General features: G+C 39.7%; 5 protein-coding genes across 15 annotated transcripts in view; 3 read left to right on the top strand and 2 right to left on the bottom strand.

Annotated features, from left to right (window-relative positions):
* The window catches only part of LOC113127003 (ubiquitin-conjugating enzyme E2E 1), a 22,608-nt gene extending 17,105 nt beyond the window's left edge, over window positions 1-5,503 (top strand). The window contains exons 4-6 of the mRNA XM_026301197.1: window positions 2,364-2,496; window positions 2,991-3,138; window positions 4,832-5,503. Coding sequence (XP_026156982.1) covers window positions 2,364-2,496; window positions 2,991-3,138; window positions 4,832-4,929 — 379 coding nt within the window. The 3' untranslated portion in view covers window positions 4,930-5,503. The remainder of the gene's footprint in view (window positions 1-2,363; window positions 2,497-2,990; window positions 3,139-4,831) is intronic.
* On the bottom strand, window positions 5,498-8,608 carry nkiras1 (NFKB inhibitor interacting Ras-like 1). The gene is made up of 4 exons (XM_026301199.1): window positions 8,493-8,608; window positions 8,173-8,273; window positions 7,617-7,858; window positions 5,498-7,252 (listed from the first exon to the last, which is right to left on the bottom strand). The coding sequence occupies exons 2-4, from the start codon at window positions 8,264-8,266 to the stop codon at window positions 7,010-7,012; spliced, it is 579 nt and encodes a 192-aa protein (XP_026156984.1). The 5' UTR covers window positions 8,267-8,273; window positions 8,493-8,608; the 3' UTR covers window positions 5,498-7,009.
* A 1,239-nt stretch (window positions 8,609-9,847) lies between these two features.
* Window positions 9,848-12,726, top strand: rpl15 (ribosomal protein L15). Its single transcript, XM_026300904.2, has 3 exons — window positions 9,848-10,062; window positions 10,157-10,293; window positions 12,363-12,726. The coding sequence occupies exons 1-3, from the start codon at window positions 9,891-9,893 to the stop codon at window positions 12,666-12,668; spliced, it is 615 nt and encodes a 204-aa protein (XP_026156689.1). The 5' UTR covers window positions 9,848-9,890; the 3' UTR covers window positions 12,669-12,726.
* Window positions 12,727-17,190: 4,464 nt separating this feature from the next.
* On the top strand, window positions 17,191-27,071 carry nr1d2b (nuclear receptor subfamily 1, group D, member 2b). 2 transcript variants are annotated; one of them, XM_026299694.2, is made up of 8 exons: window positions 17,192-17,644; window positions 19,334-19,564; window positions 21,941-22,029; window positions 22,573-22,717; window positions 23,775-24,451; window positions 24,794-24,979; window positions 25,093-25,303; window positions 25,470-27,071. In XM_026299694.2, exons 1-8 carry the CDS (start codon window positions 17,626-17,628, stop codon window positions 25,664-25,666), a joined length of 1,755 nt encoding a protein of 584 aa, XP_026155479.1. In that variant the 5' UTR covers window positions 17,192-17,625; the 3' UTR covers window positions 25,667-27,071. The 2 variants fall into 2 exon arrangements, with proteins under 2 accessions (XP_026155480.1, XP_026155479.1); XM_026299695.2 differs by lacking the exon at window positions 25,093-25,303 and having other exon boundaries at window positions 17,191-17,644; window positions 25,470-25,635.
* A 9,335-nt stretch (window positions 27,072-36,406) lies between these two features.
* Window positions 36,407-120,118, bottom strand: thrb (thyroid hormone receptor beta). Of its 10 annotated transcripts, XM_026299699.1 has the most exons (14): window positions 119,736-120,118; window positions 78,477-78,635; window positions 77,776-77,811; window positions 71,675-71,739; window positions 64,050-64,182; window positions 58,805-58,877; window positions 57,936-57,986; window positions 49,745-49,845; window positions 49,493-49,640; window positions 48,702-48,907; window positions 47,762-47,788; window positions 47,191-47,337; window positions 44,904-45,162; window positions 36,407-43,639 (listed from the first exon to the last, which is right to left on the bottom strand). In XM_026299699.1, the coding sequence occupies exons 6-14, from the start codon at window positions 58,809-58,811 to the stop codon at window positions 43,398-43,400; spliced, it is 1,188 nt and encodes a 395-aa protein (XP_026155484.1). In that variant the 5' UTR covers window positions 58,812-58,877; window positions 64,050-64,182; window positions 71,675-71,739; window positions 77,776-77,811; window positions 78,477-78,635; window positions 119,736-120,118; the 3' UTR covers window positions 36,407-43,397. The 10 variants fall into 10 exon arrangements, with proteins under 10 accessions (XP_026155484.1, XP_026155487.1, XP_026155483.1 ...); XM_026299702.1 differs by lacking the exon at window positions 64,050-64,182; XM_026299698.1 differs by lacking the exon at window positions 77,776-77,811.
* Window positions 120,119-144,179: the final 24,061 nt, after the last annotated feature.

Genomic DNA, 144,179 nt, shown 5'->3' with positions numbered 1-144,179 from the left:
GGGCTAAAGCTGTATTATATTATGAAAATATGCAATATTTGTGATTGCTGAGAAGCAGTTCAATAGCTCAACTTTGTGTTTTATGCATGTCTTCTATAGACAGTGTTACAAAATGACAGAGTTACATTTCCAAAAGTACCATCTTTTGTCCAATACTGGTGTCCTATTTTAGGCCACAGTGTCTTCCTGTTAGTGTCTTTACAAACTGTTCATCAGGTTAAGTTTCCATCAGATTCCTGACATCATGCCAGATTACCAACTGAGTAACCAGGCTCCATGTTCCCTGGCAAACAGCTTGTGGTCATTCGGAGAATTCTCTAAAACCTCAATTTTCAATTTATTTGTATAGCGCCAAATCACAGAAATAAACAGATAAGGGCCAATGCCAAACCAATTTCCTGGTTCATCCTTATTCCAGAGGCTCAAATGTGAAGATTTGATCCCTTTATTTTGTCATGTAACAGTATGATAGTAAACTGACGTAGTATGTGCCAGTGACTGATTTCTCATTTTAGCTTTATTGATTAATCCACCCACTGTTTTCCTGATGAAACATTAGAAAATGGTGAAACTCATTGCAACTTCCCAGATGCCATGACATCTTTATTTGTTGCTTTGATCAGACCAGCAGTACAAAACATAGAGATATTCAGTTCACTATAATCTAAGGCAATAAAAAGCAGCAAATCCTCATTTTAAAAATCTGTAACCACCAAACTTCTTTTTTTGGTCAGATATGGGTTTTATTACAGATCTACAAAGATCCAAATATGACATTATGATCTACTGATTTGATGAGTCTGGATTGTTCTCTCTTGGCCTTCCACCGTGATTTATCATTGAACTTCATGTGGCCATTAAAAAAATGTTATGAGTAGCGTTAGGTTTAGCAGCACTGCTGGAGGACGAGAAATGATTCTGTCCTGCTGCTCATTCAAGAATGAGAGCAGCTGACAAACTGGTGACAGCCATGAACTTCTGGCATTCTGTATAAAAGGTCTGATTCCTGAAAGTGGTGTTTTTATGTCATACTCAGTTGTGATAAAGAGTGGGTAGAGAGGAGCATCTGCTTCAGAAAGTCAGATTACTGCCTGACATTTCCTTCAGTACAGACAAAGTACAGAAACTAGTGACTACACACAGTCTAGATTTGTGCACTGAATTATTCTCAGAGTTGCTGCGTCTGAATAATAGATTTTGTTTTTTTTAATTTATTTAAAATATTCAAATGTTTTGTCTAAATATACTGCTGTACATTATGCATGTGCAAGTTTCCGCAGAACAAGTCCTTCATTTCACTTCCACAAACATGCTTTAAGAGCCCTGCTTATCATTTCAGATGAAATGGCTGTAAAGCGTAGTTTGGAGCGCTTCATCAGGCAGTCAGTTACTTGAAAACATGTCCACCATTAAAACACTAGCAGAAGCTGTCGTCGTTAGTGTGTTGCTGCTGTTGAATCAGGGCTCCTGTGAAGCAGCTACAGTCATCAGCCCTGCTGCTCTTCAGCTTTATCTCCACAGGCAAAAGAAGTTGTGTTGATCTTTTTTCTTTTTATCACTTCCCACTCTGTTGGTATAATGACTTACACAGGCCATTGCACTTTATTGTTTCAATGAAGTACCAATAAGATGACGTGGAATAGATGTTTGGATGGATTTCTGGCTGCAAAACATTACAAGGATGGTAGTTGTATAGACACTAGAGTTCAGCAGCTGTTGACTGACTTGCAGAATAAACCTCAACACATGGAAAATAAATAGCAGAAAGAGGAATGTTGAGGCTAAAGTTGAGGGCTCTGGTCATAAACAGGGATATTGGAATTAGGTTAACCATGATATTATGGAGTGAGCAGTGTGTGAAATATAGGGGTCATCTCAGGAGCTCTCAGAACCTATAATAGACATGTAATCCATAAAAACTTTACATATTAGTTTTACACATTGATCTTTTATAGATGAGTCAATTGGGAACATACCAAGCTTAGAGGTGCTTGTTGGCTGGTTACTTTTGGAGAGAACCAAGCTGGCCACGTTAGCCATTGCCAAAATAAAGAAATGTTGCAAACATGTAGACATAGGATGGCTGAGTGAGGACAAAGCCTGGTTGCATCTGGCTTAGAAGGAAGTGTGTTAATCCACATGGAAAATAGATTAATCTTGATTAGAGCACTAAGTGGCGTTCCTGCAGAAGGGGAATGTTTTACTGAACAAATGCTGAAGACCACTTACACATTAGACCTATACTCCCACAGTCACATCACCATTATTATAACTGAATTGGAATTTGGTACTTTTGAGCTTCTTGAGTTGTTTTTAGATGTTCACACGTTTATTGAGAATTAACATTTCCTGTGTACCAACAGTGCCGGCCCTAAAGGAGACAACATCTATGAGTGGAGGTCAACCATCCTGGGCCCTCCAGGCTCTGTGTATGAGGGTGGAGTGTTCTTCCTGGACATCGCCTTCACACCAGACTACCCCTTCAAACCACCCAAGGTCAAACTCTTATTGTAAACAGTTGTTAGTCCAGATAAGCCTGTTTTGTTAATCATGCAGTAGTAGCTCTTTTACACAGGTGTCATTTTCCTATATTTTTCACTAGAGGTCACTCTTTTCCTATGGAAAGTAAAATTTTACTCATATCGGTAATCTTAAATCCTCTGGCCTCTCCAGTATGTAGGATGACTCAGCCCTGATATTTGTATTTTTTTTCTTTTCAGTAGTTGGAAGTCATATGCTGTATAATTTGACAGGGGGACATTTGTAAAATATGAGGGGGCGCTTGTCATTTCAGAATAAATACTATACCATTTGCATTGTAATGGAATAAGATTGTCCAGACTGGTTTCTAATGGATGAAACTATAAGTGCTGCTCAGTGATATTTGATTTAATGTAGGCATTTCAAATGAGATCTGAAATGGTACTTAACAAATGTATTAAAGCTGCGGAATATGGACTCACCCTTTCCATTTGTGTCTCTCTCTCCAGGTGACGTTCCGTACGAGGATCTATCACTGTAACATCAACAGCCAGGGGGTGATCTGTCTGGACATCCTGAAGGACAACTGGAGTCCTGCCCTCACCATCTCCAAGGTCCTACTGTCCATCTGCTCCCTGCTCACTGACTGCAATCCTGGTGAGAGCTGCACCTAGTTAAACCCAGTATACCTGCTGATTAGATATGATTTTGTGCCTTTGTTGAACATATTTATGCTTAAAAAATGTGTTTTTCCCTCAGACGTTTTAGGTTTAAATTAGTACCTTTCCTTATTCTCTGTGGCCCCAGCTCATAGAACCTCAGTCACATGTTGCATTATATGTCCAGATGACTCTCCTTTGATTGTTTCAAAACCCAAATTGAAGCTGAAAACGCAACATCTGTGTTTAGACTGCCTGAAAAGCATTTAGCAAATATTTACTGCATCACATTGGCCATTACATGAAAGCGGTACTCTCTTCTGAGGTTGGACTTCATTTTGTGAGGTATTAGCTTTGGCTAAATGTAAACAGCTTGAACCATTGTTTAATTTTAGCTAGTGGCTCCACTCATCGTCCCTCATTAAGCCTTATATCATTCTGTAGCTGTAAAATAAATGCTGCAGTTATACAGTTAAACTGTGGATGTTATTTCAGGAATTTGATTAGGTCAGACCATAATGATCCCTGTGGGACAATGGAAGATAATACAAAACTATAGGCATATAATATATGTAGTTATAAGTAAGTGGTTGTTTTATGGAAGTAATGGGTTTTGAAGGTTTGAATGTGGAACCTTGGTAAGGTTTCTATTCACTGAGTTAGCCATGAACAGACATTGCCATGTGAAAGAAAAATAGAAAGATTAGTATTACTTGAAAATTACTTACACAGTGGAAAAGGCTTTAATCCTAATCAAAGACTTGCTGTGCAGCAGTTAACTTGTTGCAGCAGTAGATACTACTAGCAAAAAAGACATATATTACATCATTCATAATAAAAAATACATAGAACAAATATAGTGCGTGTATATCTGACCAATTCCCTTCACGCAGCGTAACCCATTCTTACATATTCCCAAGACACCTGAAGAACAATTCCACACTGAAAAGACAACAAATGGAAAATATTAATTTTGAAATGTTATGTCTGCATTTTCTCAAGCTGTTAATATGAGCTGGTGGTGCTTAAAACTGTTGGTCAAGTATGTCAAATATTTGAGGACCACAAGATTAAAGAAACACATTAAAACAAAAATACCAACATATCTTTAGTCAGTGGTTAACAACTTCTTTCACACTCTCCTTTAGAAGCTAAATTTCATGTCCCTCTGCAACACACAAACTGCATTTCTGTTGACCTGTCACAACATTAACGAAGCTGTTAACAAAAGTAGCTAAGTAGAATTTTATTGAACTTCAGCATTATCAGGTACAAGAGTCATCAATCACTTAGACAAAATAATAGAAACAGCAGTTGGTGTTACCAGTTGAAAAGCAGCACAGATGGCAGCTTCCAAAAGAGCTGTTCAGTTGAAAGGGATCGTATTAGACCGCACTAGTTGTAGCTAGGTGGACCTACAGCGCTGCCAGCTGAGTGCATACTGACAATGAAGCTGAGAGCAGGGCAGGCTTCTTCATAGTGGGATCTGACTGACATGTTTGCTGCATAATACCTGGCTTATTTTCTTGCAGTCACAACTCTGTTTTCCCAAATTTTACTAAGCTGTGTGTTCGTGGCAGGAGAAAGGAAAGTGCAGGTGCAGTGCAGCAGTCTCTGTTTTACAAGTCAACAGAACAGATTTGTGAAACAAGTGCAGACATATTGATGTAGTGCTTTGTTTTCGTTCACAGCTGACCCTCTGGTTGGAAGCATCGCCACACAGTACACAACAAACAGACCTGAACATGACAGGATAGCCAAACAGTGGACCAAACGCTACGCAACATAATCACCAGGGCTGATGCCGGTTGGCTGACTTGGGAATGTGGGGGGAGGGTGAGCATTGTGGCTCCAGAAGAGGAGGGGGAAAGAGCAGGTAGAGGGGCGGGTGGATTTTTATCTCAAACTTGAAGTCTTAAATCCTGACATTTTGTTGTTTATTGTATTTGTAACTTATCTCTGGCCCAAATATAATCAAAACTGGCAATAATGCATTTGTTTTGTTTTTTTTTCTTTATTTAGCTTGTGCTTGAAGATGGACATTAATACTGAACTGCTAGATGAAATGTGTCACAGCATGATTCCCGGTTAATTATGTCAGTGTAAATTCTTACATGTAGTAAAAATTCCAGTTGGTGTTTGCTTCCCCCTCCAGACTCCTGGTGTTTGAAACGGTGTTTTCCACATGTAGACATGTTTAGATATGGATGGATATTGGTTGTGATTTGTGTTCTGTATTAATGAAAAGCTGTTCCGTTTCTCCCTTAAAGAATTAAACATGACCGACTGAACCACCGACTTGGTTTGATAAAAATGTTGAGTTCATATTCACCAACAAAATAAAGTTTTCAGACGACTTAAAAGGAAGAGGCTACTTTTTATTCAGTGCATCTTAAGATGGAGCTACTGAACACAGTAAATTAGGGTTAGCAAGACTGCAAAGTGCAAGTCACAATCTCATACTAACTCTGTTGTATTAGCAGCACATGAAATATTATTACTCCTAAACATTAAGGACAGAAAACTGCAGCTCACCCTTTATACAAGTCTCACCATTCTCAGAAGTCCAGGAACACAAGTCATTAATGTGACAAAAATAAATTAGGTAAAAAATAAATATTCCTCTCAACACTGACATCTCTACTGTTAAAGGCTTGCACATAGCTTTATCTAGTAGCCCTACTGGATTATATAAGCTGGATAACACAACAGAGTGCAGCTAATGCCAGACACATTATGAAGCCATACATCACAATTAAAGGCAGTACCTTCAATATTATTGCTGCTAGGCCCTACTCAATATATGAAATGGCCTGGACATGGCTAGCCAAGTCCTGCCAGAGGACATAGGTCAATAGCTGCATTCACATCCAATGGGAAATACCATATTTGGTACCAGTCTTATTTAAAAAACTGCTGGTCTGCAGCATTCTTGAGCTACAAAAAAAAAAAAAAAAAAAAGATTTGGTGCCAGACCTTATAAGGCTGTATCAGATCATATTTGCTGCAAAAGATCAACTACAACTCCTCATCCTCATATTGATATTAGTGTGTTAAGTTATATTTGTGTGTTAAGTATGGAGCAGGCATCAGGAGTCATTTAGCCAAGCTTACCATAACAAGCAGAGGAAAAATGCTAGTCTGGTTCACCCTGAACTTCCAAACTTTGTCTATCAACACCATTAAATATAACTAATGAAACAATTAGTGGTTTCTGGGAAAAGTTATGCTTTGTGGACATTTTATTATTATTACCATTATTAGGTACATCTCCAGTAGAATCCCATTCAACTATCAAGCCATTTAATGTTGTCTTTAACATTCATTTTGTTAAGACCACAGTAAACTGTAAATTCAATTATGTTTTAGCGCTGAGCGCATAGTGACAATGCTTTTACCTGAACTCTTGCTGTCACAGAGGTGTTGTTTGGTTTAGTGCCATCTACAAATTAGCTTACAAAAATGATTTCACTGTACAGAATACACCTCCAAAAGCTGTGTTCAATAACCATGTCTAGCAAACAGCACTACAGCTGGGGATGCTGTACAAAAGGATGGATGCATAACTTGCCGTTCATCAAAAAACAATAAAATTCACCACCATGTCTTTCTGTTTGTGTATGGATTTAACCATTTGAAATATATAAATTATTTAGCTTTAGAATGAGCACACATACATAATATTTATATTGGTCTTCTCATCTCACTTACAAAAAAAGCCAGTACCTAAAATGCTAAACTATTCCTCCAAATGTGTGTAAAATGGTCAGATGTACACAGCAGCACTGGTCTTGCTGGTTGTTCCCATAAGAAGTGAATGCAGTCTATCATTAAGAGGAGCACAGAGGAGTGAGGGGCTCTATGGGGTTTCAGATGTCATTGGACGGGGTGCCCTTGCTCTTGCGTCCCGGCAGAGGAAAGGAGGATTTGCTCTGAGGTTGTGTGAGGCGGCTGGTCAGCTGAGTGAAAGGCTCGATGAGCGAATTGCGTTCGCTGACGCTCACCTCCCACAGTTTCACCTTCTCACCTCGTGCCCACTGCTGTGCCACGTCTTGATCCACCTGCCGCCGCTCCCGTAGGTCTGTCTTATTCCCCAGCACAATGACTGTCACCTGAGGTAACAAAAAATGCAGTCCAAATGCAATTCCATTCAATTTTTTGAAAATTTATATTTTACCTGTACAGCCTGTTGATTGTACACGGAGGTAATTTCTCGCTACCTGCAAGAGCTAACTTTATGTGGTATGGGTTATTACTGCTTTGAACAGGCATTTTAAGCTAGTCAGATGCAAGTGCTATATACAGGTTACAGGAAGTCTTATTTCCAGCATGTTGCTTTAACTCTAAATGCTGACAATGGTAATGCAGGATATTAGCTATAATGACAGTACACATTCTCAATTAACTGTAAAGAGGAATACTATCTATAGAGAAACAATATATGTGTTATTAAAGAATACTTTGAACCAGCCACACCTCTTTTTTATCTCTAGATTTATCTATTTCCTTCTTTAGCACGTCCACTTTCTTGAAAGACTCCAGGCTGTCGATGCTGTAGACAAGTACAAAGCCGTCTGCCACTGAGTAGTAGTGCTTGGGCAGTTCCTGTCCATCATGGAGGCCCTTGGTGTCATAGAGCCTCAGCTGTTCCTTCACACCACGGTCAGTTTCCACTGAGGCCACATACACATCTTCCTGCGTCTCATTAGACTCAGAGCCTGAACACACACACAACACGGCATAAACAGAGTAAGAAAATAATAATGCAAATTGATTGTCTGAAAGAATCATGAAATGACAATGGAAAGCCCTGGACAGCTTCATAGGTATAAAGAAACCTGTATTATTGATTTCAGACTGAAACTAATGTCGACCATACTCTGAAAACTCATAGTTGAGTGTATCCTGAGTCAGAGAAGGTTTTAACTATTCAGCTCAATCATCTAATTTTGAGCCAGTGAAGATCTTCAGATTCTACAAGTAGAAAAGTGCCACTGACAAGTTTCCACACCGAGCCAGCAGCATTTCTTACCAACGCTGTGATTCCCATACAGTAACTGTTCCAAGATGGCAGTCTTTCCAACAGCTGCTTGGCCACACACCACAACTTTACAGCCTTTTCCCATGTCGAGCCTACAGTGCATGAGTACACAGTATTTTCATGTTGTCACAGTTTAAACACGCTATAATGACATGAAAGACACGGGCTTCTCTTAACAGCACTGCCGCGCTAGCACTGCGTTTTGTTGTTAGCAAGCTAACAGGTTAGCCGCAGCGATTCGTTCAGCGTCATATAAAGAGACCAAAGCCGGTGCAGCTGCCACCACACGGTTTATTCGCAATGCTCCTTACCTGAATTAGCACCAAATCAAGTCTTTACATGTGGCACCACAGCCATAGCTTCCATTCTGCCCAGTTAGCGCTTTGACCTGACCTGGTCTGTCACTGCGCATGCGTGACCGATGGAGTTGACAACAATAAATAATATTAGGATAAAATACCGTGTGCTGTAAAATACAGTTTGTAAGAAATCACATATAATTATGAATTTTGTTGGTGATTACTATGATTCTTTGTTGTTGCTAATATATGTATGTTTTTTCATAATGAAACAAGTGAACAACTACACGTTAAACGCGTTTATACAGTATATGTCTGTCTGTAGTCTGTATTGCAGTATTTGGGTCGATACAGACATCAGTTTACACAGACATCTTCTACAGACTCTGCTGTGTCATGATATTATGGTATATTATGTACTCCATACATGAAAATTGGAAAATAACGAGCGTTTGGTTCTGGAGATTCAATCGTGGGACCGGAAATAAAAATACATTTCCCATGAGCACAACAAAGGAAAAGCGTCACCGGCATTTTCATAAGGCATGCTGGGTACGTATCATCCCTCTTTCCGGCTGGTACGCCATCATGTAAGCAAGTGTTTCTGTGCTTTTATACAATCAATTAAAATCCTCTTGTTTCTGCATCCATCTGTGTGTGAGTGTCAGGACGCTGTTTAGCCACACATTAACGAGCTTTACGCCCTGATCATTTTTGCACTGGCGCTGTTGGAAATGTCGATTATACCCCTGTTTTACTTGGTGCTCAGATGCTCTCCGTCCGCTAACATTGACCACTGACGATGCTCCTGAAGTAGGCAGCTAATGCGCTGTTACCACACAGGCTTGGCGTTTGTGTGACTTGAAGTATTTTAGGTTTGAATCCATTTGAAACGGAGCTGGGCGGCCTGTTTAATCTTTGCTGTGAGGAATGCCGAACTATGCTGCTAACATTAGCATGCTAGCTGTAGCTGTAACAGCCACAGGCCTTGTATTTGTTTGTTTTTTTGTCGCCGTACAGTTTTTTTTTACCGGTTTGTTAAAGATAGTTAAGAAGGCCACAGAAGAGAAGTGTAGTCTGCTCTCTTGAAACACTTTTGAATGCCCTCGCTACTTTAGATATAGTGAGTCCGAGTGGTTTGGGCCCATGCGTCTGTGAGAGGACAGCCGCAGGTTTCAAATGAACAGGGCAGCGGATAGATTTTATAAAGAGTAGCAGCGTCTGTGTTTGTGTTTGGAGGGACCCTGTAGGCTGTGAGGCGCCACATAAGTGACCTGTGCCAGTATGCTCTAAACAGTGTTGTTAGTAGTGACTGTATTTCAGCTGCAGGTGCTGAGTGCATGTTCAGGACTGTATACAGTGACTTACTTTGTCGCATCCTGACTGTTTGTTTCCCACAGATAAGTCAAAATGGGAGCGTACAGATACATGCAGGAGTTATGGCGCAAGAAGCAGTCCGATGTGATGCGCTTCTTGCTCCGAGTTCGTTGCTGGCAGTACCGTCAGCTGTCTAACCTCCACCGTGCTCCTAGACCCACCAGACCCGACAAGGCCCGTAGGCTCGGTTACAAGGCCAAGCAAGGTGAGTGCTGAGCCCAGAGCATCTGTACTGTCATGGGTAGGCCATCATCATCGCCACCTGCTTTGCTAACAATGTGTTTGTGTCATTCATACAGGCTATGTAATCTACCGTGTCCGTGTGCGCCGTGGAGGACGTAAACGCCCTGTGCCCAAGGGTGCTACCTATGGCAAGCCAGTGCACCATGGCGTGAACCAGCTCAAGTTTGCCCGCAGTTTGCAGTCCATCGCTGAGGTACACATATTTTCACCCCAGCTAATACTATTTATAGGCCTTATTAGATTTCTGTTGCCTTGAAGTATGTAAGTCTAATGTACAACTGACCAAATATCTGTTATAATAACATTTTCAAAAAAAATAAAGGCAACATTAAGTCACCATTGTTGTTACCAGCACAACAATGTCAGGTGGTTGTACTGATCTTGGCTCTGACAGTCCTACAAAAATGTGATTGTTTCAGTGTAAGCCGGAGTGCAAAATTTGCAACGATTACACAGCCAAATGCACTGAGAATCAATTAATCAGAGCGAAGATGGTCACAGGGTTGAGGAAGTGACAGTGGGGGAAAATGGATGGTGTGTCCACAGCTTTTGCTAGCTGGTACTGACAAAAAGCTTGTGTGTGCTACAAGGAGCTGGAGTATCTTCCTGTGAGAGTTAAGTTATGGATCAATCTCCTGACTGTGTAAAAATCATCTGTGTATGCATTATACAGTGACATGAGCTAAGAGGATGCTTACTGCTTGTATGCTGTCAGATATCCTGTGCATCACAGCACATGCAAGCTTTGAGGCTGTGAATTTTACTCGAGTTACACCAGACAATTTTTTGCAGGTTTTATACCACAGGAGGTTGATCCATAACTTACCTTGAGCAGTTAGTGAGAAATCGCAGCTCTTTCACAACTTCACTGAGCTCCACAAGTATAAATGGCCAGGGTTCCTTTTGAGGCCAAAAGAAAGTGTTTTTTTTTTTTTTCTAGTTTGACAATGTCTGTGATGAGCCCAGTGTAATACACCATGATTTTACACATTATATTGCATATGTGTATATGACACGGAATTAGGGACGCAAAAGACAGCTCAGTGTAAAAACAGCAAAACGTATGAATTGCCACAAGTCTCAAATCTTTTGATTTGTTTGGGAAAGGGGGGGTCTGTTCTTACTGATGCTCATGCCATCACATGTCTGTGACACTGGTTTAAAGATGTGTTCAAGATGCCATTCAATAGCACAGTTTACTTCTCCACATATATTTGTACACCTTCAAATGCTCTGTTGTCACATTTCTCACCCACCTTGTCAGCTCCTGTCTATAGCACACACAGGGTCCTGACTGTATATCTCTATATAGAGTTGGCACTGAAATGCTCTCAGCAGCTAGTGCAAAAGGAAGACTTAAGTTTAATATGATTTTCTGCTTTTGTTGTGATGATAAACCGAAGCTCTTTGGCTTGGATGTTAATCAGATGAAAACATGAAATATAGAGATGCAAAATAAAATCAGTATAATTCTGATGTTTTGACAGAATCGTAAATACTTGTCAGACAGCAATATTGTTTTCCTGCTATGGTGAGGCTGACTTTCTGCTGTGTACTGGCACATCTGAAGAGCCCACTGTCCCCTACAAACAGCTGTCAGAGCAGATGCTTGCTTGCACACACTGTGTCAATAGCAGCTTTATTTGTAATGGTTCCAGGTTGGTGTTGTCCATACTGGGCAATAAACAATCTATAGTATAATACAGAGATAATCAGAAAGCATCTGAATGTGACACCTGCTATAATAAGTCAAAGTACCCATTGCTGTACCTTACCTGCAGTGTGTATTAAAAGCCCAATTGGTAGACAGTCTTTTCTTGTATTTGTGGATGGTGTTACATGCATGTAGCTACAGTGGACCTCAGTCAGAAAGAACATGTCTCATTCTATTGCTGAAGCCATCCAAGAAAACACTGCATTTTAGCAGAGATAGTCCATGCATTTTAGAAGTCCTTTGCACTATGGCTCATGGTGGTGGTTTTTGATGAGGCTGGATGTGAAGACTTGCACATTTCATCTGTTGTGGCTGCCATTAGACCAAAGTCAGCAGCAGCTGCTACCTTGACCATGGAGTTAACAGTAAATGTCTGGTTCAGCTCTCATCAGGACAGAACATGTCACACATGACACTGACAATTTTCACTGAAGCTTATCTGGAGTTATGGTGTCTCCTATTAAGAACACATGCTCCTCCGTTATGATAGCAGGTGAGAATCCTTCAGTCAATATAGCTTTGCTTTTTTTTTGTTTTCCCTAAACTAGGAGCGTGCTGGTCGGCACTGTGGAGCGCTGCGAGTGCTGAACTCCTACTGGGTGGGTGAGGACTCCACCTACAAATTCTTTGAGGTAATTCTGATCGACCCCTTCCACAAGGCCATCAGACGCAACCCAGACACCCAATGGATCACAAAGGCTGTGCACAAGCACAGAGAGATGCGTGGCCTGACATCTGCAGGAAAGAAGAGCCGTGGCCTGGGTAAGGGCCACAAGTTCCACCTGACCATCGGAGGCTCTCGCCGTGCAGCCTGGAAGAGGCGCAATACCCTGCAGCTGCACCGCTATCGTTAGAGTGCATCACATGTCTGTACATTTGAACAAATAAACAGCCCTTTTTATGGTGACAATCCCGTCTGTGTCTGTCATTCAGTTGTTACATTAGCTCTTTAAACAGGGTTTGTTTTTGGGGGAGGTTGGACATCTCATACTGCTGCTGTGAGTGAATGTTTCGTGAATAATTCTTCTATAAGCTTTGATTTAAAGAAGTACTTGTGGATATTTTTAAAGTGGCACCTCAACACCCCTGAAAGTGGTTTCACTTGTGTAACGTTACAGTGCCTGGCAGGACAAAGCTGGTACAAATGGCCTCTGTGATAATGTTAACATGAAGAAACATTTAGACATGCAATAGCTCTGTGATTATATTTCACTGTTATAAGCATCTTTTGGGACTATGTTAACTCAATAAAGTAGTAAATGAAAAGAAACTGCCAATAGATATTGGCAGTTTTTATTCCCTGTGTAGTGCCTGCAGGTATTCGTGGCCCTGAAGTGCACTAAATTTTTCCTAGTACACTAGGTATGTCTTTGTCAGTCTGTCTGGGAGGCAATAAGCAGTCGCAGCTAAGTAATTCCACTCCAGTCTGACTGTCCCATGGTTTGATTACATAATTACTTTTTTTTTTTTTACATTTCAGAGTTTTCTATTACTACTAGATTTAAAATCTTACTCTGAGTAGATTGAGTTCACATAGTTCAACCATGACAGTGAAATATCACCTCAGAAGTGTGACATTTCTATTTTTTCTTGAAAAAGTCCAACTAGGACATGCTGTGCCCTGTCACACTGAGCTACTTTCAGCCAATCTAGACAGCAGTGAATCTCACACGAAATCCTCAGCGTTCATTTTAAATCATCTCATTCCTTTGCTAGGGAGTTTGTCCTTAAAGCCATGTTTAGTGTAACAAATTCCTCACCCACTAGCAGATTTCCCTCCAGGCTTCGTGTCATCGAATTGTCACTTAAAGAAACCCAGTCTGGACCATTTTTCTCTTTGTAACCAATGAATCATTTGCACAAATGCATTTTTATTCAAGGATTAAAAAAAAAATAGATTTTTTTATTCATTTAGAAAGCCGTATGAGTTCAGAAACAATTTACTCAAACACGAGATAATGGTTTAAGTTTGATTACAGATGATATATTCTATTACAATCTACTTCAAATATATGGCTAACATACAGTTGCATGCATAGTTTTAGCCACCCCTGGGCAAATGACATGTTTTGTTGATTTGCAACAAATCCCTGCTGCAGCAGAGGGAGGAAGGATGTGAAAATGATGCCTACATGAGCAGGGGAAAGCTAGAAAGTTATCAAAACACTTCCAACTAGCATTGGCCAGATGACTATGGTGGTGGTGTATTAAAAATGCTTGAAAACATGTCAGTCTTGTGGAAAAACTAAATAGATAAAACTTAATACAAATCAAATAAAATTGGAATGGCTGCTCCAGCTGTGATTTTAATAACTTATATTAACTACTACTAAATGAATTCATAGTGTAATAGTGACAACATACTGGAGTCCTTAGTTAAAACAGCATTTCTCTGACGCACAGACAGAAAGGATCATTGGAGAACATTGAAGGCTGGAGTGACCCTCTCATGACTGTCTCTATTATTTCCCCATTAAATTTTGACCTGGTCTCTAACATCACCATCCACCGCCCCCACAAAAAGAGTGGAGGGACAGGATAGTAAAATGTGGGTCCGCTTCCTCCTAAAAACTTTCATTGTATTAACAATGGTAGGAAACATTAGCTGTGAGTGTCTTGGGAAGTCTGGGGCTACATTTTTGAGTAGAGCTTTTTCCAGCTTCCGCCTGCTGTTTGGAGAAGGAAACATTTTTGTGTCATGTTAACCCCGCAATAATTTTGTGTATGTGTGTAATGTGTGTGTGTGCATGTCTTGTTATGGCTGAGTAGATAACTTTGAGTGTGGTACAAATTTTTGTTTGTTTAGTCAGTCTTAGGTGGACTGTTAAAATGTCCCCTTATGATGTACTACGTTTTAAATATTTTGTAACCTTTCCAAGCATGAAATATCAAATATTTAAAGTTGCAATAATCATAAGTGTATCAAGGGATTATGTGTAGGCTACTATGCAGGGTATCACATCTGTTCCCCTTTAGAATCTTTTAGCTTGTTTGTTTTGGGTTTCAAGCCCCAAACTCTTTTGTCAACCTTGTTTCCTGAAGCAGCAGACAGCTCTTTTCAATTCTGCACTACCTGCTCAGCAGCAAACAGTGGAGACACATTTAGAGACTAGCTGGTGAACACAGTGGAGTGTTTAGCAGTTAACGATCCAGTTATTTTTGCCCAGGAGAAAGTAAAGATAAAAACAGAAGCGAGGGAACACTGCACTGAGCTTCATTCAGCTGGAACAAATACAACTCTAAATGAATGGGAATGTTACTGTATATCTGCTCAATGTGTACCTAATTGTCGGCCTTATCTTCCAGTTGTCATCCTCATCTCTGATGAGTACAGTACAGAGGACTGATCCAGGACTTGGTGGACTCTTGGACAAAGGGTTCATCTTCTTATTTTATATTTATCCTAATTCCATTGAAATGACCACAGTGTGCCTGTTCTGTTGTACTGCATGGTAACATTGGTCTACAAGGAGAAAAGTCTCAAAAATGAAAGTAGCTAAATTTTACCAGAATTGGGTCACTAATAAAGGAACATTAAGTCCTGAGTGTCCAGTTTCCAAGATACTGCTTCAGGTCAAAATGCATCATAATATTTCAAAATTAGGAGGGTGTGTGTGATTATGCTGCTGACAGAATTGTGGGTGGGTTGGTCCCATTGCTGTACCGTAGTCAGCTGTACCGTACTTTTTCGAGAAATTAAGAGGCATCATGATCATCAGACACCTCCCTGAGGCAAATATACTCACCTGTGTATAATTATAAATCTTTATCGTGAAATATTTTGAAAACTTTAGCCAACTAGCACCTTCATCACCTGTTTTCTAATTCGTCTAATTAAAATATGTAGGAATTAGCACATTGTAACGCAGAGGTCTATAATTTTCCAAAATTCATAGACCAGTGTAAATATAGCTTTTCATATACTGTGTAGTCATAGTAGCCTTGTCTCATTAGTAAGTAGATTTAATAACAATAAGAACATGACAGTGCAAGTAGAAAAAAAAATCTATTAGAAAGAAAGTAACAGCTGAAACAGCCATTTAAAAGCAATAGATTTAAAAAATCAATTCCCTGATCTAGCGCCCAGAGGTGCTCCCTGACATTTCATCATGTCGTAGATAGACATCTACACAGTTCACACCCCCAGTAAGCAGCAGCTAGCTTGTTGCATTTGACTAAATCTACTGAAACCAGTGGAAGATCTAGTAATTGGGAAGGGGGTGGCAAAAGGTTTTGGTAGGGTTTCATAATAAGGCGATATATGTGAGTCCTTATATACCGTAAAAATACAGTTCTACTTTCAATTCAATTCAGTTCAATTCAATTTTATTTGTATAGCGCCAAATCACAATACAAATCATCTCAAGGCACTTTACAAAAACTAAAACTAAAAACCCAACAATTCCCTTATGAGCAGCACTTGGCGACAGTGGAGAGGAAAAACTCCCTTTAATGGAAGAAAAAACCTCCAGCAGAACCGGGCTCAGTTTGTACTTTCACTGAATAAAAGATTCACAAATATATTTTTATAATATCTTTATCCTTACATGATTTAAATAAACACTTCCCAGACATTCTTAATTATAGACAAATGGAACAAAACCTGTGTGGGGGATGATCTGAGGTGGGGAGGCAGCTGTGGGACAAAGTCTACAGCAGGGGGGGCAGCTGCCCCCTCTTGTCCTCTTGTAAAAACGATGTGCAGTGTATTATTCATTTATTTATTCATGTATATTTCTTCTAGGAACAACAGCTGTTTTTCTCTGAATCATCATTACTTTTATTCAGGTTGTTATCCTTACTGGACCTGTTGAAACCTTGCAAATAAGTCAGACCTCCCCTTGGCCAGAATAATAGTTATGAAAAATATGTGTGTGGAGAATGCTCAGGACAGTAATGAGAAATAAAAACCTAAAACACATTAAATGAGTTCCTGAAGTTAACTACAGTTACTGTGATCAGTTAACAGTTAACTGTAGTAATATCAAATTTTAATAGCTGACCCCTGACCTCAGTGTGGCTGCAGCCCTGGGTGAAAGAAAGGAGCACCCACGGAGTGAGTGACTTTAAAGCAGGAAAACATACACTTGGAATCTAAAAGTCCATGGGAGGAAGAAACGGTGCATGTGTTTCCAAACGCCTGTCTAATATCTCTTCGGATGTGATGTTCCTTTACATTCCTTGTGTAATCAGAAAACAGTGGTCCTGTACCGTATTTATACGACTGCGTGTTGCAACGCGCTTGTCTATTTCAGACACAGGACGGTCCGTGGTCTTTGTTCACTGTGACTGGTGAAAGTATGTCAGTGGGTTACATTGACACCAGTGCAGGACTAAGGGGGGGAGGAGCCGATGAACTGGGTCACATGGTTGCACACTGATCGCTACTCGCAACAGTCAGTGCAGGAGCAGCGCCACTGGACGTGCGTTTTTCCTGTCTCTCTTTGAATGGACTACGGCGTCTTTCTTGATGTAACTGAACAGTCTGAAACCAGACGAGCAGCGCTTTTCTTCTGAGCTAGAAAGAAGCGAGCACCAGGGCAAAGCTACCCTGTCTGCCTCGTTTAAAGCAGTCAGAAAAACTCCCAGCTTCGGCTTGATATGTGAATTTTTGCCGATATCTAGTCTTGATTGTCACCGACGACCGAGCGTAGCTTCATATCGGGTTCGAGCGACGTTCAGGTGAATGTGGTTTTGCAGCTAGTTTCTCAGCCGGGATCAATCAGCGACTTGTCAGTTGCTGAACACTCAGACAGAAACACGGCTTCAGCACTGAGGTAGCAGAGGAGGAAACCCCCGAACTCAAAGGACATGGAGTCGACCAAAGCCGGTGAGTGTATTTTAAACAGACAGCCGTAGCTTGTAGCGGTGGGCTCAGCATGTTCACATCCAGCCTTTACCTAACTCGGTCACAGACATAAGGAGGGCAGCTGCTTGTCTTTGAGCTTTAACCCGCTGTGTTCAGACGAAGCCCTGACAGCGGACGCTGTTGTGTTAATATTAAACTGGGTTAGGAGTGCCACTGGGCCCTCTTTATCGCCCAGGCACTTGGCCTCAGCGGCACTGCAGTCTTCTCCCCTCACATGGACCCGTCAGCCTAGCCATGTGCGCCTGTGTTTACGCTCTCCGTACGTCACCGCTCATTGGCCGAGCGGCGCAGTGACGTGTGCATTGCATAATTTCTCCCGGCAAGAAGGTGTGTGGTCTGGCCGCGGAAACACGTGAGGCAGTTCGCCGCAGCTCGCGATGACCCAGTTTCCCTGGGGAAACAACATGCTTGCTGCCACGTGGGGGCGTGGTATGGCGCATTTAATGCCCATGGGATACGCAATGTTCGTTGGATATAAAATGGAGCTGTCCAGGGAGTTGGGTTAAAAAAATTCTAGAAACAATATCCAGTTTAGTTTATATGGGTTGAAACTTCATGTGAATGTGTGTAACATTTCCTACAAAATGAAAAGGACACATGTTTTATTTTTGTTAATTAAGAATTTGGTTTAAGTAGATCATCAGGCTTCTCAGAATTCATTTTCTGATTTCAGTCTTGTAGCTCTGACAAGGTGAGACCAAATTTGACCACTTTCTCATAAAAACGAAACAAGGTTTCATTTAATTAGTTTACTTGTGAAAATGCATATTTTTGTCTCGGTTTTTTATGCTTGTGTTCCAGTGTCCTGTCCTATCAAACACATTGATTATTTGTGAAAAATATTGACACAGTCAATAATCTTCACAGTCATTATTGTCAGTTCTACTGTGAATTAGAAATATTTACTAAAAAGTGTAGAAATGTGAAATATAGCAGTTATAACTGTAGCTCCATGTGTTGACATATTAAATAAAACAGACCTATTAGTTATGGAGCCCGTCTATGTGAATGGGTACAGGGATGGGTCCGACTACCTACTCCACACCTTTGTGAAGCTGACATTATGTAATGGCTGTTACCTAATCATTGAGAATGGCAGGGGATGAAATCAGGTCAGCCTATGTTGATGGGGGAAAAAACAGCTCAGCTGCAGCAGCAGGCTGTGTGTTTGGTTCCTACATGCTGAGGAAGCTGTTGTCGACTCATAATCTTTATGTTAAGATTATTGGACTGACAGCGAAATCATCTGAGCCGGTGATCGTTCCAGTTTTATATGAGAGAGAAAAGTTAGCATGAGCAGGGCCACCATGACTGAACAAAAGAAAAAGAAAGAAAGACCATCTACAGAAATGTGACCATAAACAGAAAATTAAAGGATTATCTCATAGTATTTAATTGACTGGAGATTAAAAAGAAGTTTGATTTTTGTAGCAACTTATTACTACAGTAGAAAATACAGTGAGATAAAAGGATTAGTGCAATTTTTTAATTTTGGTTTTCACAGAAATTCCATGATCTGTTTTTGAACAGTAATAAAAATACACAGCGCCACTACCATCAGGATGATCTTTGTCCAAAGCTCTGCAGTGTTAAAATGGTGCTGCAGTCTCTGTTATCATGCCCCATTTTCTCTTTGCCATCTTACACCAGGAGGTGTGATAGCCTACATTAGCTCATCCAGCTCTGCCTCCAGCCCGGAGTCCTGCCACAGCGACTCCTCCAACGGCAGCTACCAGTCGTCCTCCCCACCCCACGGCAACTCACCCAGCCGCCGCCAGCTGGGTCAGCCGGCTGACCCTGCACTCCCTGCTGGTGGCCAGATCCTTCCAGGGACTCCCAAAAATGGACGCTCTTCCTCCTCTGCAAAGTGTGGCATCACAAGTAAGACAAACAATCTGTTGGCGCGTTCTCAGAAGCTCAGTGTATAGATTTATACCAGTGCACCATGGGAAAATTAAAACATTCTCATTACTACTTTTGATGTAACCAGTCAGTAAATGTGAGAACGCACAGTGTTTCCCACACATATAGTGCAGGTGGCCCAAATTATTTGCCCACCCTTCTTTAAAGTCTGTGCGAGAGAATGATACCGTCCATGACCGATTAACCAGTAGGACTGTTCCCTTTCACTCTACCGCTCCTGTGTCTGTTAGTGCTGCTGCTGTGAGAGCAGCAGTAAAGGCAACACATGCATCCATAACAAGAATGAGCTCAGTGAGTGAGTGAAAGAGCATACAGAGAAATGTTCTCTGACATGGCGTGGTGGACATTACTACACAGGCCAGGTACAGTAACTCCTTTTCTCACTCTTTAATTGTTCTCTGAATTTGCTAGTAGCTTGTAATTCAGTTAAATAAAATGGCAACTATGCTGTGCCGTTAGCTAACATTACAAGACTACATGTAATGTAGTATATAAGGAGATGGAGGGGAGCAGTAGTAGGTAGGGAACAATAAATTGGAACTGCGATAAAATCGGAATAGGATAAAACAAGATTTTTTAACTGCAAAGGCTATGGTTACACACAGGTTAGAGTAGCAATCAGTAGAGGCAGCATCAACTTACACTGTTCCTTGACCTGATATACAGTGCCCTCAGGCTCGACACAACCTGACACTGTGGAATCTTCAGTGTTAAACAGTATATCAGTTCAGTGGAACTATTTTGGCTTTAAAAAAAGCTCAACATTAGGTATTGTGCAGAACTATGCTCCTATTGCTGCCTCACAGAACAACACTACTAACCTGTATCAGCACTTAAAAAGCACCACAAGGCCATGTCCGATAGTTGCATGGCTAAAATGCCAACCACCAGCGTGTCCAATAAGCCAAATACCACTTCACAGGGATCACTGACCGAAATGTTTTAAAGTGTAACTCCATATGAACATAATTTAAATTGGCCTGTGGTTCCCATGTCGGAGCTACATGAGAAATTCAGGCAGAGAGTCACAGTGGAGCTGAACAGAGTTTTTGACATGTGGTCAGGCTCTACAGCGGAGCCCTATCAGAGTATCACAGTGCATTTCATTAATGAAGACTTCGAGGCTTATGTTTACAAGGCTGGTAGTTCAACAAATCAGGCATTAATGCTACTGTGATTGAAGTACTTTAATAAAAATGTCATTCATATCAATTCATGCATCACCTATTTTCATCATAACATATAGGCCTGGCTTACAGGAATGGACAGTTTGTGTTTATCTAATATTCTGTTGGTAATATTTATTGCTCGTTTGTTAAATAATACAAAATATAAAAACATATAAAATAATTACATTATAATTTTGGTTAAAAAAAATCACAATTAAGATTATTTTCCAAAATTGTTAAGTAATTTGGAAATGTGAAATTAATAGAAATAATCAATAAATCAAAGTATTGTGTTAGAGGTCACATGTGTTTGTGGTTTGTTGGATGTAGTAGACTAGTTTTGTGTGGGCAGGTAATGCTGGCTTGTTCTGCTGGCTACCACTGCAAGTATATTTCAGACCTGTGGGAAACACTGATGCAGGTTTAATGAAGTAGGTTTTCCAGTAGAGACTGATGCTGCATGAGTCAGAAATAGCCATACAGCAAAAAAAAAAAAAAAGAAAAAACAAATGAGAGTGTAAATAATAAACTGGAGGAAGGAGGTGGGAACAAAACCGAAGGTTCATTTGGCAGTGTAAATAAATATTATGTTGATATTGAAATTTTAGGTCACTGGTTTCAGCTAATTTCTGTATAAAATTATTCCTGAATGTATAAACTGATCTCAGAACATTGTTATATGTCTTCCAAGTCCCTACAAATAGTTTTTATAATGGCCAGCAAAGAAGAGTGAAACTACAGGCTATAATGAAATATTTTCACAAGATGCATACATACGTTCACACTTGAAATTCCCCCAAAACAAAGCATATATATAAAAATTCATTACACTTTGATATGTGAAATTCTGTTTCACCACTTCTTTATGTCTGAATTATTGTGTTTATGTAAGTGATATAGTAAATTTTTGTTTCAAAGCTCATAAATTCTGATCTTTTTGTAATACTAAGTATACAGTGTTAAAATAGTAGGATCAGCTGGAAAAATATCAAAAAAATAATAAAATCTGTTTTAGCCAGGCATGGGGATAGGAAGTCTGCATTCTAAATAAGTTAGTCTTCTGTTTCACTTTAGGAAATGATCTGTAGTAATGCCAGCATGTAAACTCATGCTGACATGTTCCTCTTCCAGATGAGCTATAAGAATGTATTTTTGTATCAATCAGAAATCAACGGCCTGGTGCTGCTCTGTAAGGTCTGTGGTGATGTGGCGTCTGGTTTCCACTATGGCGTTCATGCCTGCGAGGGCTGCAAGGTGAGGGCAGCACTCTGAAACAAGACCGCCTGCACACTCTCTCTCACACATGCACACAAAGCGTGCTGCAGACACTGAAGCAAACATTTTTACTGCGGCTTTGGCTGGTGGAGTTGAAGTGGGTCACCACAGGCATAGCCATCTGCACAGCGACAACTTGAGACTCTGTGAAACTAGTTCACTCTCACCATATTCATATCAGCTGCCCCTCATACTTCACATTGCTTCGTGGCCTAGTTAACAGCGGGGAGCAGTGTACAGTGACAAACACAGCACAGCATGCCTTAGAGGAGAAGCACATGCACAGACACACAGTTCAGATTCAAATGTTGGTTGACCAATATTGCAGGAAACAAATCATTTTGGTGCTACTGGACATAAGGACGGTTACATTACGAAGTGTACATTTTGGCAAAATATCAGCATTTGCTTTATATCACCTCTCTCTTGATCTAGTCTCAAGAATGTACACACAGTTAGAGCCTCACTCCTCTCCCTTTGTTGTGTATGTTATCTCACTGTGCTGTCTGTGTGCACACACAGGGCTTCTTCAGGAGGAGCATCCAGCAAAATATCCAGTATAAGAAGTGCCTTAAGAATGAGAGTTGCCCTATCATGAGGATCAACAGGAACCGCTGCCAGCAGTGCCGCTTCAAGAAATGCCTGATGGTGGGGATGTCCAGAGACTGTGAGTACCTGCTGGGATTACTGTCTGCCTTATCACAGCACTGCTCACTGACTCAGTCTCAAGAGTTGGAATCACTTAGCTGTCTTTCATGAGTGCTGCGTGAATTAGCAGAGATAATTTATACTAAGTAGTAAAATTGACTAATTCATGACTATAGATTTTATTATACATTTATATACAGCACATAGCATTAATATGCTGAAAAATATCGACATATGGGTAAGTGACTTTACAGTGCAGTTAGCAAATGGTAGATTGCTCTGACTGATACTTTAACACGAAGAATATAGTGGTGTTACATTATATGTTACAAGTACAGCTACTTAGTAAATTGTTCCTTAAATGTGTCTCAATAATTACTGATTCGGTATTGTGGCGAAAAACTTTAAGGACGTTTTAAATTTATTATAAAAACATGAAATTATGCAGTATATTTCAAAACATTTAAAATTTTGAAACAAATTAATATATTGTTAAATACATTTTAAACTATTGTGGAAAATGGCAGAGTAATAACAAATGTTATAACAATGAGATTATGGGCAAAATTTAAATTTGTTTGGGTTTTTATATAATGAATTTGACTATTTCTGAATATTTTTTGCAAGTTTTAAAATTTATTTGATATTGAACACAACAGAATATCTCTTTTTTTTCCGGCCTGAACACTGTCTTCAACATTTCTCATTGTCACTGTTGCATGTATAATTGTCTCAACTTCTGAACATGGATATGGAAAAACAAATCATGCAACATATCTAAAAACCTTGACGATGTGCTTATGTTTTGTTATTGATTTTTTGTAATGCTCCAAAACTACTACCCAAACTAGGAATGTCCTTTTTGTCTGTGATGTTCATGTATGTGGATGGCAGGTCGTAAGAGGTTAAAGCAAACTAACCCAGCTCAGTGTGAGAGAGTAGGGGAATTAGGGGGTGGGATGTCTTAATTGCACTACTATAGAATAAACAAGGGCCACAATGCTCTTTGACTGTTTAATGTACACTGTAAAATTATACTGGTGAATGCCTCTAAAAGAATTCTCATCACTGTTCAGCTGTGCGTTTTGGACGAATCCCTAAGCGGGAAAAACAGCGCATGCTTCTGGAGATGCAGAGTGCCATGAACAACATGATGAACAGCCAGCTGCACAGCAGCCAGATGCTCCCTACTGACAAACCACTGCCGGCCAGTAATGCAGAACCTCTGTCTGAGGACACCGGCCCTGCACCCTCCTGCTCTCCATCCTCCTCACCACACTCCAGCCAGTCAGAATCTAGCTCTGACCGTGAGCCCACTGTGTCAATGGACACCAGCCCCAGTTCGGCCTCACCTAGTGCATCAGACAGTGGGGAGGAGGAGGTGATTGGCTCTGTGACCAGGGCCCACCAGGAGACCTTCATGTACAACCAGGAGCAGAGCAGTATGACACCTGAGGCCCCGAATGGCAGCTCTGGCCAAAGCACCACTAAGCAACAGACAGAGAAGCAGCAGGATACCTGGAACAACCACAACAACCTAGTCACCATGGCACCGCAAGAAACCTCCTCTAGCCTGGGCCCTCAGGGTCCAGAGGACAGCACCCTCAACCACTGCCCCTTCAGACTGCCGAGGAGTAGTTCCAGCCACTGTCCAGCCTACACACACCGAGCCTTGAGAGCTCCAGCTCTCTCCAGCTCCACCAATGGAGCCTACAGTGGCCCCCTGTGGAGAGGAGGCAACAGGATGCATCTGGTGAGCTAAAAAAAGAAGCCAGTCTGGGCCAGTTGAGCTTTAAACTAAGTGGACTAAAATACATGACACTAGTGGCTGATAATGTGAAGGAAAATAAAACAAATTAAAATAGTTACATGAATTAAACAAAATAACAATAAACAGAATTGAGTAATAAAATAACGATAGACAGAAATAACAAAATAAAAACACAACCACTCTGGTGAGTTCCTAACACCTGAAACAGGTCAGAGATTTCTTTTTCTGCTTTTGAAACTCTTCTGAATCAGTTGCAAGTGTCTATAGATAAGCAGTCTGTTTATAGAGACAGTATTATATTCTTCTGTCCTGTCCTGTCCTCAGGTTTGTCCGATGAACATGTCTCCTCATGTGGACCCTCAGAAATCAGGCCATGAGGTGTGGGAGGAGTTCTCCCACAGCTTTACCCCTGCCGTCAGAGAGGTAGTGGAGTTTGCCAAGAAGATCCCAGGCTTCAGAGACCTGTCCCAGCACGACCAGGTCAGCCTGCTGAAGGCTGGCACCTTTGAGGTACACTATATTTTCTGAAGCCACGTACCACGTATATTTCTCAGTTTTTATAGGAGGTTCAGAATCCAACAGCACTTATCAGACACTGACAAAGCAGTGCTGGTGTTCCACAGGTGTTGGTAGTTCGCTTTGCTTCTCTCTTCGATGTGAAAAACCGCACCGTCACCTTTCTGGGTGGGAAGAAATACAGTGTGGACACTCTAAAGGCCATGGGGGCTGGCGACCTCCTCAACTCCATGTTTGATTTCAGTGAGAAGCTCATGAACCTATGCCTCAGCGAGGAGGAGATGAGCCTGTTTACTGCTGTGGTTCTGGTCTCTGCTGGTGGGTTTTTTTGGAACTTTGTTTTACCAAGCCCATTTTGTTATTTGTCTTCCATTTAGTACTGCCGAAGTCTCACAGCCGGCACAATACTGGATACCAATCGTGAATATAACCTGACTGTACACTACTGTTTGCTAACACAGACCACTGCTGTACGTTGTTGCAGATCGTTCTGGCATCGAGAATGTGAACTCAGTGGAGGCCCTACAGGAGACACTGATCCGTGCCCTGCGAAGCCTCATCACCAAGAACCATCCCAACGAGTCGGCCATCTTCACCAAACTGCTGCTCAAACTGCCTGACCTTCGCTCACTTAACAACATGCACTCTGAGCAGCTGCTGGCATTCAAGGTCCATTCCTGAAGTTTCCTCTAGTACTTGATCACCCCCCTCCCCCCTCCCAACACAAACTGTAGGGTGTGTGAGCAGAGCTTATGGTCCATGGGGCCTTCAGGTCTGGCCTCACCTCCCAAACAGCCCCACCTGCACCTTCACATTTCTCCCATGAGGCTTACTGAACTAAAGCTCAAACCTGACACACAGAGGAAAGAAGACCATAAAATGTTTTTGTACTGTACTGTAGGGGCCGTAACTGCCTGTGTGATGGTAATGCATACATACAGACACACCAATTGATGTACACGTTTCTTGTGTTTGTGTGTAGCATCCTGTATGTTTGCAACTGTACAAACATTAGAAGCACTTTTCTGTATAATGTAGACTGGTATTTTTGCATTCATAGTGCAATATGTGACTGCTTTTTGATTTGAGCTGTATAGTGAGGAGTAGAGAAACTTGTACATTTGTTTCAGTGGCACACATTCATCTGAAAAGGTGCTTGTGATAAGGGGGAAGTTGTATACATAAAACCCCCCAGAAACTGCTGAGGTAGAAACCTCCATAAAAACAAAAAGGAAGATGACAGTGAGAGGAACATGGAAGCAAAGTTGCTTGAAGTCCTAGATTTCCAAACTTGGTCACAAGAGAATGTTGTTTAATTTGAATGAAACTGGGAAGCAAAAGAGAAAAGTCTTATTTCAAGCTGTTCCCTGCAGTTGTATATGTGCAATGCTGTTTTTTTATCAGTTGTGGGTCATTTTTGGAAAATTATCTGGGCATTGTGACAAATGAAGTGTTTTAAATGATTGCTTTGCTATCAATGGAAATGGAGAAACACTGTACTGGTGGAATTGAAGTCTGGACTTGTTTCAGCATGTGGAAGATATGTTTTCCCTTCTCTTAGGTTATTTTATTCCTTAAAAAAAAGGAAAACGTATTTCTGAGATTCCAGTGTCTCCTGTCCTACTTGTTCCAGGTCATGTTGAGTTTCCCACTTAGACACTTGATGTTGTCAGACACTGGACGACAGAGAAAACCTTGTCTTGTATTCACCAGCAACTCCCGCTTGCTTGAATAAACATTTCTCTTTTCAGAACTGTATAAACTGTAGCTCAGTATAGTTAAACTAAATAGGACTATTCTTCATAAAATGATTGTAATATCACTGAAGTGATTGTAATTTAAGGAAATGAGTTGAAGTGACTTGAGTTGCTGGTGTTCAGCTGTTTTTGTAATGCTGTCATTTTGTTTCCTGTTGAAGAATTCAGAATGTCTGGTCTATAATATCCAGAGCTCCTGTCATTGTGTTAACATTGCTAATGTAGTTCTGTTCTCCTTGGTGAAAGGATTGCAGTATGCATAGATTTATATATAATATATCATACATAACTGTATGAATGAATATATATGAATAAATTTTCTAAATGCAGTGCGTGCTGTGAAGTGGTTATTGAATATCTGTTGTCTTTGAATTAACCCAAATCCATTAATTCAGCTTCTACCCACATTGGCCCTCTTGTCATTTAAAATGATGATCAAAAATAACATCTGGCTGATCTTCTGCCCTTGATGAAAGTAATGTGTAGTAGTGCTTTTTATCCTTACATTAAATTAATATTTGTTGACTTTAAACACAACGAAACACGGCTGTCTTTACAGTATCACACATTTTATTACATAATCTATTGCAATTAAGTTTTAAAGCCCTACTACTAATTACACATCACAATATCCATGCACATTAAATGCACATTATCCATTGGAATTTCACGTCATGTCTGTTGACAGTTTTGTATATTTAACTAAAGATCTTCACTGGCCATTTAAATTATGGCTACATGAAATCAGCTTTTTGCAAAGAGATTTATAAAGAAAATGAGGTGGATTTGTCACTGTAATATCACTATCAACCAGCAGATGGCAACATTGCGGCTTCTGCCCCCTGCTGGAAAAATCAGCATAGACAAGCATAGAAACAATTACAATAAATATATGCCACTATTTGTACATGATAACTTGTTGTTGTTGTATTGTACCACCGACTGGCTACTTAGCTACTGACAGCTGGTAGTGATTAGTGATTGCTAGAGGCCTCTATTAGTGGCTCTTAGTAGCCACTGGTCCTAGTCCTCATTCTTAAAACACACAGTGTACAGATTTTGGTGCTGTGGCGCCCCCTGGTGTTGGAGCCTTAAACATCAATTTATCATTTACAAGGAGGAATGACATATAACCATTAATATTATTTCAGCTTTCTTCTTTATTTTGCTTAAGCTTCATTAGTTAGTGGAGGCCAGCACGGCACCCATACTGAAGATAACAAAAGGTCAGTGAATGAAAGCGTTAAAGGGTGTCTGAAGTTTTGAGGTCCAGGGTTCAATCTCAAGCAAGAACGACAGAAAAAAAAAACAATTAAATCTGAAAACTAAAAGCTGAGGAGACCACGTCCCCGATGTTCTGGGTGATCTAAGTAGGTTCATAGTAACTGGTTAAATCTATTTAGACCCAAAGCTGTTGGATTTAAAAACAAGCAAACAAGCAAAAGAGTTTTTAAAATAGTTGTAAGACAGAAAGGAAGCCCATTGTGACCCTCTGTATCAAATCCAGCATCTAAGATCAAGTAACTGTTGCGGGTGTCATAAAGTCCACAATATGTCTTGGCAGCACAAAACATCACCTCCTACACTATATCCATTCGCTAATTTTGCTTTTGCTTTCAATGGAAACCGTAAATCACAGCACCACAAACACCACAGGTGGAATCCGCTACAACAAGATCCGATACAGCAAGAAACTTATTTACAGTGAGCGAAATTAAATTCAATAAGACAAAACAAACAGAAAACATAGAGAGCTGGCCCGCTCCAGATTTAAGACAAGACCTGCCTTCTAATCCTACGAACAATACGAGGACAGCAGGTTGCAGGACAACACTGACACTGTTAACAAAAATACAGGAAACATTTTATAGACACTTTATTGATCATTTACACTCCAAATGTAATTAGCTAAAACTTTATGGTGCGTCGTCAATACCCTACACTCAGTCAGCACGTCACCAATGAGGTGAGCCAAAATCTTCATTACATCATAAAACAGACACAATTTAAATTCAGCCACATCATTTAAACATCCACTCGGTCAAATAAAACGCTCTTACCCTGGACCTTTCGCCACAAACACAACACCTGGCCACCCACAGAAAACGTCTTACTCTTCTTTAGGTTTATTGGCGGATTGCAAACCAGCAAGAAGGTGCATAGCGCCACCTACTGTAGCGGAGTGTGCAGCATCAACAAGCATGGCTTTGAAATGATTTATCCTGCTGGTCGGAAACAAAAATAAATAAATATATAAGAGCCCACAGGAAACCGGCACCTCGCGAACAATTTAACCAACTTCCTATTTATGATCCGTAGTCCATGGAATGACAGCAACACCCCGTTACATAACAATGGAAGAGAAATGTTTCCTTTATCTATATTAATATAAAGCATGAACTAAAACAGATAAGCCTGGCTGAATCACCAAGGAGATTATTTCCTTTTAAATCCAGAGGTTGATTCAAATGACCAGTCAAAAGAGACTAAAATGTGCTGCTGTGTAACAACTTCAAGTTAAAGCAGCTCCGTCAAACCCACGTCAGGAGCTGCACTTGAAACATCACAGACAGAATCTACAGTATGTACTGTACATTGTATCTTTGTAAACTGTTGTGTCACTGCAAACTGTACATTGTGTCACTCTGTCACTGTAAACTGTAGATTGTGTCACTGCAAACTGTACATTGTGTCACTCTGTCACTGTAAACTGTAGATTGTGTCACTGCAAACTGTACATTGTGTCACTGTGACACTGTACATTGTGTCACTGCAAACTGTACATTGTGTCACTGTAAACTGTACATTGTTTCACTGCAAACTGTACATTGTGTCACTGTGACACTGTAAACTGTACATTGTTTCACTGCAAACTGTACATTGTGTCACTGTGACACTGTAAACTGTACATTGTGTGACTGTGACACTGTAAACTGTACATTGTGTCACTGTGTCACTGTAAACTGTAGATTGTGTCACTGCAAACTGTACATTGTGTCACTGTAAACTGTACATTGTGTCACTGTGACACTGTAAACTGTACATTGTGTCACTGTGACACTGTAAACTGTACATTGTTTCACTGCAAACTGTACACCGTGTCACTGCAAACTTTATATTGTTTCACTGCAAACTGTACATTGTGTCACTGTGACACTGTAAACTGTACATTGTTTCACTGCAAACTGTACATTGTGTCACTGTAAACTTTATATTGTTTCACTGCAAACTGTACATTGTGTCACTGTGACACTGTAAACTGTACATTGTTTCACTGCAAACTGTACATTGTGTCACTGTAAACTTTATATTGTTTCACTGCAAACTGTACATTGTGACACTGTAAACTGTACATTGTTTCACTGCAAACTGTACATTGTGTCACTGTGACACTGTAAACTGTACATTGTGTGACTGTGACACTGTAAACTGTACATTGTGTCACTGTGTCACTGTAAACTGTAGATTGTGTCACTGCAAACTGTACATTGTGTCACTGTAAACTGTACATTGTGTCACTGCAAACTGCACATTGTGTCACTGTAAACTACATTCTGTCACTGCAAACTGTACATTCTGTCACTGCAAACTGTACATTGTGTCACTGCAAACTGTACATTGTGTCACTGCAAACTGTACATTGTGTCACTGCAAACTGTACATTGTGGCACTGTAAACTGTACATTGTTTCATTGTAAACTCACAGAAAACTACCCTGCTATTATTTGTCAGCAGATATCGCCATGTTAAAGAGTGAACCAGCACAGCCCCTGTTACTCCACATTTCCGCTTTGTTTGTGTCCTCTGCTGCAGACACCGGACAGTGAAGCTCCACACACAGCACTTCCTTTGCGGCATAACTATTTACTCCCGGCCGGGGACGGCGCTGCTGCACAGTGGACTTTGGGCAAACACTCCATAAGTACCGAAGGCAAATATCACGCTGTGTGCAGAATAGGAAACCAAAGGGATATGACTATCATTAATTAGAAAGCCCAGGCATGTTGGCTGTGTTTAAAGCAACAATTTCTCACTGACCAAATTACTGAGTCTTTGCAAGACTGGGTGACGGTCCGACGGAAACGTACTCCTAAGCAGAAGCCCACGGCTCATCACCTGCGTGTTCACGTTTCTAATAGATTTTCCCCGCTCAGCGACACACCCGCTGAGAAACCGACTCTGATAATTGGCGATTCCATAGTCAGGAACGTGAAAATAGAGACACCAGCGACCATAGTCAAATGTTTCCTGGGGCCAGAGCGGGCGACATCGAGTCAAATCTGAAGCTGCTGGCTAAGGCTAATCGTAAATATGGGAAAATTATTATTCACGTCGGCAGCAATGACACCCGATTACGCCAATCGGAGGTCACTAAAATTAATGTTGAGTCGGTGTGTAACTTTGCTAAATTAATGTCGGACTCCATAGTTTTCTCTGGACCCCTCCCCAATCTGACCAGCGATGACATGTTTAGCCGCATGTCGTCGTTCCGTCGCTGGCTGTCTAGGTGGTGTCCAGCAAACGATGTGGGCTTCATAGACAATTGGGCCACTTTCTGGGGAAAACCCGGTCTGATAGCGAGAGATGGCATCCATCCCACTTTGAATGGTGCAGCTCTCATCTCTAGGAATTTGGCCGAGTTTCTTAGCCGACCTAAAGCCTGACAATCCAGGGTGGGGACCGGGATGCAGAGACTCAGTCTAAAACGCCTCTCTGCAGTTTCCTTAGAGCCGCCGCCCCCCTCAAACCACATAGAGACTGTGTCTGCCCCTCGAACATATAAATCAAACAAATCAGAAGTTAACAGAAGAGGAGTTATTCATAAAAACTTAATAAAAATTAAGACCACTCCTCTTATTGAACAGAAAAACAGAACTGTCAAATGTGGATTATTAAATATTAGGTCCCTTTCTTCTAAATCTCTGTTAGTAAATGATTTGATAACTGATCACCAAATTGACCTACTTTATCTTACTGAAACCTGGTTACAGCAGGATGAATATGTCAGTCTGAATGAATCAACCCCCCTCAGTCATAAAAATTATCATGTTCCTCGAAGCACAGGTCGAGGTGGAGGAGTAGCTGCAATCTTCCAGTCAAACTTATTATTAAACTTTCATCCTCAGAACAGTTATAACTCATTTGAGAGCCTCACTCTTAGTCTCTCACATCCAAACTGGAAAACACAAAAACCAGTTCTACTTGTCATTTTGTACCGTCCACCTGTTCCTTACTCAGAGTTTTTAACTGAATTCCCTGACTTCCTGTCTGATTTAGTGCTTAGATCAGATAAAGTCATTATAGTGGGAGATTTTAACATTCATGTAGATGTTGAAAATAACAGCCTCAGCATTGCATTTAATTCTATATTAGATTCAATTGGTTTCATTCAAAACGTTAATAAACCCACCCACTGTTTCAATCACACCCTTGATCTTGTTCTGACCTATGGCATCGAAATTGAACATCTAATAATTTTCACCCCAAATCCTGTTGTGTCAGATCATTCTTTAATAACTTTCGAATTTAAAATGATGGATCATGCAGCGTCTGGAAGAAAATTCCATACAGCAGATGTTTATCCGACAACGCTGTTAATAAATTTAAGAAAATGATTCCATCTTTATTTGCATCTATGCCAAGTATAAACATAATGGAGGGCAGCTGCCTTAATCCTACTCCCTACCAAATTGATCATGTTGTTGACAGCGCTGTAACCTCACTGCGTGAAACGCTTGATTCTGTAGCCCCTCTGAAAAAGAAGTTAGTGATTCAGAGAAGACTAGCCCCATGGTATAATTTACATGTTCGTACCTTAAAGCAGGCATCACGAAGGCTGGAAAGGAAGTGGCGTTCCACAAACTTAGAGGAAATTTTTCTAGCCTGGAAAAACAGTCTATTAACATATAAAAAAGCTCTCCGTAAAGCCAGAACTGCATACTATTCATCACTAATAGAGGAAAATAAGAACAATCCCAGGTTTCTTTTCAGCACTGTAGCCAGGCTGACAAAAAGTCACAGCTCCGTTGAGCCCAGTGTTCCCTTAGCTCTCAGCAGTGATGAATTTATGAGTTTCTTTACAAATAAAATCACAACTATTAGAGATAAAATTCAGCAGATGCTTCCTATACCTGCAATAAATGAATCTTTTACTACAGTAGCTCTTGAATCATCTGTAGGACCTCAGTTATGTTTAGACTGCTTCTCTCCTATAGATCTCTCTGAATTTACATCAGTAGTTGCTTCATCGAAATCATCAACGTGTCTCTTGGACCCCATCCCGACTAGACTGCTTAAAGGCACCCTGCCATTAATGAACTCATCTTTATTGGACTTGGTAAATTTATCTCTAGTATCAGGCTACGTACCACAGGCCTTTAAGACTGCAGTAATCAAACCTTTACTCAAAAAGCCTAGTCTTGATCCAGGTGTCTTGGCTAATTACAGACCAATATCCAACCTGCCATTTATTTCTAAAATCCTAGAAAAAGCTGTTGCTAAGCAGCTATCAGACCACTTACACAGGAATGAACTATTTGAAGATTTCCAATCAGGATTTAGAGCACATCATAGTACAGAAACAGCACTGTTGAAAGTTACCAACGATCTTCTCTTAGCCTCAGATAATGGACTTGTTTCGATACTTGTCCTCCTAGACCTTAGTGCAGCATTCGACACCATTGACCACAACATCTTATTACAGAGACTGGAGCATGTGATTGGTATCAGAGGAAAAGCGTTAAAGTGGTTCCAATCCTATTTATCGGACAGATTCCAGTTTGTTCATGTCCATGATGAACCTTCCACACGAACAAAAGTTAGTTATGGAGTTCCACAAGGTTCTGTGCTAGGACCGATTCTGTTCACCCTGTACATGCTTCCTTTAGGATATGTCATTAGGAAGCACTCTATTAATTACCACTGCTATGCGGATGACACTCAGTTATATCTATCTATTAAACCTGTTAACACAAACCAGTTAACCAGACTTCAAGCCTGTCTAACTGACATAAAGGCTTGGATGACCAGTAACTTTTTACTTTTAAACTCGGAGAAAACAGAAGTCATTATATTTGGGCCTAAAAATCTCAGAAATAACTTTTCTAAAATTATAGCTACTCTAGATGGCATAGCCCTGGCCTCCAGCACTACTGTAAAAAACCTTGGAGTTATTTTTGACCAGGACATGTCCTTTAACTCACACATAAAACAAATTTCTAGAACTGCATTCTTTCACCTGCGCAACATTTCCAAAATTAGGAACATCCTGTCTCAAAATGATGCAGAAAAACTAGTCCATGCGTTTGTTTCCTCAAGGCTAGATTACTGTAACTCATTACTATCTGGATGTCCTAATATCTTAATAAAAAGCCTCCAATTAATCCAGAATGCCGCAGCCAGAGTCCTGACAGGAACTAGCAAGAGAGATCATATTTCTCCTATATTGGCTTCTCTTCATTGGCTCCCTGTAAAATATAGAATAGAATTTAAAATCCTTCTTCTCACATACAAATCCCTTCATGATCAAGCTCCTTCATACCTTAAAGACCTCATGGTACCATATTATCCCAATAGACCACTTCGCTCTCAGAGTGCAGGCCTACTTGTGGTTCCCAGAGTTCTCAAAAGCAGAATGGGAGGCAGAGCCTTTAGCTATCAAGCTCCTCTCCTGTGGAACCAGCTCTCAGCCTGTGTTCAGGAGGCAGACACTCTCTGTACTTTTAAGGCTAGACTTAAAACCTTCCTCTTTGACAAAGCATATAGTTAGGGCTGGCTTCAGGCAACCCTGAACCATCCCTTAGTTAGTTATGCTGCTATAGGCCTAGACTGCCCGAGGACCATCGGTGCACTGAGCTCCCCTACCCTACCCCCCCCCCCCCCCTCTCTCCCACCTCATGTATATTCCACCATTGAATGTTACTAACCTTGTGCTCTCTCTCTCCCCTAGTTTGTGCTCTCTCCCTCCCTCTCTCTCTCTCTCTCTCTGTACCTTCTGCAGGTGTCCCTGGTCCTGGAGCTGTTTATCGCTGATGTGCAGTTACTGGCCCCACCAACTTGCAGTGTCTGTTGTTTATTGTTGCTGTTCTTTTCTCTCTGCTCTATCCACTCACCCCAACCGGTCGAGGCAGATGGCCGCCCAAACTGAGCCCGGTTCTGCTGGAGGTTTTTTTCTTCCGTTAAAGGGAGTTTTTTCCTCTCCACTGTCGCCAAGTGCTTGCTCATAAGGGAATTGTTGGGTTTTTAGTTTTAGTTTTTGTAAAGTGCCTTGAGATGATTTGTATTGTGATTTGGCGCTATACAAATAAAATTGAATTGAATTGAATTGAATTGAAGACCAGGTGACTGCTGGGCATAGTTACCGCCCGGCTGGAGGCTTCTCCGTTCACATAACGCACTGCCGGAGCCCGGAAAGCGCCTGATGTGAGGAATGTGGTTCAGAGCAAGCTGTGACTGATGTCTGATGTGCTGAGCTCTTCAGGAACTGCTTTCTACAGATCTGCAGTTCTGTGAAATGTGTGTCCCTCTAGTGGTAGTTTCGGGCAGTGCGGGGTGTCGTCATGCGTAATATCCCTGTGGACAGCACAGAGTTGTAGTGAACCCGTCTAAAGATTAAACCCACCAGGTATTTGTGACGGTGCATGTAGTGGCTGAGGACTGATGGTCCTCATGGATTCCATAGACATCTGTTTGTTTCATAGCCCTGAACTGACTCAACTTTTCTTTTAATACCATGTTTGTTTCATTATTTGAGAATGTGTTTACTTGTGGTTCTTGTAATCACATGATGATTTATAATTTAACTAGACTAATGCAGGTGATAAAAATATGACCTGTGTATGCTCTGTCAGCAGGAGTGACACCATTTCTTCTTCACAATGGGATCAAAATGGATTTGCTGTGTTGTGTTTTATTACTGTCTAAAATTAATATACATATGTATGTATAATGTACAGCATGTTGACTTCCTGTGTGGAGTCTGCAAGTTCTCCCTGTGCTTGTGTGGGTACTCTGGTTTCCTCCCACAGTCGAAAAACATGTATGTCAGGTTGATTGGTGACTCTAAATTGCCCATAGGAGTGAGTGTGAGTGTGTGAGGTTGTTTGTCTCTATGTGGCCCTGTGATGGACTGGTGACCTGTCCAGGGTGGACCCCTGCCTTTCACCCAAAGAGAGCTGGGATTGGCTCCAGTAGATCCCTGTGACCCTAAAGAGGAATACGTGGGTAGAGATAACGGATGGATGGATGTTCTATTCTGTGCACACATATCAGACGATCCCTCCTCTGTTAATCGTCCTGAAGTTTCTTCCATTTCTTCACTATTGCAGGAGTTTCTTGGGGAGTTTTACTTTATCCAGTGAGAAAGGGTGTAAGCGAGTAAGCACACAGTTCTATGGTCGTGCTCTATCACCTTATTTTTTTGGCTGTGTCTTGTGTTGAAGAGGGTTCCCCTAGTTTTCAAAGTGTCAGTATTTTAATTGATATAAAGCTTACATGTTGTGTATTTCTCAATTCATTTTTGTTCAATAAAATGACCACAGAGCAAACTTGGGGCCATATTGAACACCACACATCAGCACAAATAAAAACAATAAATTAAAAAAAAATAGCTTTTTAAATTAATGACAAGCAATTGCAACAGAAGTAAAAGCACAAAACCAAAATCTCTCAAAACCATCTTTATTCTCAAAAGCCAATTCACATTAGTTGTAATCATCATCAATCATGAGCGTCACAGTCATTTTCTTTTGACGTTGTCCATGCTCATGCCAAAGCACTGTCCTGACCTGGACAGCAGATAACTGGACCATGTTTCCAGTAATTTACAGAGTGCTAGACAGCAGATTTGGTACATAACCTTCTGCATCTTCTGTTTTGCTTCCATAGATTTAGACCTACACACTGCACACTCTTAAACCCACTCCCTCTCTCTATCTCCCTCTCTGTGATGGTTTTCCAGTACGTGCTGAACAGATGAGTTGAACGAGAAGACACTCAAGCACACAAGGAGAAAACTCTGTGTTGACGGTGGATGATTTGCTCTCTGACGCTGGTCACACATGGACCAGATATTTTCCTTAAATGTGTTTATGTGTTCAGCTGTGCTGCTTTGAATTGACACAAAAGTCCAGCTCCAGTAGTAATCAATTTTTAAAATTGTTCAACTAATGCTGTACTAATTTAAACTTTTTTTTTAAATGATTCATAACATCTTGCTCATATTTCTTTTGCAGACCAAATGGAAATGGATTTGAGAGCAAGATACTGTATTTTTTTTAACATTATGCAAAACAATATGTTCATATTATGCTAACATTCGTAAAAAAAATCTGCAGTCTGAAAATATACATCCTTTTTCCTTTGTACTGTAAAATAGCTTTTCTATGGTGCAAGTCTTGTTATTGGTTTGTAACTGAGTAACCTTAAGAATAACAACTCGTGGGAGAGATTACAGAGTACTGGCACCTCTTGAGGAACAGTAAACATTTCCTGAACCAGCAGTCAGCACTGACCATGTTTACATGCCCCAACAGTTCTGTGCATATGATCAGCCAAGTAACTGTGGGTATTACACGTGTGAGCTGTACATTTCAAACAGTTTCTTACAGCCATTTACTCCACTTTGTACATACTGTACACAAACATCAACATAGCATACATGTAGAGTACAGGTTTGTATTTTGATATAATTTGGTCAATTTTTTTTTTTTTTCTGGTTTCAGTTTCTTCAATTACATTGCAACACTAATTAGTATTTTTATGGGAGCAACGTGTCACATGAACACCTGTAAAGTGAAGGTGGGTTATCTCCAGTGATGAACCTACAGAGAATCATCACCAATCTCAGAATTTTGGTTCATTAGTATACTGTAAGTTAACAAGACCATTCCTAAAAACATGACCACAGGACACTACTATGATGTCTGGTTTTCTCCTTTTGGACTGGAAGTAATTTTTTTCTAAGTTAACTTTAAAAGTTACATTTTTGGTTGTCCTTGGCACATGGCAGTTTATAAGACTATGCAAACCCCTGGGGCTGGTGCACAGACAGATGTGTAGACAGATGATAGATAAACAGACGTGTCTAAGATGTAGCTAAAAATTTCACTTGATGTTAAAGTCCACATCTACTCTTGACAGTCTTTAAACAGTTTGGTCAGATTTTGCTCTTCTACCTGAATTATAATACTCACTACTCATAAGCAGTAATCCAGTTGTCCATATTGGCCCTGCAGCATTACGTCCTTACAGCAGGTCCGCTGAAGGAAAAGGACGGAAATATTTCACACACTTTTATTTGCATTGGCTGAAGATAATACAGAACAGTAGAGGATACTGCAGAGTTACTGGGTTCAACTGTAATATTACTGTGACTGTTCACAAAGAACTATTACGCAAATATATAGCTCTATTTAGTCTTTTTAGCTCTTTGTTTTAATTCATGTATATAATAGTTTATTAAAAGGTTGTTTCAGCAATTTCATCAATCCTGTTTCCAGGCAGCTGCCTTTCAGCCAAAATGCAACTTGCTGTTAGAGCACAACACCGATCAGCTAAGGAGTTCAATATTTCCCCTAAGGAGTTGGTGGACACCAAACAAGATTTAAAAGGAGAGTAAATATTGGATCCAAATGAATAATAATGTTGCTCAGTTTCTGCTTGATGTGCAAATATGTAACTGTGTTCTGTCCCCTAAGGGGAAAAATGCTGCAGCTTTCAAATCAGCAGTTGGGTTTTTAGTTTTAGTTTTAGTTTTTGTAAAGTGCCTTGAGATGATTTGTATTGTGATTTGGCGCTATACAAATAAAATTGAAAATTGAATTGAATTGAAATTGAAATCATTGTTTTATTTTAGGTGAAAGTCTTTTATTGTGGCCATGTACTCAAACAAGAACCCAGAAATATTTCCAAAACTCAGGAACTGCACTTGCATTTTTAGCACAGGAACATGGGTCCAGCTTTGGTTCATAGGCCACAGTTTGCCCCCTAAAAAGTCCCTGCTCCTGAGGTAGTATATGGTGTTATCAGTGACTGGTCAGATGCAAACCTCCAAACTGCTACAGCATGTGTGCAACTTTCATTCAGACTGCAAGCAAGCTGTAGTTGTTTCTAGTATTTTGGGCCTTAGCATGGGAATAGTTTAAATGATATTGATGTGTAAAGAAAATTAAGCAGTGAAATTCCTGAGACTAGATTAAAGGTGTAAAAAGCTTTATAAAGAGGTAAGAGAGGAAGGCTAACTCTTGAATTTTGTTTCAATGTGGTTACATACTAAAGTAGAACATCAAACAGTCATGTAACAGTAAATTACAAAAGCTAACCAGTTTTATCATCTTATTGTATTAAAAACTCCTAGATTTTAAGTCTAATTTGCTGAAGTAATTTGCAAGTCCAATCTTTACAGCTCTTCACATGCAACTGAGATGCAAACACAAATACACCAAATAGTTATTCAGTTCCTGAGTTTAGCTCATGGGAGTATCCGGTGGGAAAAGGCCATTATACTAGTGTGAACACCAAAATGAAGATTGACCAGTCTGTGATCTGTTTGTGCAACCAGCCCCTGGTTGTGATAACTGACTACATTTATTTCATGTTTTTTCCACTTGTGTTTAACATTCACACATCATTTTAAGTCAATTTGTAGATCAGGGAGAAACAATAAGGAAAGTAATTGGACGTTTTGATTTATGCTAGTTGTTCCACCTGAAATACTCTGTTAATTGGTTTATTAGTGGAACCAGCCAGGTTCAATCCCAGCATGATGGTCAAATCAATAGGACTCAGGGTGCATGTAAACATAGCTGACATTTCTTTTCTGAAGGGCTCTGGCTCAGTGTGGCCCAGCCCTATATGCCAATCTGACCGCTTTTAGCCTGGGTGCCTGTTCCCACGTCCATCGTCTCCCTCTGATTGTCTGTGCATTTTTATTGAGTCTGTACAGTTTGCGAGGTGTTTTGTGAGGTCCGGGTCATTCAAACACTGCAGCAAGTCTATTGCTTTGATAAAAGGCATCACTTCACAGAAAAGAGGGGAAAAAAAAGAAACACAAGCTGCTTGGAGGAGTAGTGTGAAGCTTGAAAGAGCAAGATATACAAAGCAAATGCTCGTCACATTGCAAACAACAACAACAAAAAAAAGAACATAGCGGCTAAAATATAAGAAAAGAAAGAGTGCTACGTTTTCACAATCTCACCAGCTTTCTCAGTGTACCTTGCTGATGATGAATCATATTGTTTTTGGGCCAGCCAAAGTTCACTTGGCCTCTAAATCCCACCGGTGGTCACAGTGGAGGGGTCTGACCCATAGGTTATTTAGGCACATGCATATATGTGCATGTGTACAGTATATTTAAAGGTATACTTATGCACTGTACATGTGCAGGTTTGTGTGTTAGTGTACATGCATGCCATCATAAGAAGGTGGTGGGCTTTTATACATACAGATAATGCTAATTTCTGCATGTAAATAACAATACAGTCCAAGCAGCCATTTCCCCAACCCACCATAGCACCATGACGTCACTGTGTTAAGATGCAGCCTCCCGTCTGCAGGGAGCTGGGGAAAAAAAAAGAAAAGAAAAGAAAAGAAAAGAAAAAGAAACCAAACAAAACCAAAAACAAAATGAGTGAAATCACTTTATGTAGGACTAGAGAGGCAACATGGCTGAGATGAAACACTTAGAACACACACCAGGGTGGGGGTGGGGTTGACTGTGAGCTCCATGCAGTAACAAGGATAACCAGTCAAGTCTTGGTATCACTTTTAAAGCAGAGCAGAGAGTCAGTAAGGAATCATTCACTTGGATTTGGCACAGCATGTGTGGCATTGTTACACAAAAATGAGTACTGTATGATTGTCTCTTCCTGACATAAGAGTCATTTATGTGCTTTATTTTGTCCTGACCAGCTTCTGCCAATGATGTACAGGCTCATGTTAATGCTATCGCTGCATTCCTTTCAATGTCAGAAGTCTGAATCACTGGGCGCAGTTCTACCCTTTGTGTGGTTCCACGGTCCACTTTGTAAAATTAAAGGCAATAAATATATTCTTCACCAAAAATACTTAAAAACACAAGTGCGATAGAGTATTTGGGCCATTAAAGAACTCAAATGTGTACTCTGCAGTACTCTATTCCAAATATTAAGGTTGTTTAATCAGTTTTTTAATTGATCCACTGATTCATTTTGATTTATTTTCTCAATTAGTTGGATAATTATTTGGTTTTAAAAATGTTAGGAAATACTGAAAAATTGTTACCATCAAACTGCTCAGGCTGCATTTTGTTTGACCAGTCCTCCATCATCAAAGGCATTCAGTTTACTATCAACTACAATAAACAAATGAGAAGATGAAACTAGGGAATGTTTGGCCTATTAGCTTAAAAAAACAACACATACAATTATTCAGTGATCAAAAACTGTGACAGATTATTTTCCTGTTGATCAACCCTTAACACTCAGCTTCAATAGAGGTGTGGTAGGACCAGACATCAATGTAACAACATAAATTCATCCTAGAATATACTATCTGCCTATTGTCAGGTTTCAATTAGGATCCATTCCACAATTCAGTATATTTACTATGCAAAGGCAACTCTCTGAAAACTAGGAACTGGTTTGCCTAATATTCCTATTCCTATTCCTTCCATCCATCCGTCCATCCATCCATCCATCCAACCATCCATCCATCCGTCCATCTCCGCTTATGTGGGGCCTGGTCAGGAAGGCAGCAGTCTGAGCAAGGATGCACAGACCACCTTTTCCCTGGACACCTCCACTAGCTCTTTCAGGGGAGCGCCAGCTGGGAGATGGAGTCCCTCCAGTCTGCCCCGGTTCTTCCCTGAGGTCTTCTCTCAGTGGGACTTACCCAGAACACACCTCACCAGGGAGGCACCCAGGAGGCATCCGAAACAGATGCCTGAACCACCTCAACTGGCTCCTCTTTATGTGAAAGAGCAGCAGCTCAACCCTGAGCTCCTCTCAAATGACTGAGCACCTCACCCTATCTCTAAGGAAGCACCCAGCCACACAAAGAGCAGAGATGAGATCTTGTGTCCACCAAACCGGACCCCTCTGACCCCTTACTGCACCTAGAAATTCTGTCAATAAAAAAATAATGAACAGATTCGATGACAAAAGGGAACTCTGGCAGAGTCCAACATGCACTAGAAACTAGTCTGACTTAATGCTGGCAATGCAAACCAGACTCTCACTTCGGTTGTATGGGGACTGGAAACTGGAAACCCTACAGCAGGTCTCAGACCCCATACTCCCAGAGCACCGCATGTGTACTGGTTGGGCAAAGTCCCATGACCCCTCAAAGACTCTAGTGAGGATATAGAGCTGGTCCAGTGTTCCATGACCAGGATGAAAACCACATGGTTCCTCCTGAATCTGAGGTTCGACTATTGGCCGAATTCTCCTCTCCAGTACCCCGGCATAGAATTTCTCAGGGAGACTGAGGAGCATGATCCCCTTAATGTGGGAACGCACCCACTCCAATCCCCCTTCTTAAAAAGAGGGATCACCCCCCCGGTTTGCCACTCCAGAGGCACTGTCTCCAATCTCCAAGTGATATTGCTAATCCTGTACTTTATTTTCTTCAGCAAAGTCAACCACGTCTCAGTGTGTATTTCTCTCAGAGTTTCCCTGTGGAAATCACAATTACATCAGAACATAAGGCTATTCTGGGAAAATGAAACTGTGATTATATTACCAGGTTTTTAAGTGGAGTTTGGTATGAATTTCTCTAGTACTGCCGAGGTTATTGTCTTTAATGTTTGCTAATTCAAATGGTACGTTAGCAACCATCAATGTGCTATGTTTAACTACTTACCACTACTGGATTGACTTATGTTCAAGCAAGTGTGTGTGTTTTGAGGTTTGAGGTTTATAAACTATATAGTGTGTAGTGTTAACAGTGTACATTGCCACATATATGTGATGTCAAATCACAGTATCTCAGAAAAGTTAGTTTTGCCTTGAGCTGCTGTTTTGTCGCAAAATTCAGACTCTTCTGACATCTCTGGAATGCAGCACTGACCCAGGCACTTACAAAGGCCTGGGAGCTGTTGCTGTAAAATAGGTCAAGTCACAGTATGATGGTGAGGCACTAAACAGTTCACTCACCAGATGGATAACAAACTAAATGACAATAATTATCAAGTGGGTCCAATAAAATCTAGCAGTAGGTGGAAGAAAGGCCAATAATGTCTTAATTTATGTGTGTGAGCAGCTATTTTGAGTTTTTGAACATAAGGTTAGGGAAATACAACATTTGCATGGTTTCTAATGAATGAACAAGTGTTACTAAAATCACCATTATGCCAAATGTACAATCATCAATACACACTAAAAAACCTATAGTAAAATCCGAGGTGAGAGGTTATATCCACAACATTTACAACAACAAAAACAAACAAAAAAAGAACAAAATGCTATTCACATGTACCCGCACTGTAAGGAATGGTTCCATCCAAAATTAGACCAGAGAGCTACTCCTAAATTATGGAATGAAGTGACACTCAGTAGTGCTAATAGAAAGTTTGTGACGGGCCTTCTGCTGGTTCCACCCCCAGGTGCCCAGACGCTGACGGATGCATACATACACACACACATGCACGCTGCACACACGCATACACTAAAATCCATTGGTCAGTCCTCGAAGACCTCCAGGAAGAGAGGAGGGAATAGCTCAGTGGGACACTCCACTTTCATGTGAAGGAATCGGCTGGCATGGCAGGCGCCAATCATCCGGAGGTCCGTCACCTTCATTAGCAGCTTGGGCCAGAAATGTGCCACTTTGTGTTTGCGGTAGTTGATGTAATGTTCAAACGCAAGTAGAAATTCCTCTTGGCAGCGTTCAATACGCTCCACGCAACTCAGGCCTGGCCGATCTGAGGGCAAAAAAGGCGACAGTGTTTTCATCAGAAGGCTGCAATGACATAAGGCAGAACTCTTTACTCTGTGTGAGAAAAGCAGCTGTGAGAGAAACTGATAAGATATTCCAAATTACATTTTAATGAGAACAATTTCCACTGAATTAGAGGAAAACTTTATTCCAGTTCGGATTATATTTTCAGAGTTTAAGTTTAGCCTAACTGCTGAGATCTTGGAATGAGGTGACATTCCTAATAACAGGTTACACAGGGTAACAAATGGGAGCAACAAGACAGGTTGGAAGACTGAAGGTTAATCAGATTATCTAAAGTTTGTTGTTTGCTACAACCAATCCAGAGCACACTGCAAATCTAAGTAATACTGTAGACTTTGACGTGGTAATATGTGGCCCTCTGAGGGTGCAAGGCTGTGTGGAAAGGTTTATAGTTAGTTGTGAAACAGGATCAAAAAGATGCTGTAAGTTTGTGTTTGTTAATAATTCACTAGGTGAGCCAGCAATAATTATGTAACTGTACTAAGTGTCTACCTTAAGAGCTCGATAGATTCAGTGAGCCCAGTTTTTGAGCCTTGAGATGATTTTAATGTGATTTGGTGCTTACAAATAAATTGACTTTAAACTGAGAAGAGTAAATATCATACTTGATAAGAATATGGTGCCAATTTGTAAATTAATTTTTATGTTGTTTTGTTTAGTTTAGTTGAAATGTTTTATTAACAATGACGATAAATGAATTTTTTCTGGTCTATATTCCAGTTCCACTTTTTAAAATTTTGTGCACAAAAAATGTCAAATTTGAAAGGTAGTGATTATAGCACAAAGTATCGACTCTAAAACCACTGGCTTTAACCTTTCAACCTTGAATCTGGTATTGAGTGGCTACTGTCAATGTTCCAAAGACAAAACAGATGGGCAGGTAAAACCTGTGTCATGTCACAGCAGACAAATACTGATCCATGCAGAGGAGAACCAAGCAATACTAAAGAAATCCCAGTGCTTCTGAAATAGAGACCTTTGTGATTTTTGGACAGCTCCTGATTCTTCTGTTCAATCTGACAATGAATGGCTGCTTTACTGGTCTTTAATATGTATATTTTAAACAATGTATACTTCTCTGTTAGTGAGTTAAATGCATTTATCTGTAAACTAATGCTATTATTTGAAACTAGTTTGCAGTAATATAAAAGACATATTAATGCGCTAAAAAAAGACAAATCCCCCCCTAATCAGGTGTGGCTAGAGCTTGAACAGCAGGTGCTTACCAGATGACAGCAGGATGACAGCCTGGAGAAGAGCCACCTCAGAATCATCCAAGTTAAAGGAGGACAGCGACACACCAAGGTCAAAGATGGCATCCGAGACCACGCCCAAGCCTCCGTTCTTTAGCTGACCCCGTGTGACTGCCATTTCCCCATTGAGAGTGAGAGTCTCACTCTCTGGATCATAGCGAACAGCAGCTCGCAGTGACATGATCTCCATGCAGCAGCCTTTCAACAGGATGATCTGGTCTTCACAAGGCAGCTGAGTATACAAGGACAAAGCATCCTTATAGAATAATACGGCTAATCTAGCAAAAGCATGTGCACCTTTTTTCTTTTGTTATGGCCAGGTTAAAACAGGAAAATTCAGCCTTAGACGCTATTCAAATTATAGAAAGACACAAAACCAAAATCTGTGAACATTAAAATGACTAATAAGTTACACTTCTGCTTAGCTGGTCTAAATATATGGTTAATATTTTAATATTAGTGAGTTGCATAATAACAGCATAATAACTTCTAGACAAAAATGCTACAGAAATGTTTCTGGTGAGCTATGAGCTAAGACACTTTTCAACAGCTTAGAAACCATTTTGTGCTAATAGTTTGGTGTTGTTATATGTAATAAAATAATTCCTATTTGTGAATGCAAAATCAAGCTCATAAATGGGCTGCAGCACACATTATTTTGCACACATCACAACACTATTTTGTTGACTTGGTTGCTAAGACAATAAACCACAACTTTTTTTATGGGTCCATAAATTCCTTAGAATGCCCTTGTTTGTGTCTCTCATAATGTCTCTCATGTCTCTCGAGAGACGAGAAACACTGTTCAAATTGTTCATTTCCAAATTAACTGCCACACTGTATGAAAAAATGTGAAATTAAATAGGCATATACTTCAATGCATGAAGATAGAGCTTCTAAATAATAACAGCTGTTTTCTTGGGTTTAAATGGATGCTTTTTTCAAGAAATTTCAGTGGAAACTACTTTAAAATTTAACACAGTGAGCTAAAATAACTCAAAATCCATCTCTATGTTCCCTATTGTTAGCAGCTATGTACTTCTTTAAGGGAAGCTTCCAGGAAAAAGGACATAAAAGATCAATGACAATAAAATACTGTCAGTGGATCTAATGCTTTGTTCCTATATGTGATAATGGCCAACTTCATCTCTCAAATTACTCACTTGAAGCTCAGTTTTTGGAAAGCATTTTTAAAATGCGTTGTAGGTTTTAGTTTAATTATGGCATTTGTTCAACATAGCAAAATATATAGAAAATCACTGGTCTTAACCTTCCAGCTCTTTTGCATGTGCTGCATTAGATCAACTGACAGTATTTTGTTGTTATTGATCTTTTATGCCCTTTTCCTGGAAGTTTTCCTTAAAGAAGTACATAGGTACTAACTAGGCCACTAGTACTGCCCTTAAATGGTTTATGTCATATCTTGAAGACAGGAAGTACTTTGTTGAAATTGGTAACTGTATGTTAGACTAAATGGCCTTGACATGTGGGGTCCCCCATGGGTCCACCTTTTGTTCAGTTTTTACATGTTTCCTTTAGGCCAGTTAATACGCAGCAACATGTCTGACCATAACTATTGAGATGACAGGCTTCCTGTCTCTCAGAGAACAGACTTTAAAACAGCCCTGCTTGTGTATAAGTCTCTTCATGGCTCAGCACCACAGCACATCTCTGACATGCTGGTGCCAAATGAACCATCTCAGACTCTGACAACATCAGGGTCAGGCCTTCTGCTCGTGCCCAGAGTCAGGACTAAACATGGAGAAGCAGCATTTCAGTTTTATGCAGCTAAAATCTGGAATAGTCTTCCTGATGATGTTAGACAATCCTCATCTCTGACAATGTTTAAGTCCAAGCTAAAAACTTTTCTTTTTATCTCAGAATATGACAACTGAAAGTGTTTTATCTGCACTCATTCTTTTCTAATTTGATTCTAAGTAAATTTTTTATTCTATTTAAAATCATATTCTTGCTTTTTCACTTGTCTTTTATTTCTGTAAAGCACTTTCAATTACTCTGTGTATGAATTGTGCTATATAAAGAAACCTGCCTTGCCTTATTGTTTTATTCTGTGTTCTAAATGTACTGTGTTGTTCTGGGTATCTAATTATTATAGTATTTTACTTTTTATTCCAGTTACTGTTAAGCATTGTGTAACTTTCAACATAAAAACTCTAGGTGTCAACAGCTGGATAGAGCTTTATGAACCTTATTCTCCATTTAGGTTTTCTGAAGCTTTATGAAATAAGTAGTAACTTACCTCACAAAACATAGGCAGTTTTTTGGCAAAGTCCACCACCCTGGTTATGGCAGGGGTGATAATTTTTGTAAACTGGCTGAAGGCTTCAATATCCACCTTGTTTCCCTCAGGTGCATTAACCATGGATGCTTGACCATTATCCGCAGGCTGAAAAGACAAGGACAGAAGGTCAGCATCTGATTCAAGACAGACTGCCGAAGCCTGAATAAAAGAATTAAACAGCTTGTAGAAATGTGTAGAACCTAGTGCTGCATATGAAACAAGTTCAAGGGTTAGATGAGGAATGTAACACACTCACGGGCAAGTAGGAAAATGGGAGAACTTGAGTGTGGGACCATAAAACTGAGTGAGGCTGGTTTACTTTTCAGTGACTAGTGTAAAGCAAAGATGCCACTCTAAAAACATGTAGAACATATGTCTCTATTATTTTTAATTATGCATGTAAATGCAATTAATATGTGGATGACATACAATAGAGTGAGACTGTATCTTATGATTCTGGGAATAATCGGGCACAGTTTGACAGGCAGTACATCACTTTCAATATGTATTTTTGTCTGCTATGTCTTACCTTAGTTTCCGTCACCCCTGCAGCACTCTGGTCAGAAGTATAGAATAAATTACATGTTATTTCATTAAGAAGCAAAGTTTCCTCGACCTGTTGGATAATCAACAGGAATTGTGAAGTTTCAATGAAGAACCTGTGTCAAGCCAACTAAAAAGAAAACACGTTAAAACAGAAGACAGATGAAAGAGTGTGCAGCGAGAAAACTGGTAAAGACAGAAGTCATGCATGCAGGACATCAGTAAATCAAAGCTTCAAAAAATGTCTTTGTGGTGAACACTACTTTATAGTTTGGCTGAAAACCAGTTAGAAAATTAAACAAATGACATTTTCTCATTCTTCAATATTTTGCTAATTCCGCAATGAACCTTGATTTAAAACATTTCCCCTTTAACAATAATCTGCTTGTCAATAACAGTTTAAAAAAATTGTAAAAATTCAATTTAATATAGTGTTTCTTCTGAATGTGCCTTAGAAACCCAAAATAAAGTCAAAAGCAGAAAGACTTTCAATCTGGACAGAGCGATAATCTTCACGGAAAATTAAATTAGTCATAAAGGGTGAGGTCTAAAATCAAAATCTACTAAAAGAAAGAGTGGAAAACGAAACAGCATCAAAGAAGCAAGTTATTAGTATTAAAAAATTCTTGGTCAAACAGAAAAAAAATATAAGATGTTCCATTATAAATTATTGCTGCTGCGCTGAGGAACACAGTTTTCTCCATCGTCCAGCTAATTCTCCCCACTCTACAAGGAGATACAAAAAGACACATGGACATATTAACACAGGGCACAGTGAAACAGTGGTTTTGGTGAAGATGGAGGAGACAGTCATGATGGGGAAGGGGTCTGGGAGGGGAGAGGTAGGTGTGAGAGGTGGACTGGATAAGGCAGGGTAATCAATACACTGAAGGCTGTGGTGAGGAGGGAGGAAGAGGATGGCTCACCAGGAATTTTCGCTTCTGTTTCCAGTGGTTACCCTGGGCATTCGTGGCCATATGGGCCTCAGTCACCAAACGAATAAGGTCCCACTCCTCTTGGGTGGGCTCGAGTCGGTCCCACACCGTCCTCTGCAGTTCCTCCCTCCGACGGCGCTCCCGGTTCTCCTCGATTAGCTTTCGCTTGGCCAGCCTCTTGCTGTCGTCCAACACCACTGTGATGGGGGGGGGTAAGAGCAGAAACAGAAAAAGGGACACAATGAGACACAGGGACACAGACAAGAATGAGGAGGAGGACGGAAAAGCATGAAATGATGAACTTAGGTGAAAATTTACTTGAAGCAGTACTTCTGAAGCATAATATACATAGAAACCCATTAAACCACTCGTGCAGCATAATAGACTTTTACCTGTTTGAGATTTGAGAGATTTGAGATTGAGATTAATCAAATATTGACATATTTGATTAACTATATTTTGGAATTCTGGTTTTATGATTTTGTCTATAAAAGGTCAAAAATGTAATAAATCTCTCTCTGTGGTTTCCCAGAGTCCATGCTGACATATTCAAAGTTTGTTAACAAGAGTAAACAAATACATAAATGACTAAAATAAAAAATAATTGGTGTACTATTTTTTTATCAAATTAGTTGCTGATTGTCTGCTGAATGTAACTTATTGATACATTTCCTAACTGCTTTAGCAAGCTAAGTCAAATCATGAAGCAGACAAAACAATGACAAAATGCAGAATAAACACCATGAGGCAGACAAACCATTATTTTTCTCTGAGAAACTTACAGTCAGTCGCCATTCCCACCGCAATACACTTCTTGAAGCGACACTCCTGACACTGGTTTCTGGTCACTTTGTCGATGACACATTTCCCCTCGTACTTACAGGCGTAGGTTGGATTGAGATTCTTCTGGATTGTCCGTCTGAAGAAACCCTACACAGTGGAGGAGCCAGTCACACACTAAAAGCTAAACTCCATTTATACAACAAGTTAATGAATTTGCTTCTATGAGTCATTTAAAGACGTGCTTGTTTTACCTTGCAACCTTCACAGGTAATGCAGCGATAGTGATAGCCTGTGGCTTTATCCCCGCACACTACGCATAGCTCATCCTTGTCCAGGTAACTTGGTATGTACCCTGGACAAAAAAAATAAACTGTTATAATATTGGATTTTATTGTAGTAAAAATACTGGATTTGTAGTCTCGCTTCGCTGCCTCACATGCTCATATTTTTCAACCAGTTTTCAACCTGATTTTAGTTGATGACGTAAGAGTAGTTGGTAACTGAAGAAATAAATGTAATAATATCAGATTTTATGTCACTTTAGTAATTTTATGTCATATTTAAATGTTTTGGTTCCTTTGTCTCATTCTGTAATGTCTAGGTGGGCAGTGTAGGTATTTGTGTTAAGAGTTGTATTATTCACCATTGTGACACCTTAATATTCGATTAGCACTGACTTCTACAGAGAGCACTGCTGCTTCCAGTTAACTCAACAATTTCTCCCATTTTGACATTAGGCTTAATGAGTTCAGACTGGAGGTCAAGAAACTGATCAATATTTTTTGGGGGTTTATGAAGAAACCAATAATTCATCTTGCATCGGCCTTCTGTTGCTTGCCATCAATCAATATGAAACCCCTGCCCGCCTCAGTCAACCGCTGTGACCATCAGATGTGCTATGTCCTACTCAGTCCTGCCACCACATGACGCCTTAAGTCTTGGATTTACGCTTATCAGACTTAATTTGAAAATCCCAGACATCAGTGAATCATTGATCAAGGACAAGCCAACACTAATTACCCAAAATGTTAAAAAACACAACACTGTTTTTCACTCACATCTCAAAGAGACAAGCACACAATACCAACATTTTCATTAGTCAATTTAAAACGCTTAACTTGAAAGTGTACAGGAATCAATTTTGCCCACCAAAAAATAAATCAATCTGGACTTCATACCTTTCTTGTGAGCCCCCTGCATCCACTGCAGTGAAAAGTCAGGTTTGATCTCAGACAAATACTCAGGCTGATGGTGGAAATGACTAAGAGGGCTCTCCATACTGCAGAATTCACTCTTAAAAACTTGAGGGCCAGCAGCATATGAGCAAGAGTAATGTTGGCTGGATGTCCAAGCCTGCTCCATACAAGGCAGATGGTGCAGAGGCTGGGGCTCACAGTATCCATACCCGGGCCCCTCACCTGGGTACATGCAGTGTTCCCCACCGCCCTGCATGGTGTAGCCTCCGACTCCAGCATGAGGCATGTCATACACGTCTGGTATGCAGTAATTCATCATCCAGAGCCACAGCAGAGCACCATAAAACGCTCTGGGTCAACTTTTCTCAAAAAACGAAAGGTCTTTATAGGTTCTGAAAAAAACTAACCTATGACAGACCATAAAGTGACGGTAATATGACAATTAAAAGCTTTCTGGTCTTAAGGAAAAAAAAAAAAAAAAAAAAAAAAAAAAAATCACACAGAGAAGCTGACCCTGTGTAGATGCGCAATCGTTTTATCCATCCAAATAAACAGACCACAGACTCTACCTAGCAACTGCCCCACCCGCCGCCACCCAGTCAAATTGGGACTCAGAGATTTATGACGAGGTAGAGCTCTAATCTTACACTCCACAAATCCTCGACAGTGGAAATGTCACTGATTAAGACGTGAGTAACACTTAGAGTAAAAACCATCCAATAGCATCCGGCGTGTGGAAAACAGTTCTAAAGAAAGCGACGAAATGTTCAAAGAAACCTTGAAAAGGTGAAACGTCTTTCTGACGAGGGTTCTCCTAGTAGTTTGGTTAACTCTGATACATTTCCTAACCCTTTAACTTTAAAACCTTATGTTTTAACCCCCTTGCTTTGCCTCTGGGCATTTTAAACAGAACCCACAAAGAAGCTCAGTGAGCTGCCACATACCTAATACCATATATACTAGTGTAATCATTCCTGGCAATTATTGAGTGAAGACTGCTGAATTGTGAGTTTACACACATGACTATTTACTATTAAGATTATTATACTATTACGTATTTAATCAATCCTACTACCGAAAAAGTAGGTAGCAAAGATGGACATTTTAAAATGCTTTAATGTGGGAATTACCAAGAATAAATGGACACTTAATAGAGAACAGTCACTTCAACAGGAATTAACCTCATTTAAATGTTTTAGCAAATCCAATTCAGACAAACTAGACTAAAGGCGTACAAAATAAAGCTTATGTTCTTTAAAAACAGTGTTGTGATGACACAGCTTAAAATAAGAATGGCAGCTACATACAGTTACACACTGTGTGATCTGTTTCAGATGATACGCCTATTATCCTAGCTATACTATTGATTCGGTTTCCTGTTCAATAAAAATAAGCCTCCTGGTGAGGAGATATATTTTGGGCCTCATAATGCTTTCTTCAATAATTCACAGTTCTTCATACTTCAACATAACATGTTGTTCTATACATTTGTTATTAAAATGTTGATATTGCTGTAAACACAAACAACAACCCATTAAAGCAGAAGTTTGTGATTGTTAGGATGATTGTAGTAATTGCAGGTTATGGATAATACAGTAGCAGAAAACTAGTTTACATTAAAGCAAACTTTTATCCAACATGTTAAATATGATATAATTTATAAATTCATGGTTACTTTCACTTTTCAATTACACAGGTACTTTCTCTAATATTTTGAATATATAATTTTATAATATTTTACAATATGTTAAACCAATCATAATTACTGCAATTTGAATAGTCATTTATTATGTTAACACAGTAAAATCATGGTGACCATAACAGATTTGCTAAAAGACTAAATCAGTGCTACACCATTACACCGTAGTTCACTTTGGATTAATACTTTGCCTGGATCAGTCTGTTTCTACATTTCTAAACTATGATATAAAAAAAAAAATCATTTGGCTATTTAGGCAAAGGTAAAAGGCAAAGATTATAGGATTGCCAAGAACCAATCAGAATCATATCAACAATTAAACTAGCGAGCCCACTTAAGGTCCCATAATTCTGATAAGCCCAGCAGTTTTTGAGCTATCATATGAATCTGAGTATGGCATCATTATATTTTATATTTTGAAGCCAATGGTATGTTTATAATTAAAAAATAATGAATTCTACCTTTTTACTAAAGCTCCATTAATGTCTAGCAGACGTCTCCTGTGTTCATGTCTGCTTAGAATAGCCTATACTTATCTCTGTTTTCTGTCTGCAGTCTTCTGCAAAGCTTAAAGCTGTTTCAGAGACAGTTAGGGTGAGATTAGTAAATACCATAATACTGAACATGTTGGTTAATGGATCACAGAGGTGGGCCAGAAACACTGAGACATGAATATGTGAACACATGGTGAAGTCTGAGTAATGATGTGTGCAGTTTTGGCTTTAAAACCCCTGCTGCTTAACTCTGGGAATTGCAGCCAGACTGTGTGCCCGCCATCACGGCTTTCAAACAACACAGACGATCAATACTGTTGGTGCACCGGATTATAAAAAAATATAGATAATCAGGAGTCCTATCTCTGACTAGTCAACATATCTTGAAGATCTTAACTTTATCCCCAACCCCCTCCTTTTTTCTTTTTGAAATTATTTAGGCATGCTGTTCAGTATAGTGTTGAGAAAAAAAATACACAGCATATACAGCATTTGTTTGCTTGTCCTTTAGAACATGAAATTAGCATTTAATAAATTAGACCACATCTTTCTAAATGATAATTCTGACTTCTATGACTAAAGAAATCTATCAGGATTCCTTTAAACTGAGACCTAAAGGAGGCATTAAGATAAATATATAAATAAATATCCTATATATTTAGTCATGTATGTGTGTGTGTGTGTGTGCGACGACTCACTATCATCTCTTGTAAAAACATCAAGTATTTGTGTATTTGCAGTGTAGATAGATAACAGGCTTTAGGATGTTAATAGTTTAATTTAAAATAATTAAAAATTGAAAAAAGATGAGTATTAGTGAACTGGGAAATTGAGCAGATACATCTCTATGGTTTTTGGTTACCTTTAGCACAACACATTAGGCACTTTACATTACATTTACAATCTGAATAATAAATAATAAAATTAAAAAAAAAGAAACAAATACACAAAAATTACTTAAATGCCTGCAAATTCCTTTGGTGATTAATAAAGTTTATTGCATTGCTTTACTGACTGAGATGTGATTCTCTGTGAGGCCAATCTAAGGGCACTAACAGTTCTGTTTTCTGAGAAGACGTCTGCTTGTTAGTGACTGCTTAGTCTTACGATGCTACATAAAAGATGTTAAGTCAGATATTATTTATATGGCAATCTATCATTTAATTTGCACTTCATTAAGATAGGAGGAATGGAAAGGCATTAAGCATAAGCCCCTTGTAAACACACAGATACCTGGCACTCTACCAACACTTAAGGATTTAACAAATGACACACAGTTGTTTGACTTGTTAAAACAGTTTTTTTTTTACTCACTGCAGCACTGAAGTATGGACATTAGTGTTGAAATCTAAGTCTGGAATCACTGTTTCCATCATCTATCTAGTTAACAAACTAATCTCAAAAGCACATTTAAATATAACTGCACAAACTTGAGAAGTCAAATATTTCATTTATATAATCTGGTTGAGTGAACAGTTAAAATAGCTTATCATGGGATTACAGGCACCATTAATGTAATAAGTGTGAGTGTGTGACAAGTACATGTAACAACCTGCAACAGCTGGTAAGAGGCAGACCCAATAAGGCAAATCTGCTTGCAAGCAGGCTTGATACCAGTTTAACTTTTTGATGAGGTGATGTCCCAGCCATAGACTAATCTTGTTTGGAGTTTCTTAAACAACCGTCAAGGAACTGTTAAGCTTTCATCACCTGTTAGTACTGAAACAATCTGTTGTCTGAGTGGAGAGAATTAACGCCCATGTTTTACTACAAATTATTTCTATTTTTAATGAAGCATTTTGACTTAACTAAGTTTAGAACTTTTGATATGTTTTTTTAAATCATGTACAGTAGAAAAACATTTCATTTATTAATATTTACTCAAAAAATTTGAACTATTTTTTGAAAAATGCTGGAAAGCTGCTTCAAAATTGACTTGGTAAAATCCCCCCCAAAAAGATATATGCAGTACGTATGTGGAAATGTAATACGCATGTGCTATTTGAAGGTACTGAAAAAAAAGTATTTATGAATCAGAAATGAGCAATACGTGTACAGTAATGTGAAATATCCAAACATATATAAAAAGTCAAGATGAACATTAAGTATTAAGAATATTTATATTTCTAATTCCACAAATGTATCACTTTCAGAACAAGCACATGCATTCTAATCATTTTAGAACAGTACGGACTAACACTTTTTTTTGGACTATTTTAATATTTCTCTGTAATATATGTAAATATATTCAGAATTTCTCTAATATTTCATATTACTCTACTTACCTCTGCTTCTTTTTTTTCTTAATCCTTGCCTAATAAAACAGTTTGAAAGAGCATGTCCAGAAAAATTTTTCACTTTTCCTGTGTGAAATACAGCTGAGTAAGTACCCATGCAAATCACCCAAAAGCTAACTCCAGGTATTCCTGATGTGGCTGAAGTGAACAACAAGTTTGTTTTTCTATTTTAGGTAACAACAGTCTTCTTCATCTGTGGCACTTCTTTATGATACTGTACCCTTGCAAACCTGAAGATTGTTTCTCTCCTCATGGTACCTCACCACAGTGGCCCTGCAGACTTTTGCACACATATATTCCCTCCCTACGTAATTGATTACTTTAGGCCTTGGGGGTTCAAAGCCGGTCATGAACAATTTTTGGATGTGAGGAATCTCTTTTACCCCGGGCCCTCAACTGACATGACACCCTGAGCCAGATGTCCTCGGCTTGTCGGTGTTACCTGAGTTGGTAAACCTTTCCCCTGAGAGTTCAGGGTAAGCTCAGTGGAACAACAGAAGGCTCCCATCACTAAGGGTTCAAGTTTGAGAGGATTATCCTGCACTTCAAAATGAATTCTACTATAGATACTGCAGTTTTAACTTCATTCATTTTAAATACAGTAAGAGCTTCCCCTACAACAAAAAGAATGATTTGCAATTACGAACCGTATTGTTAGAAGAGTACGGGGGGCTTACAACAGAACATACGCTCACTAAATAAATTTCTTATATCCACTGTACATTATATATAAATTATAATTAACCTCATTCTATGACCTGTGTTCGTATTATGTATGCTGACCAATCATATGTCCAGTGAGACATCACTCATTTACAAACAATCTGCTCGTCCCACCACGGTATTTTAGCTTGTCGACGTCAAATGATATGGACGAAAAACCTTCCACTTATTGATGGCATGTGATCACAACAGTGAATTACATTTATATTTCATTGGCACAACACTTTTTTGGTGTCAAAATTCAATCTGAAATTTAAACTGTCACCCACTCATCATGGAGGTCCATGCCTGCATCTGAACAACTGCCTCTGATTGGCTAACTCAAACTTGACCTTGGCTTGACCAAGCTTGACCTATCAAGGCAACAAGTCCTAACCAGTCAGAAGAGGAGTGAATCTTTGAGCCATTCATCCATGGAAATATGACATGCAACTGATTCAGTTTTCATTTAAAATTTTAACCAAAATAACCAAAAGTGAATTGAATGTTGCATTGCCACACTGAATTGAAAATCACAGAATGCACAGAATTCAATATCATTATCTAACCTACAGTATAGTGCAGTACACATAATGATAAAGCTGACTAAACCACGTGATTTCTATTTTAGTATAGATCAGAAAACGTCTGAAGCAACGTCTGCAGTGTAACATTACACAGCTCAATTTGTCTTTGGCCGAACAGCTGAGAGACAGACTGTGCTGATGTCATTCAGAGAGAAATGCCAGCTGCTCCATACTCCCTGAACACTGGGTTTATACAGTTTAGTTCATTCCCATGAAGACATAATGTGCTTCAACAATACAAAATCAAGGCCATCCATTCAGTGACACCAGACCTGTTGACATCATCGTCATCACTAGTTAAGTCTAATATACACACCACACCACAGTACACATGCCTAAATGATTCAATATTCTATTACAATAATTATATTATTTGAAGTTGAAATGCAGTTCAGGTCAGTGAAAAAATGTGCTACGAAGAACAACCTCAGTGCAACAGACTGATTATGCCCGTGATTTCCACTGAAGTCTAAATGCATGAACAAGACTATAAAGGAATGTAAGGAACTGGCTTGATGAGTAAGAAACCTTCATACAGATGGGACGGCTTCAGTAAACAGTGTAAAAGCATCAGTATCTCCTGAACATAAGCTGAAACACAGCTGAAATGCAAAGGACCAGAAGTAATCCATGGAGAGCATCCAAGGTTCATTCATAGTCAGATGGAAACTTAATCTGAAAGGCCGTGTGTGCTGCCTTTTCACTTGAAAGTTCATTTGTTAAGTGATTGATGGGTCAGAGTGAATAAGAGAGAGATAAATGGGGAAGCTTGCAAGTTTAGCATTTAAGGAGTCAAACACTTAGCATAGCAAATTAGTTATTACACCTTTCAAACTTGTTAAATTCAGACATGTCATTCCAACACACATTTCTTTGCAGGCTACATGTGGCTAAAATGCTAAATAGTAGATTTATTGAACTAGTGAATTTTGTTGGAGAGAGAAATATGGAGAGAAAATAATCTAAGTAGTGGCAAACTGTAAATAAATAAATAAATAAATAACAACACAACACAATTAAGTTTAGATATCTATTGGCACAGGATCAAATATGTACTTGAAGTTGAGTCAAAAATGTAAAATTGATATTTATTCATGTTATGGCAGATTTATTTATTTATCATAACTTGTCATACTCCACACATCAGCAATTCTTGTTTTTATGTTGTAGATCATGTAACATTATTTGCCATTATTGAGACTAATTTCTCTCCATATAAAAACATGAAAACATAGAAATAACATGACATGTTTTTACACTCTCCAAATGACTAATAATATTATCTGATCTAAACAAGAGTATATCAACTCATTAATTTGCTTTAACAAGATGAAACCGAAGGAAGTTGGAATCTGAAGCTGCACCTCAGTTTTAGTGAAAAGCTCTACATTTTTCATGAGTGCTCCAGGTCTCACCCAGACTGACAGAGAGGGGGAAAGCAGTGCTGAGAGGGAGGATAAATATTACCATTCTGAATGGCCTCATCTTTCCAGCGGGGGGAGCATTTTTCTGCTGGCTCTAAAATAGATGGGAGAGGCACATTAAAAAAAAACAAAAAACAAAGCTACTTGCTCGGTGAAACAAGCAGGCTACTGCTTGGCTTTTCACATCAAATAAAAACATTCAGAAGCTGATGCAAGAGCAGGCAAATGTGTGTATCTTAAAACAACAGCATCAGAAACATCACTCATCACAGTGTGTTGTTGTTGGTGTTGCAGTGAGTAAGGACATCAGGTTCATTTCATTCTCATGTGACATGTATAAGCTTGTTCACGGTGCTGAAATTGACAGCATATGTGTAGGGTGAGCGAGGTGCTGGGACTGTTTAAATCCACTCATGACAGCCTGTTCATCCTCTACACAGTCTCTGCAGGGTCAACAAATGCACAGAGGGGAATGTACTGATGCGTGAGACGGCCTGAGAGAGGACCTAAGACCTAAGAGATAAGAAGTGCATTCTGACAAGAAACAAACACAATACTGTTATTTTAAAAATCTATATGCTGACAGTGGTCACAGCGTGAAGATTATTCTGCTGAAATAACACATTAAACTACCCATGATTTAGATGAATTCCCTGTCAGATTCAATGAATTCCCAAACTGTGGCTTCTTAATTTAAACTTCCCTGGAGTTCAAAGGTCTAAATTGAAAAGATTTAAGCTATTTTGAGAATAGCAGCAAGATGTAAAATCTGGCACTCTATATGAATTACTGTTGCATTTTTGCTCTAGTCAGTGTCTCAATACCACTGATCACTGCACAGTCAGGGGGAACAGTGAGTGCTTGTTGTGTTTGGGAGTTTGAATAAGACTAGGTGTGGTTGAGTGGTCTTACCTGACATACTGGTGGGGTTCAAGGTTGAGACGTCATCCTCAGAGCCTTCTCAGACATCTGGGTACCTACCAAGCTGAAAACACATTGAAGAAATAATTTATCTTTAAGTCTGTTTGGATTCTGAACATATAACAGCTCACAACCTTGAAGTAAGGTGTACTCAAGGCTCGTCTGTCCCTGCTGTGCCATTTTAACAAGCACCCATTATCATGTGAAGAGGAAAGTGCCACTAATTGGATCTAGTCAGCCTTTTCAGCTTGATAAAACAGTTTGAAAGAGGTTTTTGATGTGTCTGCATCTCAGGGGACATTCAAGAATGCAGCTATTGTATGTATGCAGCTACAGACCCAGGCTGTTACAGCTCTTATGTTTGCCTCTGTGTAGGGTGACACCTAGTGGTCAAATGTGTTAAACAGCTGCACAAAAAAAAAATAGAACATCAGTGAAATGTCATCTCTCATCATATATTATACAAACTATTACATAGAATCTTTTACATCTACACTGTGTAATTTCAATCAATGCACTTTTTTTTTTATAATGAACTTATTAACTTAACTGGATCTTATTCTAATGCAGTGTTATCCAGGTGTGATCATTTCTGCTGGTACAGGGATCTTTGATTTTTCACTGAATGTTAATACTTTTGTTTACACACACACCATACAGATTAAACATCTATATGGATTATGTGCGTGTTGGCTGCCGTATGCCACTCTGCGTGTGAATATATTTGAATATAATGTGTATGTATGCAAATATTTTTGTTGTGGGATGTAAATGCAGCATGTTCACTCTTCCTTCTTCCTCTTTTATTTTCTTACATATTTTTTTCTTTTACATTATTTGCATAGAAAATAAAAAATACTTTTTGAAAATATCATTCTAGGTGTATGAAAACATTTATTTTTCCATCCATCCATCCATCTTCTTCCGCTTATCCAGGGCCGGGTCGGAGCAGGGATACCCAGACTTCCTTTTCCCTGGACACTTCCTTCAGCTCTTCCGGGGGAACACCAAGGCGTTCCCAGGCCAGCCGGGAGACATAGTGCCTCCAGCGTGTCCTGGGTCTTCCCCGGGGCCTCCTCCCGGTGGGACATGCCCAGAACACCACATTTATTTTTAGTTTTTTAGTTTATTCAATTGTCCAATGTTTAGAATTCACCTTTTCCACCCCCCTGATAGTCCTAACTAGCTGAAGACCTGTCATCATCAGCACTACTTGGTTTACACACCTTTCCTGAATCAACAATGCTGTCATCCTAGCAGTTAGGAAATAACTAATAATAAATAATAAATCAAGAGCAGTGGGGCAACCAGGGCCACAGCAGCGGATACACAGTCCATTTAGCTGTCTCTATCACAGGATGATGCATGTAGAGCTCTGCTGCAGCATCTCCTCCGTCTGCCTGAAGTGTTACTTTATATGGCACAATGGCAATCACACTGTGTGTCCACCTGGCCCTGGTAAACTGAGACACCAGGATGCTAAATGTCCTTGTCTGGCTGTTCTTGTGAGTCTGTCTCCACACCAGCAACTGAAGCCACAACAAGTGGACCCCATGTGATTGTGAAGATAAGCCAGGGGAAGTGGAGACTGGCCATCAGTTCACAGAGGCTTGTATCCTCTCTCTGTGCACTAATCAAGCCTCAGGTTCAAATGACTTTCAAATCTGTGCTGTTGATTCATTTATATGTGCAGCTCTTGGAGGGAGGCCCTACAATCATCAGTGTGGAACATTTGAGATTTATAAAGCTAAACTAAACTTAAAAGCTAACTAAACTGGAACATACTTTGAAGCATGTTCAGAGTCGTAAACCTCAGTCTGCAAAATTAAAAAAAAAAAAAAAAAAAAAATCGATTTAGTGTAGACTTCATACATTTTAACAATTAACAGAGGGTGTATTTGAGTTTTATAAAAAGGACATTACAAGGTGCTGATTAAAACAAAGAAATGAAAACTGTCAAATTATTTTGCACAACATGGTGGAGTGCACTTTTCAAAACTAGTCTGGCTTTGAATTGTAGCCAGTTAAATCAAAATAATGATCAATTGCATCTTTGTGCATACAGTACCATAAAATGCTTAATTTTATGATATAGCCTGTATCATGCAGAAGATGTGTGGTATTGAAAGACCATGCTTACCTAACTTCAGATGTCATTAAGATACTGTATATTCTAGTTCCCTGAGCTACAGTACATTTTTTTTGTGTTATTATTTTATAATTCTAAAACAGAATTATAAATCAGTTACATTCCAGAGATACATATGGAGAAATGTATGAAGTGCTGACGATGGGGCTAGTCGCAGGATCTGTGTATTGGAAATATGACTGATACCAGTGTTCTCATATGACTTTGCATAAAACAAAAAATACTTCCAGGAATAATGCCTTAAAAACCTATTCTAATATTAAAGTTTTTGGTTTATTTGAAAAATATTTAGAGTTCACATAACATAAACTCTTTTGATTAGCTCCGAGGCCTTTCCTTGAATGCTGCAAATGCCAATCACGTTGAATCCAGTTACAATGGGCATATAGTTGTGGAGGATTGGGATGATTTCTCACATCTTTTTAAGTACTTCAGTGTCCATTAACAGCATTTTAAACCCTTGAGCAATATAGTCCTGAGTCTGCAGGGGTCAGTTTCAGGGGAGCCTTTATCTGCTCCAAACATGAAACAAATCTTAAATTAGAATGACCAATATATTCATTACTACAACAAACCAACCACTAAGATTTTGCAGCAGCCTCCATGCTGTTTCAAAGTGTCAACAAGCTTTGAAAAACAAAAATGCAGAAAGTATTACAGCTCTTGTAATTCCTTTGCACTGGAACAACAGCTGGCTTGAAAGGCATTATGGGAAACTGGCTTCGGTTTGCTGCATTTTACCCTAGAGAGCATTTAATATCCAGACAACAGCTGGGGAAAATCCCAAAAACTGGTTCATCGATACAACAGGTTTCTGCAGCTCTAATGAGGACAGACAGACAGATGCCCAAAGATTTTCTGCCTGGAACAAATATGAAGATAGATGGAAGGAAAAACAGGATAACAAAAACAGGATATATACATATATACATATACATATACATACATACATATATATATATATATATATATATATATATATATATATATATATATACACACACTGTATAACATACACTGAAAAAATGAAAAGAGAAATGATTTCAGATCACAGCAGGGCATCAGCATAACAAGATATAACAGATACTGTGCAATGTTAAACTCCTGATTGGGACATTTTTATAAATATCCTCCTATTAGATTTTCGCATCATGGAGGGTGGTGGAGTCTATTGACTTCAGGAAAAAAGTTGGCTCAAAATAAGTTTCCCCAGTTACTGATCAAAGTGTGAATCTCTAACCAGTCGGTTCTTAAAACTGGATTCTGGATTTAATTTCAAGATGGTAAATTGTCCAAATTTGGTAAGCCCATGGACTAACACCAACCTTATCAAGTTCTCTCATAAAGAATTATAACTACTATCACTTAGGTGCGTACCACTGTAAATTAGTGCTTCTTTTATTGACCCTCAATGATTCTTAGCACTAGACACAGGTGACTCCTGGATAACTTAAGGTTTGTGTTATTGTCATCTGTTTTATCTATTCCACAGTCAGTTTTTAGGAATTGTGATTTGTTTTCTTCAGTTTAGTACAATGCATCCCAGCATAGACAATGGACTATTCTACAAGAACAGACTACTTCCAATAATAAACATTGAAAGTTATATTTTTTTGGGCATTGTGCCTTTATTATAGAGGACAGTGGACAGGAAGTGTAGGATGGGGCGCAAGGGAGGACATGCAGCACAGAGGTCCAGGACTCAAGCCAGCATCGTCACATTTATAGTTGGGTACTCTAATCACTACACTATGGTTAACATCTTAAAGCACCTGGCAACTGTTAAGAAAGTGAGTGATGTGTTGGGGGATGTGCATTACTGAAAATGTTGTATAACACCTAACCCAATATGAACAAGGCTTTAGGGTAGGATTGTGGTTGGATATACATTAACAAAAAGGTGCTCTGCCTGAACCCTGGGTACTAGACACACCCTCCAATATTTCAGAACTTTTAATAGTTAATGTAAAGTCAATGCTTTGCCTCTCCAGAAAGATATTATCTGGAGTAAAATATGAATTGAATAAATGACCCAGTGCATTCAGAAAGTATTCAGACCCCCTTAACTTATTTCAACGTTGTTATGTTGCAGTCTGATACTCCAAAAATTAAATTCATTTTTTCTCATGAACCTACAGTCAGTGCCACATAATGACAAAGTGAAAACAGAATTTTAGGAATGTTTGTAAATGTATTAAAAAGCAAAAACTGAAATATCACATTTACATAAGTATTCAGACCCTTTGCAACAACATATGAAAATTAGTTCAGGCGCCTCCTATTTCTCTTGATCATCACTAAGATGTTTCTACACGTTGACTGGAATCCGCCTGTGGTAAATTAAATTGATTGGACTCTCTATAGAAGGCCTCACAGCTGGCAATGCATATCAGAGCAAAAACCAAGCCATGAGGTCAAAGGAACTGCCTGCAGAGGATTGTTGATAGGCACAGAGCTGGGGAAGGCTACAAAAAATATTCTGCTGCAGTGAAGGTTCCCAGGAGCACAGTGGCCTCAAATGGAAGAAGTCTGGCAAAACCAGGACTCTTCCATAACTTTTAACATTGAAAAAAGTGGAGGGGGTCTGAATATTTTCTGAATGCACTGTATAGACTGATGTAAATGTTGCAAAACAGATACAACAGAGGAAAATAATAGTGAAGGAAACTAAACTATATCCAACTGTTTTCCTATAGGGAGGCATTTGAGGACAACCTGATTCCATAACAAAGGAGGTCTACAGATGGCAATTTATTTTGGAAGTGGGGGGAAATCATACAGCTGAGTGCTTCTGTGGCTCTCTAATTGCCATTTCTGCACATTAGTGCCCCAAATAAACAAAAGTGACAATAATGGACTTCCACCGCAGGCGTAAATTAGCTGCAGTTATGGAGAGCAGGGTAGCCTCAGTCATCAAGAATTTGGCCTCTGCTAATTCTGTTCAATCTCTGCTCAATCTGATTTTCTTAATAGTTTAAAAACAGAGAAAACTACAATAGACTGAATAGCTAGAATATGTCAAGAGTGCTGGAATTTCCATTTAAGACACAAAAGTAACAAATGTTTGCTTATTATAGTCTAATGTACCTCTTTGCACTTCACCCTGTTCAAGCCTAATCTGGACTGCCTTGGGAGCCCTATGTTGGACTGGCAGTCTTTCCAGGTTGTACCCTGCCTCTCACTCAGTGTCAGCTGGGATTGGCTCTATGCCTCCTGCGACCTAGGGAGGATAAAAGGTAGATAATGAATAGGTGTGCTAAGGCAACAATATGACAATATGGCAACAATATCCAACATTTTGTGCAGTTATACTGAGGTCAGGAAGTTTAACTAAGGCTATCCTATAGAAAAGCTGTCGTTACTTTAAACCCTCACATTCAAGTGCAGAAGAAAAGAATCTGTCAAACTCATAGAAATGCTCTAGTGGTTTCTCCCTGTCTTTGAGAACACAGGAGTTACAGTGTGTCTCTGCTTCTTCTGTATCTGTACACATTGATTTCTCCCTTTGCTTCCCTTGAACAGCCAAAAGCCCCAATGGAGTCCTGAAAGAATGCACATTTTTCCCTGATGAGAAAGTGCTGTGCCTGCTTCAGCCAGCAGCCTGCTGTTTACTCTGTTACTGTGAAATTCTGTGTCTACATGTATGTGCATGTGCTGTCATGGTGCAGCCTCCAAACTGGCCTTGCTCATTACGCAAACCACACACACTTGCATTTTCATACACCCATGCCTTCATCACATTAGTACTATTGTACTATCATTACCATAAGTGGAACTTACTTGAAAAAAAATCCAAAATCCAAATGTTTTTCACCTATAAAAGCTTAAAAATAATTTTCATTCCCAGACCAAAACACAAGATGCTACAGCTGTATGTTTCAGTGCACTGCTGGGTACAGACTAATAAAAATGAATTTGAGCTAGAACGACAGCAAATTATCTCTGGTGGAAAGCAATGCAGCTGGACCTAAGCCCTCCAGAAAACCCTGAAAGTCTGTCTAGAGAGAGGAGGATGAAGTGAGTGGATCGGTCAATAACATTTCATACTGACAGAGTAGGTTGCTGCTCATTTCCCATTCCCTACCAACAGTCCATTGAAACAGTCCAAGTTCTTTTTAAACATGACCATGATCTTTTCTAAATTTTGCCAGATTATTACTGTAACCATGACAACAACCAACCCCTAACCTTAATGCAGTTGTATCTATCCCTATCCTTTTCCCTCCTGTGTAATAATATTGCTGGGTGAGTCATTGCTGGGTGATTGGTGTTACTTCAGGTTAGATGTTTTGTCAAATCAAGTCAAATCAAAATTTATTTATAGCGCACTTTTAGATAATACAATTGTACACAAAGTGCTTTACAATAATCCAACCCAATGCTGAAATTAAAGAATAAGACCAATATTTTATAGTACTGACAGGTGCATTAAAAGGGGACTCATCAAGTAGCCAGTCTTTAGTGAAAATATTTCACTTATTTCCAATACTGTCTCTAAAAAACACAACAAAAGACAATCACTGCACTTGTACAACACATTTAACTTGATTCAAATTTTAAATAGGCTGATTGACTGTATAGTGGAAACACAGAGAATGATCAAATTTACTGGCAGAATTTTCCAAAACCAAGACTTTATTATCACATATACCCAGCCAAGTCCAAACCTTTTGATCACTCAAAAATAGCATCTTATAACTTCAAACACTTACACTTCTGTTTGTAAGTGACGCAGCAGTCTGAAGGTTGTAGGTGAGCACTTCCTCCTCTACACATAATTTCTCCACAACAGTTACCACATCCTCCGTGAGGTGTGAGAACACTTTGTCCTCTGCGTTGGTGTAGCATACACGACACAATGTGGACACACCTAAGCCAATTCGATCCAGTTAAATCCAATTTCTATCCTGGCCCAGTGTTCATACCACTCAAAAAGCTTTATACAACTTTAATTAATGCTATTTTCTGAGTTGAATATCATGAGATTGTTGTAAGGATATACTTTATACAATACACTGATGTTATGAAATTGTAATGACATTTATTAAAATCACAAGATTGCCAACTAGTATGTCAAATTTCCTTAGAATTCATATTTCTATAGTTTCAGCCTTCACTTCTATGTGTTATCATACATTTTACATACCGATTCCACTATAGGATTTTGGTAAACAATGACATGCTAAACAATCATCTTTTCTTTCTTTAGACGGTCTCTAACTTTAAAAACAGTTGTATAATGTATTGTCTTATCAATTAGCATGTGCACAAATCCCAGAGATGATAATCTTGCTATGTGTAAATAACAAATTGTTCAAAGATTCCATGTCAGTGTCATGCTGCTAAAAAAAAAAAAACAGCTTTAATGGAATATCTGCCTCACAAAATATGGGGAATTGAAATATTTATCAGGTAGGAAAGTTGCATTATGAGAAGCAAAGTATTGGAACTTGAGCCATGCCATAAAAAACCTAGCCTGTGCATTGGTTTACTCCAACTTAAAAGGAGTAAACAGCAAAAGCCAGGTGTTGAAAGTTTTGTGGACTTGGGACTGTCATTGAGAAACGTTAGAAACAAGTCAGTGCATGTGTGCAAATCTTGTTTAAATCTGATTGGACAACTGGAGCGTAAAGCCCGCCCCACTGCAAATAAACGGCTGTGATTGGCCCAGCTCATTTGAGGCTATGGAGGGGGGTCTAGACCCACATTCTTTCACTAAGAAAGGAGTGGGTCTGGCTGGTCAGGCTAATAAAAAACTGAATTTCTCAGCCACTGCTGCTTCAGTCTTTTTTCAAGCTGTCATCTCTACACACTCCAACTTCATAGAACTACAATTACTACAAATTACTAGAGTATCCCTTCAGTTTCATCAATAAGCCTGTATGGACACTGATAACAAAGGAATTAATTAGAGCTCTGATAAACATAACCTTCCCTTTTTAAGCATTTTCCCATGACATGGCTTGTATTCAATTTGGCAGCTATATTTTCCAACAAGTAAATAAATCTTGAGATAACTTCTAGAAAAATGTTTTTCTTACAACACTGTTTTGGTAAGAGAAAACTTTTTACATCCAGTCCTCAGATACACTGTTACATTATGTCTGTTATTCAGTAATAAAGTGCTGCAATACTAACTTTCAATCAAGCGGTCTACAACAACTTCTCAGGATTTGCAACAATTCCTTTCAGTTTGACTCAGAGAAACGCAATGTACGACTGCTGATTATCTCTATCTGTTACTGTTCTGCTGTTGATGCCTGCTGCTGAACTTCATGACAACATACAAACACTGTCATTACATTGCTAAATGAAAGCAGACCAACAAGTACTCCATGTACTCTTAATATACACACACTGTTGATAGACAGTAGCTGATGCAAAAAAAAAAAACAAAAACAAAACACTGTGAAATAGTTCCTAAGCATGCACACTCACAAACCTGGGGCAAGGCAGGAAACAGGAAACAGGTTCTTAATGTGGTACATGCTGTACTTTTCCTTAACCAAAAAACACATTAACTGATCACTGCTAACCAGTTCTTTACACCTACAGGAAAATGAGCCTAGCCTTACCAACAGGTCCAAACAATCTGAGATCTTTTAGTTTATTTTTCACATAAAACTACAGTTGCTCAGAAGTGAAAAACAGTGATACCTCAAATCACTGTTGCCTTTGCATTCCACTTGAGTGCTGCAGACACTATTTGCTTTAACAGTTTAAACACAGATGCAAACCTTCAGCTGATTCCTACTGTAGCTGAGGATTATCTCCTATATACATACACGCCTGTCCTTAGTTGGTTTTACAAAAGGTTTTTAAATATTAGTGTAATGCCAGCATTAACAAATGGAAGAGGTCTCTGAAAGGAGAAGCACAACAGACCCTCAAAACAGGGCAGAATTTTGAGGCATGAAGTCAACATGGTTTGAGTCTGATATAAAGCTCATGAAAAACACACATCCTCTCTCACTTTCAAACCAGACCAGAATTTTTCTGAGTGTGAAGGTCATGTTCATTTCCTCACATCTCCAAACAGCTTCTATGTATGTGTAAAGATTAGTGAAAAGGGAGCTGAAATGAACTGATAACATGCTTACATTTTACTGAAGCTTTGACACTGAAAGCTATTATTAAGGTTATTTAACTCATCATATGGTCAAAAGTAGGTGGACACCCCCCTGAGCACATACATAGGCTCCATACAGTACAGGCTTTAAGGCAGCCAGTGTAGTCAGCATTAATTAAAACAGAAGCTTATCTGTTGTGTTGAAAACACAGCTGAAATGGCACAAGCCCCGCCCCGTTTAATTTGGCATCTCTCTGTCCCTCTTACTTCATGATATCTCAAGACTGTTTCTATCTAATAAAGGCACAGAATACATAATAAAAGTGCATTCCAATTTCTCAAAGCCTGGATCTAGCCAAGTAAAGTCCAAACGACTAACAGAGCTCCACTCGTTTTATCGAGGCTTGCTTGGGTGTGAGCTAAATTATGTGAACTTCAGCCAAACAAGTATCCCAGCAAGCAGTTCTCTTTAACCAGAGATAGTGTTGAATTCTAAGCCTATACCTCTTATCATTTCTGTCCCACAACTGATAACATGTAACTGGTCCTGATATTTTTGAAATATATTATGTGTGTACACTCAAAAATGGGGTGGGTTTACCAAAATGATGTTTATTTCATAATTTGTGGTGATGTTTTCTGAGATATGAGGAGGGATAGCTGGCAACCCAGAATGTCACCTGCAAACATGTGATAGTTGCAAAAAGCAAGATGAAAAAGATGAAATTAATTGGCTGCGATATGGGCCCAAATGTATGTTTGGGGTAGCTGTTTAATACTGGCAGGGACAAGCGCGTTTAAATTTAGGTCCAGCATTTCGCTGCCACTGGCGGAATGAATTTGGGTGGATGAGGTGGAGGGAGACAGATTTATTTCTGAAGTGGGAGGTGGGGAAGATGGAGTTTGTGAAACAACAGTAGCAGCATCTCTGCATTGCACACAAATACTCCTACTTGTTATGGCTTGTGTTCTTGTCTGTCAGAGTGTGGAGAGTATACCAGCCTTCAGCCAATAAAAACAGAGAAAATACTGCGTAGTATTATTTTTTGATTGGTTGGGGCAGTCTACAGTCATCCCTCAAACTTCTTAACACGCAGCCTGCCTTAGATCGCCTTTACCAACACACAAATCGTAAAAACTAATAGATAAAGTCTGTCTCTCACTAAATTCTAATTGGGTGGGCAAGACTGATATTTGGATGGGTTAAGCCCACCCCTGCCCATGCATAGATCTGGCCCTGTGAGATGAACATTATGCTCATTTGAATTTGTCTAAGTATCATATACTTTGTAAGCTTTTTTCAGTATCACAGCAATACCTGTCTGTACGTCCATTGCCTCATTACAAACAAGTGGTAACTGAATGGTGCTAGCTTGGCAGCATTACAGTCCCCTGTTAACATCCCCTATAGCATTATTGGAAATGCAGTTCCACAGAAAAAACTTGATTATCCATCAAACACTAGGAAGACAAAGAACCCATTTGTATCATGTTTCCTGTCCTTTTTTGACACTGAGACTCCCATCAGCGTGAAGATGTAAGGTTTGGGGTGATGCAATTGTTTTGATTTTGTATGAGGGAGTGTCAGACAGATATTAATTTACTGACAAACTGACATTAATTTTCATGTTGACTCCTTAGACAACCCATGCCAGAATTTAGCAGTTGCTGTGCAATTAACTATTAAAAACATTAACACCACTGGAAATCTTCCTATATGGTTTGCAAAGGCTATAGAGTGCCTCACTGAAAATGTCTCCAACATAAAGTTTCTTTGAGGCTTTGCAGCAAATGGACAAAGCACAAACCCCACTTGAAGAAACAGCTACACAACATATGAAAGAGACACTAACTGCTATAATTTGATGGCTGTAGTTGTTTTTAAAACTCCACAAAGGGCATCAGGACCTTATCTAAGCCTAAATGTCAGCCCTTCTAACAGTCATCAGTGGTAATCTGCTTTCCTGCAATGTCTCCTGCATCATGAATCACCACTGACAAGCAGACGTAAACTGTAGTCATAGCCTTGGCCAATATGTAATTTATTTGAGGTGGCATTCAGATAAAAGTTCATCTTAATCTATCGCCCATTATACCTGGACTCTCTAATACTTAATTTACAAAGCTGCATCACACTGTGCAACACGATCCAGGCTCAACATCATGGCAACTGGTATCATAAAAAGGGCAGCAGATGGTGTTTTCATTAAAGAATTAAAGCTGATAGAAGAATCATCTGAATGTCTTTGTGTGGGAGTCTCCAGTGTACCTATCATATTACATTAAACTCTATAACTGCCAGGAAAAACACACCAGCCAATGTCAAAAAGGCTTGATAATACACAGGGGCTATCTGGATCTGGTGTGTTTGGAAAATGTTACAGTGTTCCTGTTACACTGTACACAGTCATGTGCATAATTCCTCAATGACTACTGATAATCCATGACCAGCGGTGAGGGCACAGGCATGGTGCATGACCAATGGCCGATAGCTGGAGCCAACAATTAGATACAGATTATGTGTGATGTTTAGCCCTAACACATTTTCTTATTTCATGTGTGCAGATGAAAGCTTCTAGTTTTCTATTGGACATTTCCTCTGAGCAGCAGGCCTGTTGCTCTTTTTTAATAAGCTGCCACAGCCTTTAAACAGGGATGGCTTTGACAAAGATCAATTCGCAGAGTTACACAAGTTTTTGCAGTAACATGCAGTAGCTGCTTTATTTTAGTGGTCATAACTTCAGATATAGTTTTTTTTAGTAGCAGAAATCAAATCAGTCACAGTGAGGTTTTGATGTTGTTTGAAAAGGTGACAGCCAGCAAGATTTTCACTGCCCTTAATGAGAAGCTAAATATGCCTATAGAGGCAACAGTTTTCCCTAATGCAGCTATGTGACAGTCAAATAGTTGGATAGCCCTTTGAATGGAGTTTGGACGACAAAGCCTTGATTATTTTTGATGTCCAGTAACATTTTGGAACTTTATTTCATTTCATTTCTTTGATGTTATCTTACTAAGCATATATCAAATGAAAATAAAGTAACATGAGGCGATATAAGAATTATATCACAGGACCTACAGTATAACGGTTGAAAAGGATGGTGGATTTTTACACATTTGGTGATTATAGTGACATTATTACACATCATTTGTAGTGTTGAACATGCAGAGACATTGTGCCTTTGCTGTTCTGCTTCAGTCTTGCTGCTCTCACACAATAGTTTTCAGCCAAATCACACAGCTGTTTTCATTGACAAACATTTAAAAATCCCGCTACAACCTGCTGTGCACCAATTAGCAGCCAGGCAAGGTTAGTGAGTAGCTCCTGAACATAGTGCAGCAATTAGCAGCTAAAGCCAGAAATATCCCTCAGTAGATGTTAGAGACCAAAAACTGAACCAAACCAAAACAAGAACAACCAGTCTGATATACAGTACACTATTAATGACCTAGTCTGGAAGGTGACCAAGATTTAAGCTTCATTAAATTTACATCATAATGTGCAGCTGCTAGAGATGATATCTGTTTGTGTGTGTCTTGGCCACAGCAGGGATGTCTAATGGAGAGAGAGACACTGTGTGTTTGGCATTCTGCAGGCTGCAGGACCACAGCTGTGTGGAATTGAGTGGCATGAAGGTCTTACCAGAGGAAGTGGTGAAGTTTGACTCCAGGCAGCACTGAGTAGCTGCTGAGCTCCCTGAGAAACACCTACAAAAATACATACACACACACACACACACATATAGATCCAGGTCAGACTAATGAGCAGGTGAGATAAAAACCACAGTCCAGCTATGAAAAGCTGTTGGTGCTCAGGATGCCTAGAAATGATTGCAAACATGCTGCAATGGCATTGAAAATGTACCTGAGGCACTGGGTGGTATTTAAAGTTTAACAACGTCACACTGGTGATTTCCAAAACATTAAGAATACCGACAATCCAGGTTTAGGCCTACCGTAAGCTTTCAATCACCTTTTTGCAATGAAAGAACTGTAGAAAAAAAAGCCCATTGCAGTGACCTGACAATATGAGATTTAAACACCTTTGCACTGCATGTTGAGTCTGTGTGGCAGGATTTCCACAGAGCACTACATCCGGATAAGATGACCTATATGCAACATTATCCTCAAAAAAGCAACTCCCACAGTGACTTTAAAATGTGCTTAACCTCTGGTGGTTTCCACATGTGGTTACAACCACAAACACCATCTGCCCCCACCCCCTTCATGCTGCAGTAAGGGTGGAGAAATCCTAGTATACATTTCTTTTTTCCTTTCTCGATTGGCAGTCCCCACTGTATCTTTCTGTGTGCATCAGCCCCTGAAGCAAAGAATGGTATTTTGAGAGGGAAATGGCCATAAATAAAACAACAATAAAACTCGTGCAGTAAGAGAAATGAAGGGTCCATTATGACTCAAAGTCTGCTAAAAAAATGATTGGAAGTCATGTTATGTTCATGGTGTTATCTCAAGGGAAGAAGAGGAAAAAAAAGGCGGGTTGATAATGGCAAGAGCGAGAAAGGAAAGCATTTGTTCATGTCATTAATTCAGTGGCAGGACAGGATTGGTCATCTCTGCAACAGATGGTAATCACTTGTAATCAGACTTAATGGGCACTCTAATGGGAATGCTTTTCCTCCCTACATACTCTGTAGTACTTTTTAACACACAAGCATCTGTGCACATACATGCATGTGCGTACATTTGTAATTCATTTGGGATATGTAATGCTTCACTATCTGAAAGGGAATAATTGTTTTAATAATCATGTCTATCCATAACAGTACAACATAATTAAGTCCTATTTGTATGTAATGCTCATTTACATAGTTCCTCAGTTCTTATTCTCTTCAGGTCTCATTTAAATGCATTCAGTCATTTGCAGAAGCCGGTTACTCCACTAAATCTCAGCCGTTCAAACCTCAGTTCTATCGTCTCCTGCTCTCCCTTATGTTAAAATGTTTAATCATGTTAAAATCCAGCTAAATACAGTTTACATAGCTGATTTAAGGTTCATTTCTCCTGGGATATTTTCTCTCCAGTTTCAGCAAAATAAGACTCAATATTTTGCGATGCAAGCACTGTCAGTAATTTTTCATGGCTCAGGAAAAGTGTGCAAGTAAACTTATTGATGCTTACAGCAAACAGTTGGGATACTGTAATATTCTTTTATCCCGTTTCATTCCTACCCGCTGGAGTCTGTTGGTCTGCCTGACTTTGCTTTAGCATTGTTGATGTGTACCCACACCTGAGCAAAATATTTGATTCTGTATGTACAGATAGTAATCACAGCCTAAAATATGAAAAGAGGAAAAATAAGGTCCAACTTGTATTAAAGCAGGATAATCCATGGTGTAAAGTTCTCTCACAACATCAACAAAAATTACTGAAAGGCTGGATGGAAATTTATTGGTAGCTAGTTTGATGAGTGTCAACTGTGTTACTTTTGTGTCCAGTTACGGTATGTATCATTGGTAACAAAACAAACACAGAAGAGATACCTGTAGTGGTTTTTTGGCAACCCCCCCAAAAAATTCAAAATATGTTAACACACAGTGTATCAGTGACTATTCCCCTGAAAAAAGATCTTCATTCTGTTATTAGCTATTGGTCTATATGTGTCAGCAAGCTGATATTTAACGCCACATTACCCTCTGTGTCATTTAACAGCACAAATGTAAGAAACATAATTACAATTTCTAATTAACAGATTAGTTAAACACTGTTCGCTGTTTCCCAAGGCACAAAACAACAGCTGAACTAGTTATTTGTCAATTTGTCAATGGAGTGACAGTACATTTATTACAGTACTTCCCATCCTTTTGATTCTAAATTTACTACTAAATTATTTTTCCACAGAACATAAAGCTGTTTCCAAAATATTTTCTACCGACACGTGATTCTGGCCTGTGATGCTATTACCTAGTCAGAAATGCTTGTGAATATTTCTGTGAAAAAAGACACAAGGAGAGGGATAAGAAGAAAGAGGGTTTGTCTAAGAGAGTGACATAGTTGTGAAAAAAAGACCCACCAATACACTCAGTTTCCATGGTGATGAGTTATATTTTGCCAGTGTGACGCACATTTTCAGCATCCACTTTTTCTCTTAGTCATCTTCATCTTTTCCAGTGCACTGAGCTAAAAATGGTTGAATGGTTTATACAAAAGGAAAGTGAGATACAATGTATTCAGGCCTGTGTCTGTGCCTGTGTCTAGGAAAGACGAGGAGATGAGTGCTCACAGACTGCAAGGGTTGTAAACGGTTAAGTAAAGGCTGGATAGGGTGGAGCACCTCCTCAGTACTTTCCTCCAGGGGTGTGTTAAGTGGTCTGTGGGAAACTAAATAAATGCACAGCTTTCTTGTGTCTGCAATCCCAACTCACTAGTCCCAACTTCATCTTTCCAGCATAATTAGTACTCTGCACTTACCCTCCAATTACTTCCCTATTAACACCAAGAAATTAGTAGTCAGTTGACACTTGCAGACAGATAAACTGAATGTGAGTTCTGGAGTACAGCTCATACTTAAAGATGTACTGGTGTAACGGCTGCTAATGCAAGTGCTGATACTGTCAGCTTGTAAAGCTTACAAGCATTCAAACAAGTGACAGAAAAGTATGTTTTTGTTAAATCTGCTCACATTACACCAACACTGGAGGTGATGAAACTCCCAAACTGCCTGTGTCCTGTTGTTTTAAATTGCACATTCTGTTGTTGTGCTGCAGGCACCCAACGTGCAGGCGAAACAGTGCCATGTGTTAGAAAATGTTTAAATGCCCTACAGTACAGCTGTTTTTCTTTTGTTCCAGCAGGTAAAAACTATGGTGGCCAACAAGGGCAAATGCACGGCAACGGCCAAAACACACGCAAGAGAGAAATGCTGCAACAACGAAAACCCGTTTTTGCAGGGTGGGATATATGAAGGTATGTTTTCCATTTATTACTTTTTAAACATTTGGCCGTCATCTTTTACAACACTGTGCTTTTATAATATTGTAAAACGTGACGGTCAAGTGTTAGAAATAAACGGAAAACGTACCTTCTTTATGTCACCTCTGTAAAAGTTAACCAAACTTTGTTCATAGCATCCCATCAGTTTGAGGTCCCCCTACAGGCCTGGCACACTTCCATTGTGTTTTCTCTCTTGCGTGTGTTTTCTCTCTTGCATGTGTTTTCTCTCTTGCGTGTTTTTGTTGTTGCAGCATTTCTCTCTTGCATGTGTTTTCTCTCTTGTGTGTGTTTTCGTTGTTGCAGCATTTCTCTCTTGTATGTGTTTTCTCTCTTGTATGTGTTTTCTCTCTTGCATGTGTTTTCTCTCTTGCATGTGTTTTCTCTCTTGCATGTGTTTTCTCTCTTGCGTGTGTTTTCGTTGTTGCAGTATTTCTCTCTTGCATGTGTTTTCTCTCTTGCGTGTGTTTTCGTTGTTGCAGCATTTCTCTCTTGCATGTTTTCTCTCTTGCATGTGTTTTCTCTCTTGCGTGTGTTTTGGCCATTGCGGCACGTTTGCCCTGTAAAAAACACATAGGCAGTGTATCTGTATATTCTGAAAACCAGACAAAGGTCAAGTGTAACACAAAGAGAATGAAAACAATAAAGGGCTTGAGACTTGATTCATGCTGCTATTGATTCATTTGGGTGATTGGCAGCAGGAACTGTGCCTTACTTTAAAAAAAATTCTGTAACCATTGCATGAAGCCCATTTCAATTAGATGCTTGTACATTTTTAGCTGCCACTGATGTCTAACTCTTACTACATTCTCTTTTTTTCTCTTCTTTTTTTTGTAAATGAAAGCAATTTCTGTGGCCTAAATAGCATAATTTTAAGTGTCCCTGTGGAAATCAAGACACGGGACAGCTGTGAGATGGACAAAAGACAAGTGAGCAAGTCAGGTTTTGATGTAATAAATATGGTGTTTGTGTCAGCCTGCATAGTTTACATAAATATGTAGGATGAAAAACATTTTCCCAAGGGTTAACTCAACTTACATTAACAGTCTGCAGTGAAACATATCAAAATACAAAACATTAGAGGGAAAAAACATAAAAAACAAACTTAAATCCCCAGGAACTTAGAGTTACCTAATGTTATTTAACAGACAAAACAACATTCAGACAATCTGAAAATTGTTTATTTAGTTCCACTGGAGATTGAAGTCATAATTCAAATTAGTGGAAGAATTAGATAAGAATCAAAAAAATTATTACAATTTATCCTGAGCAAAAGGGCAATCAAGCCAGGATTTCTTGAGGTATTTCAGTCTGGACCAAGGTGGTGGAACAGCTGAACAGCACTGCCATCACTAGAGCCACGTCAGAAGCATGGCTAAACATTTTTGTATTACATACAGTCAAATACAGCTAATTATGACTTTTATCAGTAATAACACTGGATGTTTTAGACAGAGTAATGATGGTCTATAAAAAGTGCTGGTTAATACTGTGAACATACCAAGTATGTAAAATAATTAACATCACTTGGATGTTTTAAATAAATGATTAAATAAATGTATTACTATAAAAACATCTAAATCTCATGGATCTATTTCCCTATTAACGTCACCATCTTATACAACACAGGCTAACATTTGCTGCTTTCGCCTGTATGAGCAAGTGTGGGTCACATCAGGACAATGCGTTGGCTCGCAGACTCTTTTTTTTCCCCCCCTTTTCTCAGTCTCATGGACACTATTAAAGAAAAAAAACCTAAAAGGGGGAGGGCAGAAAAAAAATCCATTTTAAATTGATGACAGCAGTGGGTGCTGAGAAAAAACATTGAAAGGAGAACTGCATCACAGAGTCTGCCTGTCCACCCCCCTCCACTCTCCTGACATCAAAAGTGTGTGCCCATCCTGAGCCGACAGAACTCCAGATCGCTGGAGTGCATGCTGGGTAATATAGGACAACTCAGGACACATGCAGGGACTTTAAGGATACTGCACTAAGCTGTTCACAATGGAAAAAAAGAGGAAAAGATGCAGTGAAAGTGAGGGAGAGAGGGGCAGAAAGCGGATTGAAAGAAGATAAAAATATTTGCAATATGAGTGAAGGATGAAGGTTTTCAACAAACATTTCATTCTGACAAATATGAAAAGCGTTTTTCTGGTTCTCTATATCAGCACACTGACAGGAAAATACTATTTTAGGACTGAGTCTGAAGGACAAATGGTGTGTAAGAAATGGTTAATTTATGTTGCATGTATTCAAACTGAATATCTTTTTTAAAAACTGCCTAATAAACTGAAACAAAAATATGTGCCACAAATGGTCTTGTAAGTAGTGTTGAGTATTTGAGTGTAGAAGTAATGTAGCCCAGGTTTGAAATGTTAACACATGTATTACCATGTATTAATACACCTTTGGGTATTAATACATGAAGCTAAATTGTTGTCAGGTCAAATTACATTTGATAATTATAAAAAAATGCATGTGGTGATATGCAGAAACAACAAAAATATGTGTACTATATAAGTGGTGATGTGCTTTATTACAAATTGAAAAATATCAAATTGGGTCCACCTATGTAAAACTGATGCCGTCTCAGCTGTTTCTGTTATTTTGCATGAATGAGACTAGGCTCACTATACTGGTGGAATGTATTACAAGGTGATAATGTTCAGCTTGTGTTCACAGATCATCTACCCAGTACTCCTGAAACTAAAAGCTCCAAAATGATCACCCAGCTGAATCAGCACTGGATTACAATGTTTCAATAAATTAAAATGAACAATTATTATCGTAGTTAACATGTCTGCAGAGATCAACTGCAGCCCTCCTGCAACCCTGGTCAGAGAAGCGATAGATAATGAATGGATGAATAAATGTTTAACATATCTGCAAAACATTGTTGATGATCTCCTTTTTTCTTTCTTCTATGTATGGCAGCTAAAGCATGCTCAGTGTTCTTCTGTTGTTTAGATAACTCAGATCACTTGGACGGGGTTAGGAAAAGTATCTGGTGCCAAACTGTGGGCCTGTATGCCAGCATTCACCCTGGCCACGTCCCTATGACTTCAGTGCAATGAAAAAACATTAACACTGCCACTGAACATCATCCACACAGCGATTATGTTTCCTTTCAAACACATTAGACAAAATGATTAACTGAATGAAAATGATGCTTGGCTGCTCTACAGAACCTTGCAGAGTTATTTAGGGGCCGTCAGTGAGGATGGAAGGCCAGCAGGCTGTACTGGGTACAAAATGAAACTGATAAATACTGTTATAGTTAAAACCATCAACTTATGGGGACTGATTGGATCAGGGCTAAAAATACATAAGTCAGCAGTAATGCACACTGGATGCACATTTAACACTAATCAGAAGAAAAAATAAACAAGTGGATATAAATAATTCTGACAAATCTTTATGGCTTAACCTTTGCTTCTTTACACAGCCTCTGTGTTTCCATCTAACAGTTTTACTGTGGCAGTATCATTCACACTGACCTTGCATGTTGTGGCAGCTCTCCCTCACACAGCCTCCCCGCTGGCATTTAACAGTCCAGCAACACTGTGACTGCTACAGCACTGACAAAGAAGCTTCTGCTGGATGGTACTATATGAAAGCCTAACCCCTACATGGCCTCTGTATGGGTACAGCCATATCTGAAATGAGTTAGAGCGTGAATTAGTTTCACCACGAGTGCTGAGGGCATATGCTCACAGCAGACAGCGAGCGCCATTGACCAGTGAATGGCATGCGGTAGAGAGGCTAGTGAATGACTGTTGTGGTTTCTGTTGTAAATGAGAATGAGAATACAGTGTTATCCCCAGTTCTGTGCATATTTTCGAATGGAGTAAACAGCAAAAGCCAGTTGTAAAAAGATTTGCGGAGTTGGGACTGGCATTGAGAAACGTTACAAACAAGTCAGTCGTTACAAAGCCCGCCCCATTGCAGATAAACAGCTGTGATTGGCCCGGTTCATTTGAGGCTGGAAGGACAGACTCCTTAAGATGGAGTTTAAAGTTTATTTCTGCATAAAATGCTTGGCTCAGGTAGAAAACTCAGAGTATCAGTAAAAGCAAAGTGTAGAGGTTTAGTGAATGAATCGCAACATACATAAAGCATGTAACTTAAGTCTGCACTGAAGCTTTCACTGAAAACTGAAATGGGACTGTAGTTGCTCTTAAAGTGTTACCTAAAGCAAACAGAAATGTTATACCTCTATTGTGTTTTCTCATGTTTGACCCTCAACTGGCACTATAATTACTGTACTCTTCTCCTGCACTGATTTAATAACACCAGAATAAAGAATAAGTCCCCAGAGCCCCAACATTTTACCCAATTATCTGCAGATTATCTTGCTGATTTGCATTGAATTTTAACCTAGATAACTGTGAAAACCATTGTAATAATTTCAGTGTTACAGTTTCCTGTTAAATATTTTGCTTGATTAAACAGCCTAAGAACAGCCTAACTAACAGGTAGACTAACCAGGACCCTCAGCAGAAAATGAGCACATTACTTATTTACTCAAAAACTTAAAACAAGCTTTGCATTCCTGAAAATCAACCTTCTGTAGTAGTGTGTCACTGAGAAGAACAGGCTGAAACAGCTCAACATTGTTAGAACGCAGTTTAGGGTAAAATATGGAAACGTACAGTGGGTACGGAAAGTATTCAGACCCCTTTAAATTTTTCACTCTTTGTGTCATTGCAGCCATTTGCCAAAATCAAAAAAGTTCATTTTATTTCTCATTAATGTACACTCAGCACCCCATCTTGACAGAAAAAAACAGAAATGTAGAAATTTTTGCAAATTTCTTAAAAAAGAAAAACTGAAATATCACATGGTCATAAGTATTCAGACCCTTTGCAGTGACACTCATATTTAACTCACATGCTGTCCATTTCTTCTGATCCTCCTTGAGATGGTTCTGCTCCTTCATTGCAGTCCAGCTGTGTTTAATTAAACTGATTGGACTTGACTAGGAAAGGCACACACCTGTCTATATAAGACCTTACAGCTCACAGTGCATGTCAGAGCAAATGAGAATCATGAGGTCGAAGGAACTGCCCAAGGAGCTCAGAGACAGAATTGTGGCAAGGCACAGATCTGGCCAAGGTTACAAAAGAATTTCTGCAGCACTCAAGGTTCCTAAGAGCACAGTGGCCTCCATAATCCTCAAATGGAAAAAGTTTGGGACGACCAGAACTCTTCCTAGACCTGGCCGTCCAGCCAAACTGAGCAATCGTGGGAGAAGAGCCTTGGTGAGAGAGGTAAAGAAGAACCCAAAGATCACTGTGGCTGAGCTCCAGAGATGCAGTAGGGAGATGGGAGAAAGTTCCACAAAGTCAACTATCACTGCAGCCCTCCACCAGTCGGGGCTTTATGGCAGAGTGGCCCGACGGAAGCCTCTCCTCAGTGCAAGACACATGAAAGCCCGCATAGAGTTTGCCAAAAAACACATGAAGGACTCCCAGACTATGAGAAATAAGATTCTCTGGTCTGATGAGACCAAGATTGAACTTTTTGGCGTTAATTCTAAGCGGTATGTGTGGAGAAAACCAGCCACTGCTCATCACCTGCCCAATACAATCCCTACAGTGAAACATGGTGGTGGGAGCATCATGTTGTGGGGGTGTTTTTCAGCTGCAGGGACAGGACGACTGGTTGCAATTGAAGGAAAGATGAATGTGGCCAAGTACAGAGATATCCTGGAAGAAAACCTCTTCCAGAGTGCTCAGGACCTCAGACTTTTTCTGTCAAGATGGGGTGCTGAGTGTACATTAATGAGAAATAAAATGATCTTTTTTGATTTTGGCAAATGGCTGCAATGACACAAAGAGTGAAAAATTTAAAGGGGTCTGAATACTTTCCGTACCCACTGTATGCACTGATATTTTTAAGACATCTTACAAAATCACTGATTAAGATCCATCTGTCTAAAAGATAATGGTGACGCTTTCTGTCAAAGCAAATATTTGTTTGTCGCAGTGGCCCACACACAGACTGAACTGTCCCAGGTGTAATGTGTTTGTATGAAAATCAGTCAGTGCGTTAGGAAAGGTAACTCTTACAGTTTTTACTCTGTTAAACCCCGTCAGTTCCACTCTGCTTTGGTATTTCCATTTCATTTTTTGGGAAAATTAACAAACAAGGCTCATGCAGGTCAGGTCTGAAAGGAACCGGAGAGGGCCGGATTCATGTATCAGTTCTAGTGGAATTAGATGCAATGCACATTTATTTGTCTTTTCTTTAGCTCAGTCCATTACCAACTTTATTTTTTTTATTATTCATAAGAATAAGAATAATTATTATTATAATAGTGGCCCTGCAATGCACTGGTGACCTGTCCAGGGTGTACCCCTGCCTTTCACCCAAAGAGAGCTGGGGATAGGCTCCAGCAGATCCCTGTGATCCTGGTTAGGCATAAGAGGGTACAAATAATGGATGAATGGATAAATTAAAAAAAATCCCTTATTTCTGTAGCACAATTTACACAACAGGATAGTTAACCAAGGTGTTTTACAAATAGCATCAAAACCATCAAATAAATAAAATTTTCATTAAAGTCATTTACATTAACACCAAACTTAAAAATAAACAGGTAGGGAAAAAACTACACAATAAAATTATTTCTCGAATAAAAATGTGTTAAGGGTAGACTGCTAAATAATCCTGCATAATTATGAGAAGTCCAGTTTTTTATAAGCTCATGAATTTAAAAGTAGTTAAGATTAAGTAGTTAGAAGTTAAGAAGCAATAATAGTACCACACACTTGTTTCTACTATGCCTTCACACCACTAACGGCAGTAGGAATTGCTTGGGGCCCCTGATTATCAGCCATTTTGGTTTCACTGAATAGTACCCACCAAAGTTTGACCTACTGTCTCACAATTCCTGTTTAGGCTCTGTTTTGGCCTCTCTGCTCTTTAAAGTCACCTTTTACTGCATCTGCCTGCTTGCCCTCTGTTTGCCTGTGGGTCCTTTTCCCTCCACAAATTGTAACAAGCCTAAAATGACCAAACCAAACATGCAAACACACTACAGGCAGTTGTGAGAACAGATACTCTGGAACCAGTCCAACTTTTGTCCCAGGTCTCATCATGGTGGAACCATGAAGACGTCTAGCTCTCATATGTCATGTCTCAGGGGGAACAGAAGCAAAACTTCAGCATCACAACAACCAGCGAGATGGTAGACAAACATTTCATCCAGCAATACATTACTAACCAGAGTACAATCTAAACAAACTAGCAAGGTCAGGGGTTTGGGTTTCTATATACTGTACTTTTGGCTTAACAACATATACAGAGATTCCTAAACTTTCCACAAAATTGCTTACAATCAATCAGGAGGTAGAGCAGGTCGACCATAAACCTGAAGATTGGTGGTTCGATCTTTGGCTTCCCTGGTCCAGACAAGGCAAGACACTGAACCCCAAGTTGCCTCCGGTGGCTGTTCCACCAGTGTATATATGTTTGTGTGAGCGGGTGGGTAAAGGGACAAATAGTGTAAAAGTGCTTTGAGTACACTTGCGTATAGAAATGCGATGTACATACAGTGATTTTCCCCACTCAGCAACACACCTGGGGAGAAACTGACTCTGGTAATTGGTGAGTCCATAGTCAGAAACGTGAAGCTAGAGACATTCTTGATGACCTTGTCCAGCTTCTTCCTTTCCCTCTCCGTGATGCTGCTGCTCCAGCAGACCACACCATACAGGATGGCTGATGCAACCACAGAGTCATAGAAGGTCCTCAGGAGTGCCCCCTTCACCCCAAAAGACCGCAGTCTCCTCAGACTGCAGGTCTACTTGTGGTTTCCAGAGTTTCCAAAAGTAGAATGGGAGGCAGAGCCTTTAGCTATCAAGCTCCTCTCCTGTGGAACCAGCTCCCAGTCTGGGTTCAGGAGGCAGACACTCTCTGTACTTTTAAAACTAGACTTAAAACCTTCCTCTTTGACAAAGTGTATAGTTAGGGCTGGCTTCAGGTAACCCTGAACCATCCCTTAGTCTCTCCTCTTCCCTCCATCTCTGCTCCTCTTTCTATTTGCCTCTCCCCTCCTCTCATGCCAGCATTGAATGTCACTAACCATGTGCTCTCTCTCTCCCCTAGTTTGTGCTCTCTCTCTGTTCTCTCTCTCTCTCTGTACCTTCTGCAGGTGTCCCTGGTCCTGGAGCTGTATATCGCTGATGTGCAGTTACTGGTCCCACCAACCTGCAGTGTCTATTTGTTGTTTATTTTTGCTGTTCTTTTCTCTCTCCTCTATCCACTCACCCCAACCGGTCGAGGCAGATGGCCGCCCAGACTGAGCCTGGTTCTGCTGGAGGTTTTTTCTTCCGTTAAAGGGAGTTTTTCCTCTCCACTGTCGACAAGTGCTTGCTCATAAGGGATTTGTTGGGTTTTTTGTTTTTTATAAAGTGCCTTGAGATGACTGTATTGTGATTTGGTGCTATACAAATTTTAAAAAATTGAAATTGAATTGAATTGAAGATATCTTCCAATTTAGTTCCACTGTGTGGCTGTCTGTGAGTCTTTGACTTTGAAGGAATGAACTGCTTAATGGCAGCCTTGCATAGCACAAGTTTTACAGGCTGAACATGACTTCTCTGATTTCAGGAACTGACCTTTAGAGCCAATCTATTGACCATTCCTTTCACCAACCTTGTTTGCCCTGCTCCAGTCCCTGCTGGCCTACATTTCAGGGACTGTAAATACTTCAACTGTAAGAGCCAATTTCATCCATTTTTCTAAACTGTAATTATTCTTACACTAGTCACTAACAAGGGCAATAAAACTCCACATTAAAATGGTTCTGAACTCTGCACTGTAGATGCCTCAAACTACTGCCTTTATATAGAACATACCACACGCTATAAAGTTTTCAATGTAGCTTCATAGTTAACAAATGTTTTGCTCATTAATCTTAGTAATGGAACTTTTCCAACAGTATTTCAAGTCCCACTATAAAGAAAATACTGTATATAGCATAGAAAGTGGGTTTTACACTCTAAATTCAGACAGCCATAAACCATTAAGGGCTGGTTCTTGGAGGTTTTTCATTTCACTGGCTTTGCTGCACTGCCCAGTTCTCTACAGTAAACATTCTTTTCGCAGACGGACAGGCAGGGCCAGGCTGCCAGTACCATCACAAGGTACTAGATGAACAGAATGTTTCTTGGCTTATGTAAAGGAAGCTGTTTGCTGCAGCATTCCCGGCAGTAAAATCCAAAAGAAATGCAAGAAAACATAAATAGTAACAAACAAGTAAAATTATAATCAGAAACTTGTGGAGATCATTTTGCAGAATAACAAATAAAGAACTTGTAAATGTAACTCAATATGAGAGTGTTATGACAAGATCCAACTACATGCAAAAAGTGTTGGAGGGAGCCTGCCTAACTGCAAATAGGTCAAGTAATAGGCACTGTAGGATTTTCTCCAAAACTCCTCCCCTGATTGGTCAGTTTTCTCATCTCTGGGGCAGAAACCTGCATAACACACTGGCACAGCCCTCACTAACTAGGAACCCTGCCAGGTTTTAGAAGAAACACACACACAGTACACAATATTATACTGTGTGCATGTGGTACACAATGGATAGACAAAATGGCCTGTATACACTGAAAGAGACCTCCAACAGTCACAGCATACATAGAAGACTGTCACCATGGTGATGTCACCAGGGGCTGTGATCATCTGCACCCAACAGCTGGAAGGCTGAGTTCTCAGACCCTGAGAACAGCTGGATAGGGAACAGGCACAACTCTGGCAGTTAAAGCTGTTAATTGACTGATACAACACACTTCTGCTTGCAAGACAAATTGGGTATTGTGTTATTGTGTATATTTTTGGCTAACCACTGTTAGGGACATTCATGTGTTACAGTATACAATACAGTATATATACAATAGCAGCAAGCTAAAGCATTACAATGACAGTAAAACAGAGTACGGAAAACTTTTGTGCAGTCAATCGATTAAAAGATGTAATCGCACAATTGATTGCAAATTTAAAATATTAGGATTTACCTGTAAATGTGTTGAAATAATGAAATGCATGACAAACTAGTTTAAGGAAAAAGATAGAAACTTCCATCTGGAAGCATTTATAGAGAAACCTGCCGTTCAGCAGACCAGACGTCGTGTCGTCATATTAAGTAGCGTAGCCTTCGCTGCAACTTACCTTCATCAAACAATGATAGATATCCATCTGCATTGCGACGACGGCAAGAAGTTGGGGTCAAACCTTATCAAGCGATTAATTTGCGTTAAAAAAATAGTAACACGAAAAAAATTGTGAGATTAATCGTATGAGTTAACGTGTTAACGTTGACAGTCCAAATAATAATACAAAAATAATACATACAAGTTAATCAGTCAGATGTCAGTGTCAAGTGGTGTCAGTTTGTACAAACATAAATACAGAGTAATATAGTTACAGATGTAGAGTCTGATGGCACCTTCACACACTGTGGGTGAAGCAGCCTGTTGCTGACAGTGCTGGTCAGAGCACTCAGGGTGTCCTGTAGGGGGTGGGAGGTGGTGTTCATGATGGCTAATAGTTTGATTCTCATTCTCTCATCTCTTGATTCTGATTCTTTCATCCACTGAGTTGGGAGTACCTCCCCTGGGAGGTGTCCAAGGGGGCGTCCGGAACAGATGCCTGAGCTACCTCAGTTGGCTCCTCTCTATGTGGAGAAGCAGTAGCTCTACTCCAAGCTCCTCCTGGGTGACTGAGCTCTTCACCCTATCTCAAAGGGAGCGCTCAGCCACCGTGCAAAGGAAGCTCATTTTGGCCGCTTCTGCCCATGATCATGTTCTTTCGGTCATGACACAATGCTCATGACCATAAGTGAGAGTAGGAACATGGATTGACTGGTAAATTGAGAGCTCCACCTTTCAACTCAGCTCCTTCTTTAACAGACCGGTACCTCGACCGCATTGCTGCTGCACCAGTCCATCTGTCAATCTCCTGTTTCATTCTTCCCCCACTTGTGAACAAGACCCCAAGATACTTAAATTCCTCCACTTGAGGCAGGATCTCTACTCCAACCCGGAGAGTGCAAGCCACTTTTTTTCGGTTGACAACCATGGCCTCAGACTTGGAGGTGCTGATTCTCATCCCAGCTGCTTCACACTCAGCTGCAAAACACCCCAGTGCACAGCAAAGGTCCTGGTGCGATGAAGCACTTCATTTGCAAAAAGCAGAGATAGAATCCTGTAGTCCCTCTGGCCCCCAGCTGCACCTAGAAATGCTGTCCATAAAATTAGTGAAGAGAACCAGTGACTTACTGCCGGCAATGCAAATCAAGCTCCTGCTCCATTCATACAGACTGGACAGCCTTTAGCAGAGGCCCCCAGACTTCTATACACCTCCCACAGGATGCCACGAGGGACATCCTTTTCCAAGTCTACAAAGCAGATGCGAACTGGTTGGGCAAACTCCCATGAACCCTCGAGCACCCTGGAGAGGGTAATGAGCTTCGGTAGGATTGAGGAGACCCTTGATGTATTCTTTCTACCGTCTGAGTGCATAACACTGAAAAAAGGTTTTTGCTGATGCTACCACATAGTCATAAAGAAGTGTACTCTTAGTGTTCTCACAACGTAAAGTCAACTCTGTCCATTTTTATACAGGGCAGTGATGTCTGTCAAGTCCAATTTACTATTTATGTATCCATCCAGGTATTTACATGTCTGCAGAGTCTCTATGCCCATCCCCTGAATGTTCCCTGGATATATCTAGTCATGTTTATTTCTGCCAAAATCTACCACCAACTCGTTGGTCACACTCTCACTGAGCTTGACACCACGCTACCGACACCACTGAGCACAGTCCTGGATCACAGATTCAGATATTCATGCTAATTTGGTGGTGCAGCCTACAGTAGCAGAGTCATCAGATAATGTCTGCATGGGAAACTGTGCTAAGTTGTAAATGAAGTCTGATGTACAGAGGATGAACACAAATGGAGTGAGGACAGTCCCCTGTGAAGCCCCTGTACTACAGAACACCATAACAGTCAAGGGACTAGCCTGTGGTCCACTTCTACCTGCTCCATTTTGTACCTCATCATTCATGGCCTCATAGACTCTTCAGAGTATTCATCAGATGTGGTGTTTACTCCACAAATCTGTAGTGTATTAGGTCGTCTGGAATGTGCAATCTTTAGAACTCATGTCACACAGAATGTCTTCCACAGAGCTGGTACTCTCTGTAGCCATAGACTCCGGCTGAAGATGTGGTGGGCTACTCAGTTGGCCTGGACGGACCCTGAGGACCCTGGAGCTGATCCGATCAGGGCCTGCTGTTTTCTTTGCCTTTTATCTCTAGATCCTCCTTTTCACCTGGGCTATTTACATACATCTGGGTGGGTGAAGACGAGGGGATTACTGACCTAAACCTCAGTGGGCCCAGCTGAACCTCTCCTAGCTTTAGGAGTGACAGGGAAAACTGAAGCTGAGTGAGGTTTAGAGCCACAGTCAAATTTGTTGAGGAACATACTGAGCTCACTTGCCCACTCAGTGCTCTCAGGTTGCCTGGCACCAGGTGGTTTGAATCCAGAAATGTTTTTCATGTCTCTCCAGATTTTGCTTTTGCTGTTTAGCTGCAGTCGATCTTTCATCTTCTTCCTGCAGTGGTCTTCACTCTCCCTGATTTCAATCTACCAACTCCTTCTAAAAGCTTTTCATCTCCTTTGTTTCCAGAACTGAAAGCTCTGTTTTTGTGGTTAAGAAGGACTTCAATGCCAGGTGTGACCCAGGGCTTTCTATTTCTTGGTTGCTACAATGTTCTCAACAGAGCAATAGATGTAGTCTGTAATGCAGATTGTGATGCCATCCATGTCTTCTTGATGTGACTCACTTATACTAACTGGTGAATGTCCTTGGTGCAGAACCATTTTTAAATTACTTATTTTCCAGACTATAAGTTGCATTTATTTTACTCCCCTGGCTAGTCCTGTGTCTTATACAGTGAAGCTACTTACATGTGTATATTTACAGTAATTTTGTCAAGTAGTCACTAAGCATTAGATGGCACTCAAGACTCAACTGAAGATGATATTATGCTGTTGAAAAATTTAAAAGATTTATGTCCACGCTAAACTCTAACTCGCAGTGTAACACAAGTGAAATTGCAGCCCAATAGAAAGAGCTATACTGCAGACTTCAAAGTGCAGGTAATAAAGTCTGCAGCTGAAACACAGTTTGGAGTGAGTGTTGGCATTCAGAACCTGAGAGATTAGGAGGAGACTCTGTTTCTGTTTCTTCCCCCACCCCTGATGTTGGCGCAGTCTTTTTAACATTACTTAACACGAAAATGAATTTCAAAATTCACTTCTGCTTGTTGTTATATACTATGATTTTTCCTAGTTTATACCACATAGCATTCACAAACACTGACACGACTTTTTTCTTGTCACGCTCCTTTGCTTGGGTGTCCAGCCTCACAAGCTGAAAACCATCTAACTTAAAAGAGAGCTGAGAATTGGTTCATTCATCCATTTTTCCATGTAGCATAATAGGATGCATTACTCAAATTTTTCATTAGTGTTAAAAACAAAACAAAATAATTTCTATCAGCAATATAATTACTTTTGGACACCTAAATAAAAGCTGAGACTGGCAACATGGTGACATCACTAAAAAGTTCAACAAGGCAACAAAAACAGGCAGTCAAACAGGTTGACGATAAACTCCTTGGTTAACCAAATTTATTATGAGAAAAAATCCACCTTGAAAAGCAAAAAGCACAGCTGCCAGCTAACAATCAGCAGACTCAAAGTCATAGACTGCATACAAAAAAAAAACAACCAAAAAACAAACACTGGGGCAAAACCAATCATTTCTATCGAGTTCAACTTTTGTGCAACTTCAGACTTCAAATCTACGCTGCTGCTAGACAGTGCCTCAGCCGCTAAGGAAACAGAAGCCAAAACAAAAGAAGATATAATATCCTACCATCCACTTCTTCACAAAAGAGGCATGGATTACAGACTTTCATGAGACTTAGCTCAAATGTACAAATGCAGTAGTATGTATACTGTATGTATATATTGTATCACTGTGCTATATTAGATACATATTGTCAGCAGAAGGATGCAAGGCAGCTGGACAAACTGGTGGAAAAAGCTGGTTCAGTGACTGGAATGAGGCTGGACTCACTGGAGGTTGTGGTGGAGAGATGCAGACAGACAAAGGTAGAGTCCATCCTGGAATACACTGACCATCCCCTTCACAACATCCTGATGGAGCAGAGAAGCAGCTGCAGTGGACGACTCACCTCACTGAGCTGCAGGACTGAACCAAACAGGAGATCCTTCATCCCCACTGCCATCAGGCTCTACGACACCTTAGACAATGGAAGATGATGACTGACCTAACCACTCACACTACTGACTTACTAATTATCTACAAGACTACCTGGATTTCCCTCTGGGGATGAATAAAATTGATCTCATCTCATCTTATAAAAACCACTTTCTAGTGTCACGTGTCACAATAGTAGAGCATATGCACTTTAGATCTAAACCATTTATTGTTGCAATTTATCAAACTGAGTTTCTTTACTCCAATTCACTATACCTACCATTTATAATTTGTTTTTTGAATGAAGTGTTGAGGCCTCACTTATTTGATTAGTAACATTTCACCTGCAACCAACAGCTACAATGTTTTTTTTTCAAGTAATTTTTAGAACAGACATTGTGGCTAGTTGGTTTCCAAAGTTTCAAGTCACTCAGCATTATCATTAACCACAATGTTGTGGTTCTACATGATTAAAGTTGACTATGGCGTGCTATAATTTACTTCAACTAGATTTACAACCCTAAATGAGCATTGTACACACCCAAATTAAGACTACATAAACTGTGCACTACAGGTCATTATCAAATATTTAGCTCGGACAAGGTTGTGTGTAAAGCTCCTTTTTTATGGAAAAAAATAGAAGGAATTGCTTCTTTATTCTTTATTTTAGCACCATATAAGATGATTCTTTAATTCCTGTATGTTAAAACCACACTATGTAGTTTTTTACCTTAAAATAATGTCTCTAAAATTACAGTGGGTACGGAAAGTATTCAGACTCCTTTAAATTTTTCATTCTTTGTGTTATTGCAGCCATTTGCCAAAATCAAAAAAGTTCATTTTATTTCTCATTAATGTACACTCAGCACCCCATCTTGACAGAAAAAAACAGAAATGCAGAAATTTTTGCAAATTTATTAAAAAAGAAAAACTGAAATATCACATGGTCATAAGTATTCAGACCCTTTGCAGTGACACTCATATTTAACTCACATGCTGTCCATTTCTTCTGATCCTCCTTGAGATGGTTCTGCTCCTTCATTGGAGTCCAGCTGTGTTTAATTAAACTGATTGGACTTGGACTAGGAAAGGCACACACCTGTCTATATAAGACCTTACAGCTCACAGTGCATGTCAGAGCAAATGAGAATCATGAGGTCGAAGGAACCGCCCAAGGAGCTCAGAGACAGAATTGTGGCAAGGCACAGATCTGGCCAAGGTTACAAAAGAATTTCTGCAGCACTCAAGGTTCCTAAGAGCACAGTGGCCTCCATAATCCTCAAATGGAAAAAGTTTGGGACGACCAGAACTCTTCCTAGACCTGGCCGTCCAGCCAAACTGAGCAATCGTGGGAGAAGAGCCTTGGTGAGAGAGGTAAAGAAGAACCCAAAGATCACTGTGGCTGAGCTCCAGAGATGCAGTAGGGAGATGGGAGAAAGTTCCACAAAGTCAACTATCACTGCAGCCCTCCACCAGTCGGGGCTTTATGGCAGAGTGGCCCGACGGAAGCCTCTCCTCAGTGCAAGACACATGAAAGCCCGCATAGACTTTGCCAAAAAACACATGAAGGACTCCCAGACTATGAGAAATAAGATTCTCTGGTCTGATGAGACCAAGATTGAACTTTTTGGCATTAATTCTAAGTGGTATGTGTGGAGAAAACCAGGCACTGCTCATCACCTGCCCAATACAATCCCTACAGTGAAACATGGTGGTGGGAGCATCATGTTGTGGGGGTGTTTTTCAGCTGCAGGGACAGGACGACTGGTTGCAATTGAAGGAAAGATGAATGCGGCCAAGTACAGAGATATCCTGGAAGAAAACCTCTTCCAGAGTGCTCAGGACCTCAGACTGGGCCGAAGGTTCACCTTTCAACAGGACAATGATCCTAAGCACACAGCTAAAATAACAAAGTCGTGGCTTCGGAACAACTCTGTAACCGTTCTTGACTGGCCCAGCCAGAGCCCTGACCTAAATCCAATTGAGCATCTCTGGAGAGACCTGAAAATGGTTGTCCACCAACATTCACCATCCAACCTGACAGAACTGGAGAGGATCTGCAAGGAAGAATGGCAGAGGATCCCCAAATCCAGGTGTGAAAAACTTGTTGCATCATTCCCAAGAAGACTCATGGCTGTACTAGCTCAAAAGGGTGCTTCTACTCAATACTGAGCACAGGGTCTGAATACTTATGACCATGTGATATTTCAGTTTTTCTTTTTTAATAAATTTGCAAAAATTTCTACATTTCAGTTTTTTTTCTGTCAAGATGGGGTGCTGAGTGTACATTAATGAGAAATAAAAGGAACTTTTTTGATTTTGGCAAATGGCTGCAATGACACAAAGAGTGAAAAATTTAAAGGGGTCTGAATACTTTCCGTACCCACTGTATTTCAGTGGTAAAACAGCTCTTAACCGCTGCAGCCTGAGCAGGCTCCCATCAGCTGCAACAGCACTATGCAATTTTCATGTTTGGGTAGGATCAGTCAGCCCCGCCCATCTGCTGCCAGCTGAAGAGCTGCAACCTGCTTTATGGCAAACGTCACATTGTACTCGTAGCCTGGGTGGAGTTAGCCAACAACTAACTATAAGACGAAATGATCTAAGATGGAATTCTCATAACCAACGTCATGGCAGACCCAGTGAAGAAACCAAAGAAGGTTTTGTTGGAGGAAGTGAAGAAACAAACTGGCACTGGTAACAGGCAATTGCAATTCTTAACCAGATGATGGAAACTGTGAGCAAAAGTTACATAGTGTTACTTTAAAATATACCTAAGTTTATGATTAAAGTCCCAAAGAGCATGATAGTAAATGGAGAGATCCCCATGCCTGGCAGCACTGGTGACACACTTGCAACTTTCTTTACTGGATGTTCTCAGGGTCTGTGTTCAGTGTTGCATATCACTGGTCACCAGGGCATAAGTGCAAGGCAATAGTTCACGAATGAACAATAAGCAAACTGTGTGGCATTAGTGCTTATGGGAGTTGAAGTGTCGTAGTGTCAGATAACAAATATTATTTAGGTGGCTTATAATTGATAAGACTTGCAGAATCATATGGGAGGGTCTGTGTTACAGGCATACAGCTGGTGTTAATGTCAAGCCCTGTTTGTGTATACTGTATCACCATCAGTTAGAGTAGCTCTATTTGCAAATTCCAGAATTAAATGCTGACAAAATAGTCATCATACTCTCTTGTGGCTGTAGACTTATTTGGATTTTCAAGCAGATTTCCTACTGCATAACCCTGGCAATGGATAAAACCTACACACAGAACAATTTTAGAGGAAAGCTAAATATGGGCACAACATAATTAAGCAGGAGAAAGAAAACAATACATTAAAACTTGAAAAGAATACTTCTCAATTATCTTTAATCTCAGCAGGCACTGCATGGCCTTTGTTACTTTCCATATTTGTTTCTTAAGATTACTGTGAAGAGTTCATAACTCATTTTGTCCTTGTAGTTCTACTTACATAAACATTTTTCTAACATCCAACCAAGATTCATTGCACACTGAATATACTGTATGTTAGCACTGTAAACTGCATTTGTGGTATGTGAAAGTGGAAAACCTGGCAGGGATAGCAGCAGTAACTTAGCAAATGCACACACTTGCTGGTATTATAAATACACTGACAAGCACATCGAGTGGTCAGAAACAGTGTCCCTTTATTTCTATCAACAGTTAAATGAAAGCAGAGAAGACACACTGTGATTTGGCGTGGTTGCTGCATGCCTGTGGAAACATACTAGGAACACAGCAGTGGTACTGAGCTATACACACCTCCACTCATGACAACAAATGTGAGTGTGGTTGTGTTCTCACATGTGAAAGCACTTTTAAAATGGTGAAGCCCTTAGATCTGGTCACAGTTTGATCCACATCTGGCAGCAACATCTGTTAACTCCTGAGCATTTGACCTTAGGCAAAATACAGAAATAGACTGGTACACAGTCTGCCCCTATGTGTGTCAGTGTTACAAACATACGTACTCTTACCACCTTAGAGACTCACAGAGGCCAAAACAAAACAAACAAACAAACAAACAAAAAAACATGAAATGATGAAACGCAAAAACAAAAACAGATGTGTTATCAAATAAATTGGTGAAAACAAATGGCTTGTGACCCTCTTTGTATTACCATTCTTGGAAACAAACACATATCATACTGGTGATGTAAGCAGGGTTAAGCTGAAACATGCACCATATGGCTGCATACAGTCACAGATGCAATGCAAGTCAGTCCCAGATGCACTGAAAAGGTTACTGTCTAAAATCTCATAATCCAGTTGAAGCTGCAACAGGCTTTACCTCCCTGCAAAAAAAAGGCAGCAGAGGAACTGGATGACTAATGTGGATGAAAGAAGCTGCCATCGCCATCATTTTGATTTCTGGTTAATGTACTGTGCATACATGACAACACCACAGGATAGTGTCATATACAAAAACTGTGGCTGGAATTGGAGAGCAATGAAAGGATGTGAGGCACAAAAAAATAGAGGTACTACAGTGGCATTAATTTAAAAAATTGAGTCTCTGAAGATACCCAAGTGAAAAAAAACTATATTTTTGTATATTCTCTAAAGGTATATTGAGTATACTTTTTAAATGTTAAATTTCATTATATTTGTTGAAATGAGACCACTTAAAGTTGCACCTAATACACTGGAAGCTACAAGATAAATCTGCTTTAGTACATTAAAACATATTTTTCATGTATTATTAGGTACTTTTGCTTACCAAAATAGTACACTACTTTTAGAATATACTTGAAACATTTCACATATACTTGTAGCAAATGTAAGAAATATACTTTAAAGTTACAGTGTGTTACTAATACACTTTGAGCCAAAGTAAATGTACTTGAAATATTCACTGAACTCATTTCAAGTATGTATGAAATAAACTGTAAACTGACTCTATTAAATGGGCTCACATGTGGCAGTAGCACTGGCCATGAGTTAATATAATAATTTTTGAACTAATTTCTAAGGGATTTTCTGGAAAGAGCAATGGTAGCTGGAACCAGTTGACGGTAGTTATATAAGAAAAGTAAGTACACCTGTTTACATAGTGGTGGTGAGCGATAGGGCAAAGTAACAGTGTGTGACAGGACACTCTCGGGGCTTCTATTAAATTTAATGAATATGTTAAAGTACAACAACGGCTAAGAAATGAATACTGACTGATCCACAATTTCATTAATTTAGGTTAAACTTTACTATGTTAGCATCTAACATTTGCTAGCATTAAGTTACAGCTGATGTTGATGGGAATGCCATTAGTTTTGCTTTTATTTCAACATAAACTACAGTATCGTAACCATAAATGACCTGACCTAACTGAGGTCAGGGGATCCTACAATTATCTTGAGTGAAGCATTAATGTCTGCACAAAGTGTCATGGCTATCTCTCCAAGAAATTTCACTCAAACCACTACAAATATTAATCTCATGGTGGAGTAAATCAAGGCATCATCAGAATTAGCAGGATACATCCTCTTGGAACTACTGTATGTAAGTTTTGTATTTTGTTGTTCTATATGAAAATAGCAGTCATTTCAAGGAACTCAACAAGTGTTTATTATCTGAACACAACTTTCTTTATAGTTAGTACCATATTAATTAATCCCCAGAACAACTGCACAATTCCAGGACACCTTCTCAGAAATTACAGAGAAAGTAAAGAAAATTATGGACCCCAGAATTAAAGCTTTCTAAATCCTAAGCTGCCACATACTGCCATTATACTGCCATATTGTCTGGCTGACAATAACTGAACAAAAAATCTTTCCCTTTTTCTTGCAGTCCTGTGCCCATTTTGCATTCCTGTTGGCAAACTTTGGATCAGGGATGCTAAACAACCTGACTCAGACTTTCTGATTCTTTGGCTAAAAAGGGCACAGTTTACAATGCTGAGTCTGAGCAAAGATCACTTCACATTTAAGATCAGTTCACTTAGCAACCACTAAGAAATTGCAAAAAGAAAGAGGTTGAAGACAATGCCAAGATACACTGAACCATAAATTAAAACTAAGACACCAAAAATAGAAAAAAAGACATGTTCAAATCAATGAACTCTAACATGTTATTAGGAAGTTTTCTCTCCCACTCTGCTGAAGACACCATTTAAAGGGAATAACAACAAATACTTTCTTTGGCCCATTCATTTAGGGTGATTGTGACACTTTAACCTTTGGAATTCCAGCATTTGGAAAACAGTTTGACAGTGTCCCCCTGCCTTATTTATCCATTACATCTTTCATTGCCTCTCCTCCATCCCCCCCCCGTGTTCCTCCTTGACAGCAATCCAGCTTTCAAGAAGTACATACCCCCTCCCTGGAGCTTTTGTTTTTGAGACAAAACCTCGACAATAGCAGACAGAATGAGTGAATCGAAGCTGACTGAGACCCTTGTACAATTATTTAGCTTACCATTTCAAGCAATTTTGCAAAGCAGACTTGGAAAACATAGTAGCCAAAGTGTATAGCTGAAGACATAGGAGATTAAGGACAGGTTCCCAGTTTGATTCTTCCTCTCACATGTGATGGTATGTTTTCTAATTTGAGTGGGCAAAAAATAAAATCCATCTGGTCCCCATACTTAAGAGACGTGATTCAAAACAAGATAAAAATACATGCAAACTACAAATGACTTTTAGGAATGTGTGAACATTGCCATGGTAATAGTTACATCTTACATCATTCAGTTATAATATTGGCCCAAGACAGCATCCACAATTCAATGATACATGTTGGAATGAAAGGACAAATGTAACTTTACTGGTGCTGCCAACTGTAGGAAAACTTTAATTCAACCAAAACATGAACACACATGCTGGAGTGTAACCACTAAAATTGTTAAACTGCTTGTGCAACCTTTTATTCATACTGTGTACCAACTGGGTAAAAAAAAAAAGAAAAACACTCTAGGCACCCAGAATTGAAAAGCATTCAAGTTAGAGCACAAGAATGCTACAGTGTTTTCTCTATAGTCAGAGGAAAAATGAACAAGGCCCAAGTTTCAGTACTGCCATTTGAATGTAAACTGGGTGTGTAACTGATTTGTGTTTCCAAATGATTTAGGGCTACACCAGTTTCTTGCAATGTCATCCTGGTCTATTGATAACGATGCTAAACAAAGCAAACTGTACCAATTAAGACTAGCCAGAACAAAATGGGAGAGGTTAAATTTGCAGCTCTATTTGCAATTTAGCATGTGGTGATAGACAGGAAACACAATCCATTGACACTGTGCACATCACTTGGCACCCAAATCACAGCTTAGACAATGACCAGACATTACCATGTTGAAATATTAGGAAACAGTGAAATACTTTCACATCAACACCAACACCAAGAGCTGCTATCTAAGAACAGTTTCCATGATCTTGCCAAAAGTTATGCATGGACTTCCTCTGGGCTCTGGTGCAAGTTGGGACCAGCCAAACAAAAGATATATTATACTTTACAATCCATTTAACCCTATACCCACATCCCGCTGGAAGTGACTGCAGATGGTGGAACCCAGTGCAATCACTCAAGTAAGACTGTTGACAGAGCCACACAGATACTTGAAGTGAGTAGCCCCTGTGTATAATACAAAGTGCTACTTTTAGCCACAGCACTCAATTTGGGGGATCTGGGCCGCATCACAATAAAGAACGACACGACATCCAACCAACAGGACAGTGAGGGGTGTCCTTCACTTAGACACTCTGTGCTCTAATGTCACATGGTGTTTTGCCTTTCACATCCCTGAGTGCACTGCCTTGCTGTTTGAGTGTGTGTGTGCATGCATGCATGTGTGTGTGTGTGTGTGTGTGTGTGTGTATGCAGACAAACTAGGGCAGTGAGTCCAGCTGAAGCTTCATGCACAGCTGCATGTCTAGAAGAGGCCCTTTGTATTGGGACATTTTCATGTGCCCTGAAGGAACATTAAATTATAAGTCAGAACATAAAAAGGGCACTGGTATAGTTAGGAGGATGGACAGATTTTGGATGTACAAAGCTCTTCACTGCTGCTCTCTCTGACAAATACCCCTGTTGTTGTTAGCCTCTTGATCATCTCATTCAACATCCATCAGGGCTGGGCCACATTTCTTCATCCAGAAATTCACCAATATCAACTCACTTCATTAATTTCCCATACAGTGCCGCTAAGCAGCCAAGGGAAGTCAACTGTGTGGACACTACACAAGTTTATTTGTGGAGAAAAGTTGACAATAACTGATGTTTTAGTGTTAATCAGCTGTCAGGAGCAACGCATATTTGCATTCCTCTGGGCTGCACAAATCTACAAGTGTTTTCATATGCTTTTAAGGAAATTAGAGCTTTCATTTAAAAAGACCAAAACTCCAGAGATTTGTCAGTTAAAAAAAAAACGATTTTGGGCATAAAGTGAAAATGCTTCACTGATAAAATGGAGATGTGTTTACATGTGTTTTGAGGTCATAGAAACAGCAGTCTTTGCAAACTGAACAGTATTTGCTCAGTTCGAGGTGTGTTGGTGTCAAATTGTTTTCTGTTTTAAATAAATTATGATTGCTATCAGCTTGCCAGGCATCTTTAAAGCACTATCCAGTATGTAAAGTGCTATACAATACAGTAATAATTCTGATTGAATTATTACTGATTGGTTCTGCAGCGTGGTAAAGCAATAAATAACATAATCTATTAGAATTACTGACATTCTTCTGATTCTAAAAATCATTTCTATCCTCTGAAAAAGATTCACATGAAACTAGTCAAACTCTTAGCTGCACTTTTGGATGCAACCATATCCTACGTATTCACACACATCCCCATATGCATGTACACATACAGAGTTGCCTGTTTCTGTTCATCCACCTACTCAATCTGTTATAAAGGACAAAGAGACTTGGGGCCTGATCACAAAGCATTCAGTTTGGGCAGTGAGGTCTACTGTATTCTAATTATTTTCTACATTTATTTTTCTGCTGTCTCTGTTCCCTGTCTTGCATTTAATCCAGCCAGTATATCCCTCATTTTTGGAGAAGTGCTCCAAGGAAGTACTATTTAATGGTGAGTTGAAAGGTCTTAATTACAGAACATTATTTTAGCTTCTCATGGCGTGAAAGACGGCGTTTAGACGTACATAAAGTGAGTCTTCTTCCCACTAAGGTTTTTTTCTAAAACCTTTATTTCCTAAGGCATGGGCTGATGGGACACATTTTTCAGATAGCCTAATGCTATTAGTTAAACTAGCTAAATGACTGACTAAACTGGCTAAAGTTGTCTTTGCCCATATCCAAAGTTTATCTTATCTCATCTCATCATATGAACATCCCACTCAGGTGCAGGTGTCAAACACAATAAAATGATTTGTGCACTAAATGTTTATAAGCTCACAAAGCGCATTCTGTGTGATCTGGCCCTTAAAGCAACACTATGTAGTTTTTTGCCCTTAAAATAATGTCTCTAAAATTAGGAGAGTGGTAGAACAACTCTTAACCTGATGAATTCTACTGCTGCTGCAGCCTGGGCAGGCTCCCATCGGCTGCAACAGCACTATGCAACTTTCATGATCGGGTAGGATCACTCAGTCCCACCCATCTGCTGCCAACTGAAGAGTGCAACCTGCTTTACGGCGAACGTCACATGTTTTAGTGGTAGCCTAGATGGAGTTAGCCAACAACTAACTATAAGACAAAACGATCCAACATGGAATTCTCAACACGAATCATTATCGGATTGGCTTACACACCGGATTCGCCAGTTCCACTTGTTCCAACAGTTACTGTTGGTTAGGCAAATAAAACAGGTTAATATTACACAGTAACCAGTGCCATAGTTAGGAAAAACCAATGCTGACACTGGCTAACAACTGGAGGTGAGGTTCCACTGTTGTGTGTGGGACTATCAAAGAGTCAACCATAAGTACCATTGAGTACAATTAAAAACAATCATCAGAGAATGTTATTTTTTGGAAAGGAGATCTGCATAGGTCGAGGTTGCAAACCTATGCCTGATAACCCCAAATCTCACTATCACACAAGCTGATCTGTTATTGATATTTCTATATCAATTCTGACTTGGCCTCTGATCAAATACAGGCTTAGAGCTGCTGCTGGCCTGACCCCTAACACTGACCCCTACCACTTCTATTCATGGGAAGGACAGTTACATTTATACCTACTTCTGTCAGTGGTAGTTATACTTTTTCAGTGGTATTATTTTTTTTATTCAGTTGCTAGAATTCTTTGTATTTCTAGGGTCTAGGCATTTGGGGCAATCTAGTAAGGCTCACCCACTTTTTGGCACATTTCCACTGTGTATTTTGGTAGCTATCATCTTGGTGTTGATGTGAAACTATTCACCATGGCAGGCAAGGTGGAAACCATTTAACAAGCACTTTATAGATTTCTATTTTATTCACTTAAGACTTACATTTAGCCCCTCAACAATCATTTTCTTCTCTAACGACAAAAAGAGAGCCAAATTGGAAGTAAAACCCACACTACACAAAAATACCTGTTTCAATTCAAATTCATATTTGAGTTATAACTCTAAGAGTGACAGTGACTGTTGAAGCAAATTGCAGCAATCGCGGACATTAATCACCTCCATGAGATGTGTGTCACCGCTGCTCCAACTGCCGACCATGCTGGCAAACAGGCATGGTCTGTGGGCCAAACCACAATAACAAACTTCCTGTTGTTTTTAGAACACCTGCATGCACCCATTCCTTTCACCTCACACAGTATCACTGTCCTGTGTCTGTATCTCTGATTAGAAATCTCTGGTTTAGACCAATTCAGTGTCTTCCCAGTACTCCCCTGGCATTTATTATATGTTTGCATCCTAAATTAATGAATACATTTTTTTTACTTGCTGCAGAACCTTACAAAAATAATTTACAATGATTTTATACTGGTTTCTTTTACAATGCCTCATACCCTCTCATACTGCATTATATTGAAAAGCTAATTCAAAAAGAAATTTCATCAGTTCTTAAACGATAGATGGGAAAATCTAGCTCCTTAATTTTAAATTACAAGTAACAACAGATGCTGTGTTCCTGTGTGTGCAAAACCAATGATGTATTTTAGCACACACACACACACAAAACAAAGAAATAAAAAAAAAAAAAACAGTAGAAGGAGGTCATTCTTGCCTTATCCTTATTCACAGCTTCTTGGGAGGGAGAGTCTCAATGGAGAGGAGATCAGAGAGGAGAAGCCAATATCAAAACAAAGTGGTGCAATAAAACCATGCAAAGGAGAGTCAGCTATTTCAGTGCATTATAATTTCAGAGCGGACAGTGAGTCAGCAAAAGAGGAGAGGGAGCGGATGAGGAAAAAGGCAGAGGATCCGAAAGAGGGAAACTGTCAGGGAGGATGACTGATGACTGGTGTAAAGTAACGTGAAAGGAAAAAATGAACTAACTATAGAGCAGCACTAAACAATGTGCAGAGTCCAAAGGGCCCTTTGAAACAGCAGTGATGAAACCTTCTGTGCTTGTTGGCAGTGGAACAGTGTAGGGGCCACGCAGATCTGAGCACCACAGCCAAAACCTTACATAACAGGCCACAGTGCTGAATGCTGTCTTTCCAGCATCCCTTAAAGGTGAAAGCACACTAGCTCCAGTCCAGGAATGTCCGAGGACTCCAGAGGAAAATCTTAAAGCATTACTAGCTCTTACAAGAAGAATGATCATTATAACCACTATAACACTGCAGTAACTGGTTGAAACAATAAAATCAAAAAGCATCTGAAACACTTAAATTGTTAAGAAGGCATTTGTATGGTTGCCCTGACAGCTCAATGCACTGCAAGAAAACACAAGCAAATTAAGAAAAGAACCTCATCAATTTGAAAACACAGGCACAGTGTTAAGGGAAAAGAAAAAAACAAAAACACAAAAAAAGCCAAATATAGGCATGTTCTGCAAAAAACAGAAAACCAACAGAAATGTGCTGGAAACAGAGAAAGCACAACCAAATACATGTTGTAAAACAACATGTAGAAACTAAGTTCAAACTAAAAACTAAACTAGAAACTAAACAACCAAAATACAAATGTGGTGCAAAAAGAGAAAGCACAGCCACATACAGAATTGCAACACAAGAAGAGAAAAACATAACCAAATACACAAATATGACACTAATACAGCAGCATTTTTTTGTTTCAGGGATCAACTAAGTTATACATCTATACATCTACAAGGCCCACATGGAAACAAGCTGAAGTTTCCCTTATGACAGAGGTCTATTATACTTGCTATTGCAATTGTGTGCCTCTGACTGCTTCAGTGATGAAGGTGTGGTAAGTCCATTGGTGCGTCATACTACATATTGTTATCAATGTTAGTGGTGCCATTCTGCTTAGCAATGGAGAAGCACTACTTCAGTAGATATACCTCTCATGGGTTGCATCATAGGTATGAACATGCTACCTGTATGGGTTGTTACAGTAAGAGGACTTGAAGTTACTTATTATAAAAACAACCAGTCTCCACTTTAAACTAGCACACCACATTTCTCACATATGCAGAAGAAAATATTACCTGAAATACAGCCCTACATACAGTATCAGCCAAAAGTTTGGACACACTTTTTCATTCATTTCAATGGTAAAGTGTGTCCAAACTTGACTGGTAGTCTAGTATATCTTCCTCCCCTTCCAAACTCATCTACACTGGTATCTTATGGAGCCAATTCAATGTCTTTAAGTTTTGGCATTGAAAATATAGTTTGGCACTGAAAAAAGAAGCACTGGCATTGAAAATAAAATTTTGGAATTGCAAATAAAGTTTGGCATTGAAATTGAAAATAAAGTTTTGGCATTGTAAAAGTTTGGCATTGAAAAAAGAAGCATTGTAATTGAAAATAAAATTTTGGCATTGTAAATAAAGTTTGGCATTGAAAAGAGAAGCATTGGCATTAAAATACCTTTTCTGCAAATGAGCATTAAAAATATATTGTTTGTGTTGCATATTTCCATTATGGTGTGTTTTTCAGTGATAATCTTCCTGTTTTTTTTCCCAATGACAATTCTTTTTTTCGATGACGTTCTTTCTTGTATGATGCCGCTCCTTTTTTTTTTTTTTTTTTTACAATGCCAATGACTGTTTTTCAGTTCCAACTTTCTGACACTGTTTTGGCGTATAGGGGGAGGGGGATTCAAATGGAGGGCTATGAGACCATGATTTACGTATCATTTGCATACCACAGGCCACGGAGTAGCCAAAGGAGAAGCGGTCAACTTGCTCTCCACTGACTCAGCCAATGCTTCTTTTTTCAATGGCAAACTTCATTTACAATGCCAAAACTTAAATTGAATTGGCTCCATACTATCTCCCATCTTCTGATTGACTGAACACACCTGATCCAGGTAATCAGCAGGGATACTTGGAAAACAAGCAGGGCAGTTGCCCACGCTTGATAATTTCCTAAAGGCCACAATCATAGGCTAACAAATTCCATGTAAAGACTAAAACCAGCAATTGCATTAGTTTCTTTTTCAGTGCCTCTCTGGGTGTACTCAATCCCATTTGCTCTTACTAAACAAATCTTTAAAACACTGATCACAAATAAAGATTTGTTTTTTGGAAAAAAAAAAAGGTTAATCATTTCCTGAAACAGCTGGACACTAACTTATTTAAACAGAAGGAAATTGTGCATTTGCTGCGTACTATGTTCTAGTGACAATGCTTGTTAAGACAGTTCAGGATATCTTTATTGTCATTTATTTCCTTTTCATGGAATTTGTTGACAGTAGAAAAAAATGCAGGATATCATCATCCTGCTATTTCAAAGTAACTACAATTTCCAATGGAAGTTCTGTTCATCCATATAACTAGGTTGTACAGCACTGCCACACTTTGTCTCCATGCCTGCTAAAATTACATAGTTACAATGTTTCCTCATTTTTACAATGCTCTGACAGCCGTGACAGCTCTAGTATACACTACATGAGAATGTCAACATAACTACTAGCACAGTGGGTGAACCAAAATACAGAACAGATGTATAGATATGGATCAACATAATCCCAAAATGTTGTGGTCTGGATGAGTATCTACAAGGAAAAGGCAATTGGCATACCTCATTAGCATAACCCACCTACACGCACACTATCGATACTCTTCGAGGATAATCATATGCTTTCTTACCCCAACTCACCCCCTCACTCCACGGAGCAGCACAGCCAGGGGCAGAAAAGTGAAGATGAAGGCTTTAACAGCTCCTCTCCGTCTATATCCATGAATAATTCAAATGCATCCAAGCCTGAGAGCATTTTTCAACTTTCCTTCAAGCATGAAAACACAGCACAGCTACACACTCACTGCCAGGGGGTTCATAAGCGCCTCATACCATACATAAATCCACTCTCGATTATAACAGGATTACGTTAGGCCACACAACTAGAGGCACAGGCACAAGTAGTGTGTAAACCTGCACAGGCCTACTCTTAGAAAGCACGCACTGCATCTGGATTTAAAAACTAGAGGACATGAGGTTTTTGCAAATCTGCTGAGGACACAATTTTATTGATAGAGTACGGGTGGACAGTATCAATGTCACAAAAAATACACCAGTATGAATTTGCCATATGGTATGGATTAGGACTACACCTTTTACTATACTTCGCTGACTGGCCACACATACTTCGTCATCAGCCTTTGACAGCAAATCAACTCGTGAAAGCCCAAGGTGCTTTGTTCTGAAACGAAGAAAGGGCTGAAATCACTCTGCACAATGAAGAGGACCGGGTAAAAAAAGAAACAAAAAAAAAACACTAGTGCAACCTCCATTATATAGATATGGTTCAGGTTTAAAAAGTTAAATCTTATTGGTAAGCAGCCTTCAGCAGCTTCAACTGTTAAAATAAGTTGGAAATTGTTGTAACTCCATCTGTCATCCTAAAGCCACATGTTTTGCATGTTTGAGTCCATGTTTTGTTGTCCAAACACAATAACACAAGTTATTATATATTCTCTGTCTGCTTATCTGGAGTTGGGACTACTAAATGCACTTTTCCCTCCTGCTTACATAACACTGGCTGCAGATTCATGGTACACTGATTCCTTTAGTCATGGGCAGGATATCAAGTCATTCAAAGTCAAAAGTGTGATTTAAATGTTTAGTATCAAAGTTTAGTTGAAAATACAGGTTGACCGATTAATCGGACATATCAGCATCGGCCAATAGTTGAGCATATTAAGCCGATTAACCGGAAAGTGCATCCAGGGCAGTCCAGTGTTGTTGTTGTGGAACCTGTGTGACACTGCACCTTGTGTCAATCAAATTGTCTCTGTGCCTCAGTGAACATGGACAAGTGGAGGCTAACTTTTGAGTGAAAAGAAAAATAACATGAGAGAAAATTGCATGGTTTAATAACATTACTATGCCCTGCCCATGGGATATCACAACTTTTTTTCAATTCAAATCCATGCACACAACATTGTTTGATCTGATGCACAAACGATATCACTGGAAAACTTAGATTCTTGTCTTTTCGGTGATGTAAACCATTTTAAGATGCAACAACAGTAGTACATACACTAAAAGCCTCTTTAAAGAAAAGCAAAATACTCAGTGTGACTTACTCACCAACAATGTGAAAGTCCAAACAATAGCACTGCAATTATTCTTCTGCATTAACAAATGAACAAAAAAAGCTTAATTTTATGTTTAAATTTAAGGTATTGGTAACTTCGCTTCACATGGCTAATTTGCATGCATCAACATAAACACATCACTAATTATCAAACCACCTTGTTTTTATGTTAGAATTGCACATATTCCCTATGCAATTATAAAGAGAGTAAATTATGGTACACTTATGGAATTGCAGCTTTAGGCAAACCCTTACTAACTGGAAATATATTCTTCCATACATGGATATAAGACAACCAGGTGCAGGTGAGAAAGGAAAGTCAAAAGGACATTACCTGACTGCACTGCCCATAGCAACCCCATGTTCAATTAGAATAATGTTATAAATAAATATGAAACAAATTATGCCTGGTATTAGATTGTTTACTATTTGTTTGACAGCACAAAGAGGGAGAGAGGAGCACACAGAGGAAGAGAAGGGGAGAGCAGGATGGAGTCAGCAAAAAGAGCACTGGCCATAAGGCACTGTAAAAATGTCACATAAAGAGTTCAGCACCCCTAAGACCTCGACCTTTAGACAGAAAATGTGAATACCCAGCAAAAGATAACTGGCCCAAAAAAATCTGTCAAAAAATTGGCATCATATATCGGCTGCCCCTATATTTTTAAAAGTGGCATCAGTATCAACCATTGATAAACCCATATCGGTCAAAGTCTAGTCTAAAACTGGCTAAATGTTCAATAAAACCAAAAAATAGAGTAAATGAAGAAGATTACAAATCTGAAAAATAAAAATTGACTTCATAAAAACAACTTAGGATCACTACATTTTTCTGGGGGCAGTCGTGGCCTAATGGATAGAGAGTCAACCTGAAAGTTGCAGGTTCGAGTCTCAGGACCGGCAGGAATTGTCGGTGGGACGGAGTGAATAGCCAGCGCTCTCTCCACCCTCAATACCACGACCGAGGCGAGACCCCCCCCTGAGCAAGGCACCGAACCCCCAACTGCTCCCCAGGCTCCGCAGCAATGGCTGCCCACTGCTCCGGTGTGTGCACGGTATGTGTGTTCACCACTATGTGGGTTAAATGCAGAGTTTGCAAATTTCCCAGTTTGGGGATGAATAAAGTAAGTTCTTAATCTCTTAATCTTTCTGAATTTGAGAAAACCTGATCAAAATTTAGAAGATTCCCCACAAAGGCATAATGTATAGATACTGCACAGTTCACGTAACAGAAGCAATTCAAGGGGATTACAACTTACCTATAGTGGAGGATTATCATGATCCATTCACATAGAAGGGGGGAAAAAGGGTATAACATTAGTTTATGGCACTGTAAATAATCAGTTAATTCAGTCAGTTTGTATCAGATGCATAACCTTGAGATGTGAGTCACATGAAAATTTTGGAGGCTTAAGCTATTTATTTCTGAGAATGGTTAACTTGAAATGATGCCAGGCTATACACTCTGATCCAATTTAAGTGTTTTGAATAATGAAGTATTTTTCACTTTTAATGCTTGGAAACATTTCTTAAAAGACACCCACAAACCACATGGGTAACAAACCATGTTAAAATGTTACTATTGTTGACATACTCAGTGAAGGATGGTAAAGGAAGTGTGTCGGCATAAAGATGGCACACTGTTGATGCAGGTCAAACTCTGTCTGAGTCACATGGGACACATGGGAAATGACAACGGGCCTTCTGTAAGAAACACTTGGATCCCATTTCTGTTCCACAGTCACATTATTTCAATTCAGTTTGTTGGTATAACGCCCTGTCACAATAAAATTTCCTCAGGGCGCTTGACATAGAAACCCAACATGATTCAGTACTTTACTACTGACAATCCATGTGGAAATCAAAGAGAGTGTTAAAAAATAACACAGGATCTTTTGCATTAGATAAGCATATACAAAATAAATAGAAATGCAGGGATAAATATACCAAGTCAGTTTACTGGGAACCATTGCTGCACTTAAGGTTCTTCAGGCACATGTTCAAAGCAGGTGAGATGAATTACACAAAAATTCTACTTATGACTTTTAAACAAATGTGGTTCCATTTACTTAAAGTTATCTTCACTATAGTGGGTAAGCTAGGTGACATTAACTATCAGAAGCAACAACAATGTTGAAAAACTCCCTTAAGCTCTGCTAGTATTAGTGGTTGGCCTAACAGTGAAGTTGTCTGGCAACAAGCACTACAGTCACTGGCTGACAACACTGGGAGAAAGCATTAACTACACCTCTTCAAATACATAGTCAAGTAATGGACATAGAAAACAACCCTTCTTTTCAATTCATACATTTTTACCAGATTTGCAAATGAGACTGTAAATGACAAAAATACATTTCTGTTTAACAAATGAGAGACAGCATGTTAAAGCTCAGCGAGCTTCACTGGTGTTGGCAAGTTTATTTTCTGATCATTTATAGAAAGCAATTTGTTATGCCAACCTAAGGTAAGTGGGTTATGACTTGACTTCACATTCTCCAAAGGTGTACATAAAGAAATATTATGACGAGGCCACACCTCCAAAATATCTTTTATGATTACCTTGATGAAGGCAACCTTGTTGGTCTGACAATAAAGTAATCTTATACTACAAGCATGCTAGGCTAAGCTAATCGTCTCCTGACTGGAGATCTGTACATAATGCACAAAGAGACGACTGGTTTTGATCTTCTCATCTTGCTCTTGTAAAGACAGAATAACTGTATCCAAAAATCAACTGTTCCTTCAAAAATGTTTATCTTGCAACAGTTCATAAAAACAGCTGTGAGGTTGCTGCAATGCTGCAGCTTTTGCAAGCATCCATCCATCCATCCATCTTCTTCCACTTATCATGGGCTGGGTCACGGGGGCAGCAGCAGGGATACCCAGACTTCCTTTTCGCTGGACACTTCCTCCAGCTCTTCCAGGGGCACACCAAGGCTTTCCCAGGCCAGCATTACATAGTCCCTCCAGCGTGTCCTGGGTCTTCCCCGGGGTCTCCTCCTGGTGGGACATGCGCGGAACACCTCCCAAGGGAGGTGCCCAGGAGGCATCTGGAACAGTTGCCTGAGCCACCTCAGCTGGCTCATCTCAATGTGGAGGAGCAGCAGCTCTACTCCAAGCTTCTCCCAGGTGACCAGCTTCTCATCCTATCTCTAAGGGAGCGCCCAGCCACCCTGTGAAGGAAGCTCATTTCAGCCACTTGTATCCGAGATCTTGTCCTTTCAGTCATGACCCAGAGCTCATCACCACAGGTGAAGAGTAGGAATGTAGACTGACTGGTAAACAGAGAGCTTTGCCTTTCGGCTCAGCTCCTTCTTCACCACAGCGGAACGATACATCAACCACATTGCTGCTGCCAATGCACCGATCTATCTGTCAATCTCATGTTCCATCCTTCCCTCACTTGTAAACAAGATCCCAAGATACTTAAACTCCTCCACCTGAGGCAGGGCCTCTCCCCTGATTTAGAGATGGCAAGCCACCTTTTTCCGGTTGAGAACCATGGCCTTGGACTTGGAGGTGCTGATTCTCATCCCAGGAGGATCCATAAGGGGTCGGTGCAATGTGGATTTGGCAGTAGTCGAAGGCGGAGGCCCCGACGACCCGATCCCTGGATGCTGAAACTGGCTCTAGGGACATGGAATGTCACCTCGCTGTGGGGGGAAAGAGCCTAAGCTTGTTTGGGAGGTTGAGCAATACCGATTAGAGATAGTCAGCCTCACCTACACACGCAGCCTGGGCTCTGTAACCCAATCCTTTTGCAAACAAGGATATACAAATTCTAAAACTTCAAAACTTCAAAAAGTTTTAGTGTGTTCAGTAGTTCTTGAAGTGTCTAGTAGAAAGATCACTGATTTAGCTGAAAGCAACTCCAACACAAGCTTTGGTCAGTAAAGAAAAAGTAAGTCTTCTAAATAATTGGCACAGATATGTGTGTCATCAGCAAAGTAGTGATTAGGAATGTCACAGATTGACATCCCTACACAGATTTATCAATTAGGTAATCCATATCAGTAAACTACATGTGCTTACTAAATTTTAAATAAGTATTTGAGCAGAAGTCTAGCAGCTCTTTGTACCTGTCCACAGCAGGGCTTTGACCTAAAGGCTAAAATCATTCTCACGTTGAAAACACTTACATCCTAATGTTTACAGTTAAAACGTTTACCAGGTTCAGCATCAGTGCAAATTAGTACTCATGACAATCTATCCTTTCACTTAACATATTTCACTGTAGACCCAATACAGTGTGTTGACAGTCCAACCTACAACATCGCCTTTCCATGATCCACAGTACATGGGTAAAAATGATGACTCTCACTGTTCACTGTCAGATGTCACCAAGTGCACGACCCTGCACTATATTGTTTCCATAATGTCAAAGGCTGCACTTGTATGTTTAAATATATGGACACATATATAGAAGTACATTACCTATATACTGCAAATGTATGTAAATAAACATTCTGTTTACACTCAGTTTCACCAACGACGTAACCAGGTATCTGATACCAAGGCTAGACTAGGATTATGCTACTAAAGGAAGATTACTGACAGTTTAGGCTACTTTATGAGAAGCAAAATAAGCTCATCACTGCCCAGTCATCAGGGACACAGGGGATACTTTCCACTGACACAGTGCTATGTTGTTACACTGTTGCCTCCATCTGTACTGTGTAAAAGGTAGTCTGTCCATTTGGTTGGCATTATGTCTTTCAAGTCTGCAGTTGTGGAATAGTGTACAAACTGTAGGCTCTGGTTCAGCATAATAAAGCAAAAATGTTTAATGGCTTCTGGTTGATGTACTTGGGTCATGGTGTCAGAAGCTACCTAAATTACATGTTTCAGAAAGCAAGAGTCATGTACAACAGAAGAACAAACAACAGACTGAAATAAAAGGTTAACTTGGCTACAGCTTTTACTTTAAAATCTGTGTGCCAAGACCCTGCCTGTCTCTTATATTGGAAAAACAGTAATTCTGGTTACCACACTTTTATTTCTGTGTTTATATGCTTTCCTGAGAACTGCAGCACAGTTTGCTCTCCTCAGTGAACTTTAAATTTGTATGCTGCACAGTAACCTCTGTGATCAGCAGCAATGTTTTCCAATCCACAGGGGATCTTCTTAGAGAAATGTCAAAGAACTTTCTCTTTTCAAGCAAAATAAAACACATATTAGTTCCAGGCTGTTATGCTGAAATGCCAATTAAAAATGGTCAACCTTGGAGTAAGTTTACAGCACACTGCTGAACTTTCAAATAAGACCCATGTCACAGCTACACTTCAAATTTTTGCATGACTGCTTTTCAGTATCCATCCGTCCATTATCTATACCTGCTTATTCCTAACCAGGGTCACAGAGATCTGCTGGAGCCTATCCCAGCTCTCTCTGGGTGAAAGGCAGGGGTACACCCTGGACAGGTCACCAGTCCATCACAGGGCCACATAGAGACAAAGAACCTCACACACTCACACTCACTCCTATGGGCAATTTAGAGTCACCAATCAACCTGACATACATGTTTTTGGACTGTGGGAGGAAACCAGAGTACCTGGGGAAAACCCACACAAGCACAGGGAGAACATGCAAACTCCACAAAGAATTTCAAACCAGGAACCTTCTTGCTACAAAATTAAATAAAGAAAAAAAGTATTTTATAATAAAAATAAGGAAACACAAATTAATATTAAGAATAACTAAGCATAATGAAAAAAGATTTCATAATAATAAAGTAAATTTGAATAATTTAAACAGCTCATACACACAATCTGTGTGTTATTTCCCTTATAATACTGCTTGCATTATATTTCATCTGAAGCAAAACTGTAACCAAATACCACATATATCTGATCCATCTGCAATCAATACATTTGAGATTTGATGTATTCAGTACATACTGTATTATGCTTTGTCATAGCCTTTTAAAACCACTTGGATCTGAGACTAGAGCCAATCACACCACACGCAAACAAACGCCTGTTCAAAGCCTCAAGCATTTCTAACACGTTCCCAGAAACCAATAAATCTTTGCTTGAGTTCCAGTTGTGTCTGTCTTAAAGCAAAACAGATTTTTTTTTTTTTTTGGCTTTTTAATTTTACTTTTCATTGTCATTTTCAAAGCCAAAGTAAATTTCCGTGATGGGTTTAGTTTACACAAATCTACAATACACTTAGGACTAATTGCACATTAAGGTACAAAATAAAATCTACTTTAGTCTCAAACCCAAATTAGTAGGACAGCTATAGCAGAAGGACTAAGGCCTTTTGCTTTTTTCTTAGCCTTTTCCTCAAAATCAGGCTGAATCATCTGATTACTTAGTTGTCTGTAAATCTAATCCATCTAATGTGTTTTCTCTGAAGACTCTTGAGATTTCTTCTTTGAAAACCATTAAAATCTGAGTCCTCATGTGTCATCCTTTTGAGGAGTTGCAGGAACAACATTAAATGCATACTTCCTCTGCACATTCGTAAATTATAATGCAGAATCTATTTGACAAATAAAAATTAAGCCTGAAAAACACCCAGTCAAATCTAGTCAATAAATCTGCAGGATTCTTCTTTCTTTGCTCTTTAAATGATTGTAACAAGAGGAGACAACAGCAGAATTGCACACACACTCATGTTCAAGGGGATAGACATATGAATAATAGGGAACAAGAAAAAAGAAGTGGCAGAGGAAGAGTAAGCAACAATGACAGGAATGAATCAAGCACACCTCATGGCAAAAAAAAGAATAAAGACAGATTTGCCAACCTGTGTTCTGCATACCCATGGCAAGTGTACATAACATAAAAAAAAAAAAAAAGAGTAAAGACATTAATTGAAACAGTGTGTGCAGTATCCTGGGCTCAGTCTGACAGCATCCTTTCTGCATAGCTATCATGTTTTACTTCCTGTCGACATGTCTGGCTCTGGGATATGCAGAAAGGAAGATGAGGTAGATAAAGAATTGTGACTGAAAACAACACAGCTACCCCAATGGGCTCCACAAAGAGGGAGCCTTTTCATTTAATCTCAGAGTCTGTCATGAAAAAACAGAATTGTAACAGAAATCAGTGCAACAGTAACTTAACCCATTAACCTCCATCAAATTCTACCCAATTCACACAGACTGCTAAACAAGTATTTTGTTAAATGCCATCTCCACTTTCAACTTTCAACCCAATTTGATCACCCAGTAATCAACTATTACCACATACAGAAGACACTAACATAGGCATCCATTCTGAGTTATTTGTGGACATCTGATGAATGTACATGTCCTGTATTTAGCTCTGGTTTGGTCTCAAACAACATTTCCGAAAAAAAAAACAACAAAAAAACATATCTCTGCTAAATAGCCTACTGTGATTACCAGTTATTGCTAATTTGGTCTGTCTGTTATTTGGTGCTTAAAATAAGTTTGTTTTTCTGAATGGGCAGAATGTACTAAATGTTGTGGGCCATAAAACTAAAATTATGAGCTGAAAGAGGATAAAACATCCCCCTCTCCAACAAGCGGAGCTTGAATCAAAATTATATTGTTACAATTTTAGTGTGGTTCTTAAAAACACTCCTTGCATGTGCAAAAAAGATTATTGGTCTGATTACACAATATCCGTTGGCCTGAATACCAACCACTACAGCTGGGAAACACCAAGAACAATTCAACATCTGGATAACACCTTTCTTGTTGGTTATTCTTTTGTGGGAATGGGTTTTACAGGCATGGAGAGAAAGTCAGGGTTGGGGGCACTATAGATGGACTGAAATACAGACAGACTGTAGAAGGAACATTGCTACAGAGTGCACACCGCCTTAGACAGGAAGAGAATGACTGGCCAAGGCACAGAACCAAGGCAAAGCTGGAGCAGCTTCAAGCCTGAGTGTCCTTGAATGACCCAGCCAAAGTTTGAACTTCAGCTCCACTAAAACAAACCACATACAGACCCAAAATTCACAGTAACCCAATGATTCTCTTTGAGGCTGACAAAAGTTTAGATGATCTGCAAGTAGGAATCTGCTCAGATCTAAGCTTCCAGACTTGACGCTTGAGGCTTATAAAAACAAAGACTGTATTATATGTGAGAAAGTAGCACTATGAGCTACAGTAAATAGGAACTTCCACAGATACATGTATTCCGGTGGTCAAGTGGTTGAGTTGAATGGTGTGTGCTATCACATCATCCTTGTTTTGATTCCAGCTAGTGAGCTCTGTTTCAAAACAATATTAACTGTAACTAAGAAGAGAGACTAAATATGTTTCTTGACCCCAAAAAACACAGTCTGTGCAAATGTTTTTCAGCCCTGAGTAGCTCCTGCAGGTTTTCACTTCAGCCTTGTAGGGAAGCCTCTGTTACCGATGAGTTGAAAACCTGGAACCCCCCCCCCGCCTCTCTAGCTACCTGAGCAGAAGTCCAGAGCCAGACTATGTAACTCCTACTAAAATAAGTTTTGTCATTTTTTGCTTGTGTACGATGTCTTCAAAGAAGCTACAGCATATTAATTGATTATAGAAACAAACCATGGCTCTGACCGATTGAATTATATTAGCAACTGAATACCAAATTTAGATATTTTTGTACTACAGAGTAGCCTACTTAGTTTGAAATTTAAAACCCAAGATGTGCAATTTCAAAAACTTTATTTAACTGTTCAAGATTGTTTCATTTCAGTAAGCTCACTTCAGATCTAAACATTTGACTGAAGTCCAAAACGCAAAACTGGTTGGTCAGATATGCTTGGTCATACTGAGATGCTTAGAATTCAAGCTAGAAACTTCAGATCCGAACATCTGGGACACCAAGAGAAAACAACTGAAACTAAATGAACTTGATCTGGCCTCTGGCAAGTATGGCTTTATTAAGGAGACCTGGTTATCGCATTCAAAAATGGTTCCGTGTTCATTCAGAAAAGTTGCTCACATCCTCCAAAAAGCATCTTTCTGATGCTGAGCTGCCTAAGACTTCCAATAGCTGAGTAAACTGACTTCCTTCATGCTGGCTTACCACACACAATATTAGAGTGATGCTCAGAAAAATATAGTGCATGGACCAACAACTTTTTGCATTCCTTGCTAAGTCAGAGGAAAGATCTGCACTTATGAACTGAGGAGTTGTAGGTGTAGTTTTTCCCATTTTGTACAGAGGCTAGCTGATTCCCCAGCTTAAGGCATTTACACTAAACTTGGCTAAATGGCTCCCAGCTTCAGCTCTGTAATTCTGAATTAGATACACAAGCATGGTTTAGCTCTTCCATAATACTCCTTTAATAATGAAAATTATCCGATAAACAAATAGCAATATTAGTATCATCCTGAAAATTCCAGTGTTACACCAAGAATCCAAGGTAAAATAGACAAAAACACTTTGACTGTGAGTCTCTGGTTATCCTTGTATCTTAATATATAAGATTGAATCTCCAAAAACAATGGACCCTACACCTGCCATAGTACAACTCAATGACACATTTTCATTAGACTCCCCTTTCCTGGTAACCACCCCAGACTTTCAAACTCCACACTCTGAATTTGTAACGCAGATTTTCTCCAAATCCAAGCTAAACTTCTCAGACTTCAGAAAGCTTCTCCCAGAGTAATGCTCCTATGCTACCCCAGAGTATTCAAAGCAGGAGGGCAAACCTTCTATATTTAATAATTAGTTATTTCATAAAATCCTATTTTAATTTCCTAGTTCTTTCTTTAATTTTGAACACATTAGGGCACCATAATCTAGTAACCTGATCTTGATGAGTAAAACTGATGGAGCTCCCCTTTAAGTTGCCTTATTGTTCAAACGTTGCTTTCCTGTTTACCTGTAGGTCTTCCTGTTCACTTCCATATGAGAGCTGTTTGCCTTATTCAGAGCACCAGTGAACTGCCTTTAAACGCGACCTGCTGTGTCCCATTGTGAGTGTTTCGATCCGCTTACCTGCACTTTGTTATTGGAAACCTCACTGATGAGATTTGATTTAACCCAACACTTGCAAAATGCATGAGAAGTTGATTGCAGCCATTCAAAGGCTTTATCTGAATGCTTGCAGGAGTAGATTTCCCGACCAGCATCTCTTTCCTTAGAAGACCCACTGACAAGAGGAGAAAAGCTAATTTGTAACTATTTCTGAATACTGCAAGGTGCAAGATAAATTATTGTGACTACTATTGCTTGTGCATGATTTCTTTTGGGGGGATTTGTGGGGTGAATTATGCATGATTGCAATTATGCAACCATGAATTTCATTGTCCTGTAATAATCCATGTCATAACCAAATACTTCCAGATGTAGTAGAGAAGTGGATAGGGTTCACTGAGGAGCCACAGTGAGGTCATGAAAACTGTGGGAGATATACAGTACATGGAGCAAAGGAAATGATGTGAGCAGCAGAAAAAACAAACATGGGAAAACCTTTATATGGAGCCACTACTGAACAAACAACTTAGTTAAAGCAGCTATTGATATTTTAATAATAATTTATAAATGACAATACAAAGACTGGTAGCTTAACTTATACCAGCACTATCCTTTTCAGCTGCCTAGCTTAAAGAGCCACTTAACACACCCCCTTCACAAATGCAAAAATTCAATTCAATTCAATTCAATTCAATTTTATTTGTATAGCGCCAAATCACAATACAAATCATCTCAAGGCACTTTACAAAAACTAAAACTAAAAACCCAACAATTCCCTTATGAGCAAGCACTTGGCGACAGTGGAGAGGAAAAAACTCCCACAGACACAGACACGGACACGGACACAGACACAGACACAGACACAGACACGGACACAGACACAGACACGGACACAGACACAGACACAGACACAGACACAGACACAGACACAGACACAGACACAGACACATCTCTGTCACATTGTTTCCCCTATGCTTCTTTCTAAGTGACATGTTTTAGCTGCTTTCTGACATATCCTGTCTGTATAGGCAGCAGTCAAACTGTATAATACAAACATTCAACAAATTGTTTTGGAACACATATATATTTTAAGAAAAAGTAAGATTACTTATGTAATTAACAATATCCAGCGCCAGGATGTAAAAAGTAACTCTGCATTTGTTTAGAAAAGTCGATCTAGTGTCACATTACTCAGAACTAGTGTATCTCATTACTCATAACTTTTGACTACACCAGCCAGTGCAGCAAATGTGAATCACCAATGTATTTTGCACTGTTGAAACAGTAAGGTTAGGTCATAAAATGTGTCATAGACATAGTCCTAATGTGGTCGTGATGACGTGTGGTCTGCCAAAACTAATGATGTATTTATAATAATTTCAGTAATTTTAAAACTGAATTCAATTGTGGACTCTCGGCTCCAGTGGGTGTGTAAGTATTGTCAACCATCTGCTTGTCTAACAAGTCCATTTTTGTTCCATAATGCCTTTTAAGCTACATGTATATTACATTCACAGACTGTATTGTAATATGGAATGTAAAGTGGATATTCCTGTATTCCTCCTGCATAAAAACAGCCAAACTACAATCCTGGCAGGCATTCAATGTCTGTTGTTCGGTGAGCACAATGTAAAAGCCCAGCATTGTGCATGATTAGTCTTACGCAGAAAAATGTATTCCTAGTGGTTTTAGCTTCAGTATGGACGAAACATACATAAACTGACAATGCTTCAGGCTATGCTGAGACAACTGACAAAATGTGGATAGTGGTTGCAAAGTGTTAGTTGGTAGTTTATTAGTTACACCTAGCTAAAACCCGTGCAAACAAAAATAACCGTCCCGCAACAAGACATCTTTCATGAAGGTGATAATGTTCAGTTTGTGTTCAAACACAGTACCACTCAATAACAACACTATTACAGAACTGAATCTAGGGCTCTTTGAAACAGTCTGAACGAAACCTGAACATTATCAACTCCACGAAGAAAGATTTACTGCAGGAATTTTATATTAGACAAATTTAGTTTTAGCTTGATACTTGATAAACTGACAACTGAGTGTGAATCATAATGACTTACTGCATTTCTGAGATCCAACTAAAGTTTTGCAGAAGCATATGTAACACATGGCTGATGAGACACTATCTGAACTTTATGTATTCCAGCGGATAACTGACTGTAGCCTTAGGGCAGAGGAATACACAGAGATATATTCATTTTTCACTTGATGAAAAAAGATGAAAATAACTGAACTCTTTTGACAAACCCTACATACTCTGTCAAACTACAACCTGCACCAAATGAAATGATCCTAGTAACACACCTTGCATTTCTTTGTCTTTATCTACTCCTTTTGTACTTCTCCTACTATGTTAATACATCTACCAAAAAAAAAAAAGTCTATTAAAATGGAAAGCTGTATTAGATTTGATTACACAATCAATATGACATTTGAAATCTTACACCGAATGAACACAGAACAGTCTTGCTCCATTATTGTAAGTCATTGTAAGCCACACATTGTAAGAATTTTATGTCAGTTCACATATTTGTGGGACTCCATAAGAAAATAATGTGACCGGTCGATGCTCTGCATAATACATTTGCACACTGCACACTTGCCATATGTGGCCTACATTGAAATTACAGTAGAGGAGTGTAGATACAGCATTTATGTACAATCATAGTTGGTGGTTTTCTATAATATTTTGTAGAGTAGCTGTGGAGATATGTATGTCACAGTGGAGCTGTCATGGAAGCAAATCTCAAACATGGTGAACCTGATGAGTCTGTGGTGCCTTTAATATATATTGACCTCTTGTAGAGCTGACAACAGATGTGTAATCGAGTAATAAATTAAAATGAGATGCCGCTCTGTGTTATCACTTTGTGAAAGATTAGCAACTTCTTCAAATCTGCTACCTGTGTATTTAAGGAACATAGATTTTTGGCTAATTATTACTGAATCAAAACTTTGATTTTGTTAAGGAACGGAAAAGCAAAAATAACTGTGCTAAATTAAATCACCAACTCAATGAAGTCAATTTAATCAAATAATGTACGTGCAATCATTTACCAAAATACTGTGGAAATATTTCACAAGTTAATTTGCACAATACCCATAGACCTAAAATGTCTTGATCAATACATACTGAGCAGATGCATGATGCCAATGCTCTAGCAGTTGAGACTTGTGTAAAATTGACATCTAATCAAAGAGGTGGGACATCCATCTGGCCTAACAAGTTTCAACAAACACATCAAATAGATAATTATACTGAACAATCAATGCTAATGCTTTGTGGCTATTTGCATTATATAACAAAAATTATTTTAAAAACCTGCTGTGATAGCTGACTGCCATATGACTGCAAACATGTGCATGCTTTGTGTATTGATGCTGTCTACACAAACTCCCATAAAACAGAGGCAAACAGAATGAACAACCTTACATACCCTCAGCTGAAAACTACTCAGTGGCTCCCCCTTTGCAAAACATATTTATATAACTTGCAGTGCATACTGTTGCTCCAGGTTTGAAAACAAACTGCAACTATATATTAACATTATTTTGTGTATGTACACATATTTTTATTAACAAAGATAAACTATCAAAAAATATTTTTAAAAGTCTTGCAAAAATATACATGTTCACATTATTAAACATGCTGAACCCCTGAACCTCACATCTTAACATATTACAAAATAAAGTACCGCTTCGTGGATAAATTGTAGTCCGAATTGTTAAAAAAGCCTACATGATCCTTACATCCTTACACAGGTGACCCACGCTTGTATTTTCTGACAGCCTTTGAATGCATCATTTTATGCTAAGCATGGATGACCGTAACCTATCGCTGATCATACTGCAAACTACGGCAAAGCGAAAGGGACAGTTCATAATAATCTATAAACATGCACAGCCAACTTCAGTCTCAAACAAGTCTTTCCCCAGGCTAATGGCGCATTATTTCTGAAATGAGACAGCAGTAAAACAAGTCTGATTTCTGTTTGTTCAGAGGCAGAACTGTAATGTTCAGAAGTCCAACCTTTAAGGTGTCTAATGCGCTGTGAAGGAGGCTGCTTATTTTGCATGCCAGATGTTGATCGAGCGCTTTGGAGAAGTTGCCAAAGCGAAAGCAAAGGTTACATCATAAACAGTAGGGTTAAATATATTTGTGACACATATTTAAAGACCACAGCCGTAAAGGCGAACCAGATCCTACCAGATAAGTATCATCATAGACTGGTGGACCGACCTGGACCACGAAGGAAACGATAAATTAGGCCGACAAACCAACTCCCTCAAGTCTTCCTTAAAGCTAACCCGTGTACGTGCTACTCTTGTACTAACAGAACCCCGGCTCAAACATAAGTCATTTTAAATTGGTCCATTGTTTTGTAAAAATCAGCAACACATAACAACAACTTGTAAGGAAGTTATGAAGTGATACGAGTCAGGGTTTGGTTCGGCGTGAATGAAACATACCAAAAAAGTAATAAACTTGAAACTTTCTTGCTAAATCCTCCTTAGACTCCGCTAACCCATTCCGACAAAATACACACTGTGGCGGTCAGAGACCGGTGTCAAGCAATTGTAAAGTTCAAACATTACAACAATGAAGTACCGCTTGGTGGATAAATTATGCTACGAATTGTTAAAAAGCCTTAGATCATTTTGGAAATGCCTAAGTCATGTTCACCCCAGTGTGCACCGTCTGCCGTATAGAAAGGCGGTATTAAATTGCATACATTTTCAATGTAGTTCGGAAAACACTGTTTCCTCCACAAGAGGTAAAAACACATTGGTGGTTGTACCGAGGCGTGAACATTAATATGCACACTTAGCTTCGGAAGAAAAATGCATGGCTACCTAGCTGCTATTCTGTCAAGCACCCGGTTTTTGTAGAGGCTGTCATTGGCTGCACTGTTGTCAGAAATATCAGAAAAAGAAAGAAAAAAAGAAACATACCGCATATGCAAGTCGAAGCTCCTATGCAAATATTATTTGGAGTCCCGGTGTTTGCGCATTCCTCCTCAACCGGAATCAGTGTTGATCTCCGTCGGCTAAACTGAACGGGACCCAGCGCCAGTGTTTAACCTGAAATGACCCGAGCTGGTGCAAATCAGGCGAGGGCGCTGCGTGTGTCTGCCTGTGTACTGTATCTGCTTGTAGTGTGGGCTAACAGTGTATGCGGCTACAAGACTCTATGCCCTGGACGCAAAAAAGAAAAAGAAAAACTTCAACATGGAGCCGAAAACAAACACTGAAACGCAGACACACTAACAAAAATGACAGTTGCAGCGCTCTGACTGATCGCTACGGGGACTCAGAGAGCCGAGTCAAAGGCAGGAACCGAACAAAATAAGCCTCGCCCTTATTGCAAACTCAAACTCAAGTTTTTTTTTTTTGTTTTTTTTTTTGATGGCGGTTGGCTGTTTTACAGTAGGCCTGGTACAAGCCCTCAGGGCAGGAAACTCCTCCAACTTGTGTGTCCATGTGTATGTGTGTGTGTAAGAAAACCAATGAGGATATTATTTATTATTGTTGTTGTTGTTGTTGTTGTTGTTGTATTTTTTTTAACTAAAGTGTATTTCGATCATTGAACTCTTACATGTTGTTTTTGACATTTTGCAATGAAAACAGGCAATTATGTTGATTCAGTAACTTCATAATTTAAGTATCGGCCTGATTAACCTGGTGCTTCTTTCCTTCTGCAGGTTTTTGCTGCAATTTGGCTCTAAACTCAGTTTGCAGGTAAATTATTAGTGGAGGGTTTCAAAGTCTTTTGGCAGCGATTTGTGAATGTCCCCATCATGCATAGAGTACCTTGATCAGTGCCATACTAATCGCTTAGTGCTGATCTGTTCTCTTACCTTATGTCACCTTTGCTGTTTTGTACTGTATGTTTAACTTGGGCATTCTCCAAGTGTGTAAAGGAACAGTAGTTTGGCTGCTTTTATGCAGGAGTGGATGTTTGTCCCTTAAACGCCAAATTCTGTTGAATAGTAGCATGTTAGAGATGCCTACTGTAGATTGTGGACCACTGCCAATCATTTGAGCTCCAACAGAAGCATGTGTATGAACAGGAATAACAGCAAATAAGAGAACAAGTAAGAGTGCACACAAATACTGTAGCATGCCATTTCTTCTTGTTCAAATCACATCATGAGATATCTGTTCTCTCTGTATTGTCTCTTCTACCTTGTATCCCTCCCTGTCAGTGCAAATCCCAGTCTCAGAGGAAGCCTTTGCTCTTTGATTCTTTAGAGCTAACACCAAACCCTGATTTTACAGTTGATGTTTTTTAGTAGCAGATACTGTCACACTGAATCACTGCCACACTGGTAAATATCTAAACATAATCTCACAAAAACAACAATAGGGTGAATTCAAGGTATATCAAAAACTTCTGTTTTCAACTAAACAGCATATAAACATTGTTTATATTAAGGTGGGGTTTGGTTTTACGGGCTAATACAGCGACTTATCAGAAAACTAAAGGTAAACCACTTACAAACACACATTGATACAGTGTTCTGAGTGTGAAGGAGAGCAGAAACACAGCAGGAAGATTGTGCTGTGGCATCCCAAACCATAAGTGCACACAGGAAGCCACATGAATTGCTGATGTATGCAGACAGATAAAAAAGACAGAACCTACTTAAGAACAGTGTTACTGAGATAATGATCATAGAATTTAAAGATCACATGACTGGATAAAAGTTCATATTGCATTCTCATGTTCTTCACATGCATGTCCACAGTTTTTTTACAACTCAATTTGTTATCCAGTTATTGTTAAATATGTTTACACACTCTGTCTGTTAGTCCATAACTTATCAAATCTTCTACAGATAATTACTGCCCCACTCACTGTGGGAAGCCTTCAACTTCTCAATTAGTGCCAGTGGGGCCAACTTATTACCTGACCAGTGAAACGTCTCAAAATCTACAAGATGATCTGGGATAAATTTTGAATATACAGTCAAGGGCCTAATGACTTTGGGGCCAATTTTTGAAATGCAGCTATTCCTGGTCTTTGTGATCCTTCAGTTTTTTGTGTTGTTACCAGTTTTGAATGAGATGTGTTACCCTTTTTGAATGAGATGTGTGCTGCATTTGACACTATCGACCACAGCATCTTCAAGGAACAGCGTTAAAATGGATCCAATCCTATTTATTGGGCAGATTCCAATTTGTTCATGTTCATGATGAACCTTCCACACGCACAAAAGTTACTTATGGAGATCCACAAGGTTCTGTGCTAGGACCGTTTCTGTTCATCTTATACATGCTTCCTTTAGGAAATGTTATTAAGAAGCACTGTATTAATTACCACTGCTATGTTGCTGACATATTTACATGTTTACTCATCTATGAAACCTGATGACACAAACCAGTTAGCCAGATTTCAGGCATGCCTAAAGGACATAAAGGCCTGAATGACCAGTAAACTTCCACTTTTAAAAGTTATTGTATTTGGGCCTAAAAAACTCAGAAATAGCTAATCTAACAATATAGCTCTAGATGGCATAACCATGGCTTCCAGCACTACTGTGAAAAACCTTGGGGTTACATTTGACCAAGATATGTAAAAAGCCTTCAAATTTTGTTAAATAATTTGTGCCCAGGAGGCAGCACTGAGCATTGCCATGAATCATGGGTACAGTACATTGGAGTTCTAGCTGCGCAGCCCCTCATTTTGAAATGTTAGCTTACTAACATTTTACAGCTTACTTATCAGTGATAGATTAGCATTGCCTCTCTACAGTATGTGGCTTTTGTTAAAATAAAGCCCTGATCTGACAAAAAGCACCAGATGTTCCACCATCACAAGGTTTTTGGTGTGGAACTGAATAAGTCTCAACATCAGCTGAGAGCTTATAGCCATCCAAGAAGTGGACCTACAGATGTTAAATTGTTGAATGTATGATCTTTAGGCTATGTAAGAACAGAGTGTGTTTGCTGCACATTCAATCTCTGCACAACTGAAGGTGCTTCCTAGTGTCAAAATGTTCAGATATATTGTCAAACTATCAGTGTTCATGGAGACATTCTATTCCATTTTCTGCCACTTAATCCGGGGCCAAGTCGCAGGGGCAGTGTCTAAGCAGAGATGCCCAGACTTCCACCTACCTGGTCACTTCCTCCAGCTCTTCCGGGGGGATTCCAAGTCATTCCCAGGCCAGCCAGGAGACATAGTCCCCCCAGCATGTCCTGGGTTCTCCCCGGGGCCTCCTCCCAGTGGGACATGGCCACAACACTTCCACAGGGAGGTATCCAGGTATCATCACACAGATGCCCAAGCCACATCAGCTGGCTGCTCTCAATGTGGAGGAGCAGCGGATTCACTCCGAGTTCCTCTCCGGTGACTGAGCTCCTCACCCTATCTCTAAGGGAGCATCCATCCAACCTGTGGAGGAAACCTATTTCAGCCACTTGTACCAGTGATCTTGTCCTTTCGGTCATGACCCAGAGCTCATGACCATAGGTAAGCGAGGGAACGTAGATTGACTGGTAAATTGAGAGCTTCACCTTTTGGCTCAGCTGCTTCTTCGCCACAACATTGCTGGCATTGCTGTTGCCTCATGGAGACAGTTACTGCACAAATCAGTTTCTGACTGACTGAACACAACTGTTCCAGGTGATAAGAACACCATCTGGAAAACAAGCTGGACAGTGGCCCTCAAGGAACATGGATTGTCCACCCCTGCTTTAGTCTATAATGTAACTGGAGGTGCGATGAAATGTTAATCTCAAAACCTTGGTCTAGTACAAGCATCTCAAACTACACTGTACAAGTTTATATGACATAATAAAAAATGTCATGGATGGAAAAAATTATGAAATGATCATTTTTATAATCACTGATACTTTTCCACCAGACCTTAATCCTGACCAAGACTAAGACTTTGAGACACTTGCACTGGAATAATTGTTTGAGACCCCTGCACTTTGAGGCCCCTTCAGTAATAACCCCTACACTCGACTAAGAAGAAAAGTATTCTCATCGTTGTCATATTTTGAATGTGAATATCAACATTTTAGAACTCTGTGTTATAGTATGTATATTTTTGGTGCTGATTTCAGCACTCTTGCTTAACATCTATACATTAGTGTACGTATGTTTTTTCATCTGTATGATGATTGTGTGAACAGCTGATGTTGAGGCACATCACCGTAAATGCTATGCATAAATTCTGCTGTAGTTCTGAAAAATTCATCTACCAAATTTGCACAATTTGTTATAGTAAATCAGTGTGATCTCTGTATGACAAAAAGACATAGCTTTATGAAATTTAGAAACAGTTGTACTGTGTGTTCATCTTTGTAATTGTTTCATTATCCTCACTGCCTATTTCCTATTCTTTTCTATGTTTTTGCCTACTGCAGTGACCCAGTTTCTCCACACAGATCATTAAAGTTTCATCTGAGCCAGTGTAATGTTATCTGCTCTAATATTACTCCAACTCTGGCTTTGATGGTTATATGGGCTATATGGGCTGTTTTCAATGGATCTTAATGGCCTTAAAGCTGTGGGAGATTTTATTTTATCAGTGCTTTTAGACTGGTGATGGCTTATCCTACTGAGATAGAACTTTCTTTCTTTCTTTCGCTGTCTATTGGATTATGGCTTTTTCAGGTCAGGACTTTTTTGCTCAGAAGTCTTCTTCTTGAGTTTGACTGTTTGACTGTATCAGTATGATCCTGATGAGTTTTCCATTAACAACAGGTTGAACGTTAACAGTAACAGTAATCCTTGGGCCTTCTGAACAATCATCGCTCTGTTGGAAACTCGTCAGTATCCTTATCAGATATTATCAGATCCGTCCATCCATCATCTATACCCACTTATTCCTTAACCAGGGTCACAGGGATCTGCTGGAGCCTATCCCAGCTCTCTTTTGGGGGAAAGGCAGGGGTACACCCTGGACAGGTCACCAGTCCATCACAGGGCCACATAGAGACAAACAACCTCACACACTCACACTCACTCCTATGGGCAATTTAGAGTCACCAATCAACCTGACATACATGTTTTTGGACTGTGGGAGGAAACCAGAGTAACCAGAGAAAACCCAAACAGGCCCCCTCGTTTCAAACCAGGAACCTTATTGCTGTGAGACAACAGTGCTAACCACCAAGCCACCGTGCTGCCCTGATTATCAGATCTATTGAACTATTTATTATATTGACTTATTATATTGATATCACGAGAAATCTGTTCCAAAAAATGCCAAAGATTCTGACATTGTCTATACATTCAGCTGCATATTCTAATATTTCTATTGTCAGTGACATCTCATGAAGCTTTGTTCACTGCACTCAAAATGTCAAAAACCTAAGCTCCTAGCTTCAGACCTTACAACCACATTTTACAGCTGCCAATCTGGCTGAGGAATCACCACATATGATCAGGTGATAAGTGGTTGTATAGAGGGGCGAAATTACAACCTCAGTTGTAGTTCCAGACTGGCATTTGATGTCTACTGTAAACAACCTTATTGAAAATAAATGGATGGCTGTGGACCATTGAGGAGGCCATTCCTATATGAGATAAGCGAAGATAAGATAAACCTTTATTTTCCCACAGTGGGGAAATTCCAAACCTTACAAAAAATAATGACCATAAAGTTATTTATGTATATATATATATATATATTCCTATTGTATATACCTAATAAATAATTATTAGGTATATACAATAGGAATATGGTAAAATAAAGTAATAATGTAACAAAAACATAGAAAAATATAACAAAAACAACAGGGAACATATTGCACGCTGGTGTAATTGAATATTTACAGTTTTTACAGTGTTTGATCAACTAAGGATGTGGGGACTTGTGTCTACCAGCAGCAGTACAATCTGACAGAAACAGGGTGGAAGGACCTGCGGTAGCGCTCTGTCACACACTTGGGATGGAGCAGTCTGTCACTGAGAGCTGACATGACTGCCGGAATCTCATGCATCAGGTGAGAGTCATTTTGCAGCAGGGACTTCAACTTCGCTAACATCTTCCTGTCTCCCACCACCTGCATTGGGTCTAGGGGACTTCCCAGTACAGATCTGACCCCCTTGATCAGTTTGTCCAGTCTCTCTCTCCTGTCCTCAGTCGAAATGCTGCTGCTCCAGCAGACCACTCCATAGAAAATAGCTGACACACCACTGTGTCAAAAAAAGGACTTCAGGAGAGTCCCCTGTATTCCGAACAACCTCAGTCTCCTCAGCAGGTACAGCCTGCTCTGGCCTTTCTTATAAAGGTCTTCTGTGTTACTTGAGTGGTCCAGCTTATTGCTGAGGTGCCCAGGTGCTTATAAGAGTCCACTCTCTCAATATCCATTCCCTGGATGTTCACTGGTATTGGTGAGGGCTGTCTGTGCCTGTGGAAGTTCACCCCCAGCACTTGATCTGGAGATGGTTCCTCAGGCAGCAGTCCACATAGTCCTGGATCACTACTTTGTACTTTCTGTCATTCTTGTCTGAGATGAGGTGAGGATCACAAAGGCATCACAGAACCTTTGCAGGAAACAGTTCAGTGAGCTGTACATAAAGTCAGCAGTATAGACGGTAAAGAGGAATAGTGCCAAAACTGTTCCCTGCAGATAGATGACTATGTCATCCATACAACGCCAGGCTGGTAAGCAAACTGAAGCGGGTCAGTAGATGAGCTCACTGGAAGGCGCAGATGGACGAGGACCATCCTCTCCAGTGTATTCATCGGGTGTGAGGTCAGTGCCCCCCGGTTTACGTCCTTTGGGTGCTGTGTCTTTATGAGACCAGAGATGAATTGATGTGGCACATACATGTATATTAACCCCCCAATTGCACCCATTGCTACATGAATAGTATTTCCATGTAGCAAGTGTAGCAAGTTACTGATGTACAGCAGCTATAACATAGTGAAATGTGGGTAGGCAGCAGTAAATTTAATAGGAGTTTTAAGACACTATGGACAGTAGCATAAATTTTTTTGCTTATTGTTTTATTAGAACATTTAAACTATAGTTTATAGTATATCTCTTTGAAAGTTATTTTTACTATAGATTTCTACTGTTGCTCAAAGTTACCACAACTCTGGAGCATCACCAGGAGAAAATAACAATAATAGTACAGGTCTGGGCAAGGACCTAGAAACAAGCCAGACAATATTTTTGACTGTGTCAGAGCTTTTGTTGAAATGTTATCAAAGCTGTTATGCCAAACAATTACTAAAGGCACCCCTGCCAAGACTTCATAAGACAAGTTAAAATGATTTACTGTGAAGTAGTCTGTGAAGCGGTCCTGTAATGATTGTTGTCTGCTTTGACTGTAATGGATACTAGTCAGTAATTTATTCTGTTTTTTTTATCTCAAGCATTGAGAGCATGGAATTCACACCTGGACATGCCTCTACAGGACAATAGTAATTAATTTCTGCTAAAAGAAGTACTTGTGAATGAAAATTGCATCAGTCTGTTCCCCTTCTCCTTCAAAGAGGATTCCTCTCGTTCTTGTGGTTCGTATGAAGTGCCATCCTACAATACAAAAAGCAAACAGTGATGTGTTGGCAGCTGACCTCTTGAACTTGTCTTCTCTCTGATCTTCTCCACCTATAAATAAATTATCTATGTGCAGTTGAGTGCCTACTCCTTCTGGCAACTAAAGCATTTTGGTCTGGGAGCTGTCAAGCAGCGTTATGATCAACATCAACGCAGAGCCCTCCAGACCAGTTCACACTGAACACACACACACACACACACACACACACACACACACACACACACACACACACACACACATCTCATAACAAGTTCTTTCACAGGTCACTGATGTGCACTGAGGTAAACAGACATTAACCAGAGTGAAACAGACTCCAGGCATGACCTCTTGTAGTTTGGATGCTAAACCTGATTTTTGCAAACTTAAGATGCCTTGTGGACCACTGCTCCAAGAAAATGCTGCATCATACATGAGGTCATGCATTTAATGTACTGGGGAAAAACACTTAAAAGTGTATTTTAAGATGATATACCATTATGACGTATTTTCATATTACAGTATACTGTTTGTCTCTAACATAACCACAGTTTCACTCATAAAATTAGTCTTGGGGACAGACTTGTTCAAGTCATAAGTCATATAAGATGTTTACTAAATGTTAGTGTAGCCTCAAGCGTTGGGTTGTTGGTTGCTTGATGGAGAAAAAGGTGGTGGAAGTGAAAGCCTACATGTGCTTTTATATGTTAAGTGTGTTTGTGGTCTGGCTATCTTTGTAAAATGCTTAGCAACCAAAAATTATGCTATTTCAGCTGACAGACACAAGTTTGCTTAGAGTGACTAACTTTGAAAGAGGAAATAACATTATTTATTTTACAAACAGATTGTACAATTCATACTCATTTCAATGCTGCTACTGTCTTTCTAATTTCTGGCCCTTATTTGTACTACTGTTGAACTAGCGTATCCTTAGGTGGCTGAGGTGAAGCTGGCGGCTCTGGCCAAGACTTGGGTGCCAGGGGTTGTTATGTGGGAGAATGCTGTGGCATTGACTAGAGCTGTGAGTTGGCTGAACTCTGAAACATAACTGGGGACTGTGGCGTGGCTGAAAACTGTGATGTAGCAGGAATCCATGTTGTAGTCAGAAACTGTGTTGTGGCAGTGGACTCAGGTGAGGCAGGGGACTCAGGTGAGGCAGAGGACTCAGGTGAGGCAGAGGACTCAGGCAAGCAGGGGACTTGAGGGATGTGAACTGAGGCTCAGGAACTGATAAGGACCCTGAAACTGATGTGGTTGAAAGCAGGAACTTCAGTGCTGGCAAACCTTGACTGCGTCTTCTTTGATGCTTGTCAACTGGTGATGATAGATGACAGGATCTCACAGATTCTGGAGAGTGCCTGATCCAGTGTAGAGAAAAGACTGAGAACTGTGGCTAAAATTGGACTCTCAGGAACCTTGGGCATTGCCACGTCAGACCATCAGTGCCTAGGGAGTTGGCTGTGGGTCTGGCTCATGTTCTGGACAGGAAGGTTGACATATCAAACTGGGTAATAGGCAAGGAGTGAGCTGAACCAAAAAGAGAAACACATAGATAAGCTGAGTGCTGACTGTAGAGAACAAAGGAACTGGGCCGGGTCAGGCAGGTGTATAGGGGGAACCGAATAGACCATGAAGGCTACTGTGCACAGAGACAAGCAGGTTAACTGAATTACTAGCTGGGAAACTAACGGGGGAACTAAGCTGATCCAGGCAGATTATAATGCTTAGAGATACGTGGGTGAACTGAATTACTAATCAGTGAAAACAGGAGGTTGGACTGAAGCAAGCAAGTCCCAGGAGCTGTGTAATGACCAGGATCAACAAAAGAGCTCGGCTGAAACAGGTCATCTCCAGAGCGAGACAGACCAGTAAAACCGTGACAAGGGTGAAGACTCAGGCTACAGGAGCGAACCTCGACAATGTCTCCTTAAATGCTTGGCAACTGGCAATAACACTGAGGTTGGGATCTCACATATGCTGATCCAGTGTGGCCCTGGCTGTGGATCTGGCTGTGTCCCTTCATCCTTCTACCACTGACTTACTAACAACACATGTATGCCAGTGTGATTATTGTGGTATGATTCTCATGAACTGTGGGGGATTGTCAAATGGTCACAGGTTCACCAAAGTGATTTTTGCTTCACCATCTTTACTAAAGTATGAGGAAAAGAAGTCTTTTATCAACAGGTCAACAAGTGAAAACACAGCACAGACATACTTGGAGTAGGTGAAGTAAGGTAAGAAGTGTTGAAGTTGGTCAAAGTGGCACTATTTTCACTGTTTTATATATAGTGCAGTGTTACGCTGTTAAACCTCTGGTCTTCCAGCTCTGTGATCAGCTCTATTGTGTTTGAAGCCCAGTTGACAATATTTTTGGTGATAAAATTTAAGACAACATATGGTTGTGACAGCAGCTGTGTGATATATCGGGTTTGAAATGAGCGTTTGCAAAGATTCATTCTAGTAACTGTACATGGTGTTTATTATCTTAGTAACTTGTGGTGTTGTGCTCCATGTTTGATAGATATTTGACTACATGAAACCTGGTGTAACAGGTTATAGTTATTTATCTGCCACAGTGTCTATATATTGACACAGACTATGTTTTGTGACTCCTGGAGGCAGAAAGAGGGACTGCATGCTGGATTATTTTTTGAAGTGATGAATTAAAACCACTGCATTTCTGATGCAAAGCCACCACCAGGGCACTGCAAACACACTGTGGTAAAAAAGTGTGACCCTTTGAATCACTATAACTGCAGAGCGTTTTGTTTAATGGTCCCAACTATGGGACTGAACCCCTTCAAAAGGACACAAGATAGCAGTGAGGGGGTTGTGGGATTATTGACTAGGATGACGACAAAACAGAGTTCTGCTATACACATTTAATTTCTGGATTTTGGACCAAGGCTTGGTGAAATATTGCCTACGTCTTTGTACCTCAAACAGTTAAGTAAAGAATAAAATGTTTTGGAGGATGTCTTTTTAATGAAAAATATGCTATCTGCTGTCAACTCATAGACATCCGACCAGAGTCTTCAGCTAGGCTCAACAATTCTATAATTTTATCATGTAAATTTTCCAAAGTGTAAACATGAAATATAGTGGAGTGGAAATATCAAGTAGCATAAAATTAAATGTACCAGTACTACAAAATGTTACTTTCTTTATTAAGTAGCTAAATGTTCCACATCTAGAAAGTATTGAACTCACTACTTATAGTAGGTCTCATTTTCAGGGCCGCAGCTGGTGTTGAGTAGGCCTATTCTGAGGTCATATCCTCAATATTAATTTGTAAGAATTTAACTTTTCATTTGTCACTTCACTTTTACACTAAACCACATTTGCTGATATAGATAAGAGTAACTAATTCACATTGCACTAAAACGTTGAAGATTCCAAGTTGGTAGAAAAACCAATGATATTGTTTCTTTATTCTACCCTTTCTTCCTTGTCAACACCCACATTACCTTTAATTCAACTCAGCAATTGACTATGGTGTATTATGCTAGCAGCAGCTAAAGTAGTCTTGAGACTTTGTTTGTGGAGCCCACCGTAAGAGTTATGTAGGCTGATTAACTCCACACCACCAGATTTTTTTTTTTTCATTTTCAGACTTGTGCTGATGCTAACTCAAGTCACTGAAAGCATTTATCAGATGTCTTATCTGTTCACATTTGTCATGCTTTTTGCCAGAACCTTCCCAACACATTTGAACTTAAACACAGGGCTTTATGATAAAGGATAGGCCATGATATAATCTGATCTTGGCATTATTTTCTAAGACCAGCCTGGAGGATGCATCCTCACCCTAATCACTGCTAAATGTAAAGAAAATAATTGATAGAAGTGGATGGCTATTTTTATCATTGCTTAGTACTGCCCTTTTAGAGAAAAGACCTGTGACTCATCTAATAAGCTATACTATGTTAATGCGTGAAGTCACAATATTTAGTTATGTCAATATTCATTTCGCATTGAGTCACATTGCCACATTGAGTTGAGAAATTTGGAAATTTGGCCTGTCTCCAAACTAAAACATTTCTGATAAGTTCAATGAACAGGCCTTAAACACACCTTGAAACAAAATGCACCTTTTCATTTAATAGCAGCTAAATGAGAGCCAGTGAGTTTTGCTGGATTCACCTTAGGCTAGGGATTCAGTGAAAGAGTGTGGTGTCTGTCCTGCTAGAAACAAATTCTAGTAGCTGGTTAGACAGTTGAAAAACACATGGTAAACTAATTTTCTTGTTGTGAAGCCTTGCCCCAGCTGCCAAATCCAAATAGTTCACTGCATCCTGGCAGTTTTCCCACAATACTGATAAATGTGGGTTTAATATGAGATTGATATGATATGCCTGTTACTGCAGTGTCTTTCCTCACTGAAAGCCTAAACATACAAAACAAGAATTAATCACATATCTGCTGTAGTTGTGCAGCTGTTTTCTGGGTTTATCTGACTGGTAGAATTAGTTTTGGTATTGTGCCAAATTATGTAATGTAAAAACCACAGTGTGCTGTTGCCATCCAGTGGTTAATGTTGGAACTGCACTTTTGTTTATTTTTGCTTTTGAAATACTTGTGACCAATCTGTTAATAGTAACATTTTCAACAGACCTTTGGTCAAAACATTTGTTTCTCATGTGTATAATTGTACAAAACATTATAATTCAAAACTCATAGTTTGTCTCCAGACCAAATATGTCTGTTTTAATTCCATTCATTTATTATTTTGACCTAAAACAACCAAACAAATAAACAAATAAAGTATAATATTTTCAGTTATGTGAAGAAAAGTGTATATATTTTTTTAACTTTTTAATTTGTACAAGTTGGTGAATATTATTATGGTGAGTATTTAAACTCCCCATCCGCTGCGCCTCATTGGCCTCTGGAATATTTTACTTTTACTTACTGAGGCTGTGAAAACAAAAAACACTACCTGAGCTTACAGTCTGGTTTGCTGCTAAGCTGTTAGTCCAGAGGTAAAGGTGCTGACTATGAATCACAAAGTCCTGGGTGCTGAATGTCATTCCTGCCCTCTGTCCCTTGACTCCCTCTGCTGTCTTCTAGATGTTAAAGGCATTAAAAGGGTGCTAAACTAATCTAGCCTTTCCCAGCACATCACCAGCATGATAATTCATAATGTTTGGGTAAAACAGATAATTGTATGTAAACCTCAGCTCATAGTTAGTGTCTGTTGCAGTCAGTGAACTATCTTGTCCTAATGATACAGTGACATAGAGTAGCTACATGCTATGAGACAGCAAGTCCACTGGTTTGGCTCTAGTTCTGCAACGCTGATGTGTGCTCTTTTTTGTTTGGCTGCTGTGAACTAGATGTCAAATAATGCACTAGCTATGCTATTTTAATTATAATTCAGTGACTCAAACTGTTTGAGCTTATCAGCCTGTTGCCAGCCTTAAATGATAAAACATCTGTTATCACAAATGAGCACACAGTACAGCCTTAGGCCAGAAGATAAGTGGCTGATAGGACAGTGAGACAGATGTTCTCTGCCAGTCAAAGTTTTGTGAAAAATTCAAAGCTAAGAAAAGCAGAACTGAATCAAAGGATGAAGACCAGTGAACTGCCAGCCAGCAGCAGGCTCATCTATCCAGCCTTTACCGGCACATGGTCCCACCTTAGGGCAACAGCTCAAAGTTGATATTTAAAAGTGTCCTAATTTTATTCTAAATACTAACTGCACATAGTAATAAATACATTTAAATCGGCATGACAGATCTGATAATATAGACCACTTTGTGCACCAATACTATACTAACTTTTTTATGTTGTTCTTTATGTAACATCCACATCTATAAGCCTACTATAGTTTTTCTAACAGCACATTAGAGTGATAACATAACTGAAAATGGGACTGCACTTTTGGCTTAAGTGTTAATGATCTCAGAAGTTTTATTACATTAGATAAGGTTATTAATAAATATTCACACACAATTGTGCCACATTAGGATATGATGATTGCCTGAGACAAATTGCCACTGAGCACTAAGATATCTAACATTTCTCTTATGAGTGAAACATCTGCATTTCTTTTTTTGGTTTGATTAGAGCACATCCTTGGGATTTTGGAGTGGTATAGTGTATGTGTGTATGTAATGTATGGTCCTGACATCACAGTGATGTCTAGAAGTCTGAAATGTAAAAATATGCCACATTAGACTCATGTACCTTATATGACATTATTATACTGTTAATACTGGTGTATCAGTGTCTCAATTCATTTTACTTTTCTAGTGTAGCTGCCAGAGGTGGAGCCAGTATTAACTATACTGTTGCTGTAAACACTTTAAGTTCACTGTACATATTTCTGTGTACAGTGAACCTGGAAGATAAATAGTACTGACTATATGTCAGTAAATATAGTTATAAAACAGCATGGTTTCAAAATTGTACAGTACAGACTTTTATTAAATATGATATTTCCTTACAAAACAAACCAACAATTTATAAAATTGATCATTTTAGCTTTACTTTGGCCAATTTTAATGTTAATGCAGCTTTAAAATATTATATAAAATAGGTAACTATATGAGATGCCAGATTCAATTACGTAATTATGATTTAATTATGACTTTTGATTGTAATGCAGTAATTTTGTACATTGTGACACTTACTGACGTAAGCAGCCTGAGTTCTTATGTGGTTGCCCTCATTACCTTAAAAATGCTCAGGTGGAACATGAGAGTCAGTGCTCCACAGGTATTCCTTCACTAGGGGGAGTACTTGTTTTTCATATCACTGTCACAATATTCCCTGACATATGATATCCTTAATGATAAGACAGCCATTTTCAGGTGACTGTATTGTATTGTGTCATTATCTGCTCCGCATTATTGTTTCCTGCACTGCCCTCAGTTTGACCCCTTCAGTAGTTCCCCAGAGCTGTGCTGCAAACTCAGATAGATAGTCCTCTGAAGCCTGGTGAGCCTATACCACAGCCTGCTGACAGAGATAAGAAATCATACACCACAGGGTAAACATGGCCCAACATCCATCCTGAAATGAGAGCTGTTGTTCTCAGCAAAAAGCTTTGACCAATATCATTTAACTAGAGCTTCAGCGCTGTGCCGCAAGATCTGAGAAACTTGGGAGGATCAAAAAGGTACTCAGGAACGAAGAAGATGGATGAACTTGTCTGGTATGTCATTGCTTTCATTCTGCTGTTTCTGTGGTGATTTCCTCACCGCCACCACCACCAGCCCCACCCCCACTCCCAAGATACTGCAGGATCAAATTACATCTGCCAGACCTTGATGAGCCCATGGCACAATCTCATCCATCATAGCCAGATATGTCACGTGTTTTTTGTCCATCATGTGTGATGTGATTAAACTCTATGATGAAGAAAGAACAGGCGCTGCAGGGAGTGACCAGGAGATATTGGAATGACACAAGATTTGGAGATGAGTTTTTAAGACTGGCGTTGATGCTGGACCTATGGACTGACATTTGTGTGACAATTTTCAAGCTGCAACAAACATTAAACTAATAAATTTCCAAAAACAGTAGACTAAAAAACTGTAATAGAAATAAACTTGCATAAATGTGCGAAAAACACACAAGATCTGTAAAAACTAAAGAAGAACACGCAATGTGACATCTCTTTGCAAAGTGATATATATGTTATATTGAAGTGCTGATTTGACTTTGTTTAGGAAAAAATTAACAAATGACAGACTATGTGAAGAGCCAACCAACATTATCGCCATCTCTGTACCTAAAATATAGTAAAAATAAAAATATAGTAAAAATAAAGAAAATATAGTACAAAAGCTGATTTTAATGGAAAATAGAGAAAATCCCCATGGCCTGTCAGCTGCATGCCACAGTGTAAGCATGACACAGCAGCATCTCTGCTTTACCATATACATGTCCACTGAGCCAAGATGAGACACACTTTTTCCTCTCACTTCAGCTCAATAACTTTTTTTTTCTGTGGCACAGGCCTGGCAGCTGCTCTTCCTCTGTCAATCAATAGTTAGTGAGAGTCCTCGGGGTAGCCATCGACCTGTGTGGAGTGTATATGAGGTAAACATGTTGATAACATGTAAGTCCCTCTGTATTCTGTCAAAGTTGGAGAGGCATCTGGGCCTGGAGCATCATTCAGAACAGAGGCTAAAGGAGGTTAATGGATTCCAGCTGCTTCTGTGCTTTGTAACACCTTATTAAATACAGGCTACAGGCATGTACACTGAATACTGTTTGTGGGCCTTGCAGTGCAAATTGGATATGATGTGATCAGAAGCATCTACTGTGGTGGTAGATGAACTGCAGTGTTATGGAACACTAGCCATTAGGAGACCCTTTAAAGGACCCATTTTGGATAATAAGCTTGTTTTCCATCAAACCAACCAATCAGATATGAGAATCAATATCAATTTAATCTCTGCATGTCCAGTACAAAGACTGAAAGCAAAGAGCCTGTAAGCCTCATTGTTTTGGTTTGGTTTGCTTGCCTGTAAGAGCTGCTGTCTAACTTCCAGCAGCAGCAGGCAGCTGTCTTCAGCCGAAAAGCTCTGGTAAAACCACTCTATTTGCCCATCACCGAACAGCAGACAAACACAGTTAGCTATTTGGTTCATATGGAAGCTGCAGAAAGAGGCAAGCTCTGGAAGCTTAGTTGCTGAATCCACTAGGTGATGCACAAGGTTGAACAGGAGTTGTAGTCAGTAAACTGGCAAAGGTTAGCAATGGGACAACCAGGCAAAAAGGCAAAAAGAGCAGTTAAAAGGCAAAGTATGAAAAATGAATATGAGGTCAAAAACATACAGGTTGAAACAGTTATGTTTTTACTAGAACGCTACAGCTGGGATGTGGCTGGACCGTGGTTGTGTGAGTGGACCCGTATGTATGCTATGAGTGAGGGAATGGGTAACAGATGAGCAGATGGGTGAGGAGGAATGACTGGAGAGGCTGGGGTTACTGATGGGCAGGTGGGAAAGGAAGCTTCTAAAATGGCAAGAGTTTGAGAAACTGGCAAAGGTGGGCAGAAAATGGAAGAATACGTGAGTGAACTGACAGTGTGAGGGAGATTATAAATTCTGTTTCTCTTCAAGGATGTTTACATGTGTAAATGACTCATGGCTGATAACTTTGGTGACCAGTCACCAGATTTAGCACTCACAGGATGACACCTTGATGTTTCTACAAATAGGTAGTGTGTAGCTCAAATATAAGCATAAAACCACTGAGTGAAATGTATCAGAAAACATTAATGAATAAACAGATGAGGGAGCAGGGGAAGTCTTAAAGAAAAGCATCTCCTCAAGGTGCAGAATCTTGTCAGTACTGCTGTGTCTGCAGGAAGTGAGCTGACTGAAATAATCAAAAACTCTCTTAGAGGATTACACAGTACCATTGGTGCTCATCGTGCTGAGATATGACAGACATTAGGCCTTGCTGGACGACTTCACAATCTTTAAAAAAAAAAAAGAGATGTAATCCTGTAAGTATGTGCTGTGTGAAGAAAAAACTGGTCAGAGGGATTTTACAGCGGGGAAAAAGATGCACTGACACTAACAAGCAAGATTAAGTAAATGTAATGGAGAGGGAGCTGGTGGTCTCTGTGCATGGTTGTTTATCAAAAGCAGAGCTGTATATTGGTGATTAGAAGAACATAGCACTGAGCTAAGGATCATTTGTCCTCTTCACTTTGTGTGTGTCAATAGATGGACAAATGACAACATTTTACAGTCCAACACAGCAGTCAGGTCTCAGCACGCCAAATGAAAGAACTACATGGAGACATTTATATCTTACAGTACAAGCTGAATGGAACCTAAGAGCACTGATCCTCTGCCACAAAGACTGAGACCTTCATTCTTTATCTGACGAGGTCAGCTGAGGTTTTCTGTAGTCGATCCAGATGTAATCACACTAGGTTTTCAGAGGGACTGGACTGGAATGACACTGTCAGGCAGGAATGACAATTATGTGAATTCAAACAATAACATATAATGTTTTCTTTGGAAGAATAACTCAGTGACACAGACAAAGAAAAACAAATAATTAAATAAAAATGCAGACTGTACCTGAAAGAAATAATGCTAACGCTTCCATGCATCCCACAGACAGCAATGGCTTGTAAATGGCCCTCTCATTCCAGCTGACTTTTATCAGATGATAATGTGATAAAAGGCACTTGTGCAATGATGTTGTTGGAAGGGTTTATGTTTGCTTGTGGTAATTTATGCAAGAAATTCATTCAGGTTGAGCACATTTAAACAGTTAAAAACGTAGACAGGAGAAGTGATGGTGCATGATCCACCTTAAAGAAAAAATACACCTTATTGCAAGTTTGGCTTGGTTTTTATAACTTCATCCATCAGTACTGTTCAGATTAAATTATCAATGTAATTCCTGAGATCTTGAAATGTAGAGACATAGAGATGTCATCTGGTCACAATGATGTTTCCTTCACGATGCATTTGTCGTTGCAGATAAGTTGTATATAAATGTATAGGAGGTAGAATTACGCAATAAATGTTTTGGAACCCTGACAATCTGGGCCGATGGGCAGTTGCCCCAATCCCGAATTCAATGAGAGGATTCAGTTCACAAGAAAATTCTATATGAAAAAGACCCAATTTGACTTATTCAAAAGAGAATCCTTATTGCAGTAAAATTACTTAAAATAAATAATAATACATTTAATAAAAAAGAAAAATAAATCAATTAAGGGCTTGCTGTGGCTACAAGGGACAATTCCACACATGCCCCAGAAAACACAATACTGTCCAACCACAAACTAATACACACTACTTTCCACTATAATACAAAGTTCATACTTCAAAAACTATATATTTAATGATAATTTACACTCAGCCAGGCTATAAAATATGAAGCCAGACTCTCTCAGTATAAAAACGGCTGAGTTTAAGGTGTGGACAACAGTGGATGACAAGGAGTCTAATCAGCACAGCAGCTTGTAAGAAAAGCAGAACAGCACTAGACCCAACAGGAAGAATGATATACTGTACTGTATGTGCGTGCACATTAATAATACCATGCCACAGTGGTGGTCATTGGCTTCTGTATTCATTCAAACAGCTGTACTTAAAATAAAACAAAAGCACAAATCACTGGAGCACTTAGGTACAAGTTTTTCATACCTTTCATGCTGCACAAAATAATCACAGTTGAGATTGGACACAGATTTTCTGTAAAACACAGTGAGCTTCGATCTGTTGATGCAGGTCAACTCATCTGCATTTTCCCGCTCTTGTGTCTGCTGCTGTGGGTCCCTGGCACAGAGTGTTAACAGAGCGAGTGGGTGTGGGAGACTAATCGGGTGTCGGGGCTGTGTGAATAAAGCCACTCTGGTAATCGTCTGGCTCAGCAGCAAATGGGAGCGATAAGGAGCGCTGAGTTGAGATGGTGTCAAAAAGAGGAGTTTCCCACCCCTCCACTACCATCACTCTTTCCTTTCTCTGGCTGTCTGCAGACCAGGGCACAGATAACATCTTCAGGAAGAAGAATGCACACTCAGCCCTTAGTGCTGATAACAACATCATCTTTTGCCACGGAATGGCCTGCAAGATGGGGCGTAGGGTGGTGGGTGGAGGGGTGCAGAGTACATTAAGAAGTCAATGGAAAACAATACAATATATGAGGTGTTCTGTGCAGCTGGAAAAACAGCATGAGGCCCAGTACAGGCCAAGGACCAAAACTAAACACTCTATATCTACTATATCTGTACGCTGTATACAGTATCTATTGTATATCACTCTGTCATATTGAAAATGCTATCTCAAATGATTTGATTCTAAGCACTGTAGCTATGCCATAAGTATTTAGACAACAGACAGAGGAATTAGTCAGTTAGTGGGTTTGGAGATGAGTCAGAATAAAGCTCAGCAGGCCCTGGAACATGACAGCAATGTTGGGGCTACATCATCAAAATATGGAAGTTTTTATTGCCCGGTTTTTCATCCAGCAAACTTTGCTTTCATTAATCTTGTTTCCTGTAGCAGCAGGTAAAAATGCTCTGATAAACTGACTGGTACTTTATCTGTCCCAAATAGATTTAATTCCATAATAGGCAAGACTCATATCATCAGTATTTGTGGATATGTTGCTGCAACAGTTGATACAATATATGCACTCTTGAAGGAGACTAAATTTCCTTTTTGGCAGCTATACTGGAAAGAAGAATGTGACGAGCGGTCATCGTCTGTCTGGGTCACTGATGTTAGCATGAGCAAGGCAGAATGACTAATTAGTATTGCCGATCACAGCTATTCTAATAGGAAAATATATTTTTGGTTCTATACATTTGTCTTAGAAAAGCATAAGTAGAGGGAACTGCAGTTGGTGGAGAAATGAAGCTCTCTGTGCAGTCTCTGATGCTCTAGTAACTAGGTCACTGTACACGATGACAATATTCTATATTCAGATGTCATAAAAAAGCATCCAAGGCCTGACATATCTTATTTGTCTGTGCCATAAAGCCATGTTGCCCAAAAACTCTCAAAAACACATCAGTGAGCCACAGTGGTGCACTGGGTGACAGGCTTCTCACACAAATACAGTTTATTTTTACTCAGTCCCACACTGCCAGAAATACTTACCAGAGCAGTAAATGTGTATTAATCCAGTCCATGCACAAATGCACTATTACCTCCTGTTTGAATAAGATTTGCTACTAAACAACCACAGAGTCCAGCTGTTTGAGGACATTACTGAGCCTTTTTTGTGAACCATCTGCTTGTGCTGAGAGCCACAGGTAGGATATACTGCAGGTGACTTATGAGGCTCATTGCTGCATCACAGTGATATATGAGGCAGCTGCAATCCACCCTTGTGGGGAACTGGGGCTGGGGCTCAGGAGGTAGAGCAGGTTGACCATAAACCACAGGGTCGGTGGCTCGATCCTTGGCTTCCCTGGTCCACAGGCCGAAGCATCCTTGGGCAAGACACTGAACCCCAAGTTGCCCCCGGTGGCTGTTCCACTGGTGTATGAATGTGTATAAGTGTTGGTGTGAGCGAGTGGGTGAATGGACAAATAGTGTAAAAAGCGCTTTGAGTACACATTGTAGAAAAGCGCTATGCAAGATGCTATATAAGGCCATTTACCAAGGCCATCTGTATAAATATGAAAACTAATACAACCTCAGTAAATTAATCCTCTTGCCCATTGCTGTAATGAAGGTTAAAATCATGCTGCTACTGTCACACAAAAGGCAACTTGGCATAGAGAAAAAGGTGATAATCTACTGACTTTTCAGCTTTTCAGCAGAGTATAAACACTGAGCATCAGCATCAAACATTCCTCTGACTGTAAAAATTCTCCCCAGTAGCTTCAGTCAATTTATTATACCATTAAGTCACTGATTCATTCAACATTTAAGTGTGTTGAATAGTCATGTCATGAGCAATGAATTTCTGTTGTAGAAAAAGTGTTGATCGTGATAAACAAACAAATACTCACTCATGTAAGAACAGCAAACATTTAGCCCCTGATGTTTCTAAAATACATTTCTGCAGTTGGATAATGTAATAGTTTCCAGGTCACTGCACACCATTAAATGATGCCTACATAGAGTTCAAGTGGATCTGCAGTGTCGCCGTTTGTTACTGCTGCACACAAAGGTTAGAGATCATGCAGCATCAGCTCACCCAAACCAACAGTACCCTACTGCTCAGAGACCCCCAGTGTCTGCATGCTGGAGTGGAAATACAAATGGCCTACATGGCCTGATTTCTTTGTCCTGTGCAGTGACATGATGCCAGGAAAGACGCCACTAATTGATCATGTGCTTTTGTTTAATATGGAGGCAGGTTTAGGTAGTTTGAAATATCTATAGTGTATGGATCTTTTTTTGAAAAAGAAGGAAAACAAAGTCGACACCCTTTAGCGGTTTAGCAAAAATCCTCATTAGTGAAGGAAACATTCAATCAAAAACTACGAAGTTGAATAAGTAGGAAGGAATTCTAGTTAATTATTGTTTCATGGCTGTCATGAATATGCCACAGTAGAAATCTGTGACGTGGAGACAAACTGTGTTGTATGGATAAGCACCTCCTAAACGCTCGTGTCATGTGGTTCACAGTGTCAGTTTAACGAGCCTTCCCATCACGCTGGGTTAGACCCCGTATTGCCAAGTTGCGGTAGCGCGCCCGTTAGAAATATTACAGCGCTCCGTCTGTGCGCTGCGGCTCCGCGCTGTCGGGTCGGGTACCCTGTGGCCAGAGGACTTCACCTCACCTCAAGAGGAAATAAAGGCGGGTCTCGCCCCTGCTCGGCCACATTCAGGCAAAGGTTAAGCTGCTGAGGGCGAAGAGCGTCAAACTGGATCTTAAATAAAGATGTCAGGACCAGCTGCGGGATGCCGGTAAGTGTAGTACACCCACCTTCTGTATTCCTCCCGCAGTACACGCATCTGTGTGGCGAATAAAACATCTTTGAAACGTATGAAATTAAAAGCATTAGAAAAGTTGTATGACATGGAAATGCGCTGCTACTCATCAGAGCTGTAATGTGCCAATGTGCGAAGCTCAGTCTCGGCTGGGGAAGTGGGTCAGGGAGTGACGCGTGGCTGCTTTCACCCAAGCACCTCACGGATTTGTTTTGGCGCGTCTGAAAGTGGCAGGGCTTTGGACTAAGGACCCACAGATACCCAACCAACTTCAGTCCCAGCATGCCTGAATTCTTTGTTTTCATTTTGTGATTATGATTTTGGCTTTGCGTTCGCATAAAGTGTGAACGCGTTGAATGGTCAGTTTAATGCTGATGATAATGATGCTGATTAAGGTGACGGGGCTGACTGTAACGACACGTACCTGTTGCAGCTCTCAACAGATCTGTGTGAATTTGTTCACAGGATGAGTGCAGGGATACATTTGGACCATCTGCTGTGTGTGCATTTTGGACAAAGATGCACAGTGCAAACAGTATGAAATAACACTACAGCAAATATATGTATATGTAAATATATATACATATATATTTACATATACATAGATATATGTATGTATGTACCAGTTTGCAAGCGCGGGCCTTCATGTTAATTTTTAATAAAAGCTATTGATGCTCAAGAAAGGAGAACTGGTCTTGATGCAGATGCAGTCGTGCTATATAATGCATGTATTCATATCCAGCAGCAGAGGCAGCACTGATTTAATGGGCACAGACATCAAATATGAATATGTGAACCAGTGATGGAACTTGTAATCATGTCCACACACAGACATGGTGATTAAAAAACAAGACATTATTGTTAGAGCTCTTGTTCTGCAGCCGTGGTATGGGGGCTTCACTGGAGGCTCCCTGTACCTGAGAGCCAGTGAGAGGCTCCTCTCCTCCTGCGGGCTTTGGCAGTGCCTCTGCTTTTGAAAGCTCATTTGCCATGCCTTTCATGCCTGCAGTTTAAAGCCTTTGATGTTTTCATGCGCTGAACCCTGAGCATCGAAACCACTCTCAAGTATGTTAATGTTCTCTGATTGACTTATGAATCTTTTAATTAACCCACTTGTATGCGCTCTGCGGCATTGTCCTCTGTGAAATGGCATCAGGGGAAACGGAGCCATGACAGAATGACATGCTGTCAATGGGAATTTCAAAGTCAATGGCAGTGTGCCCTTAAATGATCTCTGGCTTAATACTGTCCGCAACTTATTTCTGTGAGAAATCTCTGCCTCAAATAAAAAAAGTAGCGCATTTTACACTCGTGGATGCGGTGATTAAGACTTTAGCTACACTATGCAATATTAATGACTTTGGAAGATATCAAAGGATGAACCTCGGAGATGCAAAAGCTTGAAGTATAAGCCGACATTAATAATGTGCTTAATTCCATCAGCACTTCCAGTGTTTTCTTCAGCGCTTTTGTGCCTTATGCCATACTCAGATCCTTTTAGTTAGGCTATTCCATAGATTTCATTTTCTCAGTATATAGGCCTACATTACTCTGGCACAGGCCTCATATTCTTCTGGTTTCCAAGTTTTCCCCTCTGTCGTTTTAAAACTAAGTTGAGCACAGAAAAAGCGTGTTATCTTATATTTGTCATCATGGCTTTTTTCAAATGGGATTTTAATCATGGAAAACACCAAGTTGCACTAAAGCCCCATGCATATATTGTGAGATGAGATTAGGCATGTGATTACCACTAACAGTCAGTAGGTGGCAAAATGCTCTCAGGGATAACAAGATCTGTCACAGCGACTTGTAACATTGTGAAGGGTAGAGATACTCAGGTGAGTTTCACTGCTGCCTTTCTGTCTCAACTCATGTCAACAGGATGAAACTCTGCTGCTTCAAAAAACAGGTTTATCCCGTGTTACAGTGATGGAGTGTTGGTTAGTGCACTGTCAGAAGCTCAGGCTTAATGTAGCTCAAATGTGTTTGAGGAGTAAGTCCTTTTGAATTTGTGTCAGTTGGTTGCATTTCATTTTATTAATTACATATTTGACAAAAAACAATCAAGGTCCACTCAGGTACCAGTTAAAGGTTAGCAGAACACAAGTCATCATGGACTAAATTGGTCCCTTTGGGCAGAACTCCAAGTGCTGTGTCTGCTGAACACCAGACAGTGCTCATCATTTGGCTAACACCATCCCTACAGTGAAACATGGTGGTGTCAGCATCCTGCTGCGGTTTGGGCTTCTCAGCACCAGGGACAGGGAGACTGGTCAGAACTGAGGAAGGATGAATGCAGCTAAACACAGACAGGACCTTGAGGAAAACCTGGGGCACCACAATGACCTGAATCCAGCTAAGACAATAGTGGACATGTGTCTGACTGCCCTTTAGTAGCCCAGCCAACAGCCTGACTTAAACCCCACAAAACATCTGTGGAGACGGCTGAAGATGGAGGCTGACAGACACTTTTCATCCAACCTCAGGGAGCTGGAGGCGATATGGTAG

This window comes from Mastacembelus armatus, chromosome 11 (assembly GCF_900324485.2).
Source record: "Mastacembelus armatus chromosome 11, fMasArm1.2, whole genome shotgun sequence".
Lineage (NCBI taxonomy): Eukaryota > Metazoa > Chordata > Actinopteri > Synbranchiformes > Mastacembelidae > Mastacembelus > Mastacembelus armatus.
Note: the sequence above shows the minus strand (reverse complement) of the source record. Positions and strands in the feature narration are given on the sequence as shown.

Excerpts from the sequence above, each read along its gene's own strand:
- nr1d2b (XM_026299694.2), top strand. Across the intron at positions 19,565-21,940 it reads TGCAAAGTGTGGCATCACAA|AAATCAACGGCCTGGTGCTG; the intron begins GTAAGACAAACA and ends TGTATCAATCAG. Across the intron at positions 22,030-22,572 it reads ATGCCTGCGAGGGCTGCAAG|GGCTTCTTCAGGAGGAGCAT; the intron begins GTGAGGGCAGCA and ends GTGCACACACAG.
- thrb (XM_026299705.1), bottom strand. The coding sequence starts at position 51,008 with ATGATGAATTACTGCATACCAGACGTGTATGACATGCCTCATGCTGGA. Across the intron at positions 47,849-48,701 it reads AACAGAAGCGAAAATTCCTG|GTCGAGGAAACTTTGCTTCT; the intron begins GTGAGCCATCCT and ends ATTATCCAACAG. Across the intron at positions 47,338-47,761 it reads CAGGGGTGACGGAAACTAAG|CCTGCGGATAATGGTCAAGC; the intron begins GTAAGACATAGC and ends TTGTCTTTTCAG.
- rpl15 (XM_026300904.2), top strand. The coding sequence starts at position 9,891 with ATGGGAGCGTACAGATACATGCAGGAGTTATGGCGCAAGAAGCAGTCC. Across the intron at positions 10,063-10,156 it reads CGGTTACAAGGCCAAGCAAG|GCTATGTAATCTACCGTGTC; the intron begins GTGAGTGCTGAG and ends TCATTCATACAG. Across the intron at positions 10,294-12,362 it reads GTTTGCAGTCCATCGCTGAG|GAGCGTGCTGGTCGGCACTG; the intron begins GTACACATATTT and ends TCCCTAAACTAG.
- nkiras1 (XM_026301199.1), bottom strand. The coding sequence starts at position 8,266 with ATGGGAAAAGGCTGTAAAGTTGTGGTGTGTGGCCAAGCAGCTGTTGGA. Across the intron at positions 7,859-8,172 it reads GTATGGGAATCACAGCGTTG|GCTCTGAGTCTAATGAGACG; the intron begins GTAAGAAATGCT and ends GTGTGTGTTCAG. Across the intron at positions 7,253-7,616 it reads AATCTAGAGATAAAAAAGAG|GTGACAGTCATTGTGCTGGG; the intron begins GTGTGGCTGGTT and ends TTGTTACCTCAG.